General features: G+C 40.4%; 12 protein-coding genes across 23 annotated transcripts in view; 5 read left to right on the top strand and 7 right to left on the bottom strand.

Annotated features, from left to right (window-relative positions):
* The window catches only part of exoc5 (exocyst complex component 5), a 9324-nt gene extending 657 nt beyond the window's left edge, over nt 1-8667 (bottom strand). The window contains exons 1-18 of the mRNA XM_063908828.1: nt 8462-8667; nt 7981-8075; nt 6421-6568; nt 6122-6316; nt 4660-4724; nt 4439-4467; nt 4218-4327; nt 3998-4042; nt 3764-3904; nt 3597-3679; nt 3292-3501; nt 3026-3173; nt 2823-2931; nt 2021-2141; nt 1815-1901; nt 1616-1724; nt 1242-1457; nt 1-626 (exon numbers count right to left, since the gene is read on the bottom strand). The exon at nt 1-626 is cut by the window's left edge and continues 657 nt beyond it. Of these exons, the coding sequence (XP_063764898.1) occupies nt 438-626; nt 1242-1457; nt 1616-1724; nt 1815-1901; nt 2021-2141; nt 2823-2931; nt 3026-3173; nt 3292-3501; nt 3597-3679; nt 3764-3904; nt 3998-4042; nt 4218-4327; nt 4439-4467; nt 4660-4724; nt 6122-6316; nt 6421-6568; nt 7981-8075; nt 8462-8488 (2127 nt within the window). The 5' untranslated portion in view covers nt 8489-8667 and the 3' untranslated portion in view covers nt 1-437. The remainder of the gene's footprint in view (nt 627-1241; nt 1458-1615; nt 1725-1814; nt 1902-2020; nt 2142-2822; nt 2932-3025; nt 3174-3291; nt 3502-3596; nt 3680-3763; nt 3905-3997; nt 4043-4217; nt 4328-4438; nt 4468-4659; nt 4725-6121; nt 6317-6420; nt 6569-7980; nt 8076-8461) is intronic.
* A 39-nt stretch (nt 8668-8706) lies between these two features.
* ap5m1 (adaptor related protein complex 5 subunit mu 1) lies at nt 8707-15083 on the top strand. The gene is made up of 8 exons (XM_063908829.1): nt 8707-8913; nt 9042-9702; nt 9798-10025; nt 10106-10245; nt 12564-12649; nt 12754-12866; nt 13034-13130; nt 13223-15083. The coding sequence occupies exons 1-8, from the start codon at nt 8846-8848 to the stop codon at nt 13303-13305; spliced, it is 1476 nt and encodes a 491-aa protein (XP_063764899.1). The 5' UTR covers nt 8707-8845; the 3' UTR covers nt 13306-15083.
* On the bottom strand, nt 14880-18546 carry LOC134881471 (uncharacterized). 6 transcript variants are annotated; one of them, XM_063908835.1, is made up of 7 exons: nt 18286-18546; nt 17965-18207; nt 17791-17873; nt 17561-17620; nt 17383-17466; nt 16254-16368; nt 14880-16164 (listed from the first exon to the last, which is right to left on the bottom strand). In XM_063908835.1, the coding sequence occupies exons 3-7, from the start codon at nt 17794-17796 to the stop codon at nt 15929-15931; spliced, it is 501 nt and encodes a 166-aa protein (XP_063764905.1). In that variant the 5' UTR covers nt 17797-17873; nt 17965-18207; nt 18286-18546; the 3' UTR covers nt 14880-15928. The 6 variants fall into 6 exon arrangements, with proteins under 6 accessions (XP_063764905.1, XP_063764901.1, XP_063764903.1 ...); XM_063908831.1 differs by having other exon boundaries at nt 17969-18207; XM_063908833.1 differs by having other exon boundaries at nt 17969-18184.
* Nucleotides 18547-20486: 1940 nt separating this feature from the next.
* Nucleotides 20487-36641, bottom strand: slc35f4 (solute carrier family 35 member F4). Of its 2 annotated transcripts, none has more exons than XM_063909205.1 (7): nt 36300-36641; nt 23296-23596; nt 22572-22791; nt 22351-22476; nt 22048-22240; nt 21730-21819; nt 20487-21187 (listed from the first exon to the last, which is right to left on the bottom strand). In XM_063909205.1, the coding sequence occupies exons 1-7, from the start codon at nt 36526-36528 to the stop codon at nt 20946-20948; spliced, it is 1401 nt and encodes a 466-aa protein (XP_063765275.1). In that variant the 5' UTR covers nt 36529-36641; the 3' UTR covers nt 20487-20945. The 2 variants fall into 2 exon arrangements, with proteins under 2 accessions (XP_063765275.1, XP_063765276.1); XM_063909206.1 differs by having other exon boundaries at nt 36226-36532.
* A 20105-nt stretch (nt 36642-56746) lies between these two features.
* pgfb (placental growth factor b) lies at nt 56747-70442 on the top strand. Its single transcript, XM_063909744.1, has 7 exons — nt 56747-57285; nt 67066-67102; nt 68299-68495; nt 68613-68692; nt 68981-69010; nt 69122-69184; nt 69274-70442. The coding sequence occupies exons 1-7, from the start codon at nt 57223-57225 to the stop codon at nt 69293-69295; spliced, it is 492 nt and encodes a 163-aa protein (XP_063765814.1). The 5' UTR covers nt 56747-57222; the 3' UTR covers nt 69296-70442.
* Nucleotides 70443-70982: 540 nt separating this feature from the next.
* On the top strand, nt 70983-75231 carry cipca (CLOCK-interacting pacemaker a). 2 transcript variants are annotated; one of them, XM_063909654.1, is made up of 4 exons: nt 70983-71149; nt 72048-72159; nt 72546-72715; nt 72917-75231. In XM_063909654.1, the coding sequence occupies exons 1-4, from the start codon at nt 71114-71116 to the stop codon at nt 73703-73705; spliced, it is 1107 nt and encodes a 368-aa protein (XP_063765724.1). In that variant the 5' UTR covers nt 70983-71113; the 3' UTR covers nt 73706-75231. The 2 variants fall into 2 exon arrangements, with proteins under 2 accessions (XP_063765724.1, XP_063765725.1); XM_063909655.1 differs by having other exon boundaries at nt 71036-71183.
* Nucleotides 75232-75326: 95 nt separating this feature from the next.
* zdhhc22 (zinc finger DHHC-type palmitoyltransferase 22) lies at nt 75327-78470 on the bottom strand. Its single transcript, XM_063909656.1, has 3 exons — nt 78387-78470; nt 76994-77551; nt 75327-76499 (listed from the first exon to the last, which is right to left on the bottom strand). The coding sequence occupies exons 2-3, from the start codon at nt 77547-77549 to the stop codon at nt 76222-76224; spliced, it is 834 nt and encodes a 277-aa protein (XP_063765726.1). The 5' UTR covers nt 77550-77551; nt 78387-78470; the 3' UTR covers nt 75327-76221.
* A 931-nt stretch (nt 78471-79401) lies between these two features.
* On the top strand, nt 79402-106451 carry tmem63c (transmembrane protein 63C). The gene is made up of 23 exons (XM_063909724.1): nt 79402-79513; nt 88220-88445; nt 91277-91356; nt 92886-92973; nt 93893-93930; nt 94640-94782; nt 95673-95724; nt 95819-95927; nt 96384-96457; nt 96595-96675; nt 96757-96877; nt 97056-97189; nt 97351-97473; nt 98815-98968; nt 99056-99162; nt 99795-99881; nt 99993-100058; nt 100168-100330; nt 100410-100515; nt 101603-101770; nt 101876-101988; nt 102082-102156; nt 102994-106451. The coding sequence occupies exons 2-23, from the start codon at nt 88230-88232 to the stop codon at nt 103222-103224; spliced, it is 2529 nt and encodes an 842-aa protein (XP_063765794.1). The 5' UTR covers nt 79402-79513; nt 88220-88229; the 3' UTR covers nt 103225-106451.
* A 4413-nt stretch (nt 106452-110864) lies between these two features.
* On the bottom strand, nt 110865-114626 carry ngb (neuroglobin). Of its 3 annotated transcripts, none has more exons than XM_063909263.1 (5): nt 114111-114626; nt 113752-113985; nt 113210-113318; nt 112990-113109; nt 110865-112874 (listed from the first exon to the last, which is right to left on the bottom strand). In XM_063909263.1, the coding sequence occupies exons 2-5, from the start codon at nt 113847-113849 to the stop codon at nt 112722-112724; spliced, it is 480 nt and encodes a 159-aa protein (XP_063765333.1). In that variant the 5' UTR covers nt 113850-113985; nt 114111-114626; the 3' UTR covers nt 110865-112721. The 3 variants fall into 3 exon arrangements, with proteins under 3 accessions (XP_063765333.1, XP_063765334.1, XP_063765335.1); XM_063909264.1 differs by having other exon boundaries at nt 113752-113907; XM_063909265.1 differs by having other exon boundaries at nt 113752-113883.
* A 1911-nt stretch (nt 114627-116537) lies between these two features.
* fam161b (FAM161 centrosomal protein B) lies at nt 116538-122544 on the bottom strand. Of its 3 annotated transcripts, none has more exons than XM_063909413.1 (9): nt 122011-122544; nt 121068-121290; nt 120471-120994; nt 119717-120027; nt 117899-118017; nt 117639-117806; nt 117421-117520; nt 117194-117348; nt 116538-116947 (listed from the first exon to the last, which is right to left on the bottom strand). In XM_063909413.1, the coding sequence occupies exons 2-9, from the start codon at nt 121277-121279 to the stop codon at nt 116866-116868; spliced, it is 1671 nt and encodes a 556-aa protein (XP_063765483.1). In that variant the 5' UTR covers nt 121280-121290; nt 122011-122544; the 3' UTR covers nt 116538-116865. The 3 variants fall into 3 exon arrangements, with proteins under 3 accessions (XP_063765483.1, XP_063765484.1, XP_063765486.1); XM_063909414.1 differs by having other exon boundaries at nt 122184-122544; XM_063909416.1 differs by lacking the exons at nt 116538-116947; nt 117194-117348 and having other exon boundaries at nt 117421-117518.
* On the top strand, nt 122266-131221 carry coq6 (coenzyme Q6 monooxygenase). The gene is made up of 12 exons (XM_063909418.1): nt 122266-122724; nt 123059-123193; nt 124346-124404; nt 126203-126329; nt 127527-127657; nt 127748-127855; nt 128125-128187; nt 128294-128401; nt 129036-129238; nt 129920-130035; nt 130353-130519; nt 131103-131221. The coding sequence occupies exons 1-12, from the start codon at nt 122709-122711 to the stop codon at nt 131130-131132; spliced, it is 1263 nt and encodes a 420-aa protein (XP_063765488.1). The 5' UTR covers nt 122266-122708; the 3' UTR covers nt 131133-131221.
* A 376-nt stretch (nt 131222-131597) lies between these two features.
* Nucleotides 131598-138616, bottom strand: entpd5a (ectonucleoside triphosphate diphosphohydrolase 5a). Its single transcript, XM_063909417.1, has 13 exons — nt 138021-138616; nt 137587-137666; nt 137143-137286; nt 136688-136763; nt 136127-136162; nt 135614-135702; nt 135450-135529; nt 135288-135349; nt 135083-135184; nt 134270-134413; nt 134101-134157; nt 133207-133322; nt 131598-133049 (listed from the first exon to the last, which is right to left on the bottom strand). The coding sequence occupies exons 1-13, from the start codon at nt 138463-138465 to the stop codon at nt 132966-132968; spliced, it is 1515 nt and encodes a 504-aa protein (XP_063765487.1). The 5' UTR covers nt 138466-138616; the 3' UTR covers nt 131598-132965.
* Between the last annotated feature and the right edge of the window lie 628 nt (nt 138617-139244).

Raw genomic sequence — 139244 nt, 5'->3', positions numbered from 1 at the left:
ACAGCAGCTTCAGGGAGTTTTTCTGTGCACAATTGCAGCCACAGAATGTATATATTTGGCACAATCAAAAACAAGTTTCTCTTTACATAAGCACAGAAATTGATTATGTCCATTTACTTAGATTATGGCAGAAATGTTATCCATGTGCATTGGTGTTGGATTAGTATTTAAAAACAAACGAAGTTGTAATTCAATAGACATTTAAATTTCACCCGCTTGGAGAATTTAACAATGGACAAAAGATAAAATGCACATTTCCCACATTCAAGGAGCAGTAGCGTTTGTGTAGTCATGATGTACAACGCAACCCCGCAAAAGTCTGTATACCGGGGCCAGGCTGATGCTTCCTCTGCAGCAGGGATGGGTTTCTTCAAGGTGCATCGTTTCATCAAAGCATGGGTTACTGGACGGAGGGCAGCGAGGTGATGAACCAGTCATTAACTGAAGTGTCGGCCCAGTCTGGAGGAGCGGTAGTCCACTCTGAGCTGGACGAAGGCGTGCAGGAGGTTCCGGTCCAGGTTGGTGAGCTGCTCACCTGAGCACACCTGCTTTAGGTTGTCAGGGGCAACAACCAGGAGGTTACAGAGGGCATGGAGCGTGTCGAAGAGCTGCAGCACCAGAGGGACCTGGAGGACAGACGAGCAAACAAACCTATTAGACCGCCTTAATTATTCACACCAAGTTATTCCCTGCATACACGCTAGGCTGTCATGACCATTCCTATTCATAGTTTACTATTATTTATTTATGTAGCTCAGGGCCATAATCCCGTGGTGTGGAGAACAATCTAAACACACAATACTAACAAAACAATGGCATAGATTTCATTGTTATGTAACTTTAAAGACTATAATTTAAGGCACACTGTCAAATCTAATAACCATATCTCTACAGCTACAGTGAGGAGAACATGTCCTCCATCTCCTGCATTTACTTGGATGTAATGCTATAATTAGTAATTTATCAAAGAAACATTTAAAAGTCTTAGGTTTTATCAGCTTTTACGTAAACTATAATTATTAATCATTACCCTTTAAATGTTGATGTCCCAAATAAGGCAATTGGACACTAACGTTGACAGTTTATAGACTTGTGTTTTGTAAAACGACTAAACGTTTAGAGCGTTCACCCTGAATCAACCTAACCATTTAAATGTAACGACAGCCATAATGAGGGTCTGTTGGAGGATCCATGTTTTGCCCTGCGATCGGTGTATCCTGGACCTATGCCCCCCCGCTCACCCTGAAGTCCTTGGCGCAGCGTCGGTACTCCGCGACGTCGCAGATGGCCAGCATGCCTCCCATAGAGCTGTAGCTGTACTGCTGTAGGTGCTCGTGGATCAGCCGGTGGAAACGAACGCCCAACTCCGTCAGCACCGTGTCCACATTTTTCCCATCCATGGACTTTCTTACATGCTCCACCTGCCGACTGACGTAGGCGCACACCTTGGAGCAAGCCTGCAGGGCGGAGACACACACAGGGACACATGGAAAACATGCTGACCAAAAGCATATAACCAAAGACAACTCAGAACATTCAAAGATAAACAAATCTGCATCCTGATTTGTTTTGCATGTGAGCTCAGTAGTGAACGCAGAGGCCTTGTGTCTCTTACTGTAGTGTACTGGATCATGACGTTGTTCTCGTCTTCGGGCCTAAAATCTGTCTTCTTCTGCTCAGTTGCCAAGATGTGCTTCATTTGTCCCACCATACAGTTTATCGTTCTGTACATCAGAAGAATAAATTGGAGAGTGTTTGTATTATGGGTTTCTTTTGGCACATTATGAAATATAAGTAAGCGCAAACATACTGACCTGTCGATTCCTGTATCCAGTTTCACTTCCATCTGTTCAATCACCTCTTTCTTCTTTTGCAGGCACTCTGCCAACTTTGGAGATGAGCTGGAGACAGATTTAAAAAAGGGAAAATCACTTTCATCTAAAAGTATGAGAGACAGTGGCCTTTGATTGACCAAAATCTGGGGAGTATACACGATTTTAAGCTTTGACCAAGAGCTGACCTTATTAGAGGCATGAGCTGGTCATTAAACTGCTTGTCAAACAAGTGGAAGATAGAGTTTGCCTGTTGAACCACGTCCAGGAAGTACAGGTTGGCATTTTTGGCATCTGATGAGGGAATCGCTGTAGATCAAAGAGAACGAGGAAAAAATCATGAGAATAAACCAAAAGCTAAGTGAAAGGACAAACCAATATGATATAAACAGGGCAGTTGAAACCACACAAATACCATCTTAAAAAACATTCATAGCAATGTTCTGAATCAGCAGCTGAGGCTGAAGAGAAAGCAATCTGTGGGGACATCAGTGTTGCATTTCTTAACGTGAGGGAGGGAAATAAATAAATATGTTTAGTTCCACTGTAGCTGCCTGCAGATGATAAACTAGCTTCTGTATTCATTTAGAATAAAAACAACCAACCTGCTGTGCTTCAAGTTAACTTGGATATTTCTTATTTTTTGGTTAACTGACATAACATGAGTTGCTTGTATCATTGAAGGGCATCCATAGCAACAAGAGGTTTTGGTTTAAGTAATAGGCTATAAAAGTAGTAGGCACCTCTTTACCAAAATTGCATGATTTTATAACGTTTTTTTAGGGTTCAGATAAAACAACTTTGGTTCTCTCAAAAACAGCCAAGAAACAGAGCTTTATTTTTCTTTCAGTTTTGAGAAGACAATGTTTGTATTATTTGCTAAATTGTTGTCAATGGTGCGTTCAGGCTGCCTTGTCAACTCATCAAATTATGTGACGCTCAAGTACACAAATAAAAATAATCAGAAATCAAGGTCTGTGTCAGGTGTACCTGAGAGGCCAATCTCCAGGGCGTAGTCGATGTGTTCCACACACAGATGGTCCACCAGCAGCAGGAAGATTGAGAACGCGTTCTTGGGCAGGTCTGAAGGATCTGAAAGCTATCACAAACAGAGAGGGGAACACATTCAGCTATTCTTGCCCACAGGATTGTCTGTTTATAACGACGTTTCTAAGTGTTTTTATGAGCCTTACCCTGTTGCATCTCTCAAAGGCATGACGCGTCTCCTGCAGCAGGTTGACAACAAGCTCTGGGGACAGGAAGGTCTCCCCATGGGTGTCAATGATGGGGCCGAGGGGGAGGTTGGTGCGCTGTCTGATCCGCTCCTTCAGTTCTTGAATACTGCAGAGAGACAGAGAAGATGGTTGATTTTTTTTACACAAGTATCTCATATCCTTTTGCAAAACATACTTATAATAATAAGTCTTGATGTGGGAAGAAAGTGAGATTAAAATCTGACCTGCCGGTTCCAATAAGGCGTTTCTGGTGATTCTTAGAGTCGTAGTAGCGCTGCAGAATCATGGCACCTCGAGTGCGTAGGTAATCCCTCTCTATGTCAATGTAGCTTTCCAGGTACGAGGAGAAGATGCTCTTTATCAGCTTGGACAGGAAAGTGTGCTTGTCTGAGCCCAGGTTGAACTCTGTCAGCTTGGTGGCCAATGCTGTACTCCTGGTTAACACAAAATAAAGTGTGTAATAATGTAAGCATTAATGGTTATGTGTAGAAACGAAGTGAATCAAATCATATGCGAGTAATTTAAATACCTGCTGTAAAGGTCATAGAGGTTTTTGAGGTACTGTTCTACATCCGAGTGTCGTGTCTCATCCAGCTTTTCCTTAACATGGGCCTGCAGAGACAAAGGTGATGAATATAGCAGGAAAAATAAGGCATTTCTAAATAAAAGTGAACAAATGAGAAGTATTGAAAATACCTGTAATTTGTTTTCAAAGATGTTCTGAATGAGTTTGGCCATTACAGTCTCAGGGCTGCTGAAGACCTCGCCCACCTGCTTGTTGACCCTCTGGCAGAGGTTTGCAGTGTCCTCAAACACATCATTCCTCAGGTAGGCCCCCTACAGAGACCAACAAAGGTTAACCAGGAGTCTGAGGCAGTTGGATAACTAAAAAGTGGAATATGGTATATTAGAGAAACTTTTGACACTCACTTCCTGACACTGCTTGATATAGACGTCCACACAGTGTGCATAGCCCTAAAAAAAACAACCACAAGTTACTTTTCTGTGAGATTACAAAATTGCTGTAAGGTAAGGTTATTGGAACAGTATATAATGTATGAAAAGAAAGTGACTATCCAAATAATATAAAACTCATGAAATGTGGTCTAAAAACTAAATGTAGACATCAAATGTGATTCTTTCAGGTCACCTTGAAATGTAATAGAACCGCTGCCACCTCCCGCATACGTCCAATCTCACCCCTGCGCTGGGCAGCTGTGAACTCCTGGATTAACTGCCTCTCCAGGTCATGGTACTTACCTGGGTAGAACCGCAAAAGAAAAACACAAAGAAATAAAATAATCAGTTCTGGTAGCCAACATCTAATGTATATGGAATGGGAACATGAGGAGTTTTTTTCTTCAAACTTACTTGCAATTTTTGCCTTGACATCTGCAAATCTGTCAGAGGAAATCAAAGGCAGTATTTTTAATTTCTAGAAATATATAATGTTCCTGAATTAAAGGCTTTAATACTCAATATGTACTGCATTGGGCTTACATTGTAAGGAATAGTCTACATCACTAATACACCACCTTCCCCTTGTTTGACAGTGCTCTTGTCTAAAGCTGCCTGCAGGATGCCTGACTCACCTGTCGAATGGCAGCTCCTGGGCAATGAGATGCAGCTTCTGAATTATATCAGCAGCCTCCTTAATCTGGAGGATAGAGAGAATGAGTGAGTGGGAGAGAGAGAGAGAGAGAGCATAAGGTGAGGCGAAAAGAGAGACAGAGCACGACAGGACCATGAGAGGTGGACACCCAGACAGAAAGCTGGAAGGCCGCCGGCAGTGTCTCCACTTGGGGGATCATCATTTCAGAGCTGCCCTCCTCCACCTCCCCATGTTGAACAGGGAGCTGATAACAGACAGGCGGTGCTCACCTGGGCATCGGTAGCAGCAGCAGTCCTGACTTAGCAGCACATCCAACTCTATATTGGCATGCCTTTTCTGAATGGGCTGTAATCCCACAGGAGTCTAAATCACCTTCAATAATCTGTCCGGCCAGGGATATCTGTCTTAAAAAAAGGGGGCCCTGTCGAGAACCCCCCCTCCCTCCCGCCCCTCCTGACATACACACTAGCTGAAAAAGCCCCAGACCTACGAAAGGCCCGCCGTCCGCAACTCCTCTGTTCCTGCAGATGCCTGCCTCAGCTAACATCATTACTCTGCTCCCGTGAGGAGGATCCAGCCTTTCTGCTCGGCGAAGGTTTTCTAAGTATCTGTCCCCCAGCTAAGATTAGCTAAATCCCATGTAAGTAATGTAGCCGTCTCCCTGCAGTCAGGGTTTAGCAGCACTTGTCTCCACGCTGGCGGCCCAGCCCTCCCTTTCAGAAGGATTAGCAAAGCCATCCCCCTTCAGCTATTCACTTGCAGCTTTCCTCTTTTCCCCTCGTCTGGAGGTATGCTCAGGAAAATGAATCTGGCCAGATATTTCTGCATGCCTCTTCGGAAAACTAGCTCCATCTCCAGCTCTCGTCTCTGGGATTGACCCGCAGACTAGCTGCTCTGCATCAATGTATGATGTTGCAACGAGCAGGACTTAATCTAAAGCATCCCAATCTCCCTACTCTCACTTAAAAACTGCAAAATCAAACTTTCAGGGGTCTCTTGTCTAACATTAACACGGTCCCTGTGTAGGCAGGAACTTAGTAAAAGTGCGCATCTCCTCTTCCTGCATGCATGCATGTTATCACCGCCCTTACATGGACCATAATGCCACAAGCTATTCGCTGCTGTAATGCGACACAAAGCTGAGGACCAAGCAAATTCTCGCTCCCAGACAACCTTCTTGAAATGCAATTAGGGTTGACATGAGCATGTTGACATCCATGCTAGTCAATCAGCCAGCTATTGTCAGACAGCAAATGACAGTTTAATAATCCAAATTAGCCAAGGGATCCAACTAAAGGGATAAACTTGACAAATTAATAAGGATGGTTTACCTCATAATCCTGTTCCTTCTCACCTCCAGCAGTGTCACAGCGGGGTTCCTCGTCAGTGGTCACACACACATCCACACCTCCAGTGAAGTGAATAGAAGGCAGATAACTCACCTTTTCTGGGTTATTGAACACGTCGCTGCGTAGGTCTCCGTCCAGGAACTCGTTGAAGTATGTCATCAGACGCTGAGCTTCCACGGCCCGCTGCCGGGGCGTGTTCACCCCCTCCAGCTGGTCGCCAAGGTGACAAACCTTGGTAGCCACATAGCTGATATGCTCATCGAGTTCCTGGAAATGCTGGAAGGCCACCTAAAATTACAAAGAGCAAAGGGAATGTCAAAAGAGGTAACTATATGTGATAAATAAATACAAAAACACCTAAAGCTCAACGACATTCAGGTATTTCTGAATACCTGGTTGCTTCTCTGCAAGTCTTGCACTTTGTGGGCAAATTCCTTGGCCTCGCGGTGACACTGATGTTCAAGCTTCTCCACCCGCCGCTGGATCTTCTCATCCAACTGCTTCAGCTCTTCTATGTGGTTCTCAAATTCTTCCAACAGCCTATCACAGAGGAATAAAGAATTTAAATTGAGCACTTTACAGCGGTCTTATGAACATACACTAGGAAAGACACACGAAAAAAACGCTCCTACTCTGAAGGAGTAATTAAGTACCACAAGGTTAAATCTGTCCCACTGACCTCACAGTTACAGTTATAGTTAGTTACAGAACAGTGTCGGGAGCTTAATTCCTGGGTCTCCAGACTTAAGAAGCAACTTCGTCAGCTGCATTTTAAGTGCCATCGGGACTGCAGAGCAAATGTTCTAAGTCAGCACCACATTTCACAGAGTAGGAAACATCCCAAAATGATGAGTGTATAATCTCTTGACTAATTCCTTCAGCACTGGCTACAGCTTAAAGACATCTCCCATCCCTTCCCAATAGACACTCATTCCCTGGCTGGTGACTCACAGTATGGTGGCCTCCACAGATACGTTGTCTCTGACTCTTCGCTAAGAGCTTCCGAGAGGTGGTGGCAACAGTTTTGTGGAGGAAGTAGATAAGGCAGGATGGATCCACAGTGAGTTAAACTGTTATGGCATTTTTGCTTACAGGAAATAACTCGGTCCCCAAGTGTAAACATAACAACAAGCTGTGGAAAATACCATGAAACTAAATCTGCAACATAGATATTTCCAGTTTTTTTCCTACCCAACCATCAAAAACACTTAATTAGCATATAAGAGACCAAGATGATCTTTAAAAGCAAGGGTGTTAAGTTGGTATGAAGTTGTTTAAGAGGAAGACTTAATTTATATTAAGATGTTCAACTTGAAAAGACATCTCATTATTTGATGTACTATGTTGTAAATTACATTATTGCTCTTAACCACTTTAAAACCTGCCAAGAAGTGCAAACAACAGCTTAAGAAAACATATGCTTGAGTATGGCTTTGGGAAAGAGTGTACTATATTATGAATAGAGATAGACTTTCTGTTAGATAGATTATATGAAACAATATAGGAAGAATATCTTAATGTCAACTTCAGTGACATAAAAAAGGAGTGTATTACATTGTGGAAAAGGACTGGAGGGCAAAAAGTATACTCATAAGAGATAAAAAGCTGTGGTACACTGTAAGCAGACACTAGTGGAGAAACTTCATTGCCCTTTAATAAGGCAATATTACTTGCAATAGAGTACAAAGCATCCATTTATTATGAAATTAAATTGTCATTATGATATTATTAATCAAAATAACCGGATTGATTTACATAGTATTGTGTAAGATTACTCTTTAAAGGGAAACATTTTCTTTTAATTAATGTGACCGAATTTTTTTAACGAGGAACCCAGTTTAAGTAGTGGCAATGCTATTCATAAACTTGTCACCATGAGAATGATATATAACTTAGTTACTGCTGATTCTGATACTTAGGGGAAGGAAGATGTGTACAGTAAATGTGAATACCTTTTGGGGTCAAATGCTTCAGCTCCTCCTTTAGAGCCCCCTCCAGGTGTCCTCCATGCCAACCTTTCAATGTACTCATCTGCATCAAAGGGCTCCTGAGGGGGGAGAGGAAGTGATGAATGCACTGAGGAATACCTCACATCAAAACATAAGCAAAACACAGATTTTACCCCAAAATAATAGGAGAATAAGAAACAGATGAAGCACAAGAACTTATTAAACCTACTACACGTATAACGTTACATCCTGCCATTACGTTTTACAACATCGGTCTTGCTTTAACTGCACACTAACAGCCAATTCACCACACCTAAATGAACTAAATTAAATGGCATTTGTGTCTACTCTTTCCGTCTTACGACAGCTGTGTGTGTAATATGTGTCCACAATAAACACTCAGGATGTCAGTACCGTTAATGATAGTTAGCATCATAGCTAGCTTCAAAGCTAACACAGCTCTCCGCTGCAGAAGTCATTTTACCTCGAACAGCTGAGCAGTTGTCGCCATCTTCCGTGTTTAGCTGACGGAGAAGTGAAATGCAATTTAGAGGAAGGAGCTCAAAGTCCAAAATACCGCTGACTTCCACATGAATTTGCTGATTTCGTACAGTTTTGCCCTTTGTTGACAGTTAGCTGGTTAGCAGCCCAGCTTCCTGTATGGGTGTAGAAGGGTGGGAATAGCTGCCAGCCAGTGCCCATGCGCAAATGTCTTGTGATTGGTCACATGAAACACAACCAGGAAGTAAGATGCTGCGTTAAATTCCTACAGTAAGGCAATAAGAATTGAACAGGCTGCACAATGAGATGCTAGTATTAATATTGCAGTCACATTCTCTAATTCAAAGACTTAATTGCAGCCGGACAAATGAGTGTCAGAGCTTTGTGGATTATTTCGCACGAGAAGGGAGAAAATGTGTCTTTACGCTTCGCAAGGTAGGTAAACAAGGCTCTCATATTTAATGTCCTGTTTACAAAAGTGTGCACTACATCAGCCTTCTAATGGTTTAAAGTCTCTGGTTATCGACTGCAGTGTTATGCAAAGTATTGTGTCTCCCCCACAGGAGGTTTGCTACTGTGGAGCACCGTGCAAAGATCCTGGCAGGTTCCTCATATACAGCAGTCCCAGAAGACAATACTGTGCTGCAGCTCCTGCTCACTGAGTTGGGGCTCTCAGACCCAGACAAACCATTTGTAGCTCTCAGGGATGACTGCTTTTATCGTCAGCGCTCACCAGCCCTGGAACTGAGGATGGACAGCCCTGGAAAGGGAATGCTTTGGCCAGTGTTGGCAGTCTCTCACGGGCCTATTACCCTTGCTTGCCTGCCTTTAGTGGATGCTCCTGCTGAGCCACGGCCAGCCCTTGCAAGCCTGCTGTCTGTCTCTCAGGGCCTTACTCTCTTGGCAGGTCTGCAGACTTTTCTTCTAGGCTCTGGGGGTAAGCCTGATAGCGAAGTGCTGGTCTCTCGCCTGGCGATGCTTCCCTCTGTACTCTTGCAGGTTTGTCCACTTGGCACACCCCTGGATGTGCCACTACCGGGGGCTCCTTCTACACCCACAGTGCCCACTCCTGCTGAGAACCAGAAGCAGCCAGCCTGGAAGACAGGGCTCCACCGCGGTCGAGCTGCGGTGAACGTAGCACTTATAGAAACCGTACGCTCCATGCAGTATGGTAACCGCAGCAGACAGGACTTGTGGGATGTTTACGGCACTGTGACATGCAAAGTAAGAGCACGTTGTAAAGAAAAGCAAGTCTTAACTGTTTTTGTCTGTTTCCACTCTTTTCCTACAATCTTCTGTTTTTGTCCTTGTGTCAACAGTGTGAAGTGGAAGGGGTGCTCCCAAATGTGATGGTGACCCTCACACTGCCACCGAATGGTTCTCCACTACAGGACATCCTAGTGCATCCTTGTGTCACGTCACTGGATTCCAGCATCCTTACTGCTAGCAGCGTGGATAACTTTGATGGCTCAGCTTTCTCGGGACCATATAAGTTCCCCTTCTCTCCTCCTCTGGAGCCTTTCAGACTATGCAGCTATACATCTCAGGTAGGAAACAAACATACAGACCTTTTTTCTCATTCCAATACATTAATACTAATGTCCAAATTTCTGCAATTTTTCATTAGGTCCCTGTTCCCCCTATCCTGGGTTCTTATCAACTAAAGGAAGAAGAAAACCAGCTGCGTGTGTCAGTAACCCTCAAACTTCACGAGAGTGTGAAGAACTCCTTTGAGTACTGTGAAGCACACCTGCCATTCTTTAACAGGTAGGAGAAAATATTCTTTTAGCACTGAGCGCTTGCTTGTGTTTGTTTCGTCTAGAATGAAGTTGCAGTTTAATGCCTCAGACTTCATGGCCTCTTTGAAGTTAAATTCCATGAGATGTAATTCTGTTAATAGGAATAACAAATTATATATAAAGAAGTTGAATAATTAACATCAAGTAGTTACACAAAGATTTATATTAACTACTTATACACACATTTTCTGTCTTACTAATTGCATTAGTGATAACTTGATTATATCGATAGGTGGAAGCAATAAATACGTTGTAACTGTTTTATGGTGTTTTACATTGGCCATTGTAATATGGAACAGAGCCATCCTGCATCTTTATTCAAACTGTATAATCTTTTGCCAAACACCATCACTTGTCTCATTAAAATGCAACAAATAAGTCCCCTTTGCTTATTTATTGAGTCCTCTAACAGCCAACTTCTAAACCAAGGAAACCTAATAAAGATGTCTTCACCATCCACCATTATTCCATTATATGCAGCCATATTATAAAATACTCTCAGAATTTGCAGATACAGTGGGGCAAAAAAGTATTTAGTCAGCCACCAATTGTGCAAGTTCTCCCATTTAAAAAGATGAGAGAGGCCTGTCATTTTTATCATAGGTAAACCTCAACTATGAGAGACAGGATGAGAAAAGAAAATCCAGAAAATCACATTGTAGGATTTTTAATGAATTTATTTTCAAATGATTGTGGAAAATAAGTATTTGGTCAATAACAAAAGTTCATCTCAATACTTTGTTATATACCCTTTGTTGGCAATGACAGAGGTCAAACGTTTTCTGTAAGTCTTCACAAGGTTTTCACACACTGTTGCTGGTATTTTGGCCCATTCCTCCATGCAGATCTCCTCTAAAGCAGTGATGTTTTGGGGCTGTCGCTGGGCAACACGGACTTTCAACTCCCTCCAAAGATTTTCTATGGGGTTGAGATCTGGAGACTGGCTAGGCCACTCCAGGACCTTGAAATGCTTCTTACGAAGCCACTCCTTCGTTGCCCTGGCGGTGTGTTTGGGATCATTGTCATGCTGAAAGACCCAGCCACGCTTCATCTTCAGTGCCCTTGCTGATGGAAGGAGGTTTTCACTCAAAATCTCACGATACATGGCCCCATTCATTTTTTCCTTTACACGGATCAGTCGTCCTGGTCCCTTTGCAGAAAAACAGCCCCAAAGCATGATGTTTCCACCCCCATGCTTCACAGTAGGTATGGTGTTCTTTGGATGCAACTCTGCATTCTTTCTCCTCCAAACACGACGAGTTGAGTTTTTACCAAAAAGTTCTATTTTGGTTTCATCTGACCATATGACATTCTCCCAATCCTCTTCTGGATCATCCAAATGCCCTCTAGCAAACTTCAGACGGGCCTGGACATGTACTGGCTTAAGCAGGGGGACACGTCTGGAACTGCAGGATTTAAGTCCCTGGCGGCGTAGTGTGTTACTGATGGTAGCCTCTGTTACTTTGGTCCCAGCTCTCTGCAGGTCATTCACTAGGTCCCCCCGTGTGGTTCTGGGATTTTTGCTCACCGTTCTTGTGATCATTTTGACCCCACGGGGTGAGATCTTGCGTGGAGCCCCAGATCGAGGGAGATTAGCAGTGGTCTTGTATGTCTTCCAATTTCTAATGATTGCTCCCACAGTTGATTTCTTCACACCAAGCTGCTTACCTATTGCAGATTCAGTTTTCCCAGCCTGGTGCAGGTCTACAATTTTGTCTCTGGTCTCCTTTGACAGCTCTTTGGTCTTGGCCATAGTGGAGTTTGGAGTATGACTGTTTGAGGTTGTGGACAGGTGTCTTTTATACTGATAACGAGTTCAAAAAGGTGCCATTAATACAGGTAACGAGTGGAGGACAGAGGAGCCTCTTAAAGAAGAAGTTACAGGTCTGTGAGAGCCAGAAATCTTGCTTGTTTGTAGGTGACCAAATACTTATTTTACCGAGGAATTTAACAATTAATTCTTTAAAAATCAGACAATGTGATTTCCTGAATTTTTTTTTCTCATTCTGTCTCTCATAGTTGAAGTATACCTATGATGAAAATTACAGGCCTCTCTCATCTTTTTAAATGGGAGAACTTGCACAATTGGTGGCTGACTAAATACTTTTTTGCCCCACTGTATATCCAAAAATGATTGCGATAAAAAATGACCCAACCAGAGAATCAGTTCTCGTGCCAAATCTTTTTTCATAAGTTGCATCTCTGTTGAGTAAAATGATTGAACCGCACCACTTTAATCAGTGTGTTTACAGTAACATCTGCACATGGTCTTTGTGTCCTGTGCAGGGATCAGTTCGGTGTTGTGGATGTGAAGGTGAGCTCCGGACAACTAGATGTATCAAAAGAGAAAAACCTGCTGGTCTGGGGCTTGGGTATGCACTGTGCTCATTAGTATCAATGTTATCAAATAGCTTGAATGCAGCTGCATATTGAAAAAAATGAACTAATGAGATGTTCCCCCCTCACTGATTTTTAGGACAAAAGTTCCCTAAATCTCGCGAGGTAACAATGGAGGGCAAGATTAGCTTTTCTGGGCCGACACCAGGACCTACTGACCCCCTCTGCACAGAACTAACAGCCTATATCAAAGTCAGTTAATATTTGTTGTGCTAATCATGACCCAGTTTGTTTATTTACTATAGTTTGTTGCAAAATGTTTAAACAGCTCATGGGATAAGGTCAATTGGATAAGGCGTCTTCTAATACAGACTCATTAGGTTGTAAAAGGATTAACACCTCAGCTGTTATCTTCACAGTTATATTTCAAAGTGCCTGACATGACGCTCTCTGGGTGCTCTGTGGACCAGCATTCAGTGCAGGTTTATTCCTCTGCAAAACAACGTATTACGACATGTAAGCTTACAATAGTTTACTAAATTAAAAACATTTCCCTGTATGTACGTTTTTCTAAAACTAAAATAAATGTCCATCGGTCTTATTTTCAGCACGAGAACTTCAATCCAAAGAGTACTTCATATGGAATTCAACAGGAAGTGCTCCGGTGTCCTCTGGGCAGATGATGCTGTAGCATGGATACATGGTGCTCAGTTCACTATGATGTAAAAGGACTGAAGACTGTCAAGCATACACTGTGATCCAGACCGGATATGTGACCCCATGAAATGTGTTACTACACTGTTGTTACTGCAGAGCTTACAAATGATAGACCATTTAAATAACATTTATAATACATTTACATATAAAAGGCTGAATCATTTAGTTTTTATTCAGTGCTGTTCACAATGTGCAAACCTTGACTGACAGAGGTATTGATTTTGTTTACGGATGGATGCTCCTGAAAAAAACTACCTGCCCCTCTAGTCCAACTTCTTTTATCCCCCACCCCTCCCCTCAAATTTATCCCATTGCAGACAGAAGGGCCACCCCTCGCTCTGACAGTCCCACTTCAGTGACTCTCCATCAGCCGGATAATTAGCAGCTGGGGCCTTGTCATCAGCTGTTGTGGGGCTGGAGGAGAGTGGCGGCTGGGCTATGAAAGGCCTGGCTGCTCTGGCCAGTGTCTTGGCTACAAAAGGTTCCACTTTTAGAGCTGGCAGGAGTCCTTGCCCCCTTCACCAATCACTCCCCCAACCCTTTTGACCCCATCCCCGCCCTGTCAACTAGTGGCTAGTTCAAACACTCAACCTCTCTAACCAGACAGTGATTGAGCGCTGACCCTTGGGCTCTCTGAGACTTTAAAGTAGCCGGTCCCTTTCAGCGAGCAGGAGCTGCCTAATTGGTGAAAAAGTCACAAGGATGGAAATGTTTGGGATGCCTCTTGAGGTTGCATAGGTGCTTTAACTTAGTTAATATAAAACTATACAGTTATTATTTAAATATGTTTTGTTGTAGAACAAATAACAGTGTAGATAAACACTTTATAATCAATTCATTAAAACATTTTTTATAGAAGTTATATATAAGAGGGGCAAACCAGATGTTTCTAACAGTTTACTTTTATTTTATCTGACCTATAATTGGTTTTATATCAACTCTGTTACATACTATGAAAGCTCAACCTGAGTGTATTTAGTTAATTTGGATAACCAGCCTATGAAGGGTTAAATCAAAGGAGGTTGTGCCCCCACTATTCCTCAGCAGCCAGACTCCTCTGAGTGCCCTCATTGTCTGTGGTTGGCCTCTTGTGCCCCTTGCTGGTCCAAATGCTACATTCTCACGTGGATTTCCACTCAGAAGGCTGACCATGACCAATCCTCTGTCAATTGGAACCAATTGCTCACACGGCATCTTTCACCTTCTTTTTATGTAGCAGTACGGAGTGGCAGACACCGAGACCTCTCAGCTCTCCCCCTCCACGATGATTTGGCTTTAAGGCCCAGTGTGTGTGGCTAGCGAACTGGAAAAGGAGAAGTTTTTTGAAGAGTTGGGCCACTCTAAATCTCCTCAGTATCCCAATATGTGGTCAGTCTGGCTCCTCATGTCTGCAGTCAGTGGCCTCTCACTGGCAGACTTTGCTTTGTTGATTGAACGGCTTGCTAAGTAGGACTCATTTTAATGTGTTGCTCTGCTCCAGTGCCTTATGCTCATACCTCTTGCTCTTTCATTCTACAGTGATTTTCAGAACAAGTCATTATTTATTTATTTCCTCATTGTTTACTTTTTTCTACAAGCATACAGGGAACACTTTTGTACAATGTTCTCACAGGCCAAAATGAGTTTTTCAAATTACAGCAGCATGGTGGATCATAACTAATCATTTCAAGATTTGCATTAATTGCTCAAGTGACCTTTTATACCCAATGGTGTATATACCAAAACATTAAATACACTGTTACAAACACTGAAGCAGTTATCCTGTTTACTTCACTGTGTCCCTCAGCCCAATAATGACACCCAGTGGTTGAGTACAATAAAGGTAATTTAAGACCTTTGATTTCTTTAATACTGCTAAATGCTTATTTCATCTATTCAAATAGTTCTAGTCAGCCACTGCCAGATAATCATAGCTTGTTTAATTCCCGTTCAGCCCCCTGCTGAGGACTGTGATCCCAGCAGTGTTCCTCTAACGCACCGTGCCGAGGACCAGGATTTAGTCGGCCGCTGCGGCCCCAGGTGTTTGGTCAGAGTCCAGTTCCTCTCCGCCTCTCTAAGCCCACTATGAGCCGGCCTCAGGGAGACCACTTGAAGAATGATGGTCCAATTAGCATTTCCCTGTTTTTATTCAAATTTTTGTTCAAGAGCTGCAGATCTGTTCAAATAATGGGATATCTTTATACAGAGAGATTGTGTGCTCATTTCTATAACAAAAGCCCAGTAATAGAAAAGAAGCTTCAAAGCTGGCTGATTTGAATCCCAAATCTTTGAACTTATTGTAAAATGTATTTTGGGGATATTTGCTATCAAAAGGTATTAGTGGTGGGATAAATGAGCCTGACGTCAAGTGGTCTCACTGCTTTCACCCATAGAGGGCGCCATGAACTCAGCCATGAAGGAAGTATCCCCTGAACATCAAGTTTTCTTCATATTGCAAGTCTGTTAAGGCTTATTGTCCCAGATCCCTCTTGCAGCTCTTGTCCTAGCTGCCTGACAGCTTTTGGCAGACTCAGACCACATACAACTATCCCTCTGTTTGGTTTCCCTGTCTTCTATTCCCACCATTTCTCTTTCATTTGTCCATAATATGTTTTTGTCTATATATGGAAATTTGTGTCCATTTTGTCGATTTTTTCCTCTCTATTTCTGGGACCTCTATCTTCCTGGATCCCATCTTGTTTGTTCGGCTGGTTTCGCTGTCTCCCTTCACAAAGGTGAGGCAGAAATGTTGGGTCTAGAAGGCAGCTGGGATCCAGCCTTTCTTCTGTGGTCTCATCCCAGAAGATGTCCCTCTCTGTGGGTCGTCTCGCCAGTTTCAGCCTCAGGTTGCCTTCTGTAATTGGCCAAATGAAATGATATTAAGACCACATTCCAACATTTTGTACCAATTTTCCTTTTTAGAATAACAATTTGCAATCTTACCATTAACTGAGTAGACACCCTTATGTCTTCTCTGCTCTCTGGCGTGTCGGTGGTGAGCTCGCCGCTGCCGTTGAGCTTGTTGGGTGAGAGCTGTTTGGGCCTCCAGAAATCCTCCCTAAAAAAATCATAGAGCCATAAGAAGCCGTTGGTGGGAAGGTACTTCTGATTGTATGGAAGTACAACTTTGGGTGAAAATATATATTCTTCTTTTTACTCCACTATGTTTATTTGATAGTTACTGTTTTTACTGTTAAACAGTTAGATTAATGTAGTTTTATGCACATTCCTTCAGACATACGAATAATAATACATTATTTATTTCGGCAGCACTGTTGACAGTAGTTGGGACAGAAGATAAACTTCTTTGCGGCCAATTTCTCCAACACTCAAGAGCAACTTAGATCAAAACAATCTAGATGAATAGCACTGCAGTATTTAAGAAAAATATAATTTTTGGTTTTAACAGTCCTTTAAAGTTAAGGGTGTGGCATTACTTATTCCACCACTGCAACAAACATGTGCTATATATGACATACAGCTCCGTAAAAAATGTGCTACCACTGTAGCATTATCAGTTTCTCTGGTTTTACTAGAGTAACATACAGGTTTTAAAATAATATATACTGACAACATTTCTCTGTGTTGGAATTCAACAGACACTGGAATGGCTTCCATACATGTAGAGATAAAGATTCAAGAAACATTTGGAGTGGTCTCTATATATTGTGATTTATGTGGGTTTTTAGTTAACATATTCCCTTTGGACAGACGTGATCTTAAATCAAACTTCTTTTCTTTTCGTCTGCAATAGCGTATCTACAGTTATAGAGGGGGCTTTTCTGTCCCCTGTACCCTCAAAATAGATCCCATTGAGGGTCAGTCATGGCTGTAGACCACCATACAGTAGCCTACTTACCCCTCCATAGATACTTTAATCAGATCCACTGGGACTGGAAGAGCCCACACTCACAGCTGTTTCCGTCTCCTCTTCCCTCTTTATTCCCCACCCCCCTCTCATGTAAGCACCGCTGCACTCTTTAATTTTGCCTCAATTTAAAAAAAGCATGATCTGAATTATTGATGATATAGATGCACTTCAGCTCTTCCGTACTTTGTCAAGCTGCTTTACCTGAATCATTCTGCCGGTGCCACAGTGTCCTGTCTTGCCGGTTGTAGAAAACAGGGGGACAACCCCATCTCTGCAGTCCCTGCCCTACACAAAACAGCACATTTCTCATTGTGTTGTGAGATACCATGGGGGCAGTGACGCTGGTACAGCAGCCATATGTTTATTTCTTTATTATTACCATGCCAATTTGAGTGGCCATGCCTGTTTGCCCAATTTGCAGGGTCAGTGGTTGGAGTGTCTGAGGAGAAATAATAATGATGGCATGTCTGGGTAAAAATCTCAACCAGTCAGAAACAATAATACAAAAAGATGTCTGCTAAAGAGTCCTAGCTGTGGATTGAACAGTTACATCTCATATGAATAAGGCAACGAAAATGGCCTTTTATAGTAGATAGAAAAAACATGAACCTGCATTCTTCGGGGTGGATGTGAATGAATGATGCTTGAATTGTTACTTTGCTTTGGTGGGAGGTTTCCTGCAAAGCATGGTCCTTACAACACACACATGCACACAATCAGAATCACAACAGAGAGGTCTCTACATATAATCCTGAGTGGGAATGAAAAAGACATGAGACTTACTAACCTGAGAGTGTGGAAATAGTTATTTCCTGTCTCAGTGGAGGTAAGGTTTTCTTTTTCTGTGCAAGAGATCCCGATGGCTGCCCCACACTGACGGGCAGAGCGGGGAGGGTCCATTGTGGTTCAGGCTGTGCCTCCTCCCGCAGGCTATTGCACGGAGCTACTTTAAACAGCCTGGGTCTGGATCCTGTAGAGCCCATGACTTACCCCTCACCTAAGGCTGTCAAGTCAAAATACTAAAGTCTACCCCAGCACAAGAAAGTTCAAAGTTAGTTTATCTTTTTTAATGTTTAGTTTAGTGTTTACTTATGCTACTCTCACCTTTTTAATGTCTTCTCGTCAGAAATGCCGGTTCTGTAACTGTAGGTCCACAATTTTTGTTACATTTTCCCATACATGTTCATTCCCTAAAAATTGTTTGGCACTTCTCTTAAAAATAACAGAATAATTTAATGTATAAAATTCGCTCTCAGACTTTTCACCTGTCTTCCAGCTGCTTCTAAAACAAGCCTGGTGGTCCTCACATCTCCCCTGCTGGCGAAATCATTGTTTGTCCCGAAGTATCTCTGTCTGGTGCCAAAGTAAAACCGCAAAAAAACACTTTTGGTAGTGCTTAAAGGAGTAGGTGTGTACTTCAGCGCTGCCTTCATACTTGACTTCATTATAATGAGCTAGGTTTCTATGGCAACTCTCCCTACAGGTTACTTTGTAACTCATAAGTTAATGCTTGAAAGAACCTGTTATTTCCAGGCGCCCCTTCCTTATTGGAAAGCCCGGAGGGATAAGGAGAGACGGCAAATCTCTGGGAAATTGTTAACTGACTACAAAATGTGACTTCATGAGTGATCAGAAGAACACATGGGATGGACAAACTCTGTTACAAAGGTGTGTCCTTTTAGGCTGCATGTCAGATAGTACAGTAGTTTATCAGCGCTTTAAACCCTTACTTCTGGCTTAAAAGCAAGCCTATACTGTAGATATGTAGTAATTATTTTCACAATTGGGTCACTTAAATTATTATTTATTTTTTCTTTTGCTGCATCTGCAGTTTCAAGTTCGAGTGTTTTGGTCTTTTTTGTTTGTATTACTTTTCATAGTGCTGAATGCTTGCCTCTTTTAGAAAATTATACAGTTTGGCAATCAACATGGGATATGACAAGACCTTGTCATGTTTTGTAATTCTTTCTAATTCATACTTTTCACAATTTCCAATGTCTGCCCCATTTTTATCGGAAGTATTTCCAATAAGGAGGTGTATGAGAATCTCTCATTATGGCAAACGCTGTATTTAACATTCATTACATAAGGCCCCTCTCTAACGTCTCTTATCAGCATCCAGCAGAACTAAATAATTAACATTATAATTAAGATTTGAACATTACAAATGCCTCTGCTCATTCTAGCTCATTTATTTTAATATGTTAAAATGTCACTGCGGTTGTTTTGCTGAAAGTGTCACCTCAGCAAATGCTTCATTAAAGGTTTCAACTCACTGACTGCACTCCAGCAGTCATAACGACACTGTGGTGTTAAACTCTTGGGAGTGTGTGTGTGTGTGTGTGTGTGTGTGTGTGTGTGTGTGTGTGTGTGTGTGTGTGTGTGTGTGTGTGTGTGTGTGTGTGTGTGTGTGTGTGTGTGTGTGTGTGTGTGTGTGTGGTGTGTGTGTGTGTGTGTGTGTGTGTGTGTGTGTGTGTGTGTGTGTGTGTGTGAAGACTGAGAAATACTTCTCGTGACACCCTTATCATCTAAAGAGCACTATTTGAACTAAAATGTAACGTTGCACCATGCTCACAGTGTTATGCTCAAAGGCAAAACATGTGCCATGAGCCCTCATTGCCAGGCAGATTGGTATGCATTGTTACCACAGATTGTGTGTGTGTGTGAAAGAGGATAAATAAAAGTAGACACAACCATTCTCAATCTTCATCAGATTCCACTGTGTGTGTGTGTGTGTGTGTGTGTGTGTGTGTGTGTGTGTGTGTGTGTGTGTGTGTGTGTGTGTGTGTGTGTGTGTGTGTGTGTGTGTGTGTGTGTGTGTGTGTGTGTGTGTGTGTGTGTGTGTGTGTGTGTGTGTGTGTGTGTGTGTGTGTGTGTGTGTGTGTGTGAGAAACAGCTAAATACAGCATTGCATAATGTATTATAGCGAGGATAATTCTGCAAAGTCATCACTGCTAAATCAATGCAATGCACTTACCATATTAGCCTACTTATAGTGTATGAACCACACCGCCTAGTTCTGCTAAAGATATCTATTCATGATACAAAGTATACGGATGAAAAAATAGTTCTTATAATGTCTTTTGACAAACCTACCAAACATCAAAATATGTGTCTTGGCCATCGTTAAACTAAATGGTCATTTAGCATGTTTTTATGTTGAAGTGGGGGAGTGAATCGAATTTAAAAAGAAAGCAAGCTGGGCTATAATATTATTTAATCAAGTAATACAGCTATAAACGGGAAGTTTTAAGTATTTTATTACAAACCCAAAAGAGCCTGTACATTAAGCATAGTATAACTGCCATTCTTGTATATAATACTATTCAATAAGATTTAAAATAATACTCTTACTGATAAAGCTCTAAATAAATATCATAAATACATATAAGATTGAGCCAAATTGGCCCTGCCAATATTTATATTCACAGAATACAGTCCGCAGAGCAGGTGAGGGGGAGGTCAGTCAGCTCTTGGTTTGGGTGCGTGCGAGGAACAGGACTGAGCGTGGCAAGTATTTCAAGAAAGTGAATAACACTTTCCACCCTTTCAATAAGCAACATCCATGAATGTCCTTTCCCCCCTCCTGTTGTGAAGTGATTGAGTGAGAGATCTCCAGAGTGAAGTTCAAGACAATACTTCCTGTTTTCCTGATAGAGTCCTCGTGGACCAAAAATCCCGTCACACCTCCACACCATGGAGGAACATTTGCAGACAGGGCTTAAAGACTGGTTAACACAGGCTGCTAGCAGAGCTCAGCCATGTCATGCCAAGGGAATAGAGACAGTGCCGTTTGCCCGACTGCGGCTTCGTGTGTGGACGCTGGAGTCTGTGAGCTCCTCGCCGTGTTCCTCTGTCTTCTTGTCTGCGATGGTGGCTAGGAAACGCAGCGTGACTGAATCCCACTCCTCTGGCAGCAGCAGGAGCAAGAAGCCCAGGCAGATGATGCAGGTGGCTGCCAGGCGCACCACACTGAAGATCACCTCATGTTTCAAAACATCTACGGCTACAGCAGGTGAAGGAAAGGCAGGAAGTGTGGCAGAGGAGCAGGACAGGGAGGGAGGGTGGGGGACACACAAAAACAAATTGAGATTAATTACATCAAGTAAGATAAACCACAGGACACTGCAGCTGTAGGGGGATGAGTGGAGCTAATGCGGATTGTAATCAGCACAAGCCGTCCACTTTATCCTCTGTGTCTTTGTGGTCTGGAGACAAGTTGCCATAACCCACTGACCTTCATACAGTCCGTTGTGGTTAAAGAAAATAACTCGTCTGCAGGCATTTAGTGTCGCCTTAGCAACCTGATCCTCCCTCAGCGAGAGAAGAGTTGCAGGGTGTGTTGAGGCACATTGATGATTGGGTTTCCAGGAAGAGAGAGGCAGACTTGCTGTGTAATCTGTTTGCTTCAGTAGCCTTAAGTGCTGACCTCTCAAAACAAGAACCACAGTATGTGTGGCAATTTACTCTCATTCTCACAATCATATTAATAATAAATAATAACCAATAAACTGGAGGAAATACTTGAGCCAAAATAGGAAACTTTACCTGCATTGCCGGGCACGCTGAGCAGTGTCCCTATGGAGATGAGAATGGGGTACGTCAGCACCACACCAACATGCACCAAGATGTTGAAAACTGTAAAAGAAGAGGAAGATGTTAGAGTACACACACGACTAGTCGTTTTATCAATGAGTTGGTCAAAAGTGAACATACATGTAAACAATTAGAAATCGTCTTATAAATACATATATTTTGTGAGGAAAAAAATGCTTTCAACATATCAGTAATTAACATTACTTTAAACACTTAACAGGTGGTTGAAACCATGATATGTACTCTTCTCTCTATGTGATGCACTCTCACCCAGCCACAGTCCTGCAAGTCCACACAGGTATCCCCAGGGCAGTGAAGACAGTGAGCCCAAGTGCTCCACCTTGGTGAAATACAGGATGAGGGGCACACAGGAGATGAAGATGAGGTTGAAGAAGCCCATGGTGGAAAGGAAGTGAGCCACTTCTCCAAGGTTTGCACTGCCCAGGAACATCTTGAACAGCACCTGGTTGGCGAGACAACTATTAATATAAACACTTACATTCACATTTACAAGCATTTAAAGCCAGTGCAAAAGCAATCACACAAGTGGTTCAAACTGAGATGTGGTCTAACCTTGTAAAGAGCTGATGTGGAGGCTGAGCCCACAGCTAATGCCACGCCCACAAAGGAATCACCGTGGAAACCATCAGCATAAGCCATCATGACAATACCTGTGATGGCCATGATAGCTGCCACAATCTGCAGGTAGAGATTCAGAGAAATCACGGGCATTATTACTCAGGAGGAACAGCTATTGAAAGTTTCATTATCGTTGATTTTGTTAGGATACTGACCCGAACACCCATGAAACGGTCCTTAAGAACAATCCAGGACAAAAGAAAGACGAAAGCCTTGTGGCAGCAGTAAAGAGCAGAGACATCAGTTGCAGTCAGCTTCTTCAAGGCCATGAGGTAAAGGTAGTTGGTCAGCGTCCACAGGATTGAGAAGGGTGCTGTCCTCTTTACGAAAAGCTTGAGAGTCATCCCATCCTCCCCAAAGAGCTTGCTGCACTCCCTGTTTTACAAGGGCAAAAAAAAGACTGTGTGAGACTGTTTTTAATCTTTGATCAGAGGCTGGGTTTTTAGCCTTGCTATAAAAATGCCCAAACTTTAAGGACTGAAATTTTGGTTGTTGAGTTGCCTGGTTCCTGGTTTTAATGGACAGGCAGGTTGTTTACAATGTGTTACAGGTAAGTGTAAAGAACAGCAAGGTCTCTACTAGAGGAGTTTTTGTTGTTAACTGGTTCTGTACTGTAAAACGTCTTGTTTTATTTGGAGAACACTGGTTCACTTTGGGAGTATGCCTTTGCCTAGAAGGTTGTTTATTCTATTGAGTTTGTGGGTTTGTTTAGCTAATTGTCAGCAGAATTACAGAAAAACGTAAGGCCCGTTTCAAGCACACAAATATGATATAATATTATTTATATAATATTTTCAGGAATACGATTGAGAAGATTTAGCTTTTTTTGTAAATGTTTGTCAACTCTTCTTTCGTTGAAGTCAAATACTGTTTTTTTACCTGAATTTCTGTATTGGAGTCTGCTTCTCCCGTGTGGTAACCACCAATCCAGAGTAGTATATGGGGAAGAAGAGGATATTCCAGTTGCTGCTGAACCAGGATATGAAGAAAGGACAGGAGAACGACTGAAAGGTCAGCTTAACCACCTGAGTGGTACCCACCCAGGAGGAGGAGACGCACAGCACCAGCAGCAGACCCCCCAGCACCTTCAGAGCTGTGTTGGTACATGTCTGATAGGACCGGCTCTCTTCACTGGTCTCGCTGCCTGGTGTCTCTGCATGAGACTCTGAGCCATCCTCTCCTAATGGGAGAAACAACAAAAAGAAAAGTATGTAAGCGAAAATCCATCTCAGGATCTCTACATGTGCACTCTGTACTTCCTGTTCAAAGCATGCCATGCTATAAACATTTAGCTAAAAGGTGTTCTCGCATTTCAGAGCATAAATACAGCTTTATTTGCCAAACCTAGTTTGAACTTTATATTACTGTGTATATACAGGATGGAGCAGGTGTCTCCCTGGCTGGGGTCTAGCACAAAAGCATTATTGATGAATTGCCCTCAGTGATCACTACTACAGTTTGCATTTCATGCTGTAAAGGCGCTGATGCACAAGGCAAGGCTTTGTCAAAAATGTGTTGGGTTAGCATTGTGGCTGTGCATGTCATAAATAGCTTTGTGGCCTCATGATGCAGCACGTACTGTACACCCATTGTAGTCAGGTGTGCACAGAAACCTGACGCCCAGAAAGCAAGAGTAAACCTAACCACATGACATTCCACAAGAAAGTCATGTCAACCTTGGCAGCCGCTCTTTGAATGTTGGTACATTCCTCTTACAATAATGTTGCCTTTGAGATATATCTGAAGATGGAATCAAGATTGTCATGAAGTAGCACTGGGAAAGAGGTACAATACCACCAACATTGCATATAGATCGAAAGAGAGGACTTATTCCTAATCTACTGCCATTGACGCATGGTTGAGCTGGCCCAGTGCCTAAATGGACTGCGGGACTTCTCGACCCTTACTGTGCTGTGTAATATGTGAAGTGCTGTGTGTGTGAGCATTTCCGGGGAGAGCTCAGATCCGTTCTTCAACTTTCAACAGTGTGATCAATTTACACCAGGGCAGGAATAAAAGATGACATGTGCTGGATGTTTGCTGCCTGTGCTCGCTTTGCTAGCTCAGCACGGGAATCTCTGCCATTTCCACCATGGCTGCAGACACTGCAGTGCTGCTTGTACCCATAGTATCTCTCCTGTGCTCCAGCAGGGCATCTCAGAGGTACTCGTTATTCCATCTGACACTCTTTTGTTTGTCAAATGCAGTGCTGTTTCAACAGGAAACAGTGACAGGTCTAATGAATGAAAGTGGATTGTACTGACATGTAAATGTGTTTTTGTTTCATCCAAAAGATAACTACCTCTGTGGAATCACTCATGATATTTTCTGGCTTATTTGTATAAAACCCTTACACTGGTGAGTCCACCCTGGCACTACATTGGCCAGTGTCTTTTCCAGAGCCACCTATTTCATTCAGAAAAGTACTCAACAGTCTTGCCAAAATTACTGAATAAGATCAATGAAAGCATGAGATCATTGCTGGCACCCAGTAACAGTATTAAAGCTTACTCATGGCTGCAACTGTTGTACCTAAGAAAGAATGAGGAATATAAAGTAACAGATTAGATTCATGTAAGTGTGATGTTGTAAAAAGATCATTTACTTAAGAAAACAACAAAAGTTATCTGTTGTCTCCAGTCAAGAAATGAAATCAATATTTTGCTACACAAATTGTGCATTCAAATTCCATGTCTTTTGGCAAGGTGTGCCTTCTTGTCTCTCAATTAGTGACTTAAATTTAGCCATATGAGAGGTTTGGAAGGGTGAGGGTTAGGGGTTTAAAAAGCTTGTCAAATGTTCAACTGTGTGTGTCAGATCGATTTTTTTTTATAGCGTAAACAATACAATATGAAATGTAGTTGAGCAAGTACAAAGTTGCATAAAACTGAAGTCAAGTACCCTTTATATGTGCAGTACTGAAGTCTACTTAGTTACTATATCAGTGCCGCATTGACCTAGAATCTGTCAAATGTTTCACCTTACAGCACCTCCCAGCTTGGAGCAGAACTACAGCTTGTGGTGAAAACAAAAATGTCTAACATGATACAAGTTCTTTCCTACAGGATCATCGAGGGATTTGATGTAATTACATTCTGTCACATACATTCTGGTGGGTGCTAAACACTGGAAAACTAAGATCTGATATTGCTGCAAGAGAGAAGCAGCCTTATTATTCTCTTTATTTTTTCATAATGTCTGCTACTCCTTGTCCAAAGGGCAAGATGGTTCGTGTTTCACAGCACCGACAAAAAACGTAAGCTTTTAGTGTTGGATACAGGCTCTTCTGTCCTCTTTTGATGAGGTAAAAGCCACTACAGGCTGATATACTGCCAAGATGCAGTAATATTAACCCTACTATTACCGTGCCTCATAAAAGCAACTCTCGTGGCCATAATTGTATTTTCCTAATAGACAGATTATTTGCTGACTAGAATTGGTACTAAAAGTTGCAGGGGAAACTATAATGCCTGACAAACACAGCCTTGTCAGCATAGTTTCACTGTGAAATATTTCACTAAAATAAAAAAAGTGCTATTCAGTCAACTCTGAGTAAGCTTGGCTAAGATTTAAGAGTGGTATTAGTAAAGTTCTGAGACCTATAAATTGAGCATCACTCATAAGACATAATTTGGTGCACGATTGGAATCCATAGGTTTCTTTTATTTAAATATGATGATCCCAAGGTTTTTGTAGTTAAAAATGCATCATAAAATTCTGCATAAATGCTTAAACGTTCAAATATAAACTCCCCAGAAATTCATCAAACCACAAACGAGTCTAAATAATCTGCTAAAATAAAGCATCTACATTTGAAGTTGGGACAAGCTCCCACCTCTTTTCAAACTAAAATACATACTTGTTACTATATGAAGGTAATACTTATACTATACTAAACTTTACCTTTAAGAATTCTGTTTTAAAATAAAAAAGCATTACAAAGCATCAGCAACCTGCCATTTCATTACTGAAATCACATTGCTGCAGAGGTTCACTCACTACTAGCACCCATTAACAGAGTTTATCCAATCTGTGTGACGCAGTTGTTACTTGAACCTCACATTTCAATCCATTCTGTGTTTTATCCCCACCACTGACACTGCATGCCAGTGACACTGATGGATGGACCCCTGCCGAATCCAACATGAAGCTCAGAGTTGCCTCTGCAGCGTTGGGCAGGCTTACTGTGGGCCAAACAGCATTACGTTTTTTATCCAAATTAGGGCAGGAGATGTGACATATAGTTATGATGACATTGATGCAAAGATGATTAGTGGTATCACTCTGTAATTTGTGTTGCAAAGATAAAAGGTACAGGGATTTAACTGAAGTACAAGGCTGTTGGATGAGGGATGAGGATGAGTAGAAATGGTAAGTGAGATAAAGGGAGGGCAGGTGAACAGAATGAACAGATGTGAAAGCCGCTGAATTTGGGCATGTTTGGTTGATTTTACATGAACGCTGGGCAGCCAAAAACAAATGCTGCTGCTACAACTAAAGCTTCTAAACTCTGCCAGCAAGACACTAAAGTGATATGTTTCAAAAAGCCCAGATGGTACAGTAACACGCACATATACAAGTACCGTGCTAAATACGACTTCTGATGTACTTGTATTTACCTTGAGTAGTTCCATCTTCTGCTACTACATACTTCTTCACTGTTACATTTCAGAGGAAAATATTCTACTTTTTACTACTTTCACTTTTTTACTTTGAACATTTTAGAATAATGATAAAAATATATAATCAACTAATACTGAATCATGCATTATAATAGGTTAAATCTACATTGATCAGTTGGTAACTTCCACAAGTTTCCTAGCAGTTCATACAAACATATCCAACAATAATTATAATCCTAATCTATATAATATATATTCCATTGTGCATAATGAATACTTTTACTTTAGGTATCTTAAGAACATTTTGATGCAAATACATTTGTAAAGTAGGAACTTTTTTAAATGCAGGTCTTCAGCTGGTAACAGCAGACCATTGTACTCTGTGGTACTACTACTTTATCTGAGTACTTTGTCCACCTTCAATAGAACACATTCACATCGTACTACAGCATGACACTTCATTGATGCCTTATGGACAAATATTGTGCTGTTAACTATAAAAGGTGTCCAAAACAATGAGCACTACAAATTAGTCATAGTTTAAAGCATCCTATCTCTGCTGACGCTGCCAGCATCTCATGCCGACACATGCACCTTGCCTATTCATAGTCCATTATTAATGGCGTCCTGGGCCTCTCTGGTTCTTTCAGTTTACCTTCAGAGATGGGGCAGGTGAGGACCTGAGTGCTGTACGAGCTGAGAGGAGCCACTCGGGCTGAGTGCTTCTTCATCCTCCACTGGGGGCACAATGCACTGTCCTTCCCTGGGAAGTGTGTGTGGATGTGTGTGTGTGTGTGTGTGTGTGTGAGAGTAAATGTGCCCAGGCTGCCGCTGCTGCACGCTCAGCAGCTCGTCATGCTTGCTCCGTGCATCCTCAGATTCCTGACTCCTCTGCTTCTTCTTCACGCTCTTGATTGCCCCCTCCTCCCAGATCTCTGTCAAACTCTTCTGTCTTCTTCTCAGCACTCCAGTCCTGACTCCCTGTTCCTCTCCAGCCCAGCGCTCTCACTGTTACTGCTGCTCTGACTCTCTGATAGTGACACAGCTCAGTGGAGATAGCTCAGTTTTAGCGCCGTGAAGTGGAGACTCTACTGTTGCACTGTCATGCCGTGATCCAGCACTGCCACTGTCTCCAAGGGAGACTGAGCTTCAAGTGTGTGTGGCATGGCGCAATCACTCCCCTCATCTCTTTCCATCCTCTTCCTCTTCTTTTCTCTCTGTCTCTCTCGCTATTCCCCTCCTCTTCTTTCCCTCCACAAATCAGCAGCTTTGTTTGGAAGGTAACCAAGCAGCCCAGGCTAATTATGCTGCAGTAGCTGCTGCCTCCCTCTCTCCCTCCTTCTCCTCCCCTCACCTCTTTACCTGACCAGGCTATTGTCATGCCTTACCACCCTGTCTCCCTTTATTAATATACTCTTGTCCCCCATCTCCCAATGACTCTCTTCCTTCTTGGCACAGCTCCTGCTCTTCTCTACTTCTGAGAGACAGAAGATTATTTGAACAGCTTTGTTCTGTTGCTTTCGTCTACAGCATTACAAATTGACATTTGAAAAAGGCAACTTTCACAGAAAAGTGAAAGTCCTATTTATATAACATATCTACTGAAGTATCCCAGTGCACCGAGAGATAAGGGAGCCTCTGCCCACAAGGTACTTACACCACTAGTACACATTTGCATATCACTACTATGATGTGCTGCAGACATTATCCACATTTCCATCTTCCATACAAATTGGAATATGCCTACTACCTTTACTCGTATCTTGGTCTGTGGGCTTTCACCAAACTCACTCACTATCCATTCCAATTGGTCTTGTAGCTGCCCGTTGACATTATGTGTTCCTCTCATGTTGACTCCAAGAAACAGGTGAACACAATCTCTGTGTGTTATTCTCCTCAATCTGATCATATATTGCTTTTTGTTTCTATTGGACGCATCAGCAATATTAGCCTTCTCCATAGTGGTAGAGAGTAACATTAAATCAATTACTTAGATAAATTGGCTTTATTTGTACAAACATTATGGTACTAGATTTTGGAGGGAGATGTATTAAGTAAGGAACATCATAAAGGAAACAGCTGATGCTACTCCGCTTTAATGCAGGTGCAACTACAGCACTTACTGTAAGCCCTTTTGACTGGCGGTTCACTTTAATCAAAGTCAAAATGTCGGCGCTGGATGTTTTAACATAGTTTTTACATCCATTATTTACATTGTGATTATACTATTTCAGTAAGCTATATTCCATACCTTTTCCATCACTGCTCATAGTGAGGGGAAACCCTGACACCAGCAGAAGGTGTGGACCTCAGGAGGGTGAGTCTGGGTCGTGTGAGTCACTGTGGCCTGGAGTTTCCATCTCAAGGAAAGCCCTCCGGCTAATCTATCTCCAGCTGTGGTTTATTAGCCTGGACATTAATGGACCTAAATATTGCTTGAGCCTTGACATAAACAACATTTCAGTGTCTAGTGCATGCGGTCAGACACATGAGGACTTGCAGTCTGTAATGTGATCTTAATATAACCTATGCTATGCTTAGCCTCGCACCAGTAAAATCAATACTAGCCAAGCCAGGAACAGCAGCACTATTACCTTGACTGTTCCCACCTGAGATAGAGAAAGCCCTTAAAGTAAACATGCAGTATGCTAAATATAAGGCTCTGCTGGTTTGTTTAGAATACTCAATGATTTACACATCACTGTAACTATTATGGTAATTTATACCTGACTTATTCTACATAAGCTTGCTTTTTGTTGTCTATTCTCTTGGCATGTTTATGTCAGTTTTGAGTTGTACCTAAATGTTATTTTTTAATGTGTTTTCTTTGCACTTTGTCTTCATGCTTTCGATGTTTTAGGTAAAGTGCTTTGAATTGCCTTTTGGCTGAAATGCGCTGTATATTTAAACGTGTCTTGTCTAGCCCCTTCCCTTCCTGTTTGTCTCCCTCCAATGCTCATCATCCACATTTCTGGCACTTTTATAGAGAGTATAGCAGATCAGAGTTCTTCTATGTGCATCCGCAGGCTGCGAGAGACAGCACAGTAATTGTTTGGCTGTTTGTTACAGTAGAAACAATGCAGGGCCATTTTCCAGTAAATCCAAGGGAAAATTAAATAAATATTCATTTGGATGCAAAATCCAAATTGAGGACACAACACTGTATTTTTTCAAGGAAAATGTCCCAAAAGCAGGCACACTTAATTCCCATGGTCAGCGTCAGTGTAACGGTATGAGTGCAACACTAAGGCATTGAGTGACGTTGTGAGGATGAGGCTTGATTCAAATGTTGGCTGAACTAATATTTGGTTGGGTGTAAACAGGGGATGAGCTGGGAGTATGGATGCCCTGAGACAGGGAGGGTTAAACTTAAAATAGCCCGGCTGATGAGAGGAGCCAACAGCTAGACAGCGAGGGGATGGAAAATGGCAGAGTCAGCAGAGCCCAGGATGCTAATCGCTATCAGATTAAGAGAACTACATGGACCTCGAACACTAACAGGAGGCCCCAGTTCAATTTCGAATATAAGACTCAAAGGGATAATTCCTTTCTCTATTGTTTATTTTCATATTGTTTTTTAGGTGTTCAAATATTCATAATGTTTGCAGCTCAAAAGCATCATGTAATTTGTACATCAACACCACCACAAACTAATGCACCAAAATTACATTAAAGTAGAGATATTACCGCTCCAAAAAACAAAACCAGCTTCAACAAAAAACAAACATCCTGACCTTCTATTACCTAGATATGTGTAAATAATAAACAGGAAGCTTAGCGTATTTAACACAATAGAGGCTGTTGCATCACAGATCAAAGCACAATATAGTACAGCATCCTCTCTCTTTGCCTCCATAGCAACAGAGGGCCTGACGCATTTTCCCGATTCAGGATGTTTTGTCATTGAGATTAACCGATGCTCCTCAGTTTATGGTGCAAGCTGCTAATTGTCTTTAGCCCCTCTCTTCACATCACAGTGAAGAGCAGAGGATGAGAGATGAGAAACAGTGGCGTTAATGTTTCCTGCAGCTGAGATTATATTTATAGTGGAGACTGGACAGACTATGAATTAAGTCCTGCAGACTTATTTTCCATTCATCGGACCTCATCGCCTCAAGTCAATGTGTTAAGAACATTTGATGATGAGGACATCTAGTGGTGACATGATGGATGACATTAATATTGTATGTTATTATAATAGTATTATGTCACTTAGCTGTGTATTGTTTCCCTTAGAATTTCATGTTCTTTTGAGGTTTAGAAATATATCAGCTGCTGAACATATAACCATCACCAATGGAAATTAATGGACTCTTGTTTGTTATTATTAAAGCAATTAAATCAAGCGTTTGTAAATGCAACAGCAATGTGTGTTTAGAAACATTGTTGGATAATTCACAGACATTGCTAAAGACAGCTTTTGTAGTAATAGTCCTGCTGTAAGCTATTTGCAGTCAGGTTTGTGCATTTATCCCCAGTGAAAAGGACATGGCAACATTACCCTTTTGTACCCCAGAGCAAAAACACCTTCCAAATATTGGGTGCAATATCTTCCATTAAAGAAGGTTCAGAACTGCTGACCTGTACTCATGCCACTGTCCTATTGGTCATATGAAAAAAGGATTTGTATCAGTAATTAAATAGGCTTTGGTGACCCAAGTGATCCACTGTTTGACTCCAGAGCAGACTTACTGTTAGCTTTATTATTTTCCCAGATCAGTCGACCTCTCTCTGTCAGGCAAAGCCACATACTCAGGTAATAATGCAAGACCTGTCTTTGTTGGTTAAAGCATTTTTCAACAAATTTGCAATTAGGTTAATTTCCTCTGGGCTTTTTGGTTCCCAGTGCTCCCCAAGTTATTCATATTACATTTTTCATTTAATGCTTTCAGCACCAAGTGAATTCTTGTCATCTCAGTTGATTTGTGATAGAAATCTCAGGGACACACATTTCAAAACCACTACAGGTAAGTATATGTTTATGTATGTAAGTGATTTGGGGGGAAAAAACCCATTAACTTAGCCCTGGATACTTACTGTAGCAGATGTAAAATCTGTATTCACTACAATTATATATACGGTACATTAAAATACAAGTTTCTGGGAATCTGTGGTTAATTTGGGCTTTTGCAGACACAAAAATATATAGATTTTTTCATGCTGATTTAACACAGGGGTATTCGATTTTGTAGCAAAATGTTGTGTCTGTCATCTCATTGAGGTGGACTTTATTGTTATTGTTAGATTCACAGACCACAAGGGGGCAGTGTCAGGCTGTTCAAAGGACTGTTTTTTTATTAAGCATGATTGAAAGGCCATAAAACACATTTAACTTATTGTGCCCTTCTATTATGTAATGAATTGTTTTGCTTATAAAAATTGCTCAAGGGAAAAACCTCTCAGTTATAAATTGAATTGCTTGGGCAGGCCACAAGTATTAAGTCTACTGACATACAGTACCACAACATGCGTGTCATTACTGCAGGTCAGCAATTCTGTAAATCCCGTCAAGAAATATTGCATCCATTACTTGGGTTTTAACTCGTTCACAGAAGCGTGTGAGACCCACAGCACTCGAGGAGTCGTTCAGGCAAAGCTCATATCCCATTCGTCGCTGGGCTACTTATAAATAGCACTGACAGAGCAGGCATGGGAACGGGACTGTCCAAAATAAATGCATGCACATACAGAATGTTTTTGGCAATGTTTGAGCAGGATAGTCTTTTTACCAGCTGTTAACACTGGATATAAATGCTTTTAAAAAATGCTAAAATAATTAACAACAGTAAAAGCATGAATGTATTCTAGGACAGCTTTCTTTGTACATCTCCAGAGACATTCTCTGTATACTGAAGTGCACACAACAACACACCCCATTGTGATAAATGGTTGCCTTTCACGCCCTTCTCTCAAAAGTGCCTGTGTGTTTTTGTTGTCTTGCTGTGAGGCCTGCAGTGAAAAACACAGTCACAGTGCTGAGTTAGACTGCCAATACAAGTGCCTGTCATTCCTCCTGCATCCTACCTTTTTACCCTGCGGGGTAAGCGCCCACACTACAGACTTGCTCTTTTTCTAAATTAGCTATACTCCAAAAGATATACACAGTGAATTATTGTAATAACTCTGGGTTTCTTCCTCCAGCAGCAGCCAAGTGGGTTATGTAAAATATGTTGTCCTGTCTTTTTCTGTAAATTTCTTGTCAAATTTTCCTTTTTTTTGTGTGTGTAGTTGTCCATTAAGTGTACATTAACTGGTACATTGCACCTCACTTTTTTTGGAAAGATGTCTACCTTCCGATTTTCTTTATATAATGACCATGCTGTTTGAATTATAGCCTGTACCCAAATGTAGTCCACAATCCCCCTCAGAGGCATCTTCTAATTCAACGCAGATGGCAAGTGGCAATAATAAACTGGCACCAGAATCTTACTAAATATGTCATTACCTCATAATCTTGGCAGGGTGAGCCTACTGTCCTATTTACGCAATCTTTTGTCCTACCCTTTATAGAATACGATACTCAGATTGAGAGATATGTGATTCTCAACTCATCAAAATAAAGTTAATGCATGTGATGCTTTGAGGCAGCAAGCAGCATTCAACAAATGTGACTTTTCCACATTGTTGTTTCCCAGGATGATCAGACACATTTAAGAGGGAGTCGGGTGTGTACATAACCAGACTCCATCGCAGTGACAGCACCAGCAGCGGCTTGTTTAATAGCTGTGCCAGCAGGAAAAATGGTGACAAGTATGCTGCCCTGAGGAATACCTTCTGTTGACTCTGGCATGCATAAAAATCAGTTGATGGATGGATGGAGAAACACAGAGTTACAAATGACATATTTCATCAGAGAAATCTAATAACCACAAGCCTGGAAGAGACACTGGCTCTCATAGTCCTGGCGTAGGATGCTTTTACAATCCACACCTGCTCCTTATACCTTAAATTACATCACAGGCGACATCCAATCTGTTATTTTTGTCTGCTAGGGTAAACATTATGGAGAGATTGAGATGGGACAGGCAGAGGCAAACTGGCAAACCTGCACCTATAACAATTATCTTCATTATAAACTAAACTTCTATTTGTTTGTCGGTTCGCTATTATATAAAGAAAAGCAAAAAACGTTCACATTTGAGAAGCTGGAAGCGTTTAATTTATACTTTAAAAAAATATTTAAATTATTAATTGATTGTGAAAATAGTTTCTATTCAAACAACTTTACATTAATCGACTGACAGATGCAACACATCTGGGGACTATGGCTTAAATTAACAAATATTTTCATTGTCCATTAATCTTTAGATTTTCTTTTCGGCTAAGTGATTAGTTGTATGGTCAAAAACATTTCGGAGATGTTTAGTTTAGTTTACTGTATAGAGGAATAAACAAAGGATATCATTTGCCAATTTAAGGAGGTGGAATCAGAGGATTTTTACGCTTTTTTCCGTAAAACTGCCAAAACAGATTCATCAAAGTAGTTGGGGATTAATCTACGAATAAACAACTAGGTCATTGATATTTGCAGCTCTATTGTGAAACATATTATCTCAAGAAATATGACCTTTCATTCGTTCAATTGTTGCACAATATCACAAGGGGTAAGGCCCTTGACTTGTCAATGTAGTTTAATCTGATTTCGATTTGAAGTTTTCAGAGCCCCTTGTTAATCAGGTAATTTCTCCAATACATTAATCTGGATGAGTAGATATATTCCCAAATGAAAGCATTTGATTGCTTTCATGGTTGAATGACTGCAACTGACAGTACTGATAAACAGGAGGCAGTTAATAAGAGACAGGCTTATTTCCTTTTCCTCAGTCTCTATCTAAGAAACCATTGAGGTGCTCGCAGCTCTTCCAAAGGAGCCTCAGCTGAACTGATTGAAAAAGGCCCTATCTTTGGTTTCCTTCTAGATTCAAAACAAGTTTGTCAGAGTAATGTATCATGTCACACAGGATTTGGTAATAGATCTGAGCAGGAATGTTAAAACACGTCTCTTCCAGACACACATCTCAAAGTTATGTATTTGTATCTTAGCTTACGTAACAGCCAGAAAGGGAAGTTAGGAAGCTTACACGACAAGTCCAGTACACTTAGGGGGAAAGTATATACCAGCATTTGAAACACAAGAGCCTCACAGATAGACAATGTATTCCATTTTGGGGGGTTTTGTTTAAGAAAAGGACCAGTTCCTCCCAATTTTATAGCATCTATAATGACAGTAAAATTAATAAGCCAATTAAGAAACACAGGTGAGAACCTGCGACCTCTCTAATGGTGTACATTTTCTGAAATGCTGCTCTGTACCCACTGCTTCATTACCATAAAGCCATTTGTAAAAGCACTGATTAGCTGTGCAAAGAACACTGCAATGTTTGTTCTTTTCTCTTGTTATAATCCCACTGGCACAGGCTGTACTTCAACAGAACTGGAGGGCAAGATTTCACTGAGCAAAGTGCACCATCAGCTCCCTTCTCCAATCCCAGATATTGTCTCACAGTCAGCAAAATTTGGAGCATTGCTCTACCAATCAAAACGTCATCGACAAATGAAAATTACAGGCAAACTAATAAAGTGCTGAAGTGCAGCTAAATCACACACTTCACGAGATAGCTGGCATTATTCACATGCACCACAGCAGGAACGGCTGTGTTTGTCATCGGGAGATTCATTGTTTGAATTAAATATTTGGAATTGAACATGAGGCCGCTGTGTACAGTAAGTGATGTTTGCAGAACATGAGTATGTGATGTTGACCACATTAGGCTAGAGTTAAACAACTGACATTGAAATTGAATTTGAATTTGAAAATGCCAACTTCATTTGGGCATGCAGCCTATGTTAGTTTTGTTTTGTCTCTCCCCCTCTCTCTCTGTCTCTCAATCTCCCTGTCTCTCTCTCCCTCTCTCTGTTTCATCTCTGAGATGGATGGGCCAGCATCACCCAGCCTCCAGCTCACAGTGATTGACATCATGCTGCTCTATAATAACAATAGTTAAAACCCAATTAGCTGAGTTTGCTATAGTGGATTTTGCATAATTAAATACGGATTTGCAAGACAGTATGATTGCATTGTTTCTTCACAGACTGCATGTTTGTTTTTTTTCTGTGTGAATGGGGGAAAAAACATTGATACACATTTATTTCTATCATAAAATAGTTGTCTCTTCAATTCACGCACCTGTCAAGGAAAGGCGTGAAATCGTCGCATCCAATGGTGATGCCATCAGTATACTTTATTTTCTTTGAACTCACTTCTATGACTGGAGTATCCTGGGTTGTAGCCGTAGTAGCCGGTGATCCTCAGAATCCGGTCTTCTATGTCGTGCACTCCGTTGGCTGTCACTTTGGGGCTGCCATCTGTAAAGACATCGCAGCTGCCACCGGTCGACGTCGTCTTTCCCGACAAGTGCGTGTTCACCAGGGGCTCCAGCCGTATGCAAGGCTGGTCTGCAATCTCCAAAACACTCTCGGTGCTTATCATTGTTGGTCCGAGCGGACAGAGATCACAAGAGACCGGGGATGAGCCCTGATCACCCCGCGAGAGACCCTCGGGGCTGCATCAACAATTAGCAACACGAGCAGGACATCCACATTCCTTCAGTGATGCTCCTGCACGCAGAGCAGCAAGGTTATCACTCTCCAGGAGCCTGGCGGACACCGACCACCAGGGGGCGTGTCACAACTATCATATGCTTTGAATTCAATTAGGAAAGGTACAAAAAAAAAGTCTGTATTCAGCAGCAGTGTGGAGCAGAAGAGCTGACCCACTGCAGACTTAATAAAAAAAAAAACATTCATAGAAACTAAAATCTGTATGGCATCTGTTAAATACTAAAGATGTAATATTCAACAAAGTCTCAAAACAACATTTATACTTACTTTATGGTATTTTTATTTTTGTATTCATACGTCGTTTGAAACCACTGTAATATTTCTGTAATATTCATGTTCAGCTTATGTTAAAAGTGTCCTCTGGCACCATTGTGATATTCCTGTAACATTTCAATTGGTGCTTGATAGTTGCTTCTTTTTAAAGACAGCTTTTTGGATCTAAAAATAATAATACTTCTCCCTGAATTGCATTTTGTCTCTCAAAAGAAATCACCAATAGGTAATCAGTCTAAAATAACTGTGCTTTAAGAGGTGTTAGCAGGATAAAAACACCAGAAAGATTACATAATATCTCATTTAACCCCACACAAGTATATCAAAACAAGAATATATTATTACACTTTTATCATGCTTCTCTTTTTCAAACCCCTCAATGATGTTTTGATATCCACTATAATATATGTATTTGCTTTTGAAAAACAAACATGGCACAGGTTTGTCTCACACACTGGTTGCATTGACCCCACTCTACACTTAAATATGGGCCACGAGTGATATTTACTTTTTTTAAATAATGGCTTACAGTTATGAAAATTGTGCATGTTATTTTATTCCATATAGAATGCTTTTCATATTTTTTCGAACACTTATCATGACATGAATTTCATATTAAATTTAAACACAAAGCAATCTCTTTTCCTTGGCCATAGGTTTTCTGGTTGGCTCGAGGAAGCTCCACTTGACTGGATCCCCCAGCTTGCAGATGTGAAAACTGGGCTCCAAATCCAATAATGCAAGATGCAGTATTTCAGTGTTTCTCCGACATGCCTCTTTCCAAGTCCTCCTCTGTCTGTGTGAAATCGATTCCCGGTGTGTGGAAAATTTGCACCCCTTTTGGCATTGTAGTGCAGACACATGCTGGGGTTTATGATGCCCTTGGACTCCAGAAGTGCTTCCTCCCCCTCTCTTACTTACTAAACCAATCTCCACCTCGTGTTCTTTTGTTTCAGTTTGTTTGTGCACCAAAGCACTTATCTCACACATTCAGTGCAGGGACAGCTTTGTGGCTACAACACTAACAAGCCAGTGCCCAGAAAGTTTTTCCACGCTCTTTGAGATTTGCTCATTTATTATTGGACACTCTCTTACAACACTGTGCAGCTACAGTCCAAAAAAAGTTTTTCTTCCATCACTTACTTTTGCTGTGGCTTTTTACAAGTTGGTATAGTTTATGCAATACACAAACAGCCACATTGGAAGATCATGTGTTGGTGTATTCCCCTCATGTTTCAGGTACCACTCTGCATTGTTTTCTATCAGCTGCTTATGCTTTAAAAACAATTTAACTCAATGGGAAAATAGCTCTCTGACGGCAATGGGCTCATTAAAAGTCTATGCAGCCATATCCCACATTAAGAATACGGTTTATGCATGAGCTGTGGCAATGCAAGTTCTAGCTCTTTAACGGTTTTTAAATCCACACATACTGCACTGTAATGCGTCAGAGTGTCCTCATGACCAAGTGATCTCAATAGAAATCATTCAAATCCTTGGAGTGTTATCTTAAAAGCCATCATGAAAGGAAGATTCTCGTATCTTTTTTAATATCATCTCTTATTGTCCCCCAGCCACGACATGGAATGAGGTTGACTTCAATCTCAGACAACGTGATTAGCATTCATTGCATCCCCAAACACAAATTCTGTGCATGCTGAACGTTCCCTTGCATTCCTCTCCTCTAACATCGTCTAATTCAGGAGAATATTTCAAAGAACCCACAGCCTATTATCATGTTCATTAGATCCTCAAACATTTTCCCATTATTTGCTTCACTTGTGATGTGACAAGCAATCTTTCTGTTGAACAGCTGTGTTTATTATGTGCAGTGTGGCCTCTATTTTTAGATCCTGGATCAGATTTTTTATGTTGAGATTGTATGTAATTGTTGGAGATAAATCAAATGATAGTTTAACCGTAACTGCCTCACTCTGTTGTAGCTCATTGACTTTTATCCTCTGCGCTTGCTGTAGGCATTCAACCATAAAACCTAATCCTTTGCCTAAGTGGAATAAAAGGACACACCGAGGAGACAATATGTCCCATGTGACTTCATCCCAGGCCAACCCAAGCGCTCCAACACCCCCCACAGAGGCTCAGCAAGTCACCTTAGAGATCAGTGACCAACTCCCCAGCCACCTGCTGTATAAATATTCAATGTGCACTAAAGATAACCTGGCTCGTGCAGCGGGGAGAGAGAAAGAGGTTCTGTTCGGTAGAAGAAGGCACAGTAATTTGAATATGGCGAGCTCAACTGTGGCTGCATGGCTCGGTGACCTGCAAAGGTCACGTTTGAAAGTTTGGTAAATATTTAATAACTTTGATCAACAGTTCTCTGTGTTAATGGATGGCTTTAATTAGACTGCAAAGTGCAATGAGGATTAAATATAGGAGCAGATTTACTGGATGAATATTCCAATTTCCAGGCAAATAATGTGTGACCATACCAGAAGAAATATGGGACATTTCTCTTCCTACAATACAGCCCATTCTGTTGTACAGCACCACAGAGCGTCGGTTCTACTTACTCTCTTTTATTCATTGTGGCTGCAAGATGAAATATCATAATGTCCTTTAAAGTATCGTATGACCTTTCTTTGTTGTTCCCATGCAAAGAAAACCCGTTACCTGCTTATGAAGTCTTGCAGAGTGGCCTGTTTAGTTTCCTCTTTGTTGTTGCAAAGTCGATTTGCCTCAAAGCGACGATTGCAGAATGAGCTTGCTCATTTAGGGATGCCAGCCTGCATATAAATTAAATATACCATGACCAGGCTGCATTTTTAAAAATAGACTATTCACAGACCCTCGCCTCTTCGTCGTGCCAATTGTTTCCCAGCCATGTTTCATGCCTGTTCGAACATGCTTTTAGTTGAAGGTGGTTAAATACGGTATGTGCATTACACAATACAAAGTGTAGCTCATAGGAGCGCCAACACTGTCACATGTACTGTACAACAGATCCAGCAGGCAGTTAGTCTACATTAGACTCCATCTAACTGGGAGTGTGGTTGCTTATGAAAAGGTCATATGCAACTGTCTCTACATCCACTTCTCTGAAGGTCATCATCCCAACATGTGACCATGCATTGTAAAGCATGTACACATGATTTAAACCTTGCTGACAGGGGAAGCTGGAGGCATATCACTAATCAGCTAAATGGAAATCACAAAATGTTTTATACATGTGGCTTGAACATAAGAAAGGCACCTAACCTTTGACCTTATATTATATTGCCTAGAACAATCAATATACCAATCCAAATGACTGGGTGTCTCTGTGAGGCTCTCCATCCCATCATACGAGATTTCCAAGAAGATGAACATGTTTATAGAATACAGCATCTGCACTTAGCGGGATTATATGGGTTTATTTCACTTTACTCTATAAACGTTATGTCTATGGTTGTTGTCTTGAAAATGTGAGTATATTTAGACTCATTCGGAGGTTTTACACAGATTGTCCATTGATAAAAGAAAGATAAAGAAAGGGATTTACAGAGTTTAAAGGCAAAGAATACTTCATAGATCCCATGTGAAAGTGCTATTGTTGATTAATAATTTATGTCTGTTTTTTCTCAGAAGCAAAGTCGATTACAGTGAAAAATCCACATCACAATTTGGTGTGTTGCATTGGAGTACGATTGTCTTCTAATAGTTGATGTGTAACAAACTCATACTCATAATATGTCTCTGAGGTCCTACTTTGGCATATGACTGTAAAAACAGCCTTCTATCGTCAGAAGTTGTGCAGAACAATCTACTGCACAGTGAAAACTCAAACATCAATGATAAATGACAGCAAGTGAAACATATCAGTGGAGAATCTGCTCAGTTTTGGATGTCTAAATGTGTCTGTTTAGGATTGGTTGAACGTTTTTCATTTCATTTATCCTTGAAGCAACTGAAGGACTGCACAAAACAACAATCAATTAATCAAGTTGTTACACAAACTGATGAAACATATCTTTACATCAAAGCAACAAAAACAATATCATAGCAACCAAATGCACATAAACCTAACCGACAAATCCTTGATGGCATGTATTTCTTCATATTACCATGAGGCAGGGTGTTTCTCTTCCCATTGTATTGAAGTGGACAAAGGCTGTGTTTCTCGGGGTGAAGTTTAACCTGATCTCACCTGCAGAATCTGGGAGGATGCGACTGCCGTAGATTTATGGTCTCTGGAGATAACAAAGTTAAATCCCTCGTTGTAGCTTTTCAGCATGCCTTATCCCTCCTCACTGCTGTCAGGATGATGGATTAGGCCGCCAGTGTGAGGGGGCCGAGCAGCGAAGGCTGGACGACAGCAGCAGGGACGGGATATTTAGTGTGATTGACCAGGCAGGATCCTTAATTATGTTCACATCGATATTAGCTAAAGGGCTGTCTCCCTCTTACACGCTGTGAATTTAGATTGTTTCAGGAGGTTTATTGTAACAGATGCTGTCCAACAAATTGCATCTGCAAATTTTTTATTTGTATTACACCCCCTTGTTGTGTTGACAGAAACACGGCAAAATAATACAGAATGTCAAAGCACTTGAAATCAACAATGAACAACCAGGCACCTCTATCTGCTCTTTATAAAGGGTTGTTTGATGTTTTTGTTAATGGTAAATTAATGATTGATAGATAGTTTATTCTGTCTAGTGTTGCCAGGTTGGGCATACAGTCAGGATCAGGAGGAGATCAGCCACAGTAGCAGTTACTCAGTTTTAGCAGTATAACTGACAGACCATCAATCAGGACTGAATCTTCAATCCAATACACTGCAGCTTTTGAGTTATAGCCAACTTTACTGTCAAAGGTGAGTTTGGGATTGTTACACACTATAGTATCCTCCACCTGCAGCTCTACATCTGCTTTATTACAGGGGAGTTGAGGATCAAGAGATGAGTGTCCATCTTCGGCTCCTACGACAGATTAATGCCCTTAGCTCATTAAGGGAGATCGAATACAGGGGGGATATCAGCCAGTAGGGTCATTTCTCAGACTGACTTGTTGTATTCTGATGGCATGCTGACACAGGGAATTCAAAGTCGAGATTGGTATTGAGTGGAAACTCTATTAAGCAGTGTGTAAATTATCCACAGAGCCCACTGTACCAGCTGCTGTCATTTGTTCTTTAACGAAGAAGGCTACGAGGACACCACCATTGTTCCCGTAGATGTGTGTCCTGTAGCTCATGCTCAGTGCGAGGTGTTGAAGATGCTTGGATGAACACACAGCCTAGTTGGTCAGAACTGGTGTCACTCTCAATCTTCTCATATAAATAAACTACTTGTTAGTACCATACAACCATGATAGAAATCACTGTGAATCTAGGGCTTTTTCAGGGTATTCTGCTGAAATAGGCAATATGCTCTGTTATGCACTGAATTTGGACAGAATATCTTCTTAAGGATGAAGATATTCTCCACTGCTCATTGGAAGCTGCTCATTACAGGACCACCAAAGAATAAATCTGCCAGTTTGTCTGATGTTTCTCTTGACTGCATTCATTTGCTCTAATCATAGATATATGCATTATTAAAATAAATGTTCAGTTTCCACTCTCTGATTAACCATGCAAACCTTTCATTTCCTAGCCGAGAATAATGTTGAAACTCTTGATGAGTAAGTTGTTTACGACTGGGCCAAAATTGCACTTTTGCACAGACATTTCCCGATCAATTGCTTAAAGAAATATCGATCCTTATTCCCCCTGACTCTGTGCACCCTTGAGCATCACCCATAATGCTGCTTTCGCCCTCAGATTCAGATTGATTTAACTAATTAGTTCATCAATGGTGGTGAACCTGCAGGGTCAAACTCCCTCTCACATGTCTCAGCACAGAGGAGTTTACAGAGAATCAATGTTAACTGATAGCTGAGTTCTTAAGGAGATTTATGAAACAGGAAATGGTCCCAAGCGCCTGCTGTGCAGCAAAACCTAATGGTGATGGGATTATTTACTCTAACTGTGCAATCTTAAATCAACATTGCAATAGTGCATGTTTATCTGTCCACTCAGATAATTATTTAGGTTAATATGAACGGATATGATCTTACATTTGACTTTTTGGCATTTTATCTGCTATTGTATCACTGTACAACCGAATATTTCTACAGGGATCTTATAATTAGACTGTGGTACTCAATTAATCATTATAGCGAATTTACTACACGTTGTATTCGTATCAATTGTTGTAGTATAACTTCTCTTTAGTTGTATTATGCCTCTATAGAGCAGCCAACATGCCAAGCCAAAATTAAATGTGATTGAATTGGCAACAAATGCTGTCGTTTCGGAAGAGAAGGTTCATTTTAAGCCTTTTCTACATAATTTACATGAATAATAATACATACATATTTACTTTGCAGTGTCAAGGCTACTATTTCACATACAATACAAACACAGGATTTAAAACACATCTACAATCTGTCCTATTCTTACTCTCTGTTGACACATGAACACTTCAATTCAATATTAAAAATGTATATGGGTATAAGTAAATGCAGCCATTACCACGAGTCATCTCATTAGCCCGAATGTTCCCCCCTTCACACTCAACAAGAGTGATGATAATAGATTCTCATATATCTTCTCTTGAATGTTCGGCCTGTCTTTACCTAAATGTGAGTATCATAACACATTATTAACAATATCTAAGCACTAGTTCCTGAATTCATAATTTATTCATAATGTTTTATAAATGCAGAAATGCATTGTACGATAGAAGTCAAACTGTTTTCAGAAAGGCTTACTGAATTAGTTGAATGGGACTAAAGCTGAATCGAGGCATGCTATATTACTTTTTTAAATCTAATAAAAACATGATTATTTCTTACTAGTTGTGTTTTTTTTCCCGCTCTCTGGAACTGAGCTCCATGTACACATCCTGATTCACCAATGTGAGTATAATGCTATTGTTAGAAGTATCCTTCCTTTCTATTACATTATATGATGTTGTTTACCTTCATTTTACAGATGTTACCAGAGTGCCACCCTCTGGTTGATCTGCTGATTGCAAATCCAAGACCAAGACCCTGAAATATACAGTGGAATAAATGGCTGCAGGGTTTGCACAAATAGTTCAAGATTAAGAAAGGGTCTTTTTTATTGTTTGGTGTGTTTCACACTTATTTGGGAAAGAATATTTTCTAGAGGATGTTCTCAACTGGGAGCTGCACATAAGAGAAGAAAGACCATCAAAGGATGATTCTGACAGAGTGCCTGAAGCCTCTCTTAACTGCATTGATTTGCTCTAATACTATATGACTTAATTAATTAAATGTTAAATTATCTAAATTAAAATAATGTTATACCAACAACAGCTCATGTGTTTGGGATTTGGTTTATTTTTCTGGATAACATTTGGTCATTTGTAACTGTGTTTTTTAAGTTTTGAGTACAGGAAATCAGATAACTGACTCTAGAGGGACACAAGAGGCATTCTATTGCAATTAAGTGTCCTACTGACAACAGATCTGCCTTTCAGGGTTTGCAAACATCCAGCGTTCCTTTTGAAGAGATTGTTTGTCATCTTGGTTTTTTTGTTCCCATTTTCTATTTTTATCCCTGCGTTTAATCACTTCACAAGTATGACAGTATCAGATAAACCACAGATAAATTATTTTGTTTTTCTCTGTTGAGTATTCTGTTATCACATTTGCAAAGACACCATAACGGCTATTAATAATATTATGATATGTGTATGAACACATGAAGATTTAAATATAAAGCCTTCCCTTTTCATACGATACAGTGTAATGAGAGCCTCCTTAACCGGCATAAAAACAGAGCACTAAGGACACATAAAACAGTGTATTAAAGATTGAATGTAAGGTGAAATCCTCTGGTAGACTTCTTCCTCAGACATTTAAAAGTTAGCTCTATTCCTATTTTTCTTTTCAATTCAAATGTATTCACAATGAGCCAAATTACCTCAAATTCAAAGTCAGATGAACCACCACTTTCATGACTCAGTCATCCAAGAAGAAATGCTGCTTCTCACTCCCCAGCCTGCCGCATCAGTGCTCACTGTGAATTTAGACTTTCTTACGAATGCCAGGACTTATCGCATTGGCAACTCCCAAAAAATAGCGTTTACTGTCTGTATGATTGAGGGTGTTCCAGCTGCACAGCAGGACACAATTTTCCAAACAATTTTATGGGAAATAGGATTAGAAGCAATTTCAGATGTTATTTAGATTGCCGGGGTCTGAGTCCAAAGCAGTGTTCTGTACATTCAGTCAGGGAAATCTGTCTATCAAGCATGCAGCATATGGAACATACTGATCACTTCAAAATGATCAATATTACTTATGACATACTGTCATAATCTGCAGGCTTATCCAGATGTACTGACGTTTATAAAACAGTCTTTGATGATGGAAATAATATAAATAAAATAAGGTTGCAATTATCTGAAACAACAGGCTTTCTTCACTTCATTCGATGATTTACATGTAAACACATGGGTCTGTAAACATGTGTTTACATACCTCCTTCCATCCTCTGTTTATGTCCTGCTGTAGTGCACATTACAAAGACTACGCTGTATATCACAACTCAACTTCTTACTTTTTTTGATAGGCGTTAGTTGGTGTCACCTGACAATGCATTACTGACAATTGTTTTTCCCCTATCTGAGCTGGGTGGCTTTCAAAGTTTAGATAAAAAACACATGATTCACTTCAGTGATTTTTTATATTTACCCTCCCAAAAAACAACCATTTTAATTTACAAATAATTTGCCCATTTGTTTTCCTTGAAAGCATTTCCTTACTGTTTCTATCTTTGTTGTTTTACAGCATAAAGTATTTACTGCTGAACCTAAAGTAGATCTTTTGTTCCTCACTGTTCACTCTTAATCTGTTTATAAGGCCGATAATGATATTAGTAATTCTTCCTTTTAATTAAACATTTTAAAATGGTTTGAGAACAATGCTTAGCTGATACTTAACATCTGCTGGCTTTTAAATGCATTAAAGATATTGAACTCTTTGTACTATTGAGGTCACACAGTTTATTTGCTTGAGACAGATGCTTGGGATATGTGTCGTTTTTAGGGATTTCGTTCTCAATAAAAACATAAAAATAATAACATCCACCGGACAGACTTTCAAACGTTTTTTTTTTTCAGTTCTATAAATCTCAATCAGGTGCACTGCTACAGATGTTTCTGTGTTTCCACATTCCTATTTGCAGATTAAAGATAAATATATTGTCAAAAGGAAACACCTATACAAATTGTGATTGATTATTTGTCTGAATTGTAATGGAAAACTGTCCGAGATAATAACCAACATATACTATATAATATCTTGCCTGAACCAGTTCATGGGAGTGAGCATTTCTTGTTAATTTGAGGTTTTTTCTACTTAAAAAATGTCCAATATCTCAAGAGGCTCGCTCTTGGCTTACATCATCTCAGACACATCTGCTTTGGACTAGACAATGATTGAAATACTTTAATTCCTATATGCTTGTATCTTTAAAATTGTAAAGTTCTCTCGTCTTTTCCTCTGCTTCTATCTCATTTCCCCAACAGGATATACATATGCATTAACTGTCAATTGGACCTTCTTCAGGTTTAGAACATGCACTTAATAAAAAGCACAGAAACAGGAAAAGTGATGCTCAATCCCACTGAGCCTCTCCATGCAGATATCCAATTTGTTCATTCCAGTTGGATTATTCCTGCAGTAGCCCTCTATCTCAAATGTTATTAAATGTACATCTCAGCAGTGTGAACAGTATATCATGAGTACTTATTTCCCATGCTGTAGTTTCTGATGTCTCCCAGCTGTTCAACATCTGCAGATTCGTGTTTCCTGCCCAGAGTAAAAAGGTCTCTCTATTCATGAGCACATTTCCCATGCTTGCGTGCTCAGCTTGATCCTGCTGCTTCCATACACTGTGGCCTGTTTCCGAGGCCTGTAATCTGATCCTGGACCCTACAGAGTGCTACACACAAAGTTTGGTGGTCGTTGTCCACAGTGCCACAAGGCACACTGCCTAATAGCTGGAACCCCCCTTGCTGCTGCAAAGCCCTTGTCACTGCCGACAGCAGATGCACAGCAGTATGCAGGCTCCTCAAGTTAAGTTGGCATTTCCTTTAGTGACTTCTCCACATTGATAAGAGCCCTCCCAGGGGAAACAGGGGGGCAGAGAAGGGGAGTAGCAGTTTAATTGCTCATATCACGTGAATGTGTAAAAACTACTTGCCAGAACCCATTTGTCAGAGCTTATCTGTTGTGTGGAGGACTGTAGAGAGTTTGGTCCCTTTGGATGCCGATCCCCTTACTAAGCTCGCCTCCGGCAGAGTCATAAAGCTGCTGGGTATGTCTGAAGTGAAAGTGGACAATGTCACGACAGAGAGGACCCAGATTCATTCTGGTCACAGTGAGGGAATATGTCCTCTCAGGAAGAAGCAGTAATAGCAATAATAATAAGAAGAGGAGGCAAAGCACAAGGGAAGATGACTAGAGAAGGGGGGAATCACTTGTAACTGCAGCATCAAAGGCAGTATATGTAGGACGGCTCCTTTCCCTCTGTTTCCCTGGTTTGGATACAGGGGAACCCCCTTTGGTTTGAGCGCTAGCGTTAAATTCAAAATAATGGCCCATTTAGTCCCCTGCCGTGCCATTTAGTCTCCAGGCCATCCTGCATACACATTCTAAATGTTTTGACCACACTGTCACAGTTTCACATAAATCACCAGCATTCATCCACTGTGTGATTAATCTCTCCATCTGCAGCGTGCTGGCTGCGCAGGTGCCTGTGGGCTGGTGTTACTTTACAGCCAGGTGTGGTGGAGTGCGGATGGAGAGACCTCTGAGGTTAGACAGTGGGACATTAGTGCAGAGTGGCAATTGTTCGCTTCCAAAATATGTCAAAATGATAGATGAGCGCAGGTACTAAGTGTTTGCCTTTGCATGTTGGGAGAATACAGGATCAGGTGTTAACAAAAAGACAGTGATTCTCCTCTGATCACAGGCACATAGAGGCCTGATCATTGTCAGAGTTTCAAATCTGAAAAATTATATATCCTCCTCGTTTGATACAGTTAATATCAACAGTCAGGTAACTTTCTATAAAACTATAAAGCTTCTGAAGTTATAAAGTAGCACCAACTTGAGAGTAAGGGTCAAACCCACCCACTCTATAGCCAATCTGTAATGGTAGCTAAAATGCCATAAGAAATCAAAACTACCCCGAATATCAACTAGAATCTGAAACCCCTGCTCTTTCTGGGAAACAATTGTGTGTGTGTGTGTGTGTGTGTGTGTGTGTGTGTGTGTGTGTGTGTGTGTGTGTGTGTGTGTGTGTGTGTGTGTGTGTGTGTGTGTGTGTGTGTGTGTGTGTGTGTGTGTGTGTGTGTGTGTGTGTTATTGAGGGAATATTTGTCCTTGTCTGAGTATAACCATCTAGATTACATAACAAAATGTGTACATTTGAGCTTGTTTTATTTTGAATTCATAAGTCAAAATATTATCCGCAAACATCTGTTGTTATTAAGTGCATTATTGTCAACTTTATGAAGATTGCTAAAGGTAATGTGGCTTTTATTATAAACCATGTTCAACCCTAAGTAGTCCAAAAGGAGATTATCTGGTCGTACAATGTGGTGTTGTTTTATTCAGTATTAATCTAATGATTTGATGAGGGAGCAGTTCTGTGTATGATGTGAATAGCATACCATTCTAGCAATCCTGCTGATATGAAAGCACTCAGTAATTCATGAACACAGCCTTCAAAGCCTCATCGGCACCACCTTTCATCAGTGTGTGTGTGTGTGTGTGTGTGTGTGTGTGTGTGTGTGTGTGTGTGTGTGTGTGTGTGTGTGTGTGTGTGTGTGTGTGTGTGTGTGTCTGCCTGCAATCAAGCCACTACTAGCCCCCTTTTAATCCCGGGTCATTCAGGTCTGCTTAAATGTGGAGCCGCAGAATGTAAACACAGCCTTATTAACTTTGGCAGACTCAGTAACCTTCAGCCATGACTTGGGCATCAGCCTCAGATGAGCTTTGCTCATTACAGCACAGCAATGTAAAGTTTATATAGCCAACATTTCTCTAGAATTGATTGATTTGATTTCTAATAAACATACATATTGTTCCGCTTCAAACTACAATGAGATAATATTGTCATCAATAACTATTTAAAAAAACCATTTGAATAACACATTTAGTGAATGTAGTTTCAAAGCTAAGCTAAGCTGTTACTAAGGGATGCAGATATGACCAGAGGTTGTGTTGCGTTACCTAAATGCTCTGGTTCATATATGTTTGTTTTTTTTTAATCTGACCTATAAGAACTATAAGTGAAAAGTGCAGTGTCCCTATTTGTCATTGCACCAATAAATCATTGTTGGATTCACTGTCCTCTTTTTAACTATGAAGATTGATGCAATTTTTTCAGAAATTCTGCAATACCCACAATGCTATATTATCAGTACGGTCCCCTTAAGAATATCACAATAAACCATTTTGTCTCTTGTCGGGGATTGTCCTGAACAAGATATTCATTATCCCCAAAGTGTTTTTCTCTTTTGCTTGCTCTTCTCAGTGAGGGAGCGGCATCCCAGACGCCAGATTCAGTGTCTTGCTCAAAGTAACTTCAGGAGGTTAAAATGTGGGTCTTTAACCTTAGTGCTTTGATTGAGGGATGCTCTGTAAAACATTCCTGGAATCCAAGTTGCCTAAACAATTTCATATCAATACACCTTATCTCTGATGATGGCACGGCAACTTGGACATTTAACAGACATCGATATAAGCCTTATATCTCATCCCTTTGCTCTGTCACCTCAGAATAGCCGGTTCTTCTCATCTCCACTGGGAGCTCCTGTTCCTCCTCTTGCTGATCTGTTTACAGACTACGACCAAACACCCAGTAACTGGCCCATAGTTCGTCTCTGTCTGTTTACGCTGTAAGACAGAGTATGCACGTCAGAACTGACCACAGGAGCCAAGGGGTTGGGCTCTAGGGAAGTCGGGCCAAGGAACCTGCAGGTGCATGAGTCGAAGCATAGGAGTATTTATAGAGGAAGTACCAACTCCAGGGGCATAATGAGAAGAGGAGGCGTGGCCCGGTCACTCCAATCTGATCCCCATGATTCTGTTCCTTACCAGAAGGCAGGGGTCATACCCTACATCAACACTGGGAACAAAATAGTAAAGTAAATTATCTCCAGTCCACTTAAAGCCAGCACTTCTTAAGTGGGAGTCGGCAGAACATGACGTTTTTATCAAATCGCCTTGTTTGTGTTTTCCATGAGAAAGTTTGAAGTTCTTGGACCGGCTCCATGTGCTCACAGCTCTGTACCTAATGCAGTGCCTCCCACAAAAGGGCTCACTGGTCATGTGATTGGGCTCCGGGGACGGCCACCCTTCCCATGGTGCTCATGTTCCTCCCCATGTCCCTAGGGGTGGAGGGCCAGGTTTGACTGAACAAGTGAGGGAGAAAGAAACATAGTCTGTGTGACAGCATAAGAGCAAGACAGAAAAAGAGAGACATCTGCTTCTCATCTTGATGGGAAAATTCCCCTGATCTTGGAGATTAGGATGGAGTCCCCCAGACAGAGCACACGAGGCTCACCATTTGTGAAACAGGCTCCCTCAGGCATGGTGGCTTGAATCATAGTAACCCATTTGAATGAGTTAACTTCTGCTTGCGTCACAGTGACACACCCCCAAACAAGTCAAAACCATAATCATTGGTCTAAAGGTGCTTCTGCTTCAACATAGAAAGTGTGGAAAATGAATATGTGTTGACTGTGTCTCATGATATTAGGGCCTCACCATCCTGCAGCCATTCCTACCATGATGCCCGGGGTGTGCTGCTCTGTTTATTTTCTCCTGATAAGTGCTGCACATTTTTACTCGTTCACAGCTCGGGGTGTTGGGAGTCAGTCAGCAGTCTGTGTTCATTCAACACCCGCTCTTTCCACTGTGGTTCAATGCTTATCATGACACCCTGTAACCCCCAACCCTTTCAATGCCAGATCTGCTCCCAAACGCCCAGACGAGAACTGTGTCCAGCCTTTGTTGATCTTACCGCTGGAATTGTCAAACAACAGCTTTCAATCATTTGGAGTCGATCACCAAGGAGATAAAAGGCATTCGCCTTTGGTAACAGATTTGTATAGTCTGAAGGCAATCATGCCTGTAATCACGCTCGATATTTCTTGGATGTCAGAGTCTTAAAGACAGGAAGGATGTTCTGTTCTTCATTAGAGATGCATATTGGAAGGACCTCACAGTTGGTGTCCAAGCACTGCCTTTCTGGAGTCTCTGCACTTTTAATGAGGGGATCGGAACGTCTCATGGTGTTATGTAAGACCTGCTAAGAACTCGATAAGTAACATTATATCAGTGATTGGCTTTTATTTGGATAAAGAAGTCCACCTCAAAGATTACTGAAATTTTCTCGCTAAAGAATGAATATTGCAATATTTTATGCCTGCAATTATTTTCAATAGTTTGATAAGTGTTTTTTTCTGTGCAGTACAGCTGACACCAGCAGAGCAAATAGCGTTACTGAGTTACATTACTTTTAACTGCTCCTCCTTTCTCACAACCCCATTCTCACCATCCGGGAAATTGTGTATTTATTTGCTTATTTTCTTTTTTACGGTAATAGAAAAGGATACATCACCCAATGTCACTGGAAATGTTTCCTATACAAGTGGAAAATCATACAGATTTTTTCACAGAAAACTGAGGCCCATTCAATTGAGCAAAAGAAAAAAAATATTTGAGTTGCACTGGCCAAACCTTTCTCTATTGGCATTTGCTTTAAGTTAATATAATGCATGTCCATCCAGCGTAGCAGGAATAACTGTCCGGCTGTTTTATCCACCCTGGTGGTCCTCATTTATCTTTTCCCTCAAGGCACAGAGCCATCTGGGATTGGTTGTCTCCACCATCTCCCTGGTAGCAACACTTGAAGACCAGACGCTCAATCGCAGGATAAACAGCAAACATACACATTGTCTTGATTAATGGAACCTCCTTGTACCAGCAAGTGCACAGTAGCAAAGAAGCAGTAAGATGCTCAGACATATTTTTTGAGCAAACTGAACTAATTGATGATAATAAATGGCACTGCTGCCAAATTCCCATCAGTGTGCTGTATTATTTATTTTTTCAAGTTATTAACTTTCCCTAGCTCTTTGACCTCCACCCCCCCTCGCCCTACTCTGCTCCAATTTTCTTGTTCCCTGTTCTACAAGCTATAGCTATTTGAGTCAATGTATTTCTCCATACATAAATAAATCTCGTGTACAATTTTGTTTGGCTGCAGATTGGGTAAACACTTGCACACTGATGAACTTCACCTAACACTTGCTCAGGCCACGGCTTACTTCTATACTTTTTTTCTAAAGGATGCTTTTCCGACAGTCAATCGGCCATTTTGCTACACTCGAAGTCGCTGCTTTTTAAAAATGATCTGCATTGGTTGGAATTAGGGTGGGTCATTCCAGCTTTCTCGCTTTACTGTTTTGACACTTTAAAGATAATGCTTTTAATCAGGATCCACAAATTCAGTTATTAGGGATGTCAGATTAAACAAACTTGTTATAACATATTATTTCGTGAGCTTTACAGGCACTGATAGGTTGATTTTGTTACCTTTAGATAGAAAAAGTATATTTTTTTCCCCGTTTCCTGTCTTTATGCTAAACTAAGCTAACCGGCTGCTTCAAGTAAGCATAATTCCAAAAAATCACTTTTTAGACAGCGATAAAGGAGAAATTGAGGAATATGATTACATATGTAAATGTGGGCTTCATTATAGCAAAGCATTACAACAGATTGTTTCATTTGAGTTCATGTGCAGCTATAAAAATGTTGGTTTGAGTAAAAAAAAACGCATGGTAACTATAAAAGTGTTACAGCTACAGTACTTTCAGTTTATTCAGCTTTACTTCATGACTGGGCTGATGTGTATGTTTTCTGAGGAAACCTTTTAAAACTCTTAAACATAGCCCCTGAGGGAGGATAAACTAATTTGAGGTTTAAAAAAACACTCTGTAACTTGAACAAATAAACAGCAGCACTCAAGTACAACTGCAGCCCAGTAAATGTTGCTGCCTGATTGAGTTCATGTTTACTCAAGTGTCCCCCTCTTCTAGGAATTAATCTAATCTCACTGTCAATCTCTGATCTCAGTGCAACACATACTATTAAAGGGTATATTCCATTAGCCTTTGCCTCTTTTATCTCTTTTAATAACATGTCAGAAGGGCTTGAAATAAACTGTAAGTTTGCAAGGAATTAATCTGAGGCTTCTGCATTACACCTGCTAGAGAAGTTAAAATTCTCTTCAAATTAAACATTATTTGGGGGTTTTAATTTGAAGAGAATGTTCATGATAGAGATGTTATCCGTTTAACAGCACAGGCTGAGCCACCACCAACAGCGTTAACCCATGAACTTGTGAATGTGCTTTTGTGGGACCTCTTAATGGAGTTTAGAGTATCACCAGGACTGAGTTATAACCTGGTCTCTGACTGCAGGAACACTTCTATGCAGTTCCTGCTCTTCATTTATAAAGCTAACGACTTTTACAACCAGCAATGACACAGGCCATGATAACTCACTCTCAGTGCTGTTTTTCTCTTTCTATATTACCAACCGCAGGCTCTTGTCCCCACAGCTTGTAAAGGTGATGAAATTGTATCTTAGACAAACACTCAGTTTCCTTTCAGAGCGCTGCTGCTGAGCTCCAGGTCCTCTGCACAGTTAGTAGGGGGTGCATAGCCTCATGGAGAGACAGAGAAAATCCACATTCCTTACTGAAAGTAATTTTAAGACATTTGAAGCTGATTTTTCACTCACGCACTGAAAAAAATATTTTGGGTTTCAAAGGAAGTTGTATTTGCTTTAAAAAGTGATTGATGAACAGTTTTTCCATCTGTGCAGAACTTTTGTTAAAATAACTGCAGCACATAAGTTGCCAAACCAAAAACATTATTTTTTTGTATTTCTGTTTAAACAAATAAAACTCAATACTTCCTGAGATGTTATGGAGCAGGTACTGTTTTAAAACTTTTGACTGAATCAGGCTAGCTGTTTCCCTCTGCTTCCAGTATTTAGGCTAAGCTAGGCAAGGCTAACCACCTTCTCACCCTAGCTTAATGTCTAATGCATTGAAAAGTGATATCAGTCTTCTTATGCAAATCTTGTGGAAACAAAGCCAATACGAGCCTATTTGTGGTGTCAAAGAAAATGTATCAACTCTTTACGGCTAGCTTTTCTCTCGTGAATGAAGCAACTGCATGATTTGCTATAATTGAATCTCAGATGAAACAAAGTAAACTGAGCCATATTTTCTTGTGACATGAAGAATTAAATCCTCAAATAGCATGCGGTTACCGCGGCCACCTGACATTGTGAAGTCAAAGAAACAGCTGCATAAAGTTAAATAGTATCTTGAGATTCCTCCAAAGACTGACTCATGATACCTCCAGACTAAAATACCTTCAGATTGTCTGTTTACAGGTTGACTGACTTCCTATAGAATGTAACAATGCTCGCACATGCACAGACGTGGGCATGAAAACAGGATGACACCTGACAACCTTGGAACAAAAATGTGTCTGTGACAAAAATATATCAATGTAGAGCAGAAGTGTAAACAGGATTTGACATTCATTTTAAATGAAAGAACTTGTTGTGATATAATGCTAATCGCCTTAGGCAACGATAAGCAGCTTTTTACTCATGGCCGGGGCACTTCCTATTTACCAGTTATGTCAAATATAGTTTTCGTCACCATAATACAGTTGGCGCAAGAGGAAAGGATTCATGGTTTGTCACGTCTAATTAATGACAGGAAGAAAGGGTCTGGATGTTAAATATATCCTGTTTGGGTCGGATGTCCAGGTGGTCCTACGTAACTAAAATCATATTACATCATCTCCCAGAAGCCTTATGGTCAGATTGTCCTCTCCATTCTTGTACATTTGCTCTTTCAATTTAGTGTTTAAAATATGTAATCAGTATCATGTCATTTAAAACAAGCATGATACACAGAAATGTTGCTCAGAAACTGTTGTTAATGAGATCCGTCAAAGTAATGGGCTCTCTGGCCTTCCATTTTCCCCTTAAAGGCCCCACTGTGGAAGAAACCAAAAGCTGCCCCTAAAATGATAAATAGGCATCATTAATGTTGGTCATCTGTTTACCTTTTACTTTGCAATCTGGGAAAATGAGGGGTCAAAAGCAGGAGTGGAAATGTGCTTACTTTGGCAGTCAGTTCCTAAGAGCAATCCGTTTGGTCTTCACAACATCAACAGACAACGCAGCCTGCAAGAGACGTACTCATGCAACCAGATGACCTCCCCTTAATCACAAAGTCTTATCAACAAAACCAATTCGAGAAGATGTTTGGTTGACATTTTGATCTTCATATTCCAGATCAGCTTTTAAACATCTTCATATTTTTGAAGAACATCCTTTTTTTCGTTGCTGATCATAGCAGGCGTTGCTATCTCAGTTTCTTTGAGGCAAAAGCCATTTTCCTTTGAAAAGGATTTAATTAAAGATACATTAATCAAACAGAAAGTGTCTCCATTTAATAAAGAATATTAAATCTTAGCAAGATTAATTTCTCTTTTCACACACAACAACATGAAGACACATGTTTGGCACTATCAGTGTGGTTTTAGCAAAAGCAATGAGGGCCTCAAGGTTTTTTCATGACCTGACAGCACAGGTGATCCCTCTTCTCCTGGGATATGCCTTCACTCCAACCGCGTTTGTTTGTCTTGTCAGCAATGGGTTTTCAGTCATCATATTAAGCCCTATCAGCTTGTGCACCTTTAAAAACACACATAGATCACTGGGTAGACAATGATAAGCTCTTTTTTTTAAATATATTTGTTACGAAACTTGAACATCTCTTGCACAACAAGAGTTATACTTTATTCTGGCTTACGGTCCATGTATAAATGTTACCTTCCAAAATTCTGAAAGCCTATGAGAAATATTGGTTGGTAGCTTAGGTTTCTGCAGCAATAAGGTGGATAAAACAGTACAAAGGGATAAAAGAGAAAAACGGTTCAGTCCAGTTCCCCGAAGAAGCACTGTTCACTATCCTTTAATTCTATCCTTGAATTTAGAAAATGCTTCCATCATACAATTTAGAAAAAGACTTCTCTTATACTGCCCAGCATAATTAGAGGAAATGTTTCCCAATCCATGCTTCTTTGCTCTCACTGATGCTCTGTCCAGGATGATGGTAATGGGGGGATGGTTTACTCTGCCTAAAGTGTCTGAGATGTTTAGAAACACCACACTCATGAGCGTGGTCTGTACAATAGCAGAAAGCAATGGTGCTATTCAGCACTGTTGAAGGAATGTGTGGAAGCCCACAAGGAATCCTTTCGTTCAAGGGTTTCTCCAAACACAGAAGTCTCACACTGAAGATTAACTCTATGTGTCAACACCAGTAATGGAATCTCCCTTTCTGTCTCTGCAAAAAGGCCTACTAAAGCCTCAGAGGAAAATCCCATACTGGAGGAGCCTGGGACAGCAATGAGTTGTCACAACTGCAAAACATCTCTAAATGTTTACCTTGCCTGAATAGCTCTCAAAGAAAGTCTTGAAAATAAGTCTGCACTCTATTTACCTGTGATATTGTCTAGAATTAAGAAAACAAGTATCAGTTTAGTGCCACAATCTCTGATACCCAATAATAAGAGCATCACATATATTGTCATTACACATTATATATAAGAGGCAAGACACAATTCTGATCAGTGAGCTTTGTGAGAGCAGATGAAGCAGAGCAGAGAGAACAGGGAAGGGGAGGAGATTTAAATGGCCAGCTGGTGAAAAAATAGTGTGGGGGCAATTAGAAGCAAGACCGGAGCGCAGAGCAGGACTAAAACTGTCGGTGCAACTTCACGCACGGGGCGGATCGTCACACGTTTTTTGGACTGAATAGACTGCTTCCTTTTTTTATTTCTTTTTGCAATGAAAACGTTTTGTCAAAACTGGCTGCCACATAATGCTGAAAGGTCGTTTTAGGACTTTTGCTCTGACCTGAGTTCGCCTATGTGGCCTTATTTATTGATAAACTCAATTCACTTGATCAGGTTACACGCGGCAGCACAGCTACGTGACTGCACTCATTCTCAGCATTAAACCAACCCGGAGTGGATGAGTAGGAAATTCCCCAGTCAGCATTTTCCCCCCTCTTTTTCTGAGTAGTGTGGCACTTTAGTTGGATTGTTTCATTGTCTGCACTGGGAAAGATCATCCCCTCTCCACTCGCAGACATCGCGAAATGAAACTCGGTCTCGTCATCCAGACTGCGGTGACGCTTTATCTGCTGCTCTCACCTGCACAGGTAAGTTACATTCAGTGACTATTGCTGCTAGGCAAGAAAGAAACAACTTAAAATGAGACTTACGACATATATTGTAGTACTTTATTTGGATTATACGGGTATGTTATTATTTCAGTTACAAACCATTAAGTGCTATGGAATATTAAACCACGTGCTTATTGTTATATATGTTAATATCTGTATAATTGAGTCAACTTCTGCTTGTTGATAATATTACATAATTGTGCTTTTAAGCCTTCGTACCGTTTTCATTGAGCACCCTGCTGATCCGCTCATTCATAAGATGGAACGTGACAAACTGCATCTCTCTGCAGCCTGTGACACATGATACAAAGTGACTCACCGTTGTGTCTGGTGAACCTCGCTAAGCTTATAATTACAGGCGAATCATACTTTTCACAGTCATGGATTCACTCGTGCATTTTTTTCCTTCCTTTTCTTCCTTTTCTTTTTTTCCTTCTGTGTAGATTTCCATCAAAGGAACACACTTTCTCAGAAATACCCCAACAAGCAATAATTAATACTTATTTAAATGGTATTACCTGCAGTCTTTGAACAGATCCTGGTGTTCAGACAAGCTGATTAACTTGAAAGTGTTGGCAATGCATCAGTTTGAAGAGGAAAGCAAGTTTCGGCTACTGTCTACACTTCCTCATCTTTCATCTGCACCTGCAGCTTTTCTTGCCTGTCTTGAATCATCTCAGCATACATGTGCATGTTTAATTTGTACTTGCAGTGCGAATAATCACACAAATACAGTACAGATGAACCAGTGTGTGTGTCTGTGTGTGTGTAAAACAAATGTATTGAAACTTAATTTCAGGCCAGTCATATCACTGTCAGGCTTGCAGGGAACTACAAAGATGTTCTGTTCTCTGTTGCCTGGCATTGCGCTTGAATCTTAAAATAAGAATGTGCCATAATAGAACAGAGTTGAAACTGGAGTGAGAATCACATTCAAAGGCCTGTGTAGAAACACTTGTTAGACGATGGGCCATTGGATAGCTGATCTGGTGCCAGCGTTCAGGCTCTTGAACCCATTCAGTCTCTGATTTCTTCCAAAGGTGGCTGAAGGCGGCTGCTAAATCTGATGGCTCTCATGTTTATTGTGAAACCAGGCCAGTTTTGTATCCATTCAGTTCTACTGTCACACTTCATACACTGCTGCTGCCAGTTGAACGAAATTACACAATTTGAGTTTCCCTTTTGCCAGGTTGAAGTCCACATTTAGACGTAGATGTGGAGTCAGGTCTCTCAAGGTTGGTAAAGCTCCATGTCCCACCAGATTCTCAGGCCGAGTCTTTACAGCTGTTGCTGAGCTGAGAGTGAGTGGGAGAGGCACGGGATCACCACATCTCTACTAATCCTCATAATCAGCTCATGGCCTGCTCTGTCAAAATAGGGGTGACAAAATCCAGGGCCCTCAACATGAAGCAAGTTGAACGGCCCCCTGCTGCTCAAAAGACTGACAGCAAATGTAAACCATTAAACTTTGAGATTTAACAAGCTTTCAGTTTATACTGTCTGTGAAGATCTGAGCTTGTTATTTTTAAAGTCTTGCTCTAAGCATTTAGTTGTTAATAAATGCTGAACAATGTCCTTGAAAAGGGAAAGGTAGCTCTGCTGTTCTGCTGAAGTGCAAAGTCCCACTAAAGATTTAGCCATAAAAAAGTGAAAGGAAACAAATATTTAATTTTTTTTGCAGACAAGCAATATTCATGCTTGCAGCTCTTTTCACGCCAGAGGGACAAAATGAGACTCATTTGGTGGTGTCGGTCCTGCCTGCTCCAACAGTAAACTGTTTAGCATACCAATCTGGAAACCAACATCGGCGGTATGGTTGGGAATGTTATTTATACACGTCTTCTTTGGATTCACTTGCCATAAAGTATGTATGCCTGTAATTCAAATAAGTATTTCTCATCGCTGTCACAGCTGGAGCTGCTGTCAGCAGCCTTGTGACTCATGCCGTCATTCATGTCCACTGAGTAGCCAAGAGGGAGGGTGGGGTTAACCTCATGTGCTTAATAATTCTGCTTTACTACCAGAGATTTACAGCAGAACCCTGTGTGTGTGTGTGTGTGTGTGTGTGTGTGTGTGTGTGTGTGTGTGTGTGTGTGTGTGTGTGTGTGTGTGTGTGTGTGTGTGTGTGTGTGTGTGTGTGTGTGTGTGTGTGTGTGTGTGTGTGTGTGTGTGTGTGTGTGTGTGTGTGTGTGTGTGTGTGTGTGTGTGTGTGTGTGTGTGTGTGTGTGTGTGTGTGTGTGATGTTTATCACAATACAACACAAATGTGTGCTTTGTGTCAGATGGGATGTATCCTCTTGACACTGTCCTGTCCCCATTAATGGCTCTTGGTGGAGGGTGGAAGCACCTGGGCTTCCCTTTGGAACAATGGTGGCCTCTCGGTCACTGAGTTACCAACGCAGTCCACCGGCTGTTTTGTTCCTCGACACTCTCTCCTGTTCGGTCTATTATTGGGACTTCCTGTGCACATTAACCACATACAGTATATGTACAGTGTGTGCCTCTGTGTGTGTGGATATCACAGTTACTGTCTCTACTTCATTCAGCAGATCAAAAGCAATGTTAGTAAGTCTGTCATACGTGTTGCCTCCTGCCCAGTTGGTATTTTTCCCCACTGTATTAATATGAATGGAATGGAATGGTCTGCGTACAGTACCTCCTCTGTATTTGCATGGTGGTGAGTGCAGGTAAAATCTTGCATCAACACAGCCAAACTTGATGGACATTAGTCATCATAACTTCCTGATATTATGAAACAGTTTGTATGTGTGTGCTACAAAATACTCATGTTATCTTTGAGCAAGAAAAGGAAAAAGAAGGAAGGCAGTGAGCACTCGCTTCAGCCCTTGCGTGTGTGTGTGTGTGTGTGTGTGTGTGTGTGTGTGTGTGTGTGTGTGTGTGTGTGTGTGTGTGTGTGTGTGTGTGTGTGTGTGTGTGTGTGTGTGTGTGTGTGTGTGTGTGTGTGTGTGTGTGTGTGTGTGTGTGTGTGTGTGTGTGTGTGTGTGTGTGTGTGTGTGTGTGTGTGTGTGTGAGAGAGAGAGGTCATGACGTTGCACAGGTGTTTCCTATATGCCAGCAGCAAAACACTATTTGAGTCTGACCATCTGCATAAGACTCACGTGTCTGTGTTTTTATTCGTGTTTGTTTTTCTTATAACTAGGTAGGTGTAGATGGCACAATGTCACATTTCAAGTAGTTACAATGAAGCATCTTCTGCAAATGGTTTTCCTAAAGCATAAACCGTATACATCAGGTTTACTTTAGGATTCAGTTTCTCAGAATCAAAGAGCAACATTTTTGGTCAGTTATCTTTTTGTCTTACTCATACACTTGCACATTTGTAGTTCAGCTGTAAGCATGCTGGGCCATGCAGTGGCAGTGACCTGCTGACTGATGGGGTTCTTATTTGTGGTATTTCTCTCTAGTTGTAATGTCTCGGCCCAAGGGAGGGCCACAATCGCAATCAGGAAATATGGATTTCTCCTTCCTCCTGCAGAGGAGGAGTAGCGGTGGCGCTCGGGGCAGCCGTCTACTCAGCAAGCTTTAATCTCCCATCTGGATGTAATTTACTGTGGTTTACACAGGGAGAACAGCGTTTACTGTAATAGAGACCACAATTACCACCGGTCAGCCTTATCTCAGGACCTGTGCCATGTGTGTGTGTATGTTTGCGGACAGAGTGCATGGTTTATAAACTGGTTGTGTGTGTTTGTGTGTGTGTCTTAAGGGGGACATTTGTGCATCCATTAATGGTCTTATACTGAGGAAATGGTTTTTATCTAAATCAACGTTTATATGGACTTTTACTCCGCCCCATCACCTTATTTCTGTGTTGTTTTTTTCAAAAACTAGACTCTTTCAAGCAAACATGAAAGTTGTAATGTTGCAAACTAACCACCAAATATTCAGAGTCTTTCAGCCAATGATTGCTACCGCTCTCATATTTGTGCATTTAATAAAGAAAAGAGCCAGTTTGCATAATATAAGAATAACAAAATGCCTGTAATATGTAATCAAAAACTGAGGTGCAAAAACAAAAATATTTTGTTTTTTTCTGGGCAATTTCTCAAGTCAGGCATATAACTTCAATAATATATATATCATGTAACTCTCAACAGGAAAGTATTTATACCAAAATGTCAAACTATTACTATGCTGTGTTTCCCTGCAGTTGAAATGCACTTTTAAGGTTCAGGGCTTATTTCAAAAATCATGCAGTTGCAGATTTGTGTGTTATCACCCCTTTGTGGCTTTGAATCTGTATGGCAGCTCAACTAAAAGTGTGTCTACTCTGTGGAATAACTCTGGACTTCAAAGGCTCCATTCACCCAAATAATATGAGAAACTATTTTGGCCTGTTTACCACATGTTCTGATGAAGTTTGTTGGTGTTTTGGCAGAGCTCAATGATCACAAGCCCTGACCTGACCACCCTAGAGACCCAGCTGGCTAGTGTCAGACCTGTAATAGCACCGCTGTAGTTGTAAATTCGCCCACTTCGTGTATACAAAACAGAACCTGCTTTCTTTTGTAGTGGTGGAGAATAGATATAGTGACCTGAAGGCCCCTTGAGAAGCCTGAGAATTAATGTTGCGGTCATGGTGTTGATGATGTGGAATCTGGTTCTTGATAAAGGATGGATGAGGACGCTCAGTGAGGCAGGGAGGCAGCTCTGTTTCTCACTCGTCTAGCCGTCTCTGTTTGTATTCACTCGTTCTGCTTAAGTGCTCTCTGTCCTGTGTGGTCTTGCGTTCAGAGTCAGGCTTCAGTCAGGCCAAAACCAGGACACACACAGTTTCAGCTGACATGTATGTTTTCAGAGACTTTCAGATGCTGTAGCTTCACTGATCAAGGTTACACCTGGGATGTTAACCAACTTGGCATTTTTTGCGGTTCTGTTTCTTTGCATGCATTCCGTAAATCACCAAATCTATTGCAGATTTAGTCAACAGAGATTACCAATCCATAAATCTACATCTCATCCGTTGTCTGTTTATCCACACTGCCACCCTCAATGAATAAAGTTATGTAAAGCAGTATAAATAATGGCATGATGCCCAGTCTAGCTGGAATCATTACTTACTTAAGTTAAGAAGGATTTAAAAAAAACTAAAAACTCCAAATTAAAGGGTACGGTAAATGGCACTCCAATCTTCAGTCAGTTTATCCGCTTGGAAGTTATCGATTTCAAAAACAAATGTTAAAGGAGGGTTGTTAGAGGATTACAAATATATAATCACTCACTAATACACAGCTGAAATATCAGTTTACACCTTTGTAATACCCCGTTACCAGTTGTGTTTATGGATATACATTTATTTTCTCAATTACTAAGGATTTGGAACTGTAATCCCACTCAAAGTACACCAAATATGGGGAAGTTCTTGTATAAGCTGCTTTTCAGCTGAAGTGTGCAAACTGTGAAAGAACTGAGGCAGACATTGTTGGTTTTATTGGATGGAAATGCAACACGCTCTAAACGGTTGGACATTGCTTCAGCCACAAGAGGTGTTTTCATGCAAGCATCACTATGTCAAACTGTTCAATCTTCACTTCTATGAAATAATTAATGAAACAAGTATTTTTTAATGCAATAAATGAATCAATTGTCCATTACCTCAATATACCTAGGTTACTAGAATACCCTACATTTTCTTTGAAAGAAAACCATGCTCATCTATACTGTTCTTTTTTTGGAATCCAAAGAAGTAGTCGATATTATTATTGCAGTCCAACTTATCCCATCTTTTGAGGCTCAAATGGCATAGACTTTTATGTGCATTTGATTTAGATATTTCTTTAACTTCATCTGTAAGTCGTCTCTGTTTTCTTTAGGAAACAAACTGGGAAATATGCTGGCTGCTATCCAGATCTTTCTGGCTAGTGTCCAGAGTACCTGCTGTGGAACTGGCCTTCACGGCCCCCTCCCCAGCTTGAACCTTAGTTTTGAAAAATCTTTTATGACCATTATTCTGGATCCCCATCATGTTTTGTTTTTGCTCCCTACGCATGTTGCCCTTCCTCTGACAGATGGAGTTAAGCAAAGAGGTTAAAGATGACGCAGTTCAGCTGTGTGGGAGTGGAGAGTAATGAGGCCCGGAGCCTCTGTGGCCTGACAGCAGGAGCCCAGGGACACAACAGGTCCTCTGATCTGACCCAGAGGACTGAGCAAACTCCCAGCCAGCAGCTTACAAACTTTCACTAGAGACTTCAGAAACATAGGATATTTTAAAGCGGCTTTGCAATCATTACCAACTGCAATAGATGATTTAATCTGACCTCTCTTGCTGAAAAATAACTGCCCCTCACTCTGCAACACAATCTGGGCACAAAATACACTGTGCAGATTAGCAGAAGGTCTCTGAGAAGCAGATGTTAAAGGCTGAAAACAACTTGTACATCTCTGAGACAGTGACCACAGTGGACTGGGGGATCATGACCCTGATTACGTATCCAACATGTTAATTATCCAATGAGAACAGATACTGGCACACAGCTTGTACTGAAAATATGAGATAATGACAATCTAGATATGCATTACGCCATTACCTTTTTCATATTCTAACTTGTATATATACTATTTATGGTTAATATTATTATTATGTTCAGAAGGCTACGCAATGTTACAGCATTTTGTATTTCTCTTACATTTTAAAATAAATCATCCAAAAGTTAAATAACCCACCGACTGATAATGAAAGTACGTTTTTGGCCGTAGCCTTCCCTCCGGACTTTTCAATGTTAATATACTGTATATCACATTGATTTACGATACAATGCAATATACCCGACAGCAGTGTGAACCGAAGTGTTCAATGAGTCTCTGCAGAGACGTCGTGTGAGCTGTCAGTTCATCTCCTGAGCTGTGCTTATAAAAAAATAACAACACAATGAAAGCAACTCATAAAGTACAATACTACTGCAAATATTATTATTGCACTTATTACTCAGCCAGTGATAATAATGAGGAACATATTGCACAATCCCTCCTTATATATATTCAATATATTGCACAATCCCTCCTTATATATATTCAATATATTGCACAATTGCGTATCATATGAAGCTATTGCAAAACCTTTGCAGCCTCAAGCAAACTTTAAAACAATTTTAGCGAGGTAAGCACCAAATAGTTTTTTAAATGGCTGAGTTATCTAACTCATTGAGTAAGGGCTTGATGAATTAAAAAAAAGTAATGGATCAGACGATATTCTCTGTGCTCGCCTGAGAATAGACTGCTCATACATTGACTGGAGGGACTAATTTCTCCACTCACCTTCATGTCAGACTGTATATACATCACATGCTGAGCAAGTTTACATGACAAATGTACAGAGAGAATACCAAACCATGCTAGCACCATAGCTGACTTTGCTCTTTCATTCAAAATGTAAAACCCAGTTTATGGGGCTAGTTTTTGTTTACTGCCCTGCCCAGCACTTATTGTTTGATGTAATACTAGAATCAAGGTATATCATTCGACTCAGTAAGGAAATCAAGCCTGCAAAACTTAGGGGGATATTTTTCCTCCTCTATAATGATAAAAATGAATCTCTTCCTTGTTTGTTGTCTTGTTGGATGAAATGTAAGTGTTTTTAAGCACTTTACAGCTGTTTTTTCTATTTACCAAAACCTATATGTTTTACATGCGATGCAGAGTAGCAGTATATCATTATAAACCCAGTGTAGGAGGGTTAATAGTCAGGTCAGGTCAATTATGTTTGTATTGCCATTCATCAGATACATATCATAGCACTTGACACCTAAATTATGAAAAGAATAAATGAAATGACAAACAGCAATGTTATGCAACAACTCCTTAAAAGATGTCATCATGAAATGAAGTGAAATAAACCTTGAGACCTAGAAAGCAATGATGATTCTGAGATGTATCATACAACTTTAAACACAGTTATTGATGTAAAGAGGTACTCCCTTCCCACAAGAGCTGAAATTCCTCACGGTCACCATAAATCACAAACAATAATTACTGTAAATGCACGAGGAGGAAGAAATGAGGAGGATATTCATGCAGCGTTTCATAATCTGGCAGTTTCTTATGGGCAGATCACTTCTCTCCTCTCAACTGCAGAAGGTGCCAAAGATGCTTCCTCACCATGTCAAGGCTTAACGGTCTTAACCCATGACCAAGGTCAGAAAATCCTCCCCACTTCGCCACATTCTGAACGGTAACCGAGCAGCCACAGCCAAGAAGCCCTTATGATGTGCAGCAATACAAAAAAAATAGAGAGTACAGATGAAATGCAAGTTAACTCCAAAAACAAAAAGGATTTATTTCATAAGCTTGGCATTACTAGAGAGGGTGAAAAAAAACTAAATATTAAAGTTACTTTTGAACAATAACTTAAACTGAACTGTGACTTTCCCATGCTTCGAATGAAGCAGACTCGGCTAGCTGAGCCCATATCCTGTGGTGTTGTTGTAAAGCCGACACACTTCAATGAACGCAACTCTATAGAGAACATGCTCTACTGTCACAGGAACAGCTGTACATTTAGCCAGACGACCAGCCACTCTGAACAACACAGGGAGGACTGAAGTGGTTTGACTGGAAGCCCTTGTGCATCTATTGATATGAAGTCTTCCGTACAGTACGTTCTGTTGCAGAGAGGACAGATGTGTCCCAAATATGAAGCCTTTCCCGCCACTTATCTATTGTGAAAGATACACCACAATCTCTGAAAGTTTTTCTGTGAGTGTCAAATAGTGGCAATGCATCATCATCATTATCATCGTCAAAGCAGGACGTTCCTCATTAATCACATTTTTTGGAGAAAAAGAGTGTAGCACTGCGCTGCGGCTGACAGACACTATCCTCACCCTCAAACTAATTTTAGTCCATAACAGGAAATATCTGTGTTTCAACAACAGACAGATGGTGTAAAAAAGCAGCCGTTATAGGAATCATTTGGGAAATGCCTTGTCTGTCTGTGTGTTATCATATGTCAACTTCTGGGCCTAGATTGTCATTTAATCAGAGCACAGAGTGTAACAGTATACATGTCACCAGGTGTGTGTGTGTGTGTGTGTGTGTGTGTGTGTGTGTGTGTGTGTGTGTGTGTGTGTGTGTGTGTGTGTGTGTGTGTGTGTGTGTGTGTGTGTGTGTGTGTGTGTGTGTGTGTGTGTGTGTGTGTGTGTGTGTGTGTGTGTGTGTGTGTGTGTGTGTGTCAAATGCAGCACCATTGATGAGGACAGATTGCGGAAGCAGGTTGTCTGTCGCCGGCTCTTCTGCTGGAGGGTATTTTATCCGACGTACGTTTCCCTTCCTGAGACGGAGTCAACTAGAGGTTTTGTGTTTTCCCAGGCGAATGAGAAATGCACTCTGTTTATCATCAACGATGGGAAAAATCAAGACAGAGGGGGAAACCATCAATAGGAAAATAAATAGAGAGATGAATCTTACACCACAGGAAACAGGTTTTGAACCTAAACAGTTGGGCAGACAGAGGAACGTGATATATATGAGAGACTGAATTTGCTGCCTGTCAGAAAGACTTTTCCCCTGCAGGAGGGAAAAGGGTGTGTGATCATCCCCTTTCTTTCACTGCAGTTCTAGCTGTAACCGCTAGAGAACAAAGAAAGTTGAGTGTCTGATGGTGGTGACACTGCTGGCTTGTGGTGTCTTTATGTACATGATATTTTGTATGGATTGCATTTTTAAAATTAAGGATATAACACTATAACATTGAGACACAGCAAACCTGAATGAATGATCAAAATGTGTTTCTTTTTTGCAGAGTCTTCCCCAGCCTATCATACAGAATACTACTGAAGGTAAGAATATCTCCTAGTTTTATCTCTGTAATATTTGTTGGGAAGTTTTTTCAATGCAATACTCTAAAGCAAGAGAGTCATATACATCATATCCATCACTTTTTTGTTGGTGTGTAATCTTGAAATCCCTTCGATATATTAATTAACATGATATCAAATTGAGCAACCGTGGGCACTGTTAAGCTCTTTCAGCTTGTTCTGTGCTAACCTGAGTTCAAACAGTAAACTAGTTTGTCCCACCATATTTGAAGGAACAATAGCATGATGCAAACCAAACAAATGGATGCCAGCGTTGAAAGAATACCTATAGATACTGTGTTTAGAGAATGGTATGTCGTGTTGGAACTCGCAGGGTTTGCTCCGCTGCTGACCTTCTCATATTCACTTCCCTCCTCAGGTCACTATAAATGAATGCTGCTTATAGAAAACAACATTGAATGTAGGAATTGCAGACAGATGACAAGGCAGAAAACTCTGGCACAAAATCTCAAATAAAAAGCAGACACAGAGAAGCGCGAGGAGCTGCAATTGGCTAGTAATGTGGCCTTTTGCGCTGTACAACATTATAGTTATTGGCCTCATCTTCCTACCGTACATGCTTCCCCAGTCCTCTCCTCCCAGACTGTCTGCTTTTATAAACAGCTGTTGTGTTGTCAGGCTCCATTGGGTGACCCCAAGGTTCACTGCTATCCCTGTGGTGCCTGCAGGGCGGCCTAGCTCCAGCTCCAGCCGAGTTCTGTTCATGACCGTGTTTCCAATGTTTGTTTTCTCTTGCTTCTCTGTTTGTTCGGCAGTAGTCATCCCTGTTCCTCCCTCCCACCAGACTGCGCAACTGGGACACTTTCACACATATACTCCCACAGGAAAGCGTACTGTACATTACACAAACATTTTGACTTCAAAATGAAAACAGTATATACACTGGCGTATTGCAACTGGTTTTATATTGCTGTTGGATTACTGAGGTAATTACTGTGTGTGAAACAGTGCAGTTTCATTCAAGATGAAATAGGGTTTTCTGGCAGTTTTAATTAAGCTTCTCATGCACAAACTCAAATAAATTGGATATTGATTGCACTGTGCACTGTGAATAGAAGCAAGACGGATAGAAACATGAACATAAAATATAAATAATGTGTCTCTTGTGGCAAAAATGGTAAAATGGTTTATGCTCAGCCTCCCACTCTCATCCGTAGTGCTGATGTTCCAAGAAGTGTGGGGTCGCAGCTTCTGCCGGACCATTGAAAAGCTGGTGGAGGTGGTGCAAGAGTACCCTACAGAGGTGGAGCACATCTACAGCCCCGCCTGTGTGCCGCTTGTGAGGTGTGCAGGTTGCTGCGGGGATGAAAACCTGGAGTGCCATCCCACCCTCACCACAAACGTCACTATGCAGGTAATACAAGCAGGGCATGGTGCTATATAATCATTCTTGTTAAACTTCAGTGATCCATGATTGTATGAACATCACTGTTCATTTCATTTGTTAATCTTAAATGATTTTATCCTTCAGCTGTTGAAAATCAGGCCGTCAGAGCCGGGTCAAGAATATGTTGAGATGACGTTTGTGGAGCATCAGACATGTGAATGTAGGTAAGAAAACAAGTCATTATTTGTGACATCAAATATTCATAAGTACGCAAACACTACAATGTTAGCATTAAAAAAAACCTTGTCTACAAGAAATGTCATTCTGCTAATTACAGCCAAGTAGTGCCATGAGTTACTTTTTTTAATCACCAAAAATATTTGTTCAAACAAATAAGTAGCACATATAGAACTTAAATGTCATTTTCTAGGAGACAAGGTTTTTAATACTAACAATAATTATCAAAGAATTGCAGGTGGATATTTATTTCTGACCTATTGATTTGTTTTCAGAGTCAAGAAACCTGTTGTGACAATTGAAAGGTAAGAACACAAATGTTTTTTCTACAGAATCAGTTTCGAGATTTTTTAAAAGAATAATATTTTTCCATTTGAGAGAATTGAGGCTTGTTGGTAATTTTGTTCACATTGCAGGAAAAGGCAAAGAGGACGAGGAAGGAAGAGAAAAGAGAGAAAAAAAACAAAAGACTGTGACAGGTGATGGCTCATTAAAATAAATTCATAGAACCGCTAACTTTAAATTAACTGCATTAAAATGCCTTATTCTTTCTTGTGTTTTTTTTCAGGTGCCAGAACCCTCGCAGATAACTGCAGTGGCCACCCAACCCCATTTGCAGTGTGGCTCACTGTTTATTTCTAACTCAGTGACAACATCCAGAGTCTCCCTCGTTTATCTATCAATACTGTCTGAACCCAGAGACTCTAACAGCTGGGTTGTTTTGCTGACAAGCCATCCTGACAATGGCAAGAGTTTTTTTAATGACAAGCTTCAGTCGGAAGTGTCTTATGATTGGGGAAACACTGCTGTCACACAACGGACACAATGGACATCCCTGGGAGCCAGTGCAATGTAGAACCAAACAGACAATATTTTATTTTAAACTAGTTATTACTGTTATTGTAATTTGGTCTTTTTTGGGGGGGTATTTGAAGTTGGTAACATTTGTTTAAATTCTATATTTATTGATACAGCTGAATATAATTTGACTATCAACAATCTTTGGTTCAAACATTATCCATGACGCCTTGACTTGTCATAGCAGCATATTATGTTGGACTGTGAAGCTGCTTTGTACAGGAGATAATGAAATGTCTCCCTCTAGTGTTAATTGAAAACTGAAAGGTTATTTCTTTCTGTCAATTTTTCTAACAAAATTGGATTGGCTAGATCTTACCTATCATGAATGGAGATAACTTTACTGCTGCCCCTAAAACTTATCTTGAATTGTAAGTGTTTTACAGTCAATTCGGAAAAACAATATTTATCAAAATAATCTCAAATCTGAAACCTGCCCACAAAAGATTGTGGATTAATGGTTGGCTTGCATTTACGCGGACGGTTGGGGGGGGGCGCTGTTCAATTAAAATATGTCATTTATTTTGGACTACTATTATGGCCGCATCTGTGAACAAAAATGTGGAAAGGCTAGAGCATATTATATATAAACAGGATGGGGGCCAAAATCAAAATATTTTGATGCTCTCCACATTGGCTTTACATAAATTTGGCATGGTGGTGCCCAAAAAGGCTTTGGTGCTGCACCCAGGCCAAATACTTACTGCAGTAAGGAAGAGATCAATTGAAGTATGTAAAACAATGCCCTTTGTATTTTTTGTTTATGTACTTGCTACACAAAGAAAGTCTATATGAAAATGTACAAAGTAACATTTCTACTGTGTGAGTATTTTTATCTCATTGAAATATTTATTTTGTAATTAAATTGTTATGATTGTGGGTTTGGGTGGTGTGATTTATTTTATTAAATACAGACTCACCGTACCAATGACTAATAGTAAGTAAAATCAATTGCTTTTATTGTCATGAAGCTTTTTTACACTCATCACAAATAATAGTCAACTAGGTGAGTACATTCGTTGGCCAGAGTTCAAGAGAGCTCGACCCCATAAATATTGTGACGTTTTTGAATTTTTTTTTAGCAAAAAGGTTCACAGTGTGGAGATCGTAATGAAACGCAGAAACTATCCTTTTGTATTATAACCACGAGGATACACTGGATGTGTGTATGGTAGTAGTACACTGTATAACCATGAAGTTATTAAATACTTTTCACAATAAAATATTATTTAAAAAACATATTTCTCTAAAGTTTTTGGTGTAGTAGGCTACAGTATTTAGCAGGAGACCATTGTGTGGAGCAGTTTTGGTATAGCATCACACTCTGTGACAGTTAAATAATTGAACAAGAGTAGCCGTTGGTGGATGTGGACAAGGCATTACATGTTTCATATTTACTTTTACTTCTCTGGTCAACGTCTCTGATCAACTTCCTAACGAAACGAGACTTGAGTCCAGAAGATGGCGGTAATGCAACACTGAAGATGCCAGCTAACGTCAAGCCACAAAGAAGAAGTAGAAGAAGCAGAGAACAGAGTCGAGTACTATAAATGATTATAGCTAATCGTGGACACGTCTGTAAACAGGTATCGCTCGTCAAGCAAAGGGCGTATTGGGAAGGTTTGAAAAAAGAATGCTTTTCTCAAAATAACTAATTGACAGTGTCGTGATGCGCAGGTTGCTAAGCTGCAGCTATGGTAGCTAGCGTTACCGAGCTAACTAAACTCACAATGCATATGTTCCATTAGAAACAGTGTTGTTAACTTACTACTAGTAGCTACATCGTACATGTAAAGTAAATATTTCCCTGTGTAAACAACAAGAACCAACCCAGTTGCTGCAAGTTATAAACATGCCGTTCAGACCAGTTTAAACTATTTACTGTCAGCATTGACGTCTCCGTTAACTTAGTATGAGCAATTTCATGAAATGTTGAAAAGGAGAGTAACTCTGGAAACTGTCTGTATGTGGTTGACAAGTATTAAGTATTTTTACCTGTTTAATGTAAACACATACCTATTTGCAGGCGTTTGCTTTAGCTTTTCTCTGTAAATGTTGTCTACAATATTTTACATTTTAATACTTTGATGTTTAACACAACAGAACACACACTTAGTATTTACAGAAGGGCTATTGTATTGCCTTGCAATTGGTCTACCTGAAACTGATGTTGCACACTGACTCAACTCAAGTTATTTTTAGATATTTAATGTAAGCAGCACATAATGAATAATTCATCCAGTGAAATGTCCTCCAAAACAGAGTTGGAATTATTCCTTGCCATTAAGACATTTATTGTATTATTAAAAAGTAATGGAGTGGAATAATACACAACCAGTTTTATATTTTAAGATGAGTGTGTCCCTTCAATTTTAAGCCTCGGTCGGGTTCCGTACTTGTTGTTAACCAAACTTTAGTCTTGTCTTTATTACCTGAACTCCGATCTTGTCAGTAACTTTCTAACTCTCTACCTTTCCATAAAAGACCAGCATGAGCAGTTTTAGTAGACCCGACAGACACAAGACACCATCATTCACCAGGGCAACACACCTTGGAGCATCCAAGTCTGACCTGGAGAGAGATTCAGGCTTCTCAGGTTTGAAAACAATCGCTAATAATACACCAAGCTTGTCCAAATGTCTGTTTTTGACAGGGTAGTGCTGTTAGTATAGTATATTTTTAAAACTATATTTGTGTAATTAGCATTTCCATGATTTAGATTAATTAAGACCTTGTAATTAACAAGGTCAACCCTACGAAAATGTAGGGATTTAGGTCATGTTGAAAATCCTTTTATTCTTTGCACCATTAAGGCTAACTTGGATTTGGTTAAGCCCTCATTCTCATCTTTGTGGTATTTTTTTCCAGGCGATCAAGAACGGCTTATCTACATCTGCCAATGTTTTCATAGTACTAATTTTTGGCCCCAGGTGTATTGCACAATAAATGAACAGACTAATATGCTAGTCTCCTCCTTTTCAGATGCCAGCTCCGAGTACCTCAGCACAGTTGATCTGACTGACTCCAAAGAAGCAAGAAGGCATGGGACGATTGTCAACCAGGACGCGACAGGTCCGCAGGTGGCTGTGATGGGAGGCTCCTATGCTGGATTGTCTCCACTAATCATCATGAGTAACTTTGTCTTAAACCAGGTAAATAACAGTAGCAACATATGTCTTGTTTTGTGAGTGCAATGCGTGTAATTTGACTGTTATTTAAATGGAAAATGGTTAAATTGCATTTTTTTGAATTTTTGTTCATTAAATATGTGCTCCTTGTATATAATCAGTACTGTATTATTGGTATTATACTATAGCTCATAGCATGATATTTAAAGTTTTTTTTTTATCTAGTCATCTCCAATGGCTCTAGCAGAAAATCAGTGGGGCTTTCCTTCTGCCTTGGAAGCGATGCCTCAGTCACAGGTGGTTCTTCTCCAACCCATGGTACCAAATGGTAACAGCAGCAGCAACAGCTCCTCAAACACTGGCTCTGAAAATATTGAAAAAGCAAAAAGCTACCTGCCCATTCTGAAGTCATATCCAAGAATTGCCCCCCACCCAGTGGCAGTGCACACCAGTAGATTAGGATCCTCCAAGGTGAGGGTAAGTTCAACATCCGGATATGAGAAGCGGCAGAGGAGGCAACACCATTGCAACAAGCTCCACAGTTCTCCCATCCCACAGCCAGCACCGATGACTACAATCAAACCCATCTCACACTTTGAAGCAGCAAACGACCAATCAAAGCCAGCCGAGGGTCAAGAGTCTCTATCCCTGCTGACAGGGACCGGCTCCCTGCTCCCCTACACAGATGAATTCAGGACCGATACTGACAGTAACAGAATCGATGTGGACCAGGAAGACGCACTGTCATTGGACAGTAACAAACTGAAGCGTTTCAGCAATACCTACAACATTCTCAACAAATCTGGCTTGCTGGGGATCACCCTGCGCACAAAGCAGCTGATGAAGGAGAATAAGCGCACCCAATGCCAGCTGCAGCAGCTTCAGGCGCAGACGGCTCTCCTGCTGGAGACTCTTGGCAGCAGGGACCCGCAGCTCTGGACTAAACTGCTGCTCTCTGTGCAGCTCACAGACGAGGAGCAAAGTGGGGATAAAGCTCAGGGAGTCCTGGCGTAATACATATCGCAGAACATGAACAGCAGCTCTCTATTAGGGGGTCACAAAGTGAAAACCTGAAGTCAAATATTTAAGATGAAAGCTGTCTTTGGGTAATATACTGTCACTGCAGTATACCATTTAAATTAAACAAAAATCAATAAACAATACCTAATGTGTTTGTCCAAACAGAACAGTCATCTTAACATTTAGAACTACTGATCTGATTTGGAGCTGAAGCACAAATAAATACAAAGGTAAACCGAGTTGAGAAGCATGCCTGCATTTCATACCCTTGCCTATAATGACATTTCTTTCAAATATAGCAAGTATAACTTGCTATATGGCTATGGCTTTTATATGTTTTAACTCTTAAATGCCTAAAATGCATGTATAGATCACATGTAAGAGAACATGGGGTCAAACCATAATACTTGCCCTGAATGTGATTTCTGTAGAGAAAATATTAGCATCATTTTAAACCCTGTGTGGATACATGTGGCCTGTATTTCAATTTCCTTTTAATGAGATCTTCAATGAAGAATGATGGTCCATTTTTCCAAGTCAACTTCTTTTGTTTTTTAAATTGAAGTGAAAAAGCAGAGGCCTCCTTTTGTAAGAAAGTGTACATACCATCAGCTTGTATTCTCAAACAGCTGGATAGCTCGTAGTGAGAGTTCAGGGCGCTGGAAAAACCATAACATTTTTGTTACTTGGTGTTATAATATTTATTTGTAGAAAGGTTTCTGATCAATACTATTGTCTGTGTGTATACTTTAAAAAAAACAAGCACATTAGCATTTTAACTCAAGATTTCTACTTCAATTGTTAAGCAATTCCATTTTTTGAAATATGTCTTTTAAGAACTAAGTAGGAATTTGCAAAAACTAAAACTAGCAGGTGAAGTGCAGTAGCAATATATCCTTGCTTTACTTTGCATATGTTGCTGCCATTTTCATTCCTGCTGCTTAAGCTTGCATATAATTGAAACAACATGGTTTCATATTACTGACTCTTGCACTTTAATTATAAGATTACTGACAACTTTTTAGATGCACTTATTCCTAAAAGATTATTCTGTCTGCTTCTGATGAAGCGATGTTAATATAAATGTTTATCCGGATTCCTGTGCCTTTTTGAATGTAATCATGTTTGCACTTTATATCCTTGCTTGAGGAGGTTAGGGTGTAAGCTTATAAAATACTTAAGCTTATAGAATACTTATAGGTATCCAAAGAATTCATACTCTTCTCTAAAACAATGAATCAAACCCTGGAAAGGTGATGCACTAAGATTTGATGTATAAAGAATTGCATGAAGACAACTTGAGTGTTCGATTGTACCATTTTAAACATTAAATCAAGGTTTATTATTGTATTGTTTATTTTAGTAACGTGCTACTATATCAATGTTTTTCTTCACATGTACAGTTGTAAGTCTAAGAAATAATAGTGTAATGGGAAGAGTGTTCTTTTTCTTTTCTGTCACAAATGTCACAATAATGGCTGTCCTAAAACTCTGATAAAAAACTGTTGAAAGACCATTTACTCTTAGTCAATGTGTTCACTCTGAATTTGTAGTTTTTACAAAGAAACAACAGCTGCTCCATGTGATCTGAATACTTTTATTGGTATCACAGTAATATACAAAATAGCTCTAAAAAGTATATTTATTGTATTCCGAATCTCCTTTGACAGGATGTGGAATATGTCACAAGCTGTAGTAGCAACATAACAGTTGAAAGTCCTTAATAGTTTTATACAGAGGGCCCTATCATAAGCAGTGTAGTGAATACCTCATCTTTGGGGTCATCTGTAAGCCTATATGGCACATTGTGAATAATACCCTGGATAATAATATGGTAGTCATCTTCACATTTGCCCTACTCATTCTGAAGAAGGAGTACATCACTGTACTTTCTGAGTCACATTCATCTGAGTAAAAATCGGGCTCAACAAGTGAGGGTTTATTTTCAGCACAATGGTGGCAAGCCCGGCAGTTTATGCTTTACTCACATACTGTAGTTTCCTTGTCTGCTAGCCCTTAACGTCAAAGAAAATGATTGTTGTGAAAACTACTGTAAATTTCCTGAATGGCACATCGTAGCATCCTAATCTACAAGGAAGTGTGGAAAAACAACACACTTGATTGGTAATCTCAGAGCACCGCGTGGCGCATGGCATTGAAATCAATAGCATGATATCCAAATGGGAAGATGTAAATGCATGCACCTATGCAAAGCCATCTAAAACTACTGGAAGTAGTGACCAACTTATTAGTCTTAATATTGCCTTGTCAAAAGCTACCTAAAGTATACACTTACACTATGCACTAACTCAAATGTTTCACATCAATATATGGCTCCTGTCCTTAAAGGAATGTGTGCTAACAGCTTACTATTTCACAAACTACTTTAAAGGTCATAAGTATCCATTTATATTCAAAATCAATCACCACATGGATCCCAAAAAAGAATTTCTGCAAATTGTGCGGCTTGTGACCTATTAGGAGCTTTTGATATGACGTTCGGTTTTCACTCAGTCTTGCTTATATTGATCTGTGTCTTCAGCGCAAGTCTCCACAGTCTGCACAGGCAGGATAAGGCCAAGGATCCAGCGGGTACCAAACACATCCTTAAGGTTGCTTCTCCAGGGGCTGCGGTTCTCCACCAGCTGCCCCCTCTGCATCTGACACCAGGTCTGCCCCCGGGCCACCAGCAGCACCTGCTGGCAACAGAAGCCTGCACAGACCAGTCCGATGCCCAGCCACACATAGAGCATCAGCACCAGAAACAACTGCAATCCTGAGACTGTTCCTATGGGGGAGATTTAGGTAGAGAATATGTCATTGTCAGGCAATGTTCTTAATATTCATGAACAGTGATAAATAAACTGTACATTAACATTAAATGACTATGTGTTTAGTTTGTTTGTTTTTCAGCAGGATTACAGAAAAACCACGATCCTAATTCCTTTTTTCTGATTCACTTTGTGGAAGGACGTAGCATGGGCCAAGGAAGAATCCAATACATTTTCAAGGGAATCCAAATAACACGGCACCTTCACAAATATATATATTTTTTTCTTAACATTGTGAGAGAGGCTTAGCAGAGATATGACTTAGAGTGTCTTTCTACTTGTTATTGTCAACCGTTAGTCTTTTGGAGAACCAACCCTATAATGGTGGATGTAACTAACAGTTATTTGTTTGGTTGCCCCCATTCAAAATGGTCTAGAAACACCATTGTTTTCAGGTAGTCAACCTGAATCTTGAAGTATTAGCTGTAATTGCATATATTAAACAACTCACCTGTGAAGAAGTAACCAGTAGAGAGGGGGAGGAGAGTAAGGAAGGTCAGCGGGTTCTCAAAGGAGATGGAGTACTCCACTGTTAGAAAGGCCACACCAAGAACCAACGAGTACAAACAAGCGCATGACGTGTAGATGCAGAACATGATGAAGTAGCGCATGTTTTTGTTGCCAATGCAGTTCCCAGTGAAAAAGCAGTGGTGATCCCTCTTGAGGATAACCTTCTTACACAGTTTACAGAAGTGGCGACCGTTGAGGAGGTAGTGTGCGTCGACTTTGTCCGAGCAATGTGCGGAACACACAGGAACCACAGTCTCATTGGCGCTTTCCGCAGGAAATGTAATAGTCATTATGTAATTTCCCAGTGCGTTGAACATCAAGAAAAGGAAAACAACTGTGTGAAGAGTTGTAGACCCCGTCAGGGATGTGTCGGTGTTTGGGAAGATTGTTGGGATGAAGAAGCAGAAGTGCAAAATGAAGGTGACTGCTGTAGCCATGAAGAAGTAGGCAGGTGCTACAGCATTAAGGAGCCTCAGTTTCAACATCCTGGTGAACATATCTGTGAGAGAGTAAAGACAGAGAAGCAGACAGTTATCAAAAAGTCAACTGCTAGAAGCTCTGTGGGGCGATTATGTTGCAGTAATACAATGTTTTCTGTCTTGTTTAGGTAAAAGGAAAAAACCTGCTCTATACTGTAGACTAATTCACAATTGAAGGCTATTGACCCTGACAACTATAAGAAATAAAATCTAAAATATATATTCCTTTATACTTTTCCAAGTGCAAATCATTTAAAAATGTCAATTGGCTTATTTTATAATATAGTAAAACAAAACTAATCTTATGTTCTTATCATGGCTTTCACAGATTACTAAATTTGATTGGAAATACAAAAATAACCGATGACACTTTACTTGAAGCATATTGTTGAAAGTAGCACATCCTAGATCATTTAAAAAACGGTGTGATCTGGCTCCTCCTTTAATAAGGACAATGTCAGTGTGCTGCTGAGAAAGAAAAAAACTAATTTCTCTGCAAAGTAGGGTCTAGGGACATTAGGGACATCTAAGGGGCCATTGAGAATACCAAGAATATCTCAGTCTTTTCTCTGTGATCTCCTAACCTACAGGACTAACAGAATCACAGAAAACAAAAACAAAGAAAAGAAGGAAGGAGTGAGCTCCCACACAGTAAACCTAAACATGACTCTTCATGCTTTGAAAACACTAATTAGGCCGATGGATGCCCTAGATAAGCATACACAGCAGCAACAATGAAGGACTATCGCAGTTTCCTTTGCTCCGTGTTTGTTGTTTTCTTCAGAAATGATGTTTTCAATCTTTTATTTCCCATATCGACGCAGTTAAGGCTATGATGGTGTCCAGGCTTCCTACCTGCAGATGTGAGGGAGCGGAGGAGCTGTCCTTTCAGCACCGCGGAGCCTCGGCTCACAGCTCCGCACGTTCATTCAAACGCACTGAAGGTGTTGTTGAGCCACATCGACGTCCTTCTTTCATTATTGAAATGTCTGCTTCTTTTTTTTAGCGCCACCTGTTGGTGTGGATGCATCTGTGTTTTACCTGGTCTACTTTTCCTGCCTTATAACTGGCTGGATAATTCAATCAGACCCAATTTTAATATTATAAGTCATTTAAGAAACAACATTTCCCTTTTTCTGTGAAAGCATTTGACAAAACTCTTCACCTAGTCTATATATTAACCACTCATGGACATGTGTAGACATCATGTTTTCAAATTTGACTTTTATTTTTGACAGTGTGAAGAAGATATTCAGGTATTTTAATCAAGTATAATAGACATTTTAAAAATACCTCATAATAGGGAAAAGTGTGCCAAATTCGTAAAATAATTCCAAATAAATATAATTAATTGTAGAAAAAGATACATATTATTGTTATGTATTTCAATATTATGTTGCATCATGCTGTATTAAGTGTTTCTTCTTATGCTTGGCTAATTTAATCTAAGATAAGCTACCAGTTAAAAAAAACTACCGTGGTTTAGTCTTCCTGGGCTAAGTTTAGGACAATGCACAAAAGACATGTTTCCAGTAGGTGGCAATGCATCCTCAATCATTTTACCTTCAAATATGAGTGCTGTCTGATGAGCATTATACATTTAGTTTATTTTAATTTTACTCAGCAACCTGAACAAATCCACACTTGCCTTACCTTTTTTGTCTCATCGCCTTAATCAGTCTTCTGGCATCTTTCAGTAAAATACATAATAATCCTTTAATCACTAGCAAAGAAATAGTTCATAATATAACAGATCATTATATAATAATCGGTTGGTAAATCCTAAAATTGGAATTGGCCTCAATCACGATATCGCAGTAATAGCATTACATGACGCTCCCTTAGCATCCTTAGAGGCAGGTGTTTAATTGTCAGACGGCCCCTTAGTAGGTGGGAGTTTCTCTTGTTTCTTGGTGTTGGAAAAAAACACACAGCAGCACCCCCATCATCGCCAGAAGCCAGCGATCAGGAAGCTTTCTGAGGTGAGCGATGTGAATTTGTTTTTAAAGTCATGTATCCGTGTTGTGATCTAAAAGAGATGTGGAGGGGGTTTATTGTGATATGTGTGGCGCAATCGTTTCCATCAAGTTAGAGAGGTAGAGGAAGAATGTGGGTGTGCAGACTGTTGTGAGTGCTGCAGTAAACGGAGGGACGGAGTCGCTTAAATCTGTCTGGTTGATGAGAGAACCACTATTTATTTATATTAAAATAACCAGATTTTTCCCTGAAGTGAAATGTAAACGTTGAAGGCTCCCTGCATCGTTGTACAGGGATGTTGTTGGTCGGTTAGGATGAGGAGGTTTCTGGCAACGTGTCAGAGTATTACACACAAAACACATTCCTCTTTCTCACTACACCTATTGTTCCTCATGGAGTCAGATGGGTCGAAGACCTTAAAAAACCCCTTACTGCAATTTGGATTGCCTATTGGAGGAATAATAATCAAACATGATAATATTTAGGATTCCAGAAAGGCTGTGACCATGTTTTCTTTGAATTGGTCATGTTTTTGTTGTACGTGATTTTTACAGACACACGGCTTTTAAATGTTAAATGAACAAGTAGTTTGACCTGTTGAATCAATGCTAAATACATTGCATATTTATCAGGTTTTAACATCATCTCCCTGGCTCTATTACTTCCTAAAATAGCTTTTCGAATATACTCCTGAGGTAAACTGAGGTCACATTTCTGTGTAATCTTTATTTTCTCATGCAAACCAATGATGGTGTTTGGGAATGTGTGCAAACTTGTATGTAAATGTATCTTGTATTTGTATTTTTTAAGATTTGAAACTAATGTGGAATTCATAGTATGCTATTTGCAACTGCTACCATGACTGTGATGACAAGGAGGTGGCCTTTAAAATATCAAAAACTCAAGCGTGGCATTTGTATGACTCATGCTGAAGAACATGTAATGCCATATAGTGAGAAAAAAAGTCTAAAGAGAGGTGTTTTTTATAGTCGAAAGTAAATATTGAGTAACATAATAATAGTTTAATGAGAATGCAGAAATATACAGAGATGTGATATCTGAAGACAGTTCAAGAAATATTTCTTAAATACTACAATGGTATCAAGGCTTTAAATTCACTCTTTGGTGAATACCAATTCCTACAGGTTCGACATTTCACTACAAAAAGTTAGTATATCTTTAATACTGGTAACCTATTGGAATCGTAATAATCAATTGGACACACACTACAACTTTTTACCACAACCTTTTAATTATACAGCTGGTGAGCTTTTAATTATTCTCTTATTTAATGTGTATCTGGCTATGCAGGTAGACCCCTCCATAATAATAATAATATATTTATTAAACTTGTAAAGGACTCAGGTGTTTGACAAAGGTTTACAATATAAATGAAGTGCTGATATCGTGATAATCAAAACATTGTTAGTGCACCATCACTTATACATCACTATATTTTGAGCTTGCACTTCAAAAGCAGTATAAAGTCTCTCAAGAATAGGGAGAAAATGAATTCTGGTCACCTTCAAGTGTCACACAGACATTAATATTTCAGGAGACTCTAAGCAGAGATTTAAAAAAGAGCTTGCTGCAGGGAGATGGATACCGTGTACATTTACAGCCTCAAACAGCTGCTGAACAGGCACACAGGCAGAGGACGATAGAAAGTGGCAGCTTTGAGAGAAGCATGCATAAGCTTTGTCTGGTTTGTTTGTTTTGTTCTGTGTTTGTTACAACACCTTAGGAAGGGTGAAAGATCCAGATGCAGGGAATAATCAAAAAAAAGTGAAGCTGGTGCACAAAGATCTTTTGTGGTTTTATTTTCACTGTGCAACGCATTCAAATCCCTTAAACTGCAAACACCAAACGCTATGCAGGGGAGACGTTTCGCTTAGTTTAAGGAACCTAAAATATCCGACCCGTTTGAGGTGTAAGCATTACTTGATGTTCATTGTTTTTGCAACATAGCATAGGGTTATGTTTGCTATGCTGAGGATAGCAACCAATTACTTTTGGGAATTATTTATATATTGATTTTAGTGTCATTTGTTAATTGTCATCTTTTGTTCAATTTACTTTTCAGTGTTGATATGACAAATATTCAATAACTTTATTCTAATTTCTGCATTGCAATATCAAATGCTTTTAATAATATATCCCATTACATGAGATGGATATTCAGGAATGGCTATTAATACAATAAAGAATGACAGTTGGCTCTACTTGTGAGCCCAGACTGTCTGAGAGGAACAACCCACGCTGTTAACAGATTGCAAACACTACTGCGTAGCACCTAACACACACACACATTGTTGTCAGATGTTCAGCAGGTGTATGTGCCATACATCCAAGATTGCATCGTTCAGTTAATGAGACGTATTACTGGGAGTCATCCCCTCAGCCACATGTCATGTGGCTGATAAATAAAAATATCAGTAAACACTTTGGTAAAAGCCTCTTGACAGAAAGTTGAAAACAAACAGAATGTTAGAACAAAACATCAACTGCTGTGCAACCTCCATTTGTATTCAGCCTGCCATCATACCACAGCAGTTGTGTACCATAGTCTGGGCTTTGTTCTTTTTATGTCTTTGGTGAAGAGTCGGCTCGGCTCCCTGCTATTTGAGATTCCTGCTGTGAATTTCCTTGCTATTCCACAGGGCACCATCCCAGGGATACTGGCTCATTCAGCATTGTAGCTGTTGTAACAGACACTCACCAGCACAGAGCACAATGCCATATGCTTACTGTAACACTAGGAATGATATACAGTTATGTATTCACAGCCATATGCAGATGTTAAACTATCTTATCCTCTCACTTGTCACACATGATATTCTGTCTGTTTTACATGCAGTGTAGGCAAATAATTCCCATCTGATATCTGCTGGGGATCCTATTGTAGTACATGACATCCTTTAGGTCGCAGACTTCGACAATCAGTCAATTAATTGATTAGTTATTCGGGTATCTCTGGCTTTCCAACATTGCTTGGGCAGCACAAGGTATTCTAACATGTCAACATGGGCTCTGGGAACTTACTACAGACACTGTTCACTATGGTGTATCATTTTATGGATGAAATGGATAATACAAAATTAATACAATTAAGTATTGCTGACAATTTTGACTATGTGTTTTCACATCGATGTCCTACATTCCAAACATAATTTCATTACATGAAAATTAGCTAAAGAGACCTTGTAAATGTTACTCTGTGAAAACAGGCTTAGCATTTCAGGTTGATTTTTCTGAAAAGTTATTGTAAAGAAGCATTGATAAAAACAACAGATTTTGTATCCATATGTCTTTTACGGTTGATAAATTGCCATTTAAAAAATATATTATTTTGATGCTTTAATAAAGCAGATCTTTCTCTGAATCGATCCATTAAAAGGTCAGTGTTTTTATTTTTTGTAGATGTTGGGGTCTCAGGCCCATGTTTAGGATCAGCTCCTGCAATGGGGGGAATCCTCCACAAACTCATAGATATGCAAGAGAGACACAGATTATGTAAGTTAAGTTTCTCCACCTCACACCTTTTACTGAAGCCATCACTGATATCAGATGTAATGAGGACCAGCCTAGTTCCTACAGCAGCATCAAGGCAGACACCCAGCGTTCCCCACTGCATGTACAGCCAGCAAGGAAGCAGGTGTGAGGTTTGTTGATTTCTACAAGTCTATGTAGTCATCACTCCAGTCATGCTAAGGCTCTCTCAGCCTTCGGAAAAGTGCTAGATGGGGGAGATGCTGCATTAGCTGTGAGCAGACACACCTCTGTGATCCGTATTTGTGTTGTGTGATGGAGAGAGTGTGGGCTATGAGAAGAGGAAATCTCCTCCCTACTCCACTGAGCAGGTGGTGAGCAGATTGTGCTAAAACCTCCGCCCCCTTACCCTCCAGGCTGAATCTGATGAGGCTGGCCCATCCACATCCTCCAACACCACCTTCTAACCAAAACCATGACAGCAGAGCCCTGTAGCTCCTGTAGAGTGCAAATAAGAAGCACTCAAACATAGCCTTTCTATTTAAATATGCTAACAAACTAAAAATACTTTCAAAAATAAAACAGCTGAGCAATATTTCAATACAATCCCTAGTAGTCGTCAGTTCATGTGGAGAGCAAAAGTGGCAGGTTCCAAAGCCTTCCCTGAAGAGTGAACACTGTTTATGCAGAATATAATGAATGCTTAGGGCTTTAGAATGAGACCTCATGTCTACGTGTAATGTTCAGGGCTCCCTGCTTGCCATGTAGTTAATGTTCTGTAAGTGAATGACAGTCCGATAAGCTGTGTGATTTTGCAATTGCACTGTCAACTTTGGTTTAATAAAACACTAGTAAACCATCATTCAGCCTCTGATCCATGTGGATTACAGGAGGGCTTACCTGTGACCCTCAGGAACCAAGAGTAAAAAATCCACCTCAGGTGCTCTTTGGTGTTAATGGAAAACTACAAGGGGACAAAATAACATAAACTCACAATAAAAAATGACTTCAACAGAAATGTAGTGGCAACCCAGTGAATAAAAACGACTGGCAACCTTAAGAAAGATAAAGAGAGAGATGCTTAAAGCTTACGTTTTTTAAGCTAAATTGTGTATGCATTATTTTGTCTACCCGCTGTTGTTCTCATACCTCTCAGCATACCGCAATTTAGAGTTACTGTTACAGATCAGCTTCCACAAGGATTCATCTCATGTCATGTCTCATGTTTTATTGGCTTGTTAACAGTTCATTAGAGACAGCTTGTTTTAATAGAATACCTTTTAAACACTAGGATTTCCATAATCAGGGTCTCAGTTTGAGATGAACATGCAGAGCACAGATAGTAATCACTCATGAATATTCTACCAGCTTTGGGTCTTTCACATGAAGCTGTTGGCAGGGAAACTGCAAACCCCTGGCTTCCATGCAGGTGTCGTGGCAGGGGGAAACGCCATGTTTAACAAGGCTGCAGTCAAGAGGGAAACAACTGCTCTGAGGCCATTACTCTTTTATTTATGGTGATTGAAAGTTGTCCTTGTTGGTAGTCTTTTATCTCCCTGTGGCGGACACTACTTGATACTGTGCAGAGGTTTTGAAGTAACACAAGTTCACATTTTATTTATGGTTCATTTCTCTCTCATTCCCTCAGGCAGGTAATGAATCTTGATCCAAACGAGTGTTTGATGATTGGGAGAGAAATCTCTTCAGGGGTACTGTGCTCCAAATGGTTTGTGTTGTTGATTAAGCTTGGGTAAAGCTATGAAGTTATAACCAGCCCCTTTGAAACATGTTAACATATAAAGATGTTTCCTGTCATGGCCTTTATGAGATATCATAGATTCAGCTTCTCGTTTCAGCATTGGTAAAGCAAAAGGATCTGTTGGAGGGATTTAAAGGATGGTGAAAGTGATTAGTTGATATCAAAGTGCTTTGGTTGTTTTTTGGCAGGATATTTAACTCTGTGTTTTTTTGTGGGCAGGTGGAAAGGGCAGTAATGGTCAGTCCACCACTTTGGTCTATACTGAAATATGACTTCAACTCTTTTCACTTCCTGGTTATAATTTAGCCATTGGACTGGTTTTTCCAATTCTTTTGAACCAAAATATATATCTCAATTCTTGTTCACTTAGTGGTAATTGGAATAGGTCATGCTAAAGAACAATCGTGTTGACTTTTTAGTTATTTTTAGTTATAATATTGCAATTATTTTTCATATAATATGTCTAATTGTATGTCTTTGTATTGAATCATTGTATAGCTGTTGAAAAAAAGCATGTACATTATTAGCATGTTATCATGTTTGCTCTGTGCATCCTCAGAGATCTAATAGCATGACTATGTTTTGTATTTGTTAAGCCATAATGCATTGTTGGTGACACACCTACAATAACAATGCTCTTAAACAGTCCATGGTGAGGTTCAGGCAGGCTTTAATTAAATAAAACTATTCGGAGGGAGTGCTGAAAGACATCTGGATTGAATCAGGGTTTATTGCATGTTATCGACTTTCTGACTTTCTGACTTACAGTTTAATTGTTTTGTCAGTATTACCTTAGGCATAGTATCCTCTCTCTCTCACACACACAGCTGTTTTTTTCTGGTGCAATGAGCTGATTAGCAGACCTGAGATAGCTTTTTCCTTCCTTATCCTGCTTCTCTGACTCAAACTCAGGTATATCTCATCAATGGCTCGCTGCCCCTGTACTGACTTCAGCATCTGTGATCATAATAGACCTACTAAGCACAGAGGGGAGATTTCACTCATGCTGCCAACGGGAGGCACAATGCTGATACGCCAGCCAAACATCAGTTTGTAAGCTGCCGCGTTGGCTTGGAAGCCTCAGTCAGGGATGAGTGGGAGAGAAATGAGCAGAGGGAAAGGATTAGGAATACTTCGGATTTGCAGAGTTCAATAAGATGGAGAAGAAAAGGATACCATGGGATAACTGTGCAGCATGTTTGAGTGTTTACACGAGGGGTGACACTGAAAGACAGAATATCCATGGAGTGTTTAGTGGTTAAACTGCTGAGTCATGCTGTGAGGTTTGTCCTAATGTTGTGGGAAACCACACTATAATCAGCTTGTATCCTTCAGCATCCTGCTCTGTTCTGGAGGGGTATAGGAAGAGTTTGACTTTTAGCATCAGCAGCCGGCAGCTTTCAAAGTGAAGTACTCGTCTGATGCAGGAAGAAGAAGATCTCAATGAGCCGATAAAGGTCTGTTTAAGCTGCTGCATCTCTAATGTTGTTAGGGCTCCAGTTTACTTCTAGCTCATAGTGTTAGTATAAAAATAATCACTGTTTACTTCTTTTCCTGCAGTCATTTTAGGCTTTTCAACATGACGATTGAACGAAGCTTTAGCTTATTGATTGTTCTATTGATCACACCTGTTATTCAAATTTCAAAATGTGACACAACATTTAATAATCCTAATTATATAAACAATTCAGTGAACTAAAGGGTTTTAATGAAACTCTTTTCTCTCTCTCTCAAGAGTATTGAATGCTATCTCCTTAACTCCAAAGCCTATGTGGTTGTTAATCCACTTATAGCTGTAAAAATAATTTTAAAAAATGTAATTATTGGCAGAGAGAGAAAACCTGATGTAATGTACAGCAGCTTCTGTAGAAACACAGCTGTTTATACATTATGCATTTGTTTTGTGATCCTTCCTCAGGAGATCTCCTCCCCAGTTGTCTCCACAGGGAGGCTCAGATGCTGCGTATCTGACAGCATCTTAGTATTGACTGAGAGCTAGGCTATACAGTTTCAACACTGTACGAGGAAAGAGACCACAGTGGTGCAGAAAGAGCTGCTAAAAGGTTACTGCATTGTATTTTTATACTTCTACAGACCTCTCTGACACTGCCATTGATCAGCTCAGCCTCCTACACTAGACATCCTGCTATGGCGTCTGTTGCACATTAAGTGTTGTTTGGTAAATGCTTCACAAAACTATGATTAAGCTTCTCAGGAAGTGACATCATTGGCGCAGTGATAAATCACACTAAGTTTGGTTCAGTGATCTGTGCCAGTTTGGAGGCCTTTAGCTTCCTCTCCCTTTTTCACTTCAATCTCGTGTTACCTCACAGCTCTTGTGAGAGTTGGACAACAGGGGGTTGTGATGCAGTTTTGGCTGCCATGTACCGCTGCGGAGCACACTGCCTTTACCCTGTGATTCTATTGTGGAATCTTGTTTTTTTTCCCATGAAATCTGATGACTGATATCTTTCACTCAGGTGGAAACCCAGTATTGATGCAAAGCTTTGTCAACACTATGTTGCTGCTCCATTTCCTCAGACTGTTTATTCGGTGAGGAGTGTACACAAGCCGAGCAGCTGGTAGTCGGGACTGTATTGATCAAGAGTATGTTGCTGGTTTAGGTCTCCTCTCTGTGGTCATGGCAGAGTGAATGAACATATTGTGCACATGCTTCTATAGACAGAGGGAAGTACACAGAAACACAAAGAATCCTCAACAAGTTGTTTAATATTGCAGTGTACACAGTTTTTATTCTGGTAGTGTTAGAAAAAGCTAACACATCAACAATCTGCTCTTGTTTACGTGGTTGAATAGGCTTGTTAGCCTTTTCATTTCACATATACTCTTATGATTTTAAAGCCACCTGAAACAGTCATCAAAACAGTTTGTCACTTTCACGTGACGTCTGCACTTCCATTTGTCAGATAAACGGACACAGATCAATGACTGCTAATGGACTGAGATGGTCATTAGACTGATTCTTCAAAGAGCTATCATAACTGCACTTAGAGTGAGTGGCACACACTTGTTTGGGAAAAAAGAAGTCACCACAATTGTGTATTATAAAAAGGACCATTAAATCAGAATTTCATCGCTAATAACCAACACCACACCCTCTGTCTCCCACAAATATCAAAATGTTCAGTCAATGGTAATAAAGGCTTATATACTGTAGGGTGTGCAGTTATCAAAAGGATGGCCATAATGGCAACACATTACATGCCTAAGTCCAAATGTAAAGATTTACATTTAAAAATGTAAAGAAGGCAAACGTTTTTAATCTTTTCATCAGCAGTAAAACACAGCTTTTTCGCAGTTCCAGCTTGTTCTTGTATGACTGGTAGCTTATGGTGGCTAATGTCAGCAAACTTAACCAGAAGAGAAATGTGGTTTCTTTAACGCTATACAAATCTCAGGTCATTGACTCTGTTTTTATACTTCTTATTTATTTTTCCTTTAGATATGGTCCAATGCTGATGGCGCACTCTGAGCTGTTTGTGTCGAGAGCACCCCCTGTGGAGGGGAAAGCGGCTGACTTGGATGCTCTGAGCTTCCTGGACTCTTTCGGGGACGAAAACAGCACTGCGGAGAGATGCTACCGCTCACACTCCCGCAGCAGCGTCCTGCAGGGTCTCCCGTTTGGAGGGGTGCCCACGGTCCTCGCAATCAATGTTGTCCTTTGGATGGTACAGACTCACACTCAACAAACCAACCACACACACAGTTTACACAATTAACTTGAGATAAGCCATGGTCAATTAACAACTCTAATATGCAACAGCTTTAAAATAATGATGATGACCAGTGCTGTTCAATTTTCTGAGTTATGCAAATAGAGGAATATTAAAATAAGGGCTGCAGCTAACTTTAATTATTATTAATTGTATGATATTTTATCAGCTCATTATTGTCTTGTTCAATTGTTTAGCCTTTAGAAAAAGGTGCATAAGTGCTCACAGCCCATGGTGATGTCTTAAAATGTAAAAGACCTTGTCTAAACACCAAAAGAGTTTAGTTTACGATCATCAAAGACCAAGAAAAGATAATGTTCACGTTTGAGAAGCTGGAAACATTGAAATTTCCGTAAAAAAAAAAGAAAAATGACAGAAAAATAATTTAAAATAACAAATAAAAAACAACTCTGATTTGAAACCCCCTATGCTCTCTTGAACAAAGAGCTTGTTGTCCATATTTAGACTCTAGGTGACCTCTATTGTAAAATGCTGCAGCTTAATTCAAGGGCCTCTACAACAAGCTCTGTGAATAAATCCAGGGCTGCCACCACCCTGTTGAAATAAACGATGATACAAACAGACAACATGACACATGATTGGAGGGCTGTTTCTGTAAAAAAAAAAGCTGTCTCAGGCAATTCATTCTGCTCTTAATGATGATAAAGTACAACATCTGCATCGGCAGTGTTAGAAATGCTGGGAATCAGACATGAAAGTGTAAAACGAAGGTGGAGATTCTGTGTATAGAAACCACAAATACACACATGAAGTGCTTTTTTATTTATTGATTAAGAGGACTTTTTGATTACTTAGTACTGTATATCACTTACCTCAAACTTCATTGTTCCTAAATGTAACTGTAGTCAGTGAACCAAATATTTACTGATGCTGCAGGTCCCCGGGCTAATTAGAGACATTAAATGCTCCTGGATGTGAATAGTTGTATATGATAGACTCCTGACCTCTCCAGGGTGAACCCCGCCTATTTCCTAATGCATGCTGGGATAGTCTCCAGCCCCCTGCAAAGCCAGGATTTGAAGAAGACATTTATAATTTAACGACACCCTCTTGGCTAAATATAGGATTTTCAAAGGAAACACAGTTATATATGATAGATGTTTAAAAGTGCAATCCTAAATATCTCTGTTACTTTTATCAGACACAAGGGATTTTACATTGCATGATAGTAGGACCACAGGACTGAGTTTCATCTTTGTCTGCTGAGCCAGGGACATTCATTAGTTTTTTCCTCTTGGATACCTCCAAAATATAACAACCAACAATAATTTTCATTCACAATGAATTGGAAGATTATTTAGAAGATTTGCGGGCAACATAATATCTGCAAGTAGTCAAGAATGTTCACCTCAGTTCTTCAAAGTCTATGAATGTTTAGTTTAGTCTGTTCATATATAATAGTATATGATACAAAACAGGAAAACAGCAAGGGAATTCTATAGATTCTGAAAGAAACCCTTGCTGACAGTTTTTTATTAAAAATATTTGACCATTTATCGTTTATCTATATAACTTCAAATTAAGTCTTTGCTTGGAATAAACTGTGGAGGCAACTTTATTTTTCAGGCCTTTTGGATCTAGAAATAATGTCCAAGATCCTGCAAACAAACGTGATCAGAATCTTGTAGATATGTTGTTGCATCAAGTCGACATGTTTTCCTCCTTCACAAAGTGTAATACGCTGTTTCCAAACACACTGTGGTGGCATATTTTCCCTCCTGTAACCAGATGATGATGGGCTGTCATGCCTCGTCAAGCTTGATCTCTGCGTTGATATCACTCTCAATCTGCCACTTCTGTGTTTTAATTGGCGCTTTCTGTCGCTGTCTAGTTGTCACGACAACGCAGAGGGGCAAGCGCTGTCTCTTAATGACAACAGCATTCCCCCCCACCAGGTGAAGGAAAACGCCTCTCCACTCCATCGTCATTATACAGAGTAATAATAAATCCTCAGTGGGACTTAAGGAGAGGATCCCCCAGATCAGGACCAAAGAAACAAAACAACAGGAAGGGCACGGACACCGAGGAAACCGTGAGGAATAGAGGGATTTTAATTTAAAGAAGCGGTTTGAACCCTGACTGCTAATGCGAACAGGCCTTTATTATTCAGCTACAAGCCTCGTCAAGGCCGTCCTGATACTCTATGCGTGGCTCTAGTTCAATTCCAGCATTTATCCCTGCCCACTAAACCAAATGCCTTCTAAACTCAAATGAGTGAATGATTTAATGCTGTAATTAAAATCAAATATTCATCATCACTTTCATTCAATTTGAATTAGTCAACATTCATCCCTCATTGCCCAGTGATGCTCTCATCTCTAACCAGGGCTGTTCAGCCTGAATCCACTATTGTGTACTATGATACTGCTGTGTACTGAATAGGCTTTTTTACTTCATTGTAAGCTCCCCATTTGTGGCAGAATGGAGTCTATTCATATTTATTCTTGCTATTGACCACATTCATTTGACAACGGTGAACAGCATGTGTTCTTGGGGCATGTTAACCTGTCTCTCGTAGTTTCCAAGACAACCGCGGTACCACTCTATAGAAGGAAGATGGCTCATTATAGCTGCTGTTGCTGCTGCATTGTGAACCTGTCTGTTATTTATAGGCTATTTGTAAGAATGCAGAGATGAGCCTTAGCTTTCAAATTGAGCGTTATGATAAAGGTTTACGTTAAGGCCTTAAGCATATCAGAATGTGTGCCTTTGTGTAAATCAGACTGGGTAGTTCATGCTTTCATGTTCTGGGTCTGTGTTTGCAGTTCCTGCTGCTCATCTTCTCCTGTCTGAGGAAGGCTGCATGGGACTATGGCCGCCTGGCTCTGCTGATGGAGAATGACAGGTAAATCCAGCTAACGCTAAAAATCTGATACACTGGCTGGTTTGTGAGCGATGACAAGATTTAAGATGGAGAAATAATCCTCTGTGGACCCCTCATCGGTCCTTAATCCTGGAGCCTCCAGCTCCCTCTGCTGAGTGTACATGGTACTGCCTAGAAGGCAACATTTATTCTGCCTTTGAATCTTAAAATCGTTTGTTGTTACTGGGAAATATCAAATTGTTCAGACATTCAAAATATGTAAACACAGACGGGTTTTCTCGGCCCTAAAATAACTAACACTTACTTCACAACAACAAGTTGGTATTAAGGGAAACAGGATGTATGAATAATCTTTGTTTACAAAAACAATAATTGTTAAAATAGCATATGAATCACTGCTTGGGGAATTTTGTTAAATATGTTGACTGTGCACTTTCCTTGTGTTCAGAGTTTCATCGCTTTGCATAAAAGCGGCAGCCAAATGTAATGTAACAGTACGAAAACAATAACAAATATGCACCTCATCCTTTTCTTAAATAAATAGTATTCTCAAATTCCCTTTTACATTGAATATATAAACACCAGTTGATACTTTATTCTAAAATGTGTTACAGTATTTAAAAGTTTTTATATATCCGAACAACAATATTGAATGATTATTACTCAAACATAATGTAAATAAAAACAGAAGCGAATGTATACAAGTTCAACTTTACAAAGGCACACATGTTCACTCCAATACACATGTGAAAGTATACATATTATTTATTTAAGAATAGATATATTTTATATAAAAAACCTAATGTCTGATCTCTTAATAACCTCCACTACTGGTGCTATCTTCTGATAAAAAAAAGTACCTCTGCAATCTTTGCATTAATTATATGTACTTCTTTCCAATATAAATCCTCACTATTTCCAACCGTTCAGCGTAGGTGGTTGTTTATATTCAAGCGTCCTTATTGTAATTGCCTTCATGCTGCTGAAAGGCATTATGAACGAGGTCATACATAAGTTTAATCAATAATCATTTAATATACATTTAATGATCCAAAATGAGTGTAGGTCCACGCAGCCGCCTGTGTGAGTCTGCAGCAGTTTTCCTCTGCTTGACCTGAGTCTGCTCTCAGGGGAGAGTGGGCTAGATTATTTCTGCCTGACCAATGGCGTCTTCATAGCACCCGAGGGCAGCAGCAGCATCTGTGTGTTTTGCCAAGCGATCCTCCCTCTTACTAATTCAATTATACTGCTTAATTTGAGACACTGTTGAATTGTCAGTGGTACGGCCCACAGAGATATATCCACAAATTCTATCAACACACAGGCTTTATTAGATTTGGACCTTACTGGATGTGTTTTAGGTCTTCATGTTTTATCTCTTCTTTATGTTCCCACAGTATTGGTTTCAGGCTGTCTTCAGCAGTTATATTAGGTCTTGTTAGAGCACTGTGTTACTTTACATATTGGATGTGTTGATAAGGTCTTGTTTGGCCACAATTAATATGATAATGTTGATGGTCATTTTTTATGATCTTGTTTTCAAATCTCAGTCTCACGTCCCTGTTTTATGGAGAACCAAGTGAGAAGGAGAAGTCTCCATCAGAGTCCAGCCCCTCCGACTCTGACACCAAGGACATGGTGAGTTTTGTGTTTGCTTCTGAGTTTTTTATCCGCTCCTAAAAGCACCACGCATTATCAGATCAATTTAAGGTGACTTGTTGATATTCATATCAATTCCTAATTTCATGTCACGCTTTTCACAATAAACGTGACTATTTATCTATGTGTGCAAGTGCATACAGTACAGTATTAATGCTGGTAGAACACAAGCTGACAATAAATACAATGGCTCATTCTGAGACTGCTCTACAGCACCACTCATGGTTAAAAACTCCTCAAATATAATAAGAGTAAACATCATAGATTTCAGACTTGCATACTACTACTGTACTCCAAATACCATATACTGTACAGGAGAAGGCATTATGATACATTAAGAGCCTTGTCTACATTTTTAAGAAACTCTAGCATTGAATGGTGTCAGATTAATTAAAACCGCAGTCACACTGTCTACCAGTCTTACTGATCATGTTCTCATTTTACAAGCTGTCACTGTTCATTTATAAATGTGTTTTAATGTTGTTTCAAAATGCAACATGTTGCACTTTTACCCCACAATACACATGTCTAAGATTGCAATACATCAACTGTTACTAGAGGAAAGTTTGGCTCATGACTCAGCTCTGCACTGTGTGTGACCCCATGACACCTGTGTGATAGACTGAGGTCACATGTTTTTAACGGTGTAAGACAGTAAGTCAGACTGGAGTCATCGCCCTGTGCCTACTCAAAGCTGAGGCTGCAGTAAAGTGGTTACTGCTCCAGGCTAGACATATTAAATCTCCTCCTCTGTGTCCCTCTGCAGACCTTATTACTATGCAAATGGTGGATGCATGCAGATAGCCAGATGTGGTGTGCACAGACTAGCATATATATGCCATTTATTATCTTTAATAACTAATCCATTGGTTGTTTTATGATTCTCTTCTCCTTCCAGGGCTTCTGCTCGTGGCTATCATCACTTTACCATATGAAGTAAGTACACAAAGCAGTTGCCCTGGTTATTATTTTCACCCGTGTCTCCTCTTAGCTTCCATCCTTTTATTGGCCCAGTGTCTTCAAAGCTGATGTCACCGGCAAATGTAAAATCTCTCGTTATATGTCATTTAGCAGCAAAAACAAACCAGTCTGTTCCCGTACGACCGCTGGTGCCGTGGTTTCCCGTTGAATATTTGCTCTTGCTCCAGTGTGACTACACACAACAGATATAGGGCAGTAAAACAGTGCCTTCCACGGTGTCCATGGTTTCCATAGTATTATGGTTGAGTTTGGGTGCCTCTGTTTTTAGCTACACTGAAAGTGTCTCACCCTGGGAAAGTGCAAACCCACCCTGAGAGTTCACAATGTGTGGGCCATTTGACCAGCATCTTTTCTTCTTTTTTTATGCTTTTTTGTTCTGCTTTATAATACTAGGTTTCCTAAACCTCCCACAACTTCTGGCATCAAAGTTGTAGTGGCACAGGTTTACTCAAGATGAGGTATAAGATGTAGGTCTATTTGTCCTGGCAAAAAAAATAGAGCTACATACAAATATATTCACAAGTTTTGATTATTCACAAAATGAAATTCATTTTTGACACTCATTTTGTAAGTCTCTCTTTGTACCTTGTAGCATAAAGAGTTTAGGATCTCTGTTATTTTTTGATTAAGGGATTCTGAGTTTCCCCTCCATCTGTTTCCGCAGGGATGATGAGATCCGTAGCAAGTGCGGCATCGATGCGGTCACATACCTGTCCTTCCAGCGCCACATCATCCTGCTCATGACAGTGGTTTGCCTGCTGTCTTTGGCCGTAATCTTACCGGTCAACTTTTCCGGGGACCTCCAGGGTATTTTTGTCTTTAGATGATGGTTTAGCTGACCAAAATGTTTAAAAAGCCAAAGGATATCCTTAACCTCAGGAGAGGCACATGGGGGATACACAGGGAGAGAAGCCACACAGAGACAATCACACACATTTACACACCAAAGGGTTTATTGCTTTACTGCACCAAAGCTATAGCTTAAAACAATCTGCAGTAAAGCTGAGTTTAAAACAAGAATAAAACCCTATCAATGCTGGAATCATTTTAACTTAAAATGGCCCAGAAAGCGTCTTTATGAAGTGAAACTACTACTGCTCATACACAAAGGATGCATTTTATCTAATGGGAGTTGCTAGCATACCAGTGGCACTTCATCAAGCCTCGGATTTATAGAATTAGAAAATGCTTAATTTCCTGTCAACATACACATGTAGGTGTCAGGGGTGGGATGGTGGAGAGAAGCTGCTAAGTCACAGCAGAAATGCCTTTTGGCAGTAGTGTGCTTATTTTGTAGGAAGTGTTGACTAAGCCGTTCCATAATAGGATGAATGTAGGAGTCATTGGGGTCTGCAAGGAGCAGGGCTGTCCACAGAAAGTTTTTATTACTTCTGGCTCTTATGAACCAGTGTGTCACCCTAGTCATTAAATAAACCAACACCCTACTACAGGCTGCCATGGTTACAGAAAATAAAGGTTGCCCAAATTAAAACAGCAGATTTAGGCATGACTGTGATGTTTGAATTTAGAGTGAAATGTCATTGAGATGAGATAGATTTCATTAAATTGGATGGAAAAAGTTTTCTCTGAATAGTGACTTGCTTCATTGTTGCTGCAGACAAAGGAGGCGGAGGTTCCTTTAATTCATTAGAAAATTAAAGTGTCTCCCTCTCTGTCTTGTTTCATTATTTCTACAGGAGACAGTCCTGAAAACTTTGGAAGAACAACACTGGCTAATGTGAGCGCAAAGTAAGTCTAACACTTCTAAAATCTTGTGATGCAGTACAGACACGTAAAAAACGGGTCTGTTTAAACTACAACAGAGTTTTTGTGCCTTTTGTAGGGACAGCTTTCTTTGGCTCCACAGCATCCTGGCTCTGGTCTACTTCATCATCACGGTGATGTGTATGGCTCACCACTTGGTACGGCTGGAGTACAGAGAAGATGAGAAGGTCTGTCACTGTTACACCATGCTGTTAAACATCAAGCCGGGCCATTTTTACACTGCAAAAATATTCATTTTAAGACCATTAACACCAAAATAACCAAAAGACACCCAAAGGATCATAAACAGACATGGCTACAAAGACAAATTACCAAAATAAACAGTCAAAAAATGACCAAAAAGAGACAGAAAAAGACAGAAAAGAGAAACAATAGACCTGGAAAAAGTGCAAAACGTATACATGGAGATGCAAAATGACCCAAAAGATGTATCTTTGAATCTGTGGCTCTTGTTCTAAAGCAAGCGAGGTGGTAGGGTTTTATGTGTGTCTTTGCCCATGTGCATATTGTCTCATAATCATAAAATCATGGACTCATAGAGCCACGCTGCTAGTGGCTGATATCTTCTGATGAGAGTCTATTTTGGATACTTTTTAAGATGGATATTGTACTGTATGTTGCAGGTAGCCAGGACGCTGATGATTACGTCAATACCAACAGAGATCTCTGACCCGGGGCTCATCACCAAACACTTCCAGTACATATGTTTTCTTATCTTTTTCATTGTTAAGTCAAGTTAAATCCTCTTGTTATGTCACCAAGATACCGACATTTATACATGCCAAATTTTGACCACCTTAACTACAATTAACTCCTTTTTGCTCTATTCACTAGTGAGGCCTACCCCAGCTGTACTGTCACTGATATTCGGTTCTGCCTCGATGTCCACAACCTGATGAGGCTGGACTTGGAGAGGTACAGTAGCTGCTACAGATTGGAACAACACTGTTTGGGAGCAGTGTAAATGCTTTTATCTGACGACGCTGTGTTTTGCAGACGGAAAGCAATGAAGGGCAGGCTGTATTTTGCCAGTAAGGCCCAAAAGGAGGGGAAGATCATGATCAAGATCCATCTATGCGCTCAGATATTCTGCTGTGACTTCTGTGGGTTTGAAAAGGTACTTTTTTCCAGTGTGATTTCAAGTAGGTAAATGTCTTGTAGTGTAGTTGTGTTGCACAGAAAGTGTGTTACCACTGGATGGCACTGCAACCAAGAAGAAGATACTGTAGGTCTGGGGATCTCTCTGAGAGTGAAAGATGCAGGGACTGATATGTGGCTAACTTTTTTTTCTGCAGGTGGATGCAGAGCAGTACTACAGCGAGTTAGAAGAAAAGCGGACAGATGAGTTTAATGCTGAGAAGAACTGCATCTCTATGAAGAGGCTGGGCATCGCCTTTGTGACCTTTCGAGATGAAAGGATGACTGCTGTGTGAGTAAACAACAACATGACACCAAGGTTTATGTCTGTCAGCTCCTCTCATTACATAAAGCCTTTCAGAGCAGGGGGCAACCATAAAAACCACCAAGTGGAATAAGAGCAGTCATTGCTGTATTCTGATCCAGATTTCTGCACCTTGTTTTGTTTTCCAGCATTGTGAAGGACTATGGTTTTGTTCGCTGCCGTCGTTCACCCCAGCAGTCCAGCATCACCACCGTGGTGCAGTCGCACAAATGGGGGGTCAGCTACGCACCTGCTCCCAGTGACATCATCTGGTCAGTAAAGAACGAATGCAATCCCAGATTATGACCGATTCCTTCACCCCATGGTCACCACAGTAAATATTTTTGCCCTCTTTTTAACCAAACACACATCTTGCATACACTTAAACTGCATTTTTCAGAAAGACACAATTCAGAAATCTTTTATCTTTGTCGAAACCACACATCTCTGTCGAGGCAACACATTCTCACAAGATCTGGCAAATTGTCTCAAAAGTTTTAGGTCAACTCAAATTTGTGAACGCCCTAGCTAACAGAGTCTCGTAAAGCTAAATATGCCTGTTGTGTACATATATGATATTTGCAAAATAAGATATAAATACAGCATGAGCACAGCTTGTGATACATCTTTGCTCCAGACGAAGGGAGTCATCCATCTATACGTTATTTGTACTTATTGAGTGCATGGTTGCAAGGAGCTATAACCTCTCCCATCACTTGCATTCACACCTACAGTCCAATCTAAATATTAACCTCATCTGCATGTCTTACAACAGTGGGGGAAACCAGATTAAACCCAGGCACACACATATTTTGAGTGTAATATCCCCTTTTACACATCTTATCCATCATTTACACACATTTCCCTGTAATTTACCCGACATATTTGGTATCTTTGGAAACCTCTGGATCGTGGGTAGGCTTTAAACCAAAGTGCTGTGAGCTGTAATTAGGTTTGTCGATGCAAAACGATCTTGTGATGATGGACCTCAAAGAGTTTATTTATTTAGACAAGAGGTAAACATTATGCAAATTATGCATCTCAGCTTTTACTGGGTATCTGAGCTCTGAGAAGCGAGAGTGTGTTGTTTCTTGTGTGCAGCAGCTCTCAAACACCATTCAAGCTCATTCCCTATCCATGATTGGATTAGCTATAATGCATGTTTGTTATCTTGGAGAGCAAATGCAGCAGTCGCAGCAAGATTATGTAACAAGTGAGGGATGCATATGTATGGGATATTAACCACAGAGATGGCAGCGCTCACTGTTTGTGCTTCATGCCTGATTGGCAGCAGTGTGTGTGTGTGTGTGTGTGTGTGTTGTGTTTGTGTGTTTATGTGTTTTCTGCACTAACTAGACGACTGGAGCCGTGGCAGGCTGCGGGGTTGAGCAGGTCCTTTTGTTCCTTCATTAAAACTGAGCGTTGAAGTGTGCAATTCTCAACTCACTCTCCAGTCCAGTGCAGTGGAAACAAGCTCACATACTGAGTTGGCTATTTAAAGCTTATGTCAATACATACAGTACAGGCGTGTCAGGGGAAAGTAGTGTGTTAAACGTCCTGTCTGTCCTGCTAGATGATTCTAAATTGAGGCTCATTATTTCTCCCTTCAACAGGGAAAACCTGTCCTTGTGCGGATCTCGCTGGTGGCTCCGCTGCATCGTGCTCAACATCCTCCTCTTCCTGCTTCTCTTTTTCCTCACCACTCCCGCCATCATCGTCAACACTATGGACAAGTTCAATGTCACAAGGCCTGTGGACAGCCTGCGGGTCAGATTTTGAGCTCAAGTTGAACCTTAATGCTACATTCTAACCCTCTTCAGGTTTCAATAATTAATCATTCTCTGTCCATTCCAGAGCCCTATCATTACCCAATTCTTCCCAACCCTCCTGTTGTGGGCGTTTTCAGTGCTCCTGCCCTTCATCGTCTACTACTCTGCTTTCTTTGAGTCCCACTGGACCAGGTACTCACCAACCAACGGCCAGCACTCTGCTCTCAGCTCTGAAATTAAAATGCCTGTCTTTTGCTTCTTCAAATAGCCCCTTCATATGTAGAGGCCTGTCTTCCTCTCAACTCTCAGCATTTCTTTTTATTTCATCCCAATATTTTTTTTTCTCTTTCACCCTGTTGCTCCCTCCTTCCTGTCACTCTCCCTGCACTGTTATTCTGGGCAGGTTGTCATAGAGATCTCCCAGTGAGGATAATGATATGCAGAGTAGTCACCATGCGCAGTGGAACGGCACATGGCGACTTGCAGGAGGAGGAGGAGCGGAACAACTGTGCATAAGGAGATAACCTCGCGTAGCACCTATGAGCACCATTACTTTACATAACCGCCACCACGAATGTGTTGTGCAGGCGTGATGTGCGAAGATCCGAATGCAAATGAACTGTTTACTGAAGTGAAAAGCGTAGTGCGTGCTAATGAACTCAACAGTCGTTTAAATGTAGAGTCAGCTGACGTTACATTACATTATTTCACATCATGAATTTATTATGTTTATTATGCAACTGCGTTAAATTAGGTTAGATAGGTTTTATTCTCTATACATGCATTGCATAACGATGTTCTCCAATGTTATTCGTTTGTCGCAGATCTGGTGAGAACCAGGTCACGATGCACAAGTGTTTTTTCCTGCTGGTCTTCATGGTCATCATCCTGCCCTCACTTGGTCTGTCCAGGTATACCTACAGTACATCCGCAGACCATCAACAAACACATTATTCTCTTTTATACTTATTTATTCCAGCAATTGGGATGATTTTAACTCACTTTTTGCTTTTATTTTTTAGTCTTGACCTGTTTTTCACATGGCTCTTTGATGTCAACTTCCTGAATGAGAAGGAAGTCAAATTCCAGTAAGATGCCTCTTTTTGTTGAAATAAAACATGCTATATCAATCATGACTGCTCATACGATATTTTGGTTGAAACCAAACATTAAGGCTTGATTGTTTTCTTGGTGCAGGTGTGTGTTTCTTCCTGACAACGGTGCATTCTTTGTAAACTATGTGATTACATCCAGTCTGATTGGCACATCTATGGAGCTGCTTCGTATCCCCGCACTGACGGTGTATGCCCTCCGCCTCTGCTTCGCCAAGTCCCAGGCTGAGCGCATTCATGTCAAACGGGTCAGTGTTTTCCTGTCTGGTACATTAGAATGTGCTCTGTTTTACGATGTAAAGACTCTAACTGTGTTTTCATCTGCAGAGCCAGGCCTATGAGTTCCAGTTTGGCCTGGAGTATGCCTGGACTATGTGTATCTTTGCAGTCAGTATGACCTACAGCATCACATGTCCCATCATTACACCGTTTGGTGAGTAACATACTTTCCTTATCTCCATCTACGTCTTCTTTCTTTGCCGTCCCCTTACCGTCCCTCTTTGTGTGTGTGTGTGTGTGTGTGTGTGTGTGTGTGTGTGTGTGTGTGTGTGTGTGTGTGTGTGTGTGTGTGTGTGTGTGTGTGTGTGTGTGTGTGTGTGTGTGTGTGTGTGTGTGTGTGTGTGTGTGTGTGTGTGTGTGTGTGTGTGTGTGTGTGTGTGTGTGTGTGTGTGTGTGTTTTGTCTACCCTCGTACTGTAACCTCACTCTCCTCGACTGCCTGCCAGTCCGATGCAGACTGTGTGAATTTGCTGCTGGAGTCCCAGACACTCAGTGAGTTGCGAGCCAGACGCCCACTCTGCTCCTGTCTCTGCCCACAGCTCACCAAGCGTCTATTTGCTTCTGCAGTCAAAATACTCACTCCGAACCGGCCCTTTCATGTATACAACTCTGTTGTCCTGTGCATTTTACTAGTGTTGTTTTATTCAGATTGGCAATTTTGTCATACAAACATTTTTCTGAGGCAAATATTCCTATGGGCTTAGTTAAACGTCATTGTGTGGAATCACAAATAAGAAACACGGGATGCCTTTTTTTCTGTTGTTTGTCAATTGTCACACTGTAACCATGTCATTGAGTTGCTGAATGACCATTGCATGAAACATAACACTGAGCCTCATATATATTCAGTGTTTGAGACCCCACATTTTTATGGGTTTGATGGATCTTTGTAGGTTGGAGAGAGCAAAATATTCAGTATCCCTGTGATTAAAATACCAACCAGGGTTTTCTTTTTTTTTAATGAATCTGGATTAATTTAACTCTTCATTACATCATCTATACAGTATGTCAAGTAATAAAATATGTCCTATCCAGTAAATGAAGTAAAAGTTACCCAACGTCATTTTAATTGCAATAGCAATGTTCTTGTTTCTATTTCTGTAATGTTGTAATTTGACAATAAGCTCCATACAGTACCTGGGTTTCCTATCTTTTCACCTTCAATCAACCATACTGCAACCCATTTTCCAAAGATTACTGTAGTGTTTTATAATTATTAATGCGTTATCTCTGCCTTTGTAGGTCTGCTCTATCTAATCCTGAAGCACATGGTTGACAGATACAACATCTACTATGCATATGTTCCTACCAAACTCAGCCAGCGGATCCACAGAGCCGCCATCAGCCAGGTCATCCTGGCTCCCATCCTCTGCATGTTCTGGCTGCTCTTCTTCTCTATGCTCAGATTAGGTATGTTATCACATTTCTGTCCTGTTACAGTGACCATCATCTTGTGAGTGTGCATTATAACATTGAGACATTGTAATGTCTTGTGATCTCTCCTCAATGTCACAGGTCCAGTGCATCCCATCACCCTCTTCACCTTAGTATCCTTGCTCTCGTGTATTGCCTTTTCCCTCCTCCGCTTGTGCCTTAGGAAGCAACCAGACAAGTCAACGAGCTACCAGGTCAGCCCTTTCGTAACTCATAAAGATTAAGTTCAGCTGAGGACCCACTAATACTGAATACCGAATGAATGGCATGCATTTTCTTTGTTCCAGATGTCTGATCAGCCTGCAGAGGGGACTTACACTGATGGAGACAGGAGCACTGTAACATCCACCACTGCCTCCAATGTACTGTATCACTTCTCTCCCTTATTTGTCCTGACAGTACACCTTTAAACATGTCTTACAGGATAACATATTTAGATTTAACATACATATTGCAATTTTATTTTCGCTCAGTTCTTGATTTGTAAAAACACCCTAATAACAATCATTAGTTTGGGGAATCGTTCAAAATAATCTAAATGGTGATCTGATATGTAAAATGGAATTACACATGCAAAAACACCTGTAGTGTGTTGCAGTGGTGTAAAATAACTTAAATTAGCAAAAGTCTAGATGACAGTTTCTAGGTGCTTTCATCCTTGCAACAAGCGAGGAAAATGTTGTTGAAACTTTGACTCCTATTATTTTATCTGACAGCCTTATTTACTTTCCAGATATTTAAAATAGAAACTAGATTATGTAAACTGCATTATATTCAGGAAAATGCATCATGAAAGCATCAGTAATACCAGTAATCCAGTTTTTGTATTGTGTTAATGAATACATTTTGTAATGTAATTATAAGGTTACTTAAACAATTATGAATGTACAACTTTAATAACGTTTTTTTTTACACTGTGGTATTGCTTACTTTTAATTAAATAAAGTACTGTAGGATCCTTCAGAGCATGTAGGTTAAATTGTCTCCAAATAATTACTAGGCTACTTCTGCTTTAAACTTGACCAAGGATATGGAAACTCAGGCCTATTAATTTGTTAGATCTTGGTGAAAGTTTTAACATCGTAAGTGTAGGGTGGGTAAACAAACCCCTGTTTACAACATGCTTTTATCTCATGTACTCCCCGAGTGATCTACTGGGTGACACCGTCATTAACTCTATGTTGATCTTCCCTCCTCAGCTGTTTGTGGCGTCCGTGCTGCTGGAGCCAGAGCTGGCTTTGACTCCTATGCCCTCCCCAGCCCACCACAGCTACGGCGCCATGGCCAGCTCCCAGAGTTCAAGCCACGGCCCGGCAGAGGAAGAGGAGTGTGAGGAAGGAAACGCCCAGACCCTTGAGACTAAGCTCCAAGAGCCCCCAGTACCCTACTTGTCCAGCCCACTCATTGACAGCACTGTGGGCTTCCAGTAACACCAAATCCCCCAAGCTGATACCCTGTGTCCTTCACCTGGGGAACACAGATTACTAAATGCCGCAATGCTGCGTTTTTTGCTTCTGACCTCAGACTCCAACTTGGCTGCCTCAGACCCCCGAGACCAGACTGCGCTTAGAAAGAATAAAGAACCAGAAGAAGAACGAATACAGGAGAAGAGTCCATGTTAACATCACTATAAATATGCAGACAGCCGTTTGCCAAAACATCTCCTGAACCTCGCGTGGATCCAAACAACAGTCTAATAGATATCCCTTAATGTACTAATTACTTTCTTTGATTGTTCCATGACAGGGATCCCAGCTTCTTGTATGGCTTCATTTGCAAGTTAAAAAGGTGAAATAACGAAAGTGACAAGGGTGGAATTGCCTTTGGGTTGCTATCGGAGAGACTCTGTCCATGCTGTGCCACTTGGACATGAGTGGAGGTGAAAGTTCCCATCAGTGTGGGTGGTGTGAGCAGGCTTGCCCCGGCAGACTGACAGTGTGGTCTGGGCACGGGTGAAATCTGGTTCCTCGGCGGCGGAGCTCACAAGGCTGAGTGTGAGGGCAGCTAGTTGTGAAGCCATCTGCAGTGAGAGAGCAGACAGACGGAGGGCCTAATGTAACTCAGAGACGTACTGTAATACATCTGAACACTCTCTCCAAGAAGGCACAAGCAGCTTGACTGTACCTGAAGCTTGTTGTAACTACTATCAATTTAAGGTTGCTATTTTTGCTACAGTATTTTTGGTGTGATTGATATTGTGCTTTATGTTGGAGATGAAGACTAATGGAGATTGTTTAAGGATTAGCAGAGCTGTCCTGTCTTAATCAGAGTATGTCTTTGTTATGCTGTTTTAACTGTGTATGTGGTCAACATCATTTTATTTATTTGTTTTAAAGTAATGGTTCAACATTGTGCTAGTTCAATTGAGGCAACTCTCATGTCTGCACAGTCAACATTTAGTTACAGACATCGACCGCTTAGCTTAGATTTGCACAAACACTGGAAACAGAGACAACGCGCTAGCCAGAGATATTTCTTTGTTGACACCAGAAAACTCAAAGTGTATTTTTACACAGTTTTTTTTATGGTTTGAACAAATAACACATAACATTGGGTTTTAGCGGGGCATGATGGTATTTTTTTTAAACTTTTGGACAGATTTCAGTCTTCATGCTAAGCTAAGCTAGCTGACTGCTGGCAATAGCTCTAAATTTAACAGACAGACCTGCGTGAGGTATTCACCTTTATTATCTATTCTCTTACTCTGGGCAAGAGAGTAAATGGGGTGTTCTTCTCCAAATGAAATTTTTGAAAGTATGCCTTGGAGTTTACCTCTTCTTCTTGCCAGACTATTGAAATGTTTTGAGTAATTTATTCATTAAAAATGTCTGTTATGTGAAATAGTGTGTTACTAATGATGCCGTTATATGAAGATACTAATAATAATTTGCCATAAAAGCTCAAAATCCTTTATTTAAATGTATTTGTTCAGAGTTTATCAAAGAATTCAGATTTTTTTTTAATGGTTATGTCCATAATACAAATAAAAACAGTAAAATTCAACTTGAAATTTGTTTTCAGTTGCATTAACCTACAATGTGTGACACTTTAGTGCATGTTATGTTGAATGAGGTATGCATTTCTAGGAGAAGTTTAACACATGCTTATTTCATTGTTTTATTCATCAGTTTTGGCAGTTTGTTTGCAAAATGTGTATTTATGGGTTATATTTATGTCCTTGCAGGGCAATGAAAGTTTTTCTCTCATGAAACTGAATGTAAATTGATTGTAGTTTGTTATTCATGTCTCTTGCTGTGCCTTCAACAAAACACTCCCTTTCGTGTGACAATCCAGCATGGCCTGAAATATGCGGCATGGACTGAAAACTACAGAGCGCAGAAACATCTAAGAGATGAAAACACAACAAAAACAACCCAGTGACAAACCTAGTGATTTTCATTCAATGGTTAGTTCATCCTGTTATTCAACATACAAACAGTAAGCTGATTACTATAAGAAACATTCTTGACTCTAGGTTTGTTTGCTATCCTTTTTCTGGAGCTTTTAAGGGTAAACTAAAATAGTCAACTTATGCAGCAACATGGACATAGAGAAGTCATAAAGATGCCCAGATTAATAAATGTTTAAAATCCTGTAAATCAGAGCAAACTTACGTGGTGATGAAGACCATTTGATGCGATCAAAATCCCTCTTCTTGTTTGTCTTAACATCACTGCAATTCAGCGGCTTTTTAAGGATGTCTTGTATTGTGTCCTTGTAGCTGCCTTGTTCCTAATTTCAATCAATATATTTTCAGTTTTCAGCATTTGTATTCTTAGATCTTACAGAGTAAATAAGATGGATGGCCAAACTCTGTAGAAGATACCTAATTAAAGTTATTTTTTTTAAATAGAGTCATTCCCTTGTACATGATTTATCTTTGTACATTTACATTTTAACATGTTTGATTAACAGTGACGGTACTGTTGTTGTTCAGCACAAGAATTGTTTTTTTCTGATAAAGCAGAAAGGCTTTTAGTTTAAGTCCATTTTATGTTCTGAGTTATTAAGGTTTAATCATAATATCATACGCTGCCATTGAGTTGATCATTTTTTCAGTTGTACTTTCATAACAATTATGGCATATTATTGCATAAAATGAAATCTATTTGCTCCACTTTACAAGAAATCTAACTGTAATTTCTTGTGCTGTATGAAATAGATGAAAGCTGGCTGCAGAGAGCGAATGAAGTGGTCAGTGCAGAGAATCCTGAAGTAAAATCAATTTGGAAAAAAACATCAAAGAGCTAACTGAAATACCAACATGTCCTTTGGGTTTCTCTTTTAGAAGCTTGTTTCATAGATCATTAAATTCACTTTCCTTTGAAAATACAAAATAAAACGTATTAGAATATTCTTAACTCTAATAGCCATTTAAGGAGGGATTGTCCGTTGTCATGCTTAAATAGTTTTATTGTATCCTGTCATGTCTCTTCATATACTGTGGGCCGTCCAAGGTCTATTTGAAAGTATATTTGCTTTCCAGACATGTCCATCAGTAAGAAATGTGTGTATCATAAATACTTTATTTCACACATCATATGTGAGCTTGTGTAAATGTGGGTTGTTATATCTCCTGGAAGGTTGAGGTTAGGGGACGGGCTGCTTTTGAGATTGATCTATGTCAGTCTACGAGTTTTCATCTGTCAAAAGTGAAGTGCTGTAATCTGAAATTAAAATTTATTCAGCTCGATCCACTCATCTTGTGCCATGAAGTTGTTATTTCTCTCCTCTGCTGTGGTCTTTGATGAAGGGTTCTTGAGAGGCAGTGAGCCACACTTCATGTGGTTAGCTGTAGTGCAAGAGTGAATGTGCACATGATTCCTTAAGGAAGTGTGAATAGGATATTGCTCACTACTATTTTATTATTTATGTTAGAACTGTTGAGGTAGTTTTATATAATGTGCTTTTTTGCTTTCTCGAAAACACAGTAGATGAAGAGATTGTTTGGCAACCATTCATAATTTGCATGTTAAATACAGACAGCTAGGCTTACTATCTGCAGCTAGTTAGCTTAGCTTAGCACACAGACTGGAAGCTACTCAGACTGTCAAAGGGTAAATAAGGTTAGTTTGTTGTTATTGATGTAAATTAAAACGGTATCTCTAAATGTTCCTTTTCACACATTATATCTCTGTCATTTGATCCGTATAATTATGTGTAGAAATGTAAATATTTTGTTGAGTTGCAGGAGGACTTTTGCTCTTTTACATTTTTTGTGTAGAAAATAGACAAGCAAAAATTAACATGGTAGCCTAATTACTGAGCTACATATGTGCTGTTGAGTGGATTGTTTTTAACATTTAGAGCCAAAGCCAGGCTAGTTGTTTACTTCTTTTTCATCGTGCTAAACTACGCTAATCCATTCCTGGTTGCAGCTGAAAAATGTACTATACAAATATGAGAGTGGTACTATGCATAAAGGGAACAATACATCAACAATCCCATTTCCTTGATCAAACTGTCTCACTACAGATAATCACAGACAAGATTTCATCCTTTAAAGTGTGGGAGAGGCGGCTAATGAATGCAGGTGCATGTTAGCTTAGTGTTTGAAGCAGTGTGTCTGCATACAAACTAGCCTGGGGACAGGCCTCTGCACATTCTGCAGGCCTCATTGCTCCTTGAAACCACATCTGAGTCTGGATGTGGCAATTAATTGTTTGAGCCTCTGCTTTTATCCAAACCACATTGGAAAATGGAAGCCCCAAGTGCCAACAGTGGATGCTGTTCCAGTAAAGTGGTGTACTAGTAGGTTTTCTTCAGAAAAACATCCCTCGCTCACTGGATGGATGTCATTTTTTCTGCAGTAAAAGGGTTTGCAAGAAAACACCATAACATGCCTGCCATTATATACAGTGCTTCTTCGTTGCTAAGAGTTACAAAAGAAGAAAGAAAAGTCCCTGACATTTCCCCTGTCACCCGTGGCAACTGCTTAGAGCATGCTTCTCAGTGAAAGGTGAATTCCTCTGGGTGCAGGGCCCGTCGCTCGCCCCTCTCCTGCCCAGATGCTTAGAATGAAAAATCTGTGCCTCCTGAAGCAAACATATTGTTATTCCCATATGGGTTTGTTTCAGCATGCAAATGTAGCTTCATAAGTTGCTGTTGTTTAGTATTAACATAATATTTTCACTCAAAGTAGGCTTCGTCACAATTTTGAACTTTTTATCTCCCCTATAGGATCGCCCACCATAGTCTTTCAACAAATGTATAGGAGAAAAAGCAGTTGATAATCAATATAACAACAATATCAATGCAAGATCTTTGATCCCATCCCACAATTTTTGTCAGCAGGTGGACTTTGGCTCAGTTTTAACTTTAACATTTTCATTTATGTTGAGCCCGGTAATACTTGTTGTTCATGTTATGTCTTAAAAGTAAAGTTTACCCTTGACCTTTAAAACAGTGGTTCACTACAGTAAGTGGCGGTTCTACATGAAATTACACCCAGGGCGAGATCCCCTCCGCGCCAATTTGCCAATTCCCCACACAGTGATATGACAGATAGAAAACCGCTTCGCGGCCCAGATGATTTTTTTTTTTTTTTAAGTGCTCACTTGTGCCGCCCCCCACCAAATGCCGCCCCCCACCAAATGCCGCCCCCCACCATATGCCACCCCGGGCGTCTGCCCGCTTCGCCCATGTCCAAAACCGCTACTGACTACAGTCTTTTTTAACCTTTCAATCTGAACCTTGTAGTGAGTTTTTGTTTGTAAACTTCCAAATTTTGAAAATCAAATCAAGTTTTTTTATGCAAAACACCGGGTGATGCAGCACATGGCCGTGGCTAATGCATAGCTCACCTGCGACATAGCCCTGGTCAATATCTTTGCAGCTTTCCCAGTAAATCAGATATTAGAGTTCATCCTTAATGGAACTGATCCTCTGTACCTCTATTATAGGATAAGACATTAGATGCTTTCACAAATCTCAGCATGAAAAGAATATGCCTAAAAATGTTTGGTGTGGGTAGCTAAAGGCCATATTGGTTTTTCCTCCGTGCTATGGAGCTTAGTTTTTGCCTGAAAAATGATAAAACACATCACTGACTCACTGTTGCATTGGTTTACATGTTGCTTCATTATCATGACCTTAGGCATGGTTTATTTCAAGTCAACCCCACATGCAAGCCTTTTCAAACAATGTGTTATAAGCCTGCATGGAGAAGCAGTTTCCATCCTCTATCTGTGTCTACACAAAATGCATTCAGGCACAGTATTGATTTCATTGATCAATCAGTGTAGTAACATGCATAGAAAGGAAGAAAATAAACGTAAAGAACTGCATTTTAGCGTGTATAGCATATTTAAAAGCATTGCCAGTATGCAGCATGTATTGACGACTGCATAGATTAAATTATATATGTTGCTTTAGTCTCACATGAGATGGATGACTGGAAAACGTGGCTGAAGCTCCTCCTTTAAAGTTGAAAGACACCAAATGTGTATTAATCCACTGCTGAAAATAGTCTTAAAGATTTAAACTATTAACCCTGGTTTGAGTAACATTTGTTAAAAACTACAATGCCCAGGTGAACTGTTAAATAACAGATCTCTTTTTTTATTGAAGCTATGCATACATCTTTGGTATGAACCAATGGGTTTGAGCAACGGCAGAGTATTGAGACATAGGCTAGTGCATTGTTTCTGTCTTTTCCTGATATTGACAATTAGAAATATATATATATAACCCATGCCTGGTTGCTCTTCAAGTTGGAAGTGGCAGACTGCTTATTCTCACTGTTGTGGTTGTTGCTTGGCTGGCTTTGTTGCAGACCCCAGTAGTGATCAGATCAAAACCTCATAAGCCTCAGCCCTTACGCATAGTCACTGTCCACAGTGTGATCTAGGATGAGTGAGGGACTGAGTAATGCTCCGCTTCCTTTCTCCTTCCTCCAAAACAAATGTGCAGACACACACACACACACACACACACACACACACACACACACACACACACACACACACACACACACACACACACACACACACACACAACTCTGGACCATCACTTAACAGTTGCCATGACAACGTTCAATACCCCTTCATTCCAAAACACATTGCAGACTTTCTAAAAATAATGTGTGTTGGTCTTTTCTCACAGACTCCTCACAAGACCACGACAGGCTTAAGAGCAAATCCTCGTGCACTACAAGGTAAGACTGTAGAAATATAGTGGCTGAATTAGGAATTACCAAACACTTGTTGTAGTTTAATTAATCGGCTGAATTCCATTGTAATATAACCATTTCTTGGTGACCTAAGAGGTTGGGGTCAGTCTCTATGAAGCCGAGTGACTAGACAGCTGTGGCTCAGGCTGAAGGGAGACATGCAGCATGGAGCCAATACATACAGACTCTCAGTGGGAGAGTGAGGATGCTGGGAGAGCAAAGACAGATTAAGGCCATGTCAGCCACTGCTCCAACAGCAGAACAGACAGCCAGCTCATGGATGTGACTTTAACAATGATACACGCAAATTGTATATATGGGATAAATGAGCCCTGTGCATTCGGATAACTCATTACAACAACCCTCCCTTCTGCACTTCTCTCATTACTGCGGTATCGCTTCACCTATGGGACACACACGGATCTAGCAGGAACACACACAAACGTCTATAAGGATTTCATTCGTTTTGGAAGAGATATTAACAGACCACATTGCAAAAACTGAAATGTCAATTTGTTTCATTCTTAACAATTTAGTGAAAATCGGTAAACAATCTTGCTGTGACATTGTGCAGTTGTATGAGTAAGTGGGCTGATGTGCCTGAAGTTGCCCTCGTCTCAGTAGCCAAGGGCGATGAGCCGTTTGGTGCTTGGATCTTATGTAACACTAGGGGATGGGCTCTCAGTGGGAAGCAAATCAGGCTTGGTGTGATTGATTTCAAACGCTGACCATTGTGTTCTGAGCATCATCAGTCTGTGACAAACAACCTGAGTGCAAGAGAAAAACACACTGAGCTTGTTTAGCAGTAAAATATCCATAGAGATGACTTTATTTAGTCCCAAATAAGCACACAACATGTTTTTGTAATGTAGGATAGAACCCATTTTACAAAGAGTGCGTGCTTGCATTAACTCAAATAATACTGTGCGTTTTTGGTTGAAGGATAACTAGGTGAAGTCATCGCTGTTCAATAGCAGCTGATAATGATGAGGTAGACAGTGATACAACCATTATGTACAGAGCTGGGTGTTAACATGCCAGTTATCAGTTATGCCTGCTAAAAAAGACCTAATGTCAGGTAAAACAGAAACATGGAGAACAACCTGCATAGGCCTGGGTACTGATGAGATTATAAATACATCACATACACAGTCAGTTAAATAACACGACACACGTGGGCTAGAAATTACAGACTGATCAGACTACGCAGGGATTAAATATTTCAATAGTTAACTCTGCTTTGATTGCACATTTTCAAGGTGATAACATCTATATATATTACTTTGACTGAATGAAACCCAATTAAAGCAGAACATTTTGGGTTCATTAACTAGAAATCCACACTATGTATTACATTTTGAGGGTATACTGTATATATCATTTGAACAAAAATCAATTCTCTTTAACAACACATAGATTTCAGAATATAAAAATAAACTTTATAGATGTAAACTCAGACTAAAGCGATAATAACCACATATCAGCAGCTTGGATTTACAGTTGTATGGTGTTATTATCTAATACTTGGCGCACTGTTGCTAAGTTACTTGGCATTATGACCATGAATGTCAATAACAGCTGAGGATGATACATACAGTGTTATGGCAGTGATAATAATAACACACACATATTACACTCTGTCGACATTTAGTATCTTGACATTATTTGTAATGTGTTAATAAGGAAAAATAATAATCTTCAATAAAGTCTTTGTTTCATCATCCAAAATAAATATTTACTTCCATGTAGGAGCACTCTTCATCTCTTCACCTCTAAAGTGGAGGTGATACTATGTAGCCACAACACAGTTAATAAGCATTACTGAAATAAGCAACTACAGTACAAGAAAACTACTTTACACTAACAATGACTGGAAAAAGCCAAGGAACAAAGATGTTATAATTATTGTACTCCAAAGTAAAGAGTAAACATAACAGTCTATAATTTAGAGATTAACAGTCAGCTGAAGCCTATTGAAATGATCACAACCTCTACCGAGGAGAGCCTCACACACCGTGTTGATGCCTTAACAGTCGTAGATCTCAGAAGAGAGCTATCAGAGAGTATAACAGTTCTTGTCAGTATCTATTGAATATCATTTCTAATCAATAAATATTAGATAACAGAGTCACACACAAAAGTAGGTGTAAAGGTGTATAATATCGATAGAAAACACAGTAGTGATTATGATTAAGGTGATAGGATGTTCTTATTAAAAATCACATTGCTTTGTCCCAAAACGTTGAGCATGTTTTGTAAAGTTTCACTGTGTTCCAGTTAGATAGAGCTGCCGTGCTGTAACCATCACAGTTTGAGTAGTGTGTGATGCCTAAAAATAATGTCTAGTGTTTTACAATTGTGCAACTCTTTTAAGATACACCACAAAGACCACTACAGCCACTGTTATTCGAGTAGACATATCAAAGCCATTATATACAAAGAGACTCAACAGTTATCCTTGTTGCTGTTTCTCAGTTTGAGGCGCTCTGATTACAGGTCCAGACTTAGAAGAACCAAACACCTCACAGCTGTACAGCAGCATTGTCTGGTAGCTAAACATCCACAGCAAAGAAAGAAACCCTGCGTTTGGTCGATCCAATTGTAACCACACCATACATTCGCTACAGTATGCAACCTCACTCAGAGCAAATGTACAGCAGCCAAAGCCACAATGTTGCAAGTTACACAACCTTTTTCCATGGCAACCATGTTGAGTGATTTGACGGCAACTGCTCAGCAGCCCCCCCGCTGTGCGCTTCAGTCGGCCTTGTCCTCCCCGTTCTTGGCCCACCCTTGGCTCATGGCGGCTACCACAATGCTGTACAAGTTGAGCCAGGCTTGACGCAGCGGTGCCGTGTAGGCCTGGCCCAGACTGCACTGCAGCATGTAGAGAAGGGACTCACCCACCTCCTGAAAAAGACAAAAACAAACAAATTAGTGGAAAAGAACTATTTTTTTCCCAGCTCAGTGACATGTGAAATTGCTAATTTTTATTCAAAGTTGCAATATGAAATGTTGGTCCTACAGCAAATGACTCTGTGTTGACTCCCACTGCCTGGTGCTTTCTCCCAAGGTTGAGCAGAAAGTCCTCCAAGGAGGGAAGGTCATCCAGATGGCTGACTGCTGCATCGATCACAAGCATCACCTGCACAGATACATGCAAATACACACAGCGAAAGAGCTTTAAACCAGGCACAAGTAGAAACTGTATAGTGGTAGTGGTGACTGCGGTGAACCGAGCTCACCTTGGTAACATGTTCCAGAAACTCCGGGCTGGAGAGGCAATCTTGTGTGGAGCCACAGTTTGTAGTGTAGTGGAAAAGAGTGAGGAGCTCAGGGTCCAGCTCAAATAGTCTGCCACAGACAAATACCACACTATTCTGCAGGTGTATGCACACGGCATGGGATGCAAAACGTCCACACAAACACACAATCCATCTATAAATCATACAGCCACAGTTCTCTCCGGCTAGTCTCTGTTTTAGCGGCAGCTGTCTCAAAGTAAATTGTGGATTATTGCAGTCTGTCGCCAAGCAACAAGTCAAGCTTCCGGTCCGCACATGGTGAAAGTGTGGAGCTTCAACCTCTCTCCACAACTGTGTTACATATTCATATATTTTTAACACCACAGCTATAAAGTAACAAGACAAAAAACAGCAAGATATTTGTGTTATTCGAATGAATGCTAATGAATTAAGGATGACAGCACAGAGAAATAATGACTTCATTTATTAGTCACTTTACTGCTTAACTCCAATGAATCATGATGACGTGTGTAAAAGATTACCTGGAAAACATGACGACACCATGAGGAACTTTGTTCTTGCCCAGGCTCTCCCAGCTGCCTCGTATCAGCTCCTTGTCTTTCTCTGACAGCTTCTCCATCCTCCCTCAGGCTCAAAACAGGAGGCAAGTTCTTCTAGAGAGGAAACACACAACTCTTCTACAGGACAAGAAGACTCAGTTTGAGGAAAGCCATAACATTTGAGGTAATCCAGAGACGAAACCTCTGCCAACCCACCTGGAAAACAAAGTGTAGCATCAAGTGAGTTTAACAAAGCTGGTATGTTGGTTCCACATATAAACAGGGGGACGCAACTATAGGAGACAGGATGCCTCTGCTCGAGATGCACAAACATACTGTACCTTCTTGAAGTCAGTCTTCCCTCTGAACTTCTACTGGTGTACCCGGGCTGAGGGGTCTCTCTGGTTGAGTGTGAGTATGTGAGTGTGTTTGTGTGTGCAGACAGCAGCCTTGCCTGACACTCTGGTGCACTTGCTCTCTTTTTCCCCAGCCCCACGGTGCAGTCAGGGAGGCAAGTTCTGCCACGCTCTTATCTGTCACACTGGCTGCTATCTCTCTCCCCTTCCCGTTTGCCTCTTGATATGCTCTCTCTCCAGCACTGGGGATATTATTCATGCCACTGAAGGAGAAAAAGAGGGATCTCTCTCTTCTGCCTCTGAGAGGCTGCAGTGAGCCACAGCTCCTCCTGCAGGTGAACTGAGGACTGAAGTGTACAGAGACTATACATGAGGACAACTCTGCAATATACCAAATACTTAGTCTTTGCACTGTTCCTTTAAAATAAAGAGAATGCAAATAAACAAGAAGATAAACAACAGGAAAAACAACAACAGAAGTATTTCATGCAGTGTGTTTTAAGGCAGGTGAATGTAAAAGCTCAGTATAAGGAGGTTTGAACCCAAAAGCACAACTTTGAGAACAAGCTGGGGAAACATAATGTTTGAATTCACAATATGTCTAAAACTCCAGGAGTCAGAGAAAAAAGCAGGTCAAGGAAGCAAAAAATTAATCTGGTGGGAAATTATAGAAAATACAAGAATGTAAATGCTGTACAGTAATACAGTAAATGAATGAATTTTTATTTCAACAATCAATTTGTATAACTGAGAGGATCAGAACAGAAGCACTGAATACCCTTTACACACTGATTCATTTCTTTATTGCGGGTATCATCGTTTATGCGATATTCAACATGTCATTGCCTATTCTCCTCATATTTTGCAGCCCTATCTGGTATTCAAACTACAGGCTGATAAAGAGGAGGAAACAGGTGTGCAGGATAATAGAAACAGCATGAAAACAGGGTCACTGCAGGACAGGGGGGAGTGTCAGGATCTGAATATCAGCAGCACATGGGAGAGGTAATAAAGCAGAAAAGTAATGTGAGGATAAGAGAGTGCCTGGCGTTGTGACAGGGAAGTCTACTTGAGGCCTTTATCATCTGATCTAGGGTGTGTCTTTTCTTAATGTGCAACTCATGCATTTATAGAATAAAATGTGTGGGAATTTTTATATCTTACAGCGGCTGGAATAATAAAAGAACTGAACACACCACCTAGGAGAAATTATATTGTAGTAGAGCCACTCCTCAAACAGCGCGATCGTACCATTTGGTGGCCAAGCGTGTAGCCTCTCTTTAATCTAAATGAGATGTGTTTGTTGCCTCCCTGAGCTTCCACACACACTGGAGGAACCGCAGTTTGTTTAAATAGATGTCACAGGCGCCTCTCTCGGATATTATCTAACAGGTTGTGAGGGATTGGTTTTGTTTTTAGCTGAGCTCCGGGGGAATGAGAGGTGCGCAGCGCTCTCCTGAGGGACTACCAGGCAGAGTGTGTGTATGTGTGTGTGTGTGTCTGTGTGTGTGGGGGGGGGGGGGGTAAATTGTTCCCATGACAACCTGACAGGATGGAGGCCTTGAAGCTTCGTCATGTGATGTTTGAGATCTGAGCGAAGGGATTATTTATTACATCCAGAATGACTATGTGGCAACATTTTGGTTTCCTGATTTAATTATCTTTTATTAAACACAATTCATCTTGTGGTTTAAATTGTAGAGTCTGGCAGGACAGAAAAAAAGTAATTGTATATAATATATTTAATTAACTTTCAATCTAACTCTTTGATAGTGTTGCCTTGGAACAAATTAGGCATTGCCTTTATGCATGACGCAGTGGCCTACAGAAAGTAACCATATGGTATGTACTAGTCTCCATGACTACATTTTAATTATGATTATATACATTTTCAGACATTCCCATGTGGTTTGTCTGTAAATTTATTCCTAAAATTCCTGGAAGTCTGCTGTCTAAGCACAAGCTGCAGTGGAGGGCAGTGGGCAAATGTATTTGATGTGGGTCTATGGGCTGGGAGCGGAGCACTGAACTGGTCTGTGTGAATGCAGATGCACAGTCAGCGCTGTTTGTTTAGCTGGCACTGTGGCTGTAGAAGAAACTGGGAACTTTACCCTAACCATCTGAGAAAGACCCGTGTCAGACGCTTAGTGTCCTTACAGGACCCGTCCGATTGAAACATTTACTCACTGTTTTTGTTACTAAGCCAAAAATAAAACTTGGAGCACTAACAGATCAAGTTTCTCGGATTAATAGTATAATAACTGTTTTTCTGGCTATCAGAGGAACCTTTATTTTAGACTGGGTAAAACACAAATTAATTTAGCAGACAAAGTGGAATCAACTGGTGTGAACTGTTTATTCTGGTGACCAAGTACTCATCATCCTCTAAATTACAGTGTTCATATTCCTAGCATAATTGCAAAATAAAAACGTTATTTCATCTCCATTTTTTTCATCTGTTTGATATATAGTGGAGATCCTACAGACATACACTTAAAGCATATATAATATGTATTTCTTATTCGCATATACAGTTCTTGTGCTACTCTTCCAGCTGTAATCCCTAACATTTATGATTGTATAGTCCAGATGTTTTGTCATTTCATAATTTGCAGTTGCACATCCTAAACTATCAAAAGCTTGGTGCCGATAGTTAGCTGTGACATAAATCATTTTTGAGGACAGTGTTGTTTTGTAGCGGAGAAGCCATAAAAAACTTTTGCCGCTTTGACCTTTTTGATCATGGCATTTCTTCCCCTTTGGACTTCACGCTCTTCTCTTCCACATATTCAATTTTCTCCTCGTCGTCTACATTTTCCTCCCTAAATCAGACATGTTGGGTTAGAAAATGGCTATATGGTAATTACATTGAACTTTTACTTGGCTACAGTATGGGTCTTTCTTCACTTAAGACTGCAGGGAAAGCTTAGAAAATTATGTAATGCAATATGACCAAACCACAAAAAGGCCTTGGCTCCCAAGCACTAGTGCTATTCATGATTTTACCGGAAACAGTGGTATTACATAGTGAATGAACAAAACTTTCTAAAAATACTCCCTCTACATACCTGCTGGGAATGGCTTTCTCCGTGCTGCTGTTTTCATCTGTATCCTTCACAGATATAGATGCTTCTTCTCCATTTTCTTCAACAAATTGCTCCTTTAACCCAGCTGTCTTCAGCTTGTTCCTGTATGTCTGCTCTGCGAGATCTTTTGCATTTTTCTGTCAGTAAAAGAAACTCAAAGTTATGCAGGAAGGGCACAACGTGATGTGATTTCTCAGTTTGTAACTCACCTGTTTGACCTGTTCGAAGAGATAAGGGCGTTCGCTAACTCGTGCCTTCATATCCCGTAACTCCCTCGTGTACTCTCTCATCCTTTGTTGGTCAGCCTCTCTTCATGAAAGAGAAGATTATAGTTTGAGCTACTGCGGCAGGAGTTTGAGGTTGTTGTGATGCAAGTAGTAAAGGTTGAAAATGTGGAGAATACCTTGCTGACTTGACCAGTACTCACCGATGGTGCTGAAGTTTGTCATTATACACTTCTTTCAAGCTGCTGTGTGGGTCCAGCAGCTTGGCATGAAGAGAGATTGTCTCCTTCATGGCTTGCGACCTCATTTGATGCTTCCTCAACCACTCTGAACTCTCTTGATTCTTGCTATCCCTCATCTCCATTGACTTTCTGTGAAGGTCAGAGGATGGACCTATTTAGTGTGTAGAAACTATAAAGAGGAACGAAGCATAAAATTCCAAAGACATGTCAAAAATAGTCACCTGATAGCCATGCAGCGCTTCCTTGCAGCATCTGTGATATATGTAGGGAGTGTGTCTGCAGACAGTGACGTTAAGGCCCCAAGTGACTTGCTTCTGCTGATATTACTTTTGTTAGGTAGCTGCGAAGTAGAAAAATCATTAACATATTTGTTAGCTGAAATAAAAACAAATACATCATTTGACCACATATTGCATCCTCAACCTACAGTGTGAAGAAGTGACAACAGAAACGTATAAATCAGTGTGTAGACTGAGGCCAGGTGCATTTATGAAGGTCTTGATACAGACAAATCAGAGAGATGTATGTGTGTGTGTGTGTGTGTGTGTGTGTGTGTGTGTGTGTGTGTGTGTGTGTGTGTATGTATGTATGCATATGTATGTAAGTGTGTATGTATCCAGCCATCCATCCGTCCATCCATCCGTCCGTCCGTCTGTCTGTCTTTGATATTCAATAGAATACAGTTGTGTTTTCAGAGGAACCAATCGGTATAAATCTGTTTCTGTCATTAACTATGAAACACATTTCTACAATGGCCTCTGTGATGTTAATCTACAAATAATGCAACTAAAGTAGCTTTTTTAAGTGCCACACTAAAAACATTGGTAAGTACTATGAGGCAAGTATATATATAGTATTATTCAAATCAGAGGAATTTGCCTAAATACCAGATCTCTGGTGATTGTATAATTTTGGGCAGAGTGAGAAATTATATGAAAGGATGGCAGGAAGGAACATTCACTGATCACAAAGTTCATTCTACCGCTTTGGATTAGTGTAAATTACTGTTATTCTTAGGAAATTACTGTTATATTTATTTCTGCTCGGAAATGCCCTCCTGTGAATCTTCCACCCAGACAGATTTAGGAACATGTATAGGGATGGTCTTGGTGAAATGGGGACAAGTATAAAAAAAAGTGACCATATTACATGGTTATGCTTAGTCAAAACAGGGCTTCAGTTAAACTTAAAAAATGATGAGGTGAAGAAGTAAAAATACAACTGAATATTCCCTCTCTAAAGAGGACCCACTGAACATATTTTAAATAGCTTTCTTGTTCCACAACTGAGGGGACTGGTCTGAACAGCACAAAAAAAATAACACACATAGCCCCACAAGAACTTAACCAATGCAATAAATCCTTAACCATCAAACAAGGACACAGAATAGAAAGTTATATGTGACCTGGTCAAAGTCATTTGTCACATTGTATGAAATAAAAACGTCTTCAGGAGTTGAAGGAGGGCAGGAAGTCACAATAAAGGGTTGTACAGTTGACAAAACTGTTCCCTTGCTCCGAATTAGGCTCTTTATATAAACGAGCAAGGGTTTGGATAATGAGTTTGTCATCTAGAACATGTGAAGCTTTCATTTAAAAAAAGGGAAGGGTATGACAAAGTGGTGGGTGGATGTGTCCTGAGCCATGCATCAAACAGAGAAATGTAAAACTAAAATGTTATGCCATCTGGGCCCGGTGCGTTGGAGTCCTTGATGTCTTCTTATGTAATTCCTCGAGAGATACTGGCTTTTCAAGACAATCTCCATTCTCACATTGGACTTATGTAATATTTTTGTAAAAGTCCTTAATTAGTCTCAGACCTACCTGCCATAGATTGACAGGGGATTAATGACATGCAGATAAAAACATCAAAGCATATCATAGAAAACAACAGAATCTGAATTTAGATCAGCTCGTTTTCTTAGAACCAAACTGAAATAAGTTCATGCATAGACAAGTTAAAAAAGGCAAAGCAATACATCAATGTAATATATTCTTATAGTAAACGAACAGGTGTTTGTGGAAAAGGATGTTTTTTACCTGTGATTTCTCAGGGCTGGTCCTACTTTGCCTTGCAGGGATTGCTGATGTCCTCAGAAAGAAGGGCTGACATTTTATCATGTCTTTAATCTGTGTTTTTCTCAGCCCTTCTGTCTGCAGGGCTTTGTGCAGCCTGCTGAAATCAGGGACCCGCTGGAGGATTTTTGGCTGGAAGCTGGGTCTCTCATCCAGAAAGCCCAACTTTTCTTTCCTGGTGCGCTCAGCAGTGCGGAGTTTGGGGCTTCCTGACACGGTACGATTCTCATGTGGCACTATCGTCTGAGTGGGGATCTGTCTGCAAAGCTCCTGGTCTGCACAGAATTACAGTGAGGTGATGCAGAAGATAAAGTCATTTCACTCAACAGTAGTGTATCAGACATACTGTATACATGCATCCAATACAACATTATATAAACTTTACAACTACTCTTAATGTTGTTTTTGTAAAGGCTACAGAGAAGCCAGCATTGGTACATACTGGTTTATATATTATTAGGGCTGACTGTGACCATGAATTAAAAAAGGAAATGGTAAAGACACATTTTCAGCAACTTCTTTGAGACACATTTAAGTCAGATTCAATTTAACTATGAATTCAAGAACAAGATAAGTCAAATAACATGTGGTATTTATGTTGTCTAGTGCTTATAAAAAGGTTTAGCTTTTAAACTGCATATTCTACTGTATTCTATGAATTTTGAGAAATAGGTTTTAATACCAATTAACATCATCCCATGAATCAAGGAAAACCCACCTTTCGGCCGTGAATCAGACGGGTCTTTGTTCTCTCTGTGTGGAGGTTTCCTTAGAGCAGCAGCCTTGGTTTTCTGGTCTTCTTTGACTTGGTTTAACAACGCTATTAGCTTCTCCCTTTTCTCCTTTTCTTTCTCCTGGAAGCTGAAAGGTCTTTGACAAGAGAGCAAAAAGTCCCTCCTCTGCTCAAGGCCCTGCTTCCTCTCCTTCTTTTTCAGCTCCATCATCTCCTGATAGAGGGGCTGAAAGACGTGGCTGGGCACTGGGCGAGCGCAGAACTTCCTCTGACACTCAGCTGTGGCCTCATCTTCTTTCATCTCTTGTGTTGTCTTAGATAAAGCAAACCGTTCACACTGTGGAGCTTTCCCTGCAGGAGCCAGTGTGGAAGCCCTGACTGAACAGTTCTTCCAGTTCGAAGATAAACAGGCTGGAGGAAATGACTTCTCTGACTGTCTGGGATGGTTCAATGTCTCTTTGCCTGAAGTCAGGGCAGATGTAGAAGTAGATATCCTCATTCTCACATGTCTGAAAAAGGTAGTTGAGAAATTAAATGTATTAAAATTATGACTTAATATAAAATACATTTAAGGAAACCTACTTGGCCTGATGCTTGATTTCATTTCTGGACTCTGAATCCACATCTGTTGACAGTAGAGAGTTCTGATGAATCCTCTTCTCAAGCTCCTCTTTCTGTCTCTTCTCTGTCTCCTGCAGCTGCTGCCTGAGAGTTTCACTAAGGGCCTTCAGATGCTGCTTGAGCATCAACTCTGATCTGAGTCCATCTTCCAGCAAGGTCTCCAACTTCGGCATGTTTCTGAGAGCTGTGACATAAAAATCAGCCGTGAAGGGTTGTTGACTCCTGTTAACTAATCATTATTCTGTTTTGAGTTAGGGTTGAAATGTGAATCCACTTATTTATTATCTAATTTCGATCAAAAGAAATTCAATTGACAACAATCTTGGAATTTAATAAAATTCCAACAAAAAGTTGAACAAACATTACTCGCTCAGTGATTTCTGGATATTTTCTTATTTTGAACCATTGAACTACATTTGAAATAGGGCAGAAACTGAACAGAAAAGATTCATTTGCAACACTTTTTTGATGGACTTTTGATCATTAACATAATGTACCTATGCAATATCAAAAACAGTTCTTGGTTCCAGCTTCTTAAAAGTGCATTTATTTAAGAGTGCTAGATATAAGTGTTTCCTTTTTTTTCTGGAAAGTTATTAAATGTATCTTGTCAATTATTCAAATGAATTCATAATTATTATAGTGAAATCTTAATGTTTTATTTGTTAACAACTAAACGTACACACGAGACCTGCTGACAACTCCTCCAGTGGAAATGGGTTACCATGGCAACCAGATCGTTGTGCTCTCAACCTAGGTCTAGCTGTATTATAATATAAAGTCGATTTAGTAGCTTTCCCTAAGCTATGTTGCTAAATGTATTTACTATAACACTTATATGCTAACCTTCGTTCTATTTATAAACACATTATTAAAGAAATAAAAGTAATAATTAGATGCCAACCTGGTAAAAGACGAGTTTTAGGAAGTGTTTCTCGGCGTCTTCTACGAAACCTAACTTTGAGCAAGCTAAAATTAACGTTATATATCCGCTAATAACACTCACTGCAGCTTATTCGCCAAGCTAATGGTGACTGATGTTGAAATAAAGAGTATAATACAGAGTATTAACTACACCTGAGAGAAAACAAGTATCTTCTCCTACACACTCTCAGTTTTGGTAGCTTTAGCACTGTTTGTGGACAGAAACAGAAACGACGGCGGCCGTGAGAGTCATACGTCTACGCGACAGACGTCTTCTGTGATTGGACACGGAACCCGGAAAGCTTCTACGGTCCATGTTGTCAACAAAAAACATGGCTGGTTTACAGAAGAAGGGACACAGCTGCTGTTATTAAGACACATTCCAGGGGAAACATCCGTCCGATTTTCGTATGAAAGTATCCAGACTTTGAAGTGCTCTTCCTTGTATTTGCGGGGATTGTTCCATATGAAGACAGAGTAAAGGCAAAATCATGCACAAGCTCTCAAGGGCAACACTGGTCCTAAACGGACTTGGTCGGTGTTTTATTGGAAAAAAAGCATGTATCTGCTATACAAATCACCAGCAGAGGATTAGTGTGTGCAGCACATAGCGAGGATTCTGGCAAAAATGAAGTTTATGATGTTATTATATCCGGGGGAGGACTGGTTGGGTCTGCAATGGCATGTTCCTTGGGTGAGTGACAACTTTTGACGTGTGATTCAGCCATTACTAACTAACAGTCACATTATTAATAAAAAAAATGTGTAATCGAAATATGTATTTGTTCATGCAAACCAGCACCACTTTAGATAAACCCATAGAAACGTGTGCGTATTACTCTTAAAGCTACTACAAACTCAATGGTACAATAGGGGGGAAAACAGCTCAATATTGTGCTACCAAAACTGTTTAAACACTCGCAGATTTACCGAAATATATTGTATTCTTACTATAGCAACACTGCTGAGATCGCAACACTGCTGAGATCCACTTATGTGCTGCCAATTTTATACATGTTTTTTGTCAGGCATGGATCCCAACTTGGAGGGTAAGAAGATTCTTTTACTTGAAGCTGGCAACAAGAAAGTGATGGACAAGGTCCCAGAGACCTACAGCACCAGAGTCAGCTCCATCAGTCCAGGCTCCGCCTCCTTCCTTACTGGTAAAGTATACACTTCTACAACCTGGCACAAATACAAATTGTCTTATACTATTTATGGATATGTTATGTTATGATATGTAAGGACAAATTCTACACCCAGAAAATGAATCAAAAAGTGATTTACCTCCCTTCCTGTGAGAAGTGAAATGCCTCCCACAATGTAATCAAGGGATCAGACACTGTCCACTCACCCAAGCTTAGCAGGGATCATACCTGACTGGACTTGTTCCTCCCTGAGCTTGATGGATTGTCTGTGAAACATTTTCTAAGTCTTACATTTGCCGCAGTGGACTCCATAAAAGTAGCTGAACATTACCCATAGACATTGCATTCAGTTATGAATCATTTGATAGTTTAAAAAGTACGGAACAGATCCCTTTTGTAATTTTCCACTGTTTTTAGATCAATTTTTATTTTCTCTCCTACCCTAAAAACAAACAAATACAGGTACAAATGCATAATAATAATCTTTTGGATAAATTCATTTGATTTTTTCAAAGATAAGTTCATCCACATTTATCATGCTTCACGTCTTAATTGTTAGTTAGTTTATGTTTATGGTAAAGCACAGGTTTGCTCAATGAAATGCAGTTATCGTCCCTTTATGCTAAATAAATAACAGCCAAACATTATCATGCATTACATTCCACCATTGTATTTTGAACAGATAATATATGCCCAATGAGAAACAGACAGGCTTGAGCTTTGCTCCACATCTCAAATAACCCCGTTTACCCCATTTATCTGATAAAATATGTTTCCATTGAAATGTCAAGAGAGAATTTGATAAGAATGTAGTGGTGTGTGGTCATGGAGTTTATTGGAAATCCTTTGCTGTGAACTCGATGCCTCCCAGTGGCCCCTGTGCAAAAAGTAAAAGGGAACAACTTGTCATAAGATTATGGAACGTTTCCATCACAACGTTTTCAAATAGTAACTTAAAACAGTGATTTACATTCTTATTCTATTATGTTCAAGGTTAGGTTTATGGTTTGCCATTAAGTCATATGCACTTGATTTCCACTGACTTTTGTTTAATTAATCCAATTCATCTTTTGATTGATTACATTTATTTGCAATACATACTAGGTATACATTGTTGCAATCAATGAGTGTTGTTTGTTGTTCTAAAATGTGTTTCTACACACACAGGTATTGGAGCATGGGATCACATCACACAGATGAGGTGCAAGCCCTATAAAAAGATGCAGGTATGTTGAAATCTTGCATCATAATGTTTCAGTTACTCACGTTTATGTGGTTTAAAGTTCAGAGAAAACAAACAAAAATAAGTAAAGCCTACTTCAGTATGGAGCATCTCTCAAAAACCTTCTTTTACACAACTTGAATTCTTCTTCATGTGTCCTCCAGACTTTCTAGTTTTAAGAATACTGTATGTATTTCTGTCAACCATCAATCACAGCACCATACAATTTGTGGGGAGAAAAATCTGTGACACTCGGCTTCTACTCATTCATTCAGCTTAATGAACAAGCAACACAATACTGTATCATATAATCATGTATATGGTATGTAATTGTTCACATAAAAATGTCTGAAAGCAGGGGTTTCATGTAACATGCATTTTGTTCATTCCTTCGTGCAATTTATGCCATCGTTTTGAGCAGCTTGGCAGGATATGTGGCATAGGAATGCCAAAGAACACAAAGTATATTTATAAAAAAATAAAAAAGAACATTTCCTGGCATATTCAAAGTACTGAAGTTTGACCGTGCAAGTTTTATTTATTAAAGCCATGTTTTCAATGATGGATAAATCATTTTGACGTCCCCAAATTGGTAGTCATTCCCCACATCTTATAATTTGGAAGATTCATGTGAACAACGGGAAGAAGATGAAAGATTAGGAGAGCGGTTGTTTGCTGCAAAGTGAACCCGCTTTACGGCTGTGGGTGCAAGCTCAGTCGCTCTTGTAAGATGTGGTCGGTGTGAACCAAACACCCGACCGCAGGGTTTCTCTCTGGGCCTAAGATGTCATCATGCAGTGCCTTACAGTGATTATGGTAGTATACCTCTCCCATTATACCTTCACTCTGCTACCACTGCTTTGGCTTGTTTGCCGGTTGAATCTCAGTCATATACATTTCACTGGAAAGTATGCGCTGCACATCAGCTCCAAATAACATTCTTTCCATGCAGTAAAATGCTCATCCACATTTAATGTCCAGTAAGCATTGAGGGTTTAGATTGGTAACACAAGGGAAACAGACTTTTTTTCCATTAAAGCATCATTTTGGCTACCTTTTTCTGTATAAAGTTGCAAGTAGGTTTATTGTTTGAATCTTTAAGTATGTAGTAACGCATTCTTACCCAAAAGCTGCATCATTTCACCCAGCACTAAACAAAACCAAAACAATTTTTGGGCTGGTCTCCGTAAATCTTTCTTCCTAACCACTTATCACAAGTTGCAAACCCACTGCCATTAGTGGTTTTCTGTAGGGTATGTCCCCCTACTTTATGGCAAGTTGGAAAAAGTAGTGCAGCAGCATATTACTGCAGAATGAAGGGTTTTGTCACCATAGTTACACCCCAGGAGAGGATTAACCTTGTACAAACACTTTTCACCCCCTCATGTTTAAGTCAAATAGTACTTTCAGGGTTGGAATTACAGTAACCTAAAACTATATCTCATTCTCCCACTTTCGGTTGCGGATAAATATTGACTCCCTCTTTATGTTCACAAACATGTCATTTGTTATTTGTGTTTCCAAGAAAATGTTTTCCAAAAATCCACATCACAAAATGTCATTTGGTCTTGTACCTCAGAGAGCTCCATTAAGCTGAAGTCAGTCAAGCAGCCAGAGGGTGTAGGTGACCCTCATGGCTCTTGGTTGATGTATGTAGGCTGTGCCAACCTTCGACAGCAGCTAACCACTTTGATGTGTTCAGCTCAATGAAGCTGCACTTCTCTGCCCAGCTATAAATAGGGAGAGGGGATTCATTTAAGGATGGAGTTGTAGACCACAGGCATAATGGGTCTCTCATTTAGGTTTGGGACGCCTGCTCAGATGCCCTGATCACATTCGATAAGGAGAACCTGGAGGACGAGATGGCATACATCGTGGAGAACGACATCGTTGTGGCTGCTCTCACTAAACAGCTGGACAGCCTTTCTGGTAAGCACAGCCGTTATGATTAAAACATGAAGCCCCACAGAGTATGCAGTAGTGCTCTGTACGACCTCATGATTCCTGTTCCATCTGCCTAATGGACATTGAGTCTGGCAGCTGATGCAGCCACATTTATTCCATCCTTTCCCTGGGTTTTGTTTATTTGTACTCTTTCCCGGTGACTGTTTTTAAAGACAAGTTAAGCCCATGGAGCCATTTCTGTTTTTCCTGCAATTTCAATCAAACCCTCACATTTTGGGAGCTGCCGGGCCCCGGCACCCTCTAAGGACACGTGAAGTGGTCCAGTGACCTATTTGAAGTTGCCATGTGCTCCCAAACTTCACCACCTCTTAAGACACGCTGACGGTGTATGGTGCTGTAATGCTGTTGACATCAGACCAACTTTTGTGAGGTTCGCAAATAAAACTTTGCCCTGCTACGTGCTTGACAGTTAAAGTGGCATATTTATAAAACACTTTTCAACATTATGCACCAAACAACGGATGTGTGGTAACGGCACGTTTTCTGCCTCATGTGCCTTGCACTTTGTCCGCTTCTCTCTCTATCCTCCCATTTTAGCCGTGGTGTTGTTACGCTCAAGATGCAGTACATGAAAAGTGTGAACCACGACAGCTGGTTTCAATGAAACGCTGCTCTCCATGCCCTGGAAACCCATACTTGACATTAGTGTTCAGAAACCGGTAGCAGATCTGTGCATGGGTCCCAATTCAAGTCGGCATGAGGCGGCGTAGCTCGGGATACTTTCATGTTTGGGTTGTCCTGCTGCTGATGTTTTAGGAAGAGCGCGAAATCCAAAAAGCAGGCAGCATGTGCAAAGTGTGGCGTGGTGTTTTGGTAGATAAACACTATTAGTTAGTACAAGGTGGCTGGCCAAGACCATTACGAAGATTGTCAAATGTCAACTTTTGCAGCTACTGTGTGCCAGGGAGGAAAACCAATGATGTTTTATGAGGTGGTTTATAGATCTTCCACTGCTTTGGCTGCAGGAAAAGCATCCTCTCGTTTTGGACATAGAAAGTAGTAAAGCACTGATTTAGTGTGATGCTACAAACACACAACTGAAGATTGATCCTCTTGTTGTGAGAGCCACACCAGTTGCCATTTTATTTTAAGAACAACTGCTTTGTTTTTCTTTTCAGTCGCCTTTGTAGTCACAATGTTTATGTCCTTGTTGTTTGTCAGATAACGTGCAAGTTTGGTACAGGTCCAAGGTGGTGAAGTATGCGTGGCCAATGCCCCACCAGTCAACAGACTCCATCCCATGGGTCAAGGTCACATTGGCCAGCGGAGAGACGGTTCAGACAAAGCTGTTGGTCAGTTAACCGATCATCAAAAACTATGATTCTTCATTTCTTTTAGTCCTTTTTGTTTTTAACAGACTACTTTTGCTCGTCTGTTTTCAGATTGGTGCAGATGGACCAAACTCAATGGTTCGGCAGGCCCTGAGGATACCCACCATCAAGTGGAATTATGACCAATCCGCTGTGGTCGCTGTGCTGAATCTATCAGAGGTGAGCATCACATTTAACACATACCACCCACATTTTATATTTCTAAAATATATACTCTTAAGCAAGCACTATTGGGTGTTACTGAGTGAATTTACTGTTAAGTGTTTTTATTATGATAGTAATTTCATTGTCAAATCCACCCAGAAGTACCCTTTGTAATATCTTGTTATTTATGTGCAAGATATGTAATTAGAAATGTGTGCCATACAATGCAATGCCACAATACTTCAGTATAATATTTAATTAAATCTGATTTGTGTGTTGTACAGCCCACAGAGAACAATGTCGCATGGCAGAGGTTCCTCCCAACGGGACCCATTGCAATGCTACCGGTAATACATCTGCATTATTTACTGCAGTATTTTTTTCTTCTCAAAGTGTCCTCGGGTCTCATAAGTATTTGATATCTCTTCACTGACCCCGCTCTGTGCGCTGCAGCTGTCGGACACAGAGAGCTCTCTGGTGTGGTCGACCAGCCATCGACTTGCAGAGGAGCTGCTGGAGCTGGATGAGGAGAGCTTTGTCGACGCTATCAACTCTGCCTTTGTGAGTCATGCCTTGAAGTCTTACCATTAAACTGCTGATGTTTTTTTTATTGTCAATCTAGAAGATATTGCAACATCTGTATTTGTGCTACATGTGGCAGGGATTCTCCATAGACCCACTTAAGTGTTGAGCTGTTTTTCTGTGACTCACAAACAATGCTGTCATTGTTTGGCCCTAAAATTATACAATACTAATACTTCACTAAGAGAATGGCATACCTATCCATTTTTCTTGTGTTTGGAGAAACTCCTTTTTCCCAAGCTGGCTATTTTTACTGGGCCTGCTGATGGACGGGGTCACCACGGTTGAGTCACGTTTGGTTTCAGGCCTGGTTTGCTAATTAAACCTGTGGTTTCCCAGTGTTGACCATTACTGCATGGAATGTTTTCAAACAGAGCTAATTCAGCTGCATAGCCAGGCCGGCATCTTCTTTTAATTAGCCAAGCTCTCAAAGCCCTGCCAAACCAGTTAGTTAGGGAGGGGAAAAAGAGCACTTTCGCTGGCCTGGAGTTCAGCTTTACTCCTATGTCAGTTAATTTATTTGTCCACTCAAAGAGATAATGTCTGTTTTGTCTCTCTTCTGGTCGTTATTCATTCTGTGTGAATATGTCTCTGTCTGTTTGTGCACTAACAGTGGAGTAATGAGAACCAGTCAGAGCTGATTGAGACGGCCGGCTCTCTGTTCCGCAGCGCCCTGTCGGTTATTCTGCCGTCCGCAGGTTCCCCTCGACAGCTTCCCCCCAGTGTGGCGGGGATCGGCCCCAAGTCCAGGGTCATGTTTCCTCTGGGCATCGGTCATGCCTCAGAGTACATCAGGCACCGCGTAGCTCTCATTGGGTAAGATATTCCTAAGGAAAGTAATGTTTTACACATGAGGGTTCCACATTTTGTCAAATACTGGTAAAACAAATATAGGAATAGGAGATTTTTGAGTACGTATAGGAGTTGTTAATTGTTTTCTGTACTAATGTTTTAGTTGATTAAGGAATGTAACTTTTTACGCTAGTGCACTAATACAATTTGAGATACTTGTTCTTTACTTGAGTCTTTTTTATTTCGTATATTATTTTCTTATACCTTCAATGCAACTTATAAATGATGATGTTTTATCATGGATTCAGCTACCAGGCAGTATATAACGTTTTTGAAATTAGCTCCACCTTTACTAGCCACTACATTAGTGATGCTTACACAATAATTCATCAATAATTTTAATCCAGTGATATAGTTATATTATTCAGAATGGGCCACTCTGCGTAATGAGTACTTTTACTTTGGTATTTCTAAGTATATTTTGATACATAAATTCATACTTTTACTTGAGCAACAGTTAAACTTGTACCTCTAGTATTTTTACTTTGTGGTTTTTGCTTCTTTTTTTTTAGCAAGAGATATTATTTCTTCTCCATCACTGGTTTTTCTCAGAATGTTAAGGAATGACACGTTTAGGCACAGTGCATAAAATAGCCCTCTGTGAGTGGAATGCATATGGACAGAGGGATATGTTTGTCTTTGCAGGGATGCAGCCCATCGTGTCCATCCTCTGGCGGGTCAAGGAGCCAACCTAGGCTTTGGGGATGTGGCTTGCCTTACAAAGCTCCTCAGCCAGGCAGCCTTTGACGGGAAGGACTTGGGTCAGTGAGAACTCTAAACAGACACAAGCGCTGCAAACCATAGTGGTTTCCCCTCAGCTCTTTTCCATAGCCCCAACTCAAATGCATGCTGTTGATCCAAATTATAAAAAGCAACAGCTTTCCCGGCATCTATGTAAGTTGCGTTTTGAAAAGAATTAAATGCTGTTATGAGAAATGTAGTTTTTTTTTTCCACTGTTCTTTTCCCTGAAGTCAAAGCACCAGTGTTTTGACTTAATGAAGAAAACATATGACAGACACACACAAGCTTATACTTTGTATTCTTATAATAACCCCCAGTCTTTCTTTGTTTGTGCAGGGGCAATACAGCACCTGTTAGAATATGAAACTGAACGCCAGCGGAAAAATCTTCCCATGATGGCTGCCATCGACCTCATGAAACGCCTTTACTCTACTAACGCCGCTCCCGCTGTTCTCCTACGCACCTTTGGTCTACAGGCCACCAACATGCTCCCAACGCTTAAAGTAAGCTCCTCTTTTCTAGTTTCTACATCCAAACATATCCTCCTGTAGATTCCAGTGGACCTCATAGATAATATCAACCACCTATCAAACCTGAACTCCGCCCCCAACCTGACCCCACCCTCCACCCTCATTTCTGATTACACAGAGCTTTACTTTAAAGCTAAAAGCTTACTAGCGGTGTCTATAATTTTAAGGGTTCTGAACCTACTACTATGGAATCTAAGTTTAGCCCCAAATTTAGTGTTACCAAAAGTGTGTGGGTGGGGTGCTGGGCTGGCCCTAGGGCAGCGGACAGCGGTGTTGGCTTGTGTTTTCACACCCCTTTTATTACCGACCACTCATGTGAAATGACTTTATTCCCTACTAAGTGATTCAGACCAACACAACTGTAACTGGTTGTAAAGCAGTTCACTATGGAGGCACAAAAGTTAAACGTGACTTTTTTCCATATTAAATGTTGTGAGTTTTCTGGTCTACAGGTCTTGTTTAGAGCCTAGCAGTGCCACGCACTTGTTACAGGCTTTTAGTACGCGTGACTCAAAGGTTACAGAGTTTCTGAGTTTGTGTCTTTTTTCCTCTACAGGAGCAGATCATGTCATTTGCAAGCAAGTGATGCTTTCGTTTTCGCTGGATCTTTAAAGACTATAAGAAGCTGTAAAATGTGTGAATGTAGAAACAAATAAATACAGAGATATATTTTAACTCTTGTTAGTGTCTTCTTTCTTGTCTTTGGTGCAAAATTAACCCGCATCGACAACAATACATGGCAGCTTTCCTGAGCATATCATAAAGTGTCAATGCTAGTCTACAGAAAGCAGAAGAATGGCAGAGTAGACTTTAATATCTGTTTATTTAATCGCAAGTAAAATTGTTATTGTGATATTGAGCGTTATGAATCATTTTCCTCATATTGAGCAGCTCAGGTGAAGGCAACAGTTATTAGACTGAAGGGTCCAATGTTTGTAGTTTGATAAAAAGCTACATTTTTTGCTCAATTTAAAGGAAAGATTAATGTTTACTTGACTGACAATTTTGACAAGAAGTCTGTCCATATATAAAAATGTAAAAGTACACAGAGTACATTTTTCATGTTTTATTACAACATACATGTATACAATACACTTTTCACTGGATTTAATAAAAACAGCATTTAACATATTGTCAGTCATCTTGTTATTCATTCTGAAACATACATACAGGTATATCGGAGCAACTGTGCAGCACAACGTTTTTTGCAACGTAAAAGCAGTTCCTGGTTAAGATTTCACTAATACAAGTTTACATTACCGGTATGTATATACAGCAGTAGTTATTTTACATGTTGAATACTGAAAGAACAGCAAAGCGTGGTTTAAAGAACAGTTAGATGGATATGTTAAGAGTTAATGTTGGATAAGGATAATTCAAATACACTTAATTATATAAAGTTATATAAATATTTGTACAGTTCACAAGAACATTCAAAAACAGAATTCATTACTAATGTTTTTGAGAAAACGGCATCAAATTAAAGAGTTGGGTTGTAAAGGTTTTACTTTTTCTGTTTAAATTTTTTCTGTTTTTAATAGCTGTAAATTACATTGTTTGATTCACTAGCCATGCTTTATGAGAGGTTATTTTAACCGCTTGTCTAAGATAAAGTTTGACCTTGGGCCCCTGCAACTAAGCAATGCTGGATAAGGCTCTTTCCACTGTAGACCAAACAAACAATAATGTCTGGACTTTAAAACTATAGACATTAAGCTCATACATGTAACAGCTATACAATTCAGTCTCCGAGAGGCCTCTCCACGGCGCTCTCTGAAGTCATGGTCAATCCTTCTCTAGTTGACGAATATATACAACTCTGTTGTCGATATCAAAGCAAATGTCTTAGCTACACTATCTGCAAATAAAGTGTTATGTGCAAAGTCAAAGAAAAGAAGCTGTATGGTTATTAACTGCTCTATTTCCAATAAGGGCTATGAGGCAATGAATTCAGATTCTGTAAAATAATTAACCCCTAGAAAGAGAAGAAAGTTGATTTACAAGCAAGAAAGATTAATGCGATTTCTGCAACTAGTCTCTAAATAAATCCCACTGCACTGTACAGTGAACACCAGGACCATAGTAAGTACCAATATACCATGCTGGTTACCCTCCACACTTAACAGGCAGGCGAGAAAGACATTTCAGATCAGACACCCTTATACGGAATCAAAAATGTAAACGTTTTAAAAAAAATAAAGTCAGCCCACCAGTTATGAGCTCAACATACAGTAGAAATAGCTGGCCTTATAAAAATATAGTGATTTCTTTTTTCAACAGTTCTCGGAGTATTCGCAGGTTGAGGGAAAATGAGGAGGAGGGGCGAGGTGGGACCAGGTGTGTCTGATCAAGGGCAGATGGATGATGAAAATAACAAACTGTCCCTCTCAGTGCCGGCTGCAGTGACAGCGAGCTGTCCTTAGTGGATGTTAAGGTTTCTGAAGTAGTCAAAGGTTGCCCCCAGGGCCCAGCTCGTCTCCACGTTGTTCACCTTTTTGGCTAGCTATTGAACAGAGTGACAGGGGGGGTCATTAAAACCACAACAAAACCATGTTAATACTGTAAAGACAGAAGATGAACATTTTGTGATGTAGCTTTTCATATTTTTTATGTCTTAGACTCCCACTCTCCATTCAGTAATGTAGCACTGAGTCACTCACCTGCAGCACAGTGCTGTCCTTGAAGCCAAAGCCCTCCTTTAGCAGACAAGTGATATATGTCATATCCATGCAGAGGAAGGGGCTGATAGCACGGTACTTGGTCATTTTGTTGCACACTGCAAACACAAATAGCAACAGGTTTAATACACAACCGACAAAAAAAGGCATATGACACCTTGTTGTTTTATATAATGGAGTCCCTTTCGATGTTTTAGCAAATAAACAGCTTTTCTAACCCCTATGCTACATGATTAAAAGATAACCTTGCTGTTTTGTTTGGCTGAATAAACAGGGAGGTGCGAGGAGAAGGGCTGGGGGTCAGCACAAGGCTGCAGAAGGGTGGCGGTGTTAAACTACCCTGTACACGTGTTTGTGTGTCTCAGTATGTGTCAGCCCCCAGGTGGTGTGTGGCTGTCAGGTGCCCGACTGCCTGCACCAGACAGACATCTTCAGCTCAGCTGCCAGCCTGAGCCAGACATGTTCCTCGAGACCATGTGACAGTATTCTCACAACACAAACAGCCTTACATAACACATCAACTCCTTCCTACTTGCTAAAATCTGGTTCTACATGGACATTGCAAGTGTCAATCAGTCAAGCTAATGAGCGTTAAAATGTTTTATAGTTGTGTTAACATGTATTTCATCTTTTATAAACTACATTTGTCTTATAATCCATCTCCATAGTACATTTTACGGCTGTACTAAATGATTTTCGACAGGATGGGTTCTGCCAAGTGTTTGGGTACGAATAAAGGTTTAGTGTTTTTGCTGTTTAGAGCCTGGACTGTTGCATTCAATTCAGCGGTTAAAGGACTGATATATATAACTTGTAGATTGTTGGGTTCATTCACATGTGTATGAAACCCTCAAGAAGATAACATGTAACTCTTACCTTCTTTGGCTCTCTTCTTAAAATCCCTGACTTCCACCGCACCACCTCGACTGCCATCTGCGCAGAAAAAACAAACATGCAATTTGAATACCTATTTTGTGCAGGGGAAGATAATTAGCATGAAAGACGATGGCACTGGAAGGTTACTCTTTGGTCTGCGCCCACTCACCGATGAGGCCAGTTTCCACAGCTCTGTCGAAGTAGTAGGAGAAGGCGTAGAAGATACTGCTGCCCTTCACTTCATAAGGCTGGTGCACTATTCCTTTGATTACCTTCATAACCTCATAGTAGCACAGCTTATATCCTGCATAGCCTGTAGAGACAGAAATGGTTAATGTAGACAAAATAAGACTTAACTGATATAGGGCATGTTTGAGTAAACATGGAGTTAAAGGTGTTTTGGGGCAGCGATGTTTGGAATGCCATTGTGAGTCTGGAGACTCAGTTTGAGGTTAGAGTGTCTGAAGCTGGGGGTTCACCATATAACATACAAGGGAAGCCCCAGAAGGACAAGTTTCACACAGCCCCATCGGTATGGTTGGCTGAATTGTGCCGGCAAAGCCATGTGATGACAAGAGCAGCAGAGAGTGCTGTCTATTTTTACCACATAATTGTGAGCGGTCCAGATCAAGCCGCTCGTTACACAAAAAAAATAACAACTCAGGGACAAGCCCAGCATCTTTTGGCTACTTGACTGTGGTATGGGAGTGACTGCCTTATTTGTGAAGTTAACTGACAGTTTTCTTTTCGTTTAAATACAAGGTTGACTGCAGTATAATTGTTCAAGAGGGAACACAGAGAGAGAGAATGACAAAACATGCGTTTGGAGCCAAGGTTACAGAAACTTCAGCACATAAATGTTCTCATGAGAGAGTGTATTATACTGTACTCCATTGTGTACTGGAGTTGAGAAAGGAATGTGTGGATCACTTCATCCAAGCACTGGGAATGCAATCTAAACCTCAGGGTGCTTTTATCTTACCGTCAGGAATCCCGCTAACTTTGTAGGTGGTTCCACCAAAAGTCCAATTTTCTGTGAACTTTTTCGGGAGGCAGGAACTTGTGAAGACTTTCCAATCTAGACCTGGGAAAACAAAAACAAGAAACAGTTTTGTTATCTTTGTTTTTTTACATTTATGAAAAAATGGCCCAGACGGCGTATAGGGAGGCTGTAAAAAGTAATTTACCATCGGCTCCTAGTGCTCCAAGGGTCGCCAGTCGAGCCGCATATAGTCCATTTCCCAGGTAGCTATTTGATATTGACAGAGAGTTATGATTTGTTTTTCAGATAGAATACTAATACGAGTTAAGGAATTAACAATATAGCATCTTCTTTGTCTGTTATTTACCTGTGTGTGTAGAGTTGATAGCTATGTTCGAAGAGGTTGAAATTAGAAATATAAGTGGCGGGAGCGGACTGAATCGTTTTCTGTTGGATAAAAAAATGTTTAGTGTTGCATTTTTGTTAGGAAATTATTTAAACAAGCTTATACACCACATGAAAATAAGTCACCTTTGACTTGGGAAGGAACGTGATCTGTGTAGAACCTCCACCTAAGTCCAGGATGCCCACTGTCCTTCTTGTGTTGGAGTACAAGTGACCTATGGAGAATAAGCTCAACGTTAATCATGATAAGGTGCCATACATCTGCAGTGAAACATACACAGCATACTGTGTGTTACTGTAGCTTAATCACCAGTTTTAGTTAGAATTTCTTTCCATTCGCCAACCACTACTGTCAGGATGATGCATGCTTGCAGATTACATTTTTCCCCACCGAGAGGGAAAAACATTTATAGTTTTCAGATAAAGGTTGTACTTTAAAATAAATGTGATGATTCCATAGCTGTGTGAAAAACGTGAGGAAATGTTGCTTGTTTTTGTAACCTGTTTGGGGTCAGTGACTCATAACTTCAGACAGGAGACAAGAGTCTTTCACTGCCGGGCTTCTGTGTACACTGGAGCCTCAGATATGAGCCTCCTGACCACTAACACCACCATAGCAAAACACAAGCAATGTCTTACCTGTAAGGAAGTTCACTGTGACCCAGGCGAGGACTCCTAAAACAGCACGTGGGTGAAAATGTCTGTATTAGTATAAAAGTGATTACAACGGATCTAGGCTCAACTTTCACATTTAAATGTCTTAACTTTTTAGTTCAGCTCTCTTTCATTATGCTGATATTAAAGTTGGTGTAACCAAAATGCAGACCAGCCCAGGTAATTACAATTGTCTCGGATGTCAAGTTATTGCGCTCATAAAGTAAGGATAATGAATGGCAGATACTGTATGATGAAACATTACATTGTGAGGGTGTCTTAATGAGTGATGTGGAGGATCGCACTAAATGATTGGGCGTGGGGCAACAACTCACACTGGTATACTTATTTGTCTCAGTGAGGTAGAAATAGAGCTCTTGTAAATACAATTATAAAAGAAGCATTGTCTGATGCATCCGAGATTAAGACAGGCACTTAAAGCACCTGGTCAAATGTAACTGTCTTAAATAAAACTAATACAAATGTTATGTTTTGTTTATTATATATAGTAAGACATTTGTTACAGGACATTGAAAGTTAATTTACCTTCTTTTGCTCCGTTCATGATAGAAACGCTGTTGTTTGGCACGAAGAAAGGGGACTCGTCAAAAACCTCTTGCACCTGTGGAATGGATATATAACAGTTATCTGCCGGATCTGTTAAAAAAATGCAAAGATCTAAGGCTACACACACAAATAGTTTGCTGTTGGCCGGATAAGTCTATTCAGGCTCTGGTTCTGTTTAAGAGTGACAGATAACCTAACCACAAGCATGGCTGGAACAGTAGCCTGGATTTAATACTCTAAATGACAAAATATGGTTACTCCACACAACCTCACAACAGCTGTTTTTTTGCAACATGATAGGCACCAAATGGGCAGACTTGCTGCTTTTTTTCAGTGACACTTGTAAGCACTTAGTGGTTTCTCATCCCGTTCCATGGCGGGACGGGTGCTGTTTATACCAAACTGTCTGAGGGCAGAGAGAAAACGTGCCTCACCTCCTTCAGAAGAGCATTTGCCTTATCCTCAGGCAGCAGACGCAAACCCGCTGTGGCCTTCAGGACCACCGGCGTCCTCCTCCATTCCTCCTCCGGCACTGTCTTCTTGGCAATTTTCAGCAACTGGCGGATAGTGTTGCCACCCTGCGGAAAAGATGACAATCAGTTACAGGCAGCGTAATCATCAAAAGGTGGAAAATTTCATAATCAAACTAAGATATTTCTTCAGTGGTCAAAGTCTTTAAAAACATGTGTAAATCACAGGTAGCAGACAGGAGTGGGAAGCAATGACAGCATCAGAAGCAGGCATTTTTTGTAATTACACACTGTTTACATCACATGAACCCAACCCAGAGAAAATCCCAGTGGTTTTGCAGACTGTGAACTACTCCCTAATATACCTGATAATTAATATTGATTGATGGTTTAAACATGCATACATACCTCCTCGGGGTTATCTTTATAAGCAGAAAGTCCAGGCTTTACGGCATGGTACATTTCATTGTCCAGAACTGGCAGCTCAACTAAAAAAGAAGTCAGTGTCAGTGAACAGATCGTAAACAAGAGGAATACTACTGGGATAAAACAGAAACTCAACGACATGTAATTGCATATTTTTCCTTTTGCAACTCATGATATTTAGACTATATCATCTACACCCTGACCTGCTGCCTACACAGATGAGTCAGACAGTTAAAATTAAAAGTGAACTTCAGCCACTTTTAGCAGCTGTATTGCTCTGGCCCTGTGCCCATGCATGTTTTTTCTCACACCACACAGTGAATGACCTAACAGCAAGCAGACAGAGTGGGAGCCAGCAGCATTTGCAAATCTCTACTATTGGTTTAGAGTAGAGAGAGAGAAAGTGGTGCACTTACCAGGGTCTTTCTGGATGAATTTATAGATGTGGATCCTGCTGCCCGTGCTCCCAGCGTCAAACATGATCCCGTAGAAAACCCGGCTCGTGTTGACGGGGGAAGACGCTTCAATCACCTGATGGAAAACATCAGATAGGTGGTTGGGCTCAGGTGCAGGATGCACGACTTCGGGCACCGGGTGGAAAGCCTCTGGTATGGGGTGGAGGACTTCAGGTGCCGGGTGGAACACCTCGGGGATCACGGGGTAGATCGGCTCCCCGTGCTGTGGGACTACAGGCTCCGGGTTGGAGACCTCAGGGAGGAGGTTTTCCGCGTTGGCAGAGTGCTCCCGGTAGCGGTAGAAGTGGGGGACGTAGCGGTGGTGCCTGTAGTAAGTCGCCTCCACTATGAGGCTCCCAGCCAGGAGCAACAGGGAGAAAGTGAGAAGCATGCTCGGCGTGGCCATTGTTTTCACAGCCGGGAAAAGAAAGAGACAGGAGTAGGCTACAGATGAAGAAGAACAAGAAGAAGAAGAAGATATGGTGGATGCTGCTGGAGTTAAAGATTGACAGGGGCCCCGCAGAAAGAGAGGAGTGGAGATGGAGAGACGCAGAGTGGATGCGATGCACACTCAGGACTGTCCGGTCACCCGTTTACACTATATAAAGACATAAGGGCTTGGCACCGGGCCACACCGAGTGCAGCCATCCACCAATCCTGTGGCGGTCCATCCCAACTCCATCAGGAGTCCCCCCTCCTGTCAGCTGAGCTAGAGACCAACTACCTGCCTACCAACAACTTTTTTTCATTTTTTTTTTGTGGAGGATTATTTTTGGTAAAGTTTTTTCCCCTCCTCATCTTTACTGGTTCTACCGGAGCCACAAAATCCCCCAAGGAAAAGGGTTTATAAAGAAGTCAAAATGAATGGGTCACCCTTAAAAAAAACCAAAAGAAATGTTCTTAAATTACTTTTTATGGAGGCATATAAGACTTACATAGAAACTTGCCTCAGAAAGTCCTTCAACCGGCAACTCTTTGGACTTTCACAGTTTAAGTGCCTAAATTAAGAGTGATGTTAATTTGAATTTGGCAGCTCTAAAGGCACATCTCTCTTTTGTAATAACTTTAAACATTTTTGAAATTGAAAATATAAGTACTGGTTAGTTCTGTTTAATTTAAACTGCATCTGTGGTCAAAGGGAAGACAATAAATTAAACAGAAACTCTAATTAGAACACATCAGAAA

The sequence above is a fragment of the Eleginops maclovinus genome, chromosome 19 (genome assembly GCF_036324505.1).
Source record: "Eleginops maclovinus isolate JMC-PN-2008 ecotype Puerto Natales chromosome 19, JC_Emac_rtc_rv5, whole genome shotgun sequence".
Lineage (NCBI taxonomy): Eukaryota > Metazoa > Chordata > Actinopteri > Perciformes > Eleginopidae > Eleginops > Eleginops maclovinus.
This window is presented reverse-complemented; position numbering and strand designations above follow the sequence as displayed.

What these genes read in the sequence shown, in the direction of transcription:
- tmem63c (XM_063909724.1), top strand. Translation starts at nt 88,230, where the DNA reads ATGCTGATGGCGCACTCTGAGCTGTTTGTGTCGAGAGCACCCCCTGTG. An exon ending in CTCATCACCAAACACTTCCA is followed by an intron (nt 96,458 to 96,594) that starts GTACATATGTTT and finishes TCTATTCACTAG; the next exon opens with TGAGGCCTACCCCAGCTGTA. An exon ending in TCCCATCATTACACCGTTTG is followed by an intron (nt 100,516 to 101,602) that starts GTGAGTAACATA and finishes CTGCCTTTGTAG; the next exon opens with GTCTGCTCTATCTAATCCTG.
- ngb (XM_063909263.1), bottom strand. Translation starts at nt 113,849, where the DNA reads ATGGAGAAGCTGTCAGAGAAAGACAAGGAGCTGATACGAGGCAGCTGG. An exon ending in TTCTGGAACATGTTACCAAG is followed by an intron (nt 113,110 to 113,209) that starts GTGAGCTCGGTT and finishes GTATCTGTGCAG; the next exon opens with GTGATGCTTGTGATCGATGC. An exon ending in TCAACACAGAGTCATTTGCT is followed by an intron (nt 112,875 to 112,989) that starts GTAGGACCAACA and finishes TGTCTTTTTCAG; the next exon opens with GAGGTGGGTGAGTCCCTTCT.
- zdhhc22 (XM_063909656.1), bottom strand. Translation starts at nt 77,549, where the DNA reads ATGTTCACCAGGATGTTGAAACTGAGGCTCCTTAATGCTGTAGCACCT. An exon ending in TACTGGTTACTTCTTCACAG is followed by an intron (nt 76,500 to 76,993) that starts GTGAGTTGTTTA and finishes TCTCCCCCATAG; the next exon opens with GAACAGTCTCAGGATTGCAG.
- coq6 (XM_063909418.1), top strand. An exon ending in ACGCTATCAACTCTGCCTTT is followed by an intron (nt 128,402 to 129,035) that starts GTGAGTCATGCC and finishes GTGCACTAACAG; the next exon opens with TGGAGTAATGAGAACCAGTC. An exon ending in CACCGCGTAGCTCTCATTGG is followed by an intron (nt 129,239 to 129,919) that starts GTAAGATATTCC and finishes TTGTCTTTGCAG; the next exon opens with GGATGCAGCCCATCGTGTCC.
- fam161b (XM_063909413.1), bottom strand. Translation starts at nt 121,279, where the DNA reads ATGCCGAAGTTGGAGACCTTGCTGGAAGATGGACTCAGATCAGAGTTG. An exon ending in TCTTCGAACAGGTCAAACAG is followed by an intron (nt 117,349 to 117,420) that starts GTGAGTTACAAA and finishes TTTTACTGACAG; the next exon opens with AAAAATGCAAAAGATCTCGC. An exon ending in GAGAAAGCCATTCCCAGCAG is followed by an intron (nt 116,948 to 117,193) that starts GTATGTAGAGGG and finishes TGTCTGATTTAG; the next exon opens with GGAGGAAAATGTAGACGACG.
- LOC134881471 (XM_063908832.1), bottom strand. Translation starts at nt 18,164, where the DNA reads ATGGGCTCTACAGGATCCAGACCCAGGCTGTTTAAAGTAGCTCCGTGC. An exon ending in TGGCCACTCAAATTGGCATG is followed by an intron (nt 17,467 to 17,560) that starts GTAATAATAAAG and finishes TGTTTTGTGTAG; the next exon opens with GGCAGGGACTGCAGAGATGG. An exon ending in GGGTGTCTACTCAGTTAATG is followed by an intron (nt 16,165 to 16,253) that starts GTAAGATTGCAA and finishes GGCCAATTACAG; the next exon opens with AAGGCAACCTGAGGCTGAAA.
- pgfb (XM_063909744.1), top strand. Translation starts at nt 57,223, where the DNA reads ATGAAACTCGGTCTCGTCATCCAGACTGCGGTGACGCTTTATCTGCTG. An exon ending in CATACAGAATACTACTGAAG is followed by an intron (nt 67,103 to 68,298) that starts GTAAGAATATCT and finishes TCTCATCCGTAG; the next exon opens with TGCTGATGTTCCAAGAAGTG. An exon ending in CCTGTTGTGACAATTGAAAG is followed by an intron (nt 69,011 to 69,121) that starts GTAAGAACACAA and finishes TTCACATTGCAG; the next exon opens with GAAAAGGCAAAGAGGACGAG.
- slc35f4 (XM_063909205.1), bottom strand. Translation starts at nt 36,528, where the DNA reads ATGATAAGCACCGAGAGTGTTTTGGAGATTGCAGACCAGCCTTGCATA. An exon ending in CCACATCAGCTCTTTACAAG is followed by an intron (nt 22,241 to 22,350) that starts GTTAGACCACAT and finishes CTCGCCAACCAG; the next exon opens with GTGCTGTTCAAGATGTTCCT. An exon ending in ACTTGCAGGACTGTGGCTGG is followed by an intron (nt 21,820 to 22,047) that starts GTGAGAGTGCAT and finishes CTTCTTTTACAG; the next exon opens with TTTTCAACATCTTGGTGCAT.
- cipca (XM_063909654.1), top strand. Translation starts at nt 71,114, where the DNA reads ATGATTATAGCTAATCGTGGACACGTCTGTAAACAG. An exon ending in GTGGACACGTCTGTAAACAG is followed by an intron (nt 71,150 to 72,047) that starts GTATCGCTCGTC and finishes TTTCCATAAAAG; the next exon opens with ACCAGCATGAGCAGTTTTAG. An exon ending in GTAACTTTGTCTTAAACCAG is followed by an intron (nt 72,716 to 72,916) that starts GTAAATAACAGT and finishes TTTTTTATCTAG; the next exon opens with TCATCTCCAATGGCTCTAGC.
- entpd5a (XM_063909417.1), bottom strand. Translation starts at nt 138,465, where the DNA reads ATGGCCACGCCGAGCATGCTTCTCACTTTCTCCCTGTTGCTCCTGGCT. An exon ending in TATCAACTCTACACACACAG is followed by an intron (nt 135,350 to 135,449) that starts GTAAATAACAGA and finishes AATATCAAATAG; the next exon opens with CTACCTGGGAAATGGACTAT. An exon ending in TGGAGCACTAGGAGCCGATG is followed by an intron (nt 135,185 to 135,287) that starts GTAAATTACTTT and finishes TTGTTTTCCCAG; the next exon opens with GTCTAGATTGGAAAGTCTTC.
- ap5m1 (XM_063908829.1), top strand. Translation starts at nt 8,846, where the DNA reads ATGAGTGTCAGAGCTTTGTGGATTATTTCGCACGAGAAGGGAGAAAAT. An exon ending in ACGGCACTGTGACATGCAAA is followed by an intron (nt 9,703 to 9,797) that starts GTAAGAGCACGT and finishes TTGTGTCAACAG; the next exon opens with TGTGAAGTGGAAGGGGTGCT. An exon ending in AACTAACAGCCTATATCAAA is followed by an intron (nt 12,867 to 13,033) that starts GTCAGTTAATAT and finishes TTATCTTCACAG; the next exon opens with TTATATTTCAAAGTGCCTGA.